Raw genomic sequence first — 144179 nt, 5'->3', positions numbered from 1 at the left:
GATGAGGGCTGTACAGAACATTAGTCAGAATCTTAGCAAGGTTTGCATCCTGGTAGGTATTGTGATAATCTGGGGTTTTAAATGCAGCCTAAGGGTATGACCTGAAACCAAGTTCTCAAGGTGCTGCACCCACTCTTTGAATAGCACCTAACTAGAACTGGGACAAAAGTGCAAATAACTTCTCTTGTATTTCAGCTGGACCTGGCTGGTAAACTGGAACTTTATATCGAAAAATTTGAGCTTTGGGTGGAAAATTAGCCAATAACTATTTTAGCCAAAACCCCAAATATATATTTTTTGAAATGCCACTGCTATGTCTCCAAAAAGTTGTTGTCTGGAAACCTCCTCTCTAGGTTGGCTCACTTGTTGGACTATCATGGTGGACCACAGACAATCCTCTTAGTAACAGGAAACCATGCACCATGGCAGTTGTACAGCTGTTATGCAGGATGGAAGATATAGTGAGGACTTATGCGGATTCCAGCATGTAGGAGTGAATTAGGCCATGAGCTACTTGGACTGTACCTCCTAGAAGACACCATGGTAGTATCTCCTAATCAAAATATTTGTGGGGTTGGCCTAATTATTGGGAGTGTGGTATGGTTTTCAGCCAAAAGCTAATTTTGGGTTTTGGATGTGTTTTCAAAGATTTCTGCAGAAAAATGGACATTTTTTCACAATAAAAATGCTTTTACTCCAAACCATACATTTCCACTGAATGGCAGTTATGATGGGAAAACCCAAACTTTTTGCACGTTATATTCAGTGAGTGATGGAAGTGTAGTCTTACATGACACTGCCAACAAATGGATGCCTCTTAGCTCCGGGAGCAGTCCCATCCTCCTGAAATATGTAAACCCTGTTTTTGTTTATTTTCTTCTTGTCGTGAGCAGGGGCTTGTCTGGGTCTGCTGATGGTATTGCCAGGAACTGTGTGTGCTCTTCAGACTGTATACCCACTGTGAACATCATAAGCAAAATAGCAAACAGATGTCATCCAAGGTAGTTCATAAATATTTCATAACGTACTATGAGCCACACGGTGAAAGACAGGGACCTCAGCGCCAGTTCTGAGCTTATTACTGAAGACTGACAAATGCTTCTAATTGGGTTGGTGGCAATGACAATATTATTGACAGTGATACAGAGGATAAATGGCTACAGCTTATTTGCTTTGCTGTGGGTGATCCATGTTAATAAAATGTAAATTGAGGGTGACAGATAAGACTTTGTGGAGAGTTTTCCTCTCTCCCCCTTATTAGATTAACCTATCAATATAAGTAAAAATGCAGGCATTAGGAAATAAGATATGCCTTTGGAGACAGATTCTGCTCTTAGCTACACCAGTATAATTCTCAGAAAGGGTCACTTGGCATAGAAGGCACCATTAACATCAAAGGCACCGTGCCAACCTCCCCTCCTCCTCAAGACTAAAGCCAGACAGCTTTAAGGCTAAAAGAAAATTCTCCATGAATTCAGCCCAATTACTTTAGGCTAGGATTTTCTAAGGAACCTGAGGGAATGAGGTGCCCATCTCCCATTAACAGTTCATGTGGAATTCATTTGTCCTAGGTACCGCTGAAATGCCACTTACTGCTTGCACAACGCATAAGCAGGAGTGTTCTCCCACATAATTGCAACCAGCCAAATTCTGCAGTGCCAGTTTAAGCTAAAATACCATTTTATCCCATATTTCAATTTTATAGTTCTCCATAAACAGGCCCGGGGGGGGGGGGGGGTGTACGTTATCAGTAGTTATGACAGTGGGGCTGCGTCCACACAAGCATGGATGTTTGATTCCCCATGGACAACTAGCAGTGGTGCACTTTGTGCGCTGCTAGTTATCCCTGGGGAGTGCCTGTGCCATGTGTGCTCTGGCATGTGGTTAAGTTACCCCAGGTGGGGCAGGGAAGACTAGGGTCAGCCCTGGGCTGGCCCCAGCAGCCTTACCTAGGATCCTGGAGGCTTCCTAGAGCTGCAGCAGTGGCGATGCTGCTGCTTGGAGCCTGGCCAGCAGCCGGAGCATGGCTTCAGCCAGCCTGGCTCATGTTTTGAGCAGTGCGTGCTGCCCCCATGTATGGCACTGCACTTTTTTTTAGCAGGTTTTTTGACCCCTGGATATCCAGGCATCAACCCCGCCCTCCCACTGCTCCTTTGCAGCTGAACATGCGGTATGAACTTGGTGGTATGTGGTACTGCAGACACATTTGTGGTACTACATACCACACAGTTATGCTCGTCCGGATGTGGCCTAGGTTTCCATTTTGTAACCTCTGCCATTGATCTGCTGCATCACCCGCTCAAAAAATGGCTACAGTACAGTACTAGCATCTCAGTATCATATATCCAGATGACGTGAGATTTGATTCATTAATGTTTGTAAAGCACTTTGAGGTCTTTGGTTGAAAGGAGCTTTTATTACAGTATCTGCCTGTTAAGAACTGCCTAAAACTAATAAACAGAGTTTAAGCAATGCAATTTTGGGGGATAACAGCAGCCTGGTTCTGCGTTTGTGTGCGTTGCTCACAATTCTCCAGAGATGCTTGTTCCATTTACAGATAAAAGAATCTCATTTGAGCCCAAGTGAAGAAGTGTTTTGTTTTGTTTTTTCAAGTTTTGATTTTTTTTTTACAGCAGTTCCTTTGTGAGACCTCAACAAGCTTCAATTTTTGCAGCTTGATTTTTGTGAGACGTTGTTATCCTCCTGCTGGAGCAGATTAACGGATTGCTGGGAGGATGCAATTTGAGTGCAATTAATTCTGCTTCAAGGCCCAATTCAGTGTTGCTAAATAGCTCTCGAATCCCCACATCAGGATACACAGCATTCTGCTGCCCATTGAGTTCTGCCACGGGGCTGTACTTCTAACAGGGTCACTGCTGCCTGTGCCAGCCTTTTGTTTGCAGTCATACACTTTGCTCATATTATTGGCAGATGAAATTAGTATTTGTGCTCCTGCAGTATGCTTTATAGTGGATACTTAAGAGGTTTTCTGCTCAGTTACTTTTAAGCACCTCGTGTGCAGGAAACAAACACCAAACTAGCTAGCAGAATGCCAACAACGGCATTCAATTTGTTATCCATTTCGTCTCTATTTTGTGAGCTCAGTTAAACAGTCGGAACAAAAATGTTCCCATCTGCTTAAATACAGTAGTAAGACATAATGATAAAGCAAAGCAGATAAAATATAAGGCAGTAACATAAAGATAGTCTATTGCCTTGTCTATAGTAAGTCGGATTAAACTGGATCCTTTATTTAACCCCCAGCCTCAAATCCTGCAAATCTTACACAGGTGGTTAAGGTTTATGCAGACGGAAATAAAGCTCATTCAAAATGAAGCATGGGTGTGTAAGTTTTGTGCAAGTGCATACATGGAGACTCATCAGACTCTTAAGTTCTTTGAGGCAAGGACCATCTTTACCACATGTGCATACACCAGCGCTTATAAATGGGACTCTGATCCAGGGTGAGGCATCTAGTTGTGCCAATATTATTATTAAACACAACCCAGTTGACAAGCATGTACCAATTCCACTTTACTTTGGTATAAATAAGTAGCAAATGCTGCTGGTACCTGTAATATTTGCTGTGCTATTGGGGGTTTAGGGTGATTAGATTTTCAAAAGGGGAACTCAGGAGCATTGCACCTTTGGGACAGGCAGCTGTTTTCACAGAGGTTCAGGGTAAGGGGCTTGTTGGCAAGGAGGGGGTAAGGAAAGATGGATGTACATTTGTTCTTCTTCAGCTTCACACCTGGGGTTTTTTCAGTGGTTTTAAACCTTCCTGTTTGCACATACTGAATAGGCAAGGATCATTGTGGATGATATCTTTTGTTGGGCCAGCTGCATGGTTGGGATAGACTTAGACAAGCTTTTGAATGTGAAGCATTCTTCATTCCAGCCATGCAGATAATCAAGAAAAGATAACACCCACATCAATCCTTGCCTCTGGCATAATTCCTGGACCACCATGGCTATAACTTTACTCCAACACTACCTAAGCCCTGAAAACACAGATATTACCAAAGAAATCCCAAGTTCCCAAGGCTGATCATATCAGGCAGGACGGAAACATGCGGACTCAGAATTTTAGCCAAGATATTAATGGCCCTTTCCATGTGACCCAAGCAAGTCCCCATCACACTTTGTCTATTTCTATGCAGATGTACTGGACCTTTTTTCACAAGTCTAATCTTGTACATTTTGCACCTGTACTAGGGGATTGCTCCAGTCCACCTACAAGGAAGCTGCTATCAGTGAGCAAGACCCCAAACAGGAACTGATTCTTCAATGCCCCACACTTTTTACAACCATTAATACCAGCACAAAGTGGGTGTATAACACAACTATTCAGAAGTGACAGAACTTTGCCTTGGTGTCAGTGACCACACAGGGTGCTGAGCAGAGGAGACAGGTCTTGACTGTAAACCAAACCTGAAAGACCCCATCTCAGCACACATGTCTCCACTGAGAACCAAAGTGCAAAGCTTACTGATAAATGTCAACTTCAAAAGGATTCCTCATCTCCCATGTTATGCCCCAGCACATTCCAGACATTCAGGCAACAGCCTGAAAAAATAGATGGTCCGTATACACCATGCTTCAAAAGTCAAGAGGTTTCCCTTTTATAGCCCAAGAGGAGGAGCAAATTCCACAGCTGAGGAACCTCTGCTGAGAAGGCTCTGCTACTGGCCATGGGGGTCCCAGTCCAGGAACTCTTAATGTGCATCAGACATAGCAAGTGCACAAGGGAAGAGATGGCTTCATTTTCACACTGCTTTGCGCTGTGGGCTGGAACCCAGGGCCTGATCTTGTAAAGATCTTACTGTGCACCCTCATTTCACACTGGCTTCAATGAACTGTGGAGATTAGGTCCCAAATTGGAGCTGTTGTGAATCTCAGAAGAGAAATTTCTCTTGCAGAAAGAACCAGAAAGCCTTGTGGCCTGATTTTACATAGAACCTCCAGTCGGAGTCCTTCAAGGGAATCCCATCAGCATGGCGAGGGCATCAAAGAGGGCCTTCTTGTGCTTAATAAAATAATTCCTTGCAGATAGACATAACATGGGCTTCTGTGGCAGTCAGCCTCCCTTGCCCACACACAGGAATTTCAGGGATGAGACACTATAAAACAGCTTCCTTCCTTCCTCCATATCTCATGAGCCAGGTACACAGAAGAGCTCCAAGCCCAGACATTATTTGGGGCCAGGCAGCTGGTTTCCATCTGCCATCCTTTTTATGTGCTCTTATACCAAAATGCTCTGATGCCCAATGTAATTATTTTTGGCAGTCAGATGAACAATAGTAGACAGCAGTCCTTAGATGGAGTAATCAAGGCAAGTGTGAGTGCGTGTTCATTTGCATTCCCTCCAGGAAGAGCACACACCAACTGCTGAAACTTCCTTAGCCTGACGAAGGGTTTTTGAACCTGAAAGCCTGCTTAATAACTATTCTCCAACTATTTGGGTTGGTCTAATAAAAGATATCAAATTCACCCAAGGAACCTTGTCTGTTCATTTGCATGTATTCACACAAGTAGGGGTGTGTGTATATGTATATGCTTGCACCAGGGGGTTGTTCAGATCCCCAGGTCCAGTCTGATTCTAAAAAAGAGTGGCTCAAGCTGTGAAGTCTGAATTCAGACCTAAACTTGTGCAATCCATGACAAGGGGATGGAGCCTGCATGTGGTTTGAGCTCAGGTCTCAGCAGCGGGAGGATAAGCTCTGCAGGGTAGGATGTTGAAAGGAAGCATAGGCAATGTCCCTGTTCATCAGCTGGTCCCCTGCAAACCCGGCAGCCTGTGCCTGTCACACTGGAAAGATTGTTTATAGACAGCTCCTCTATGTAAAATCATGGCCCATCTCTGTGCTCCTGTGGCTGAGACGGGACAGCATCCGGGTGAGGGCTGGTTACAGATTTCCAGGGGCCTGAGGGCAGCTTCCACTCACAGATGTCAAAGCATTTGAGTGAAGAGGGGCTATTCTAAACTCAGTGACAGGACTGCCTCCAATGGGGAGATTGTTTCCTACCCCCAGGCAGTGAGGGGGCTGCCCATCCATCAGCAAAATGAGGGAGGGACCCACTGGAGGGGGCTTCTGAGGTCATGGCCCTGCCTCCTCCCTGCCCTCTCCGGGGCACTGGGTGCTCCTGGGGCTTTGCTGGAGGGCCAATCCTAGTGCTTCTCCACCAGCAAGAACTATAGCCATGTTGTCCGCTCCACCCAGACCGAGGAAGGGGTTGGCATAATTTAAACTGAAGAGGTTACTCAGGAATGACATGCATGTCAGATCAGCAACTGGCCCAAGGGATGTGAATGTGTTTGTGCAGATGCTTCTGCTGCTCCCTTCCTATATTTTCCAATCCTGCCCCAAATTCTCTTCTTCTCAATGCTTGCTGTGGGGCAGCCATAGATCTTCACCAAGAAAAGTCCACTTGCTCAGGAATCTCTGGATGCCTGTATGTGGTTTCTAAAAGGCAGGAAGGGGTCTTTATTCTCTTTCCTCACTACTCATCTCACATAGGGGAATGGTCCCACCCTCGCTCCATATGGGCTCAATCCAACATCTACTGAAGTTAATGGGAGCCTTTCCATTGTTCTCATTAGGTGCAGAACTAGGGCCTATATGAAGGATTCATGTTAAGCCTTTCGGATAACTAGAGATCTGTCTATTTTATAGGTAATCCTCCTTAACAGCAGATCATCCCCCATCATTAACCACCCACTCATGGTGAGTTCATTTAACTAACAGTCTCTTTCTGAGCATATTCAAGTCTGTGAGATTTCGAACTGGCTGATGAGGATGTGAGGACATATGTTAAAGCTCTGCCAGGAGGCTCCTCTTTCATAAGCCAGCTACAACCCAAGCAGAAATGCAGAGTTGTATTTATTCTGAACTACACAAGAGAGATTTCTAATAGAAAAACAGACACCGTGGACGATGTCACTTCTGGGCTGAGGTCTTAGTTTTTGCAGCAGGATGACCCTTTGCAATTCCCTCTTTCATGATGATCGGGAGAGGGAGAAACTCCTTTAAAAAGAAGAGGGAGAACGCTGCTGTCAGAGCCACGTGACTGAGCTTGACTCTGAAATGCTGCTCTATGTGTATGGATCTTCAAACTCCCTGCATGTGGGGGGACAAAGGGGAGGGAGATAGGAGTCTGAGGCTGGGATTTTCTGAGCAGAGCTGGCAGTGGCTGTCTGCCATAAGCGTGGATTAATCATGACTGTGAGACATATGGTGAAAGCATCGTTTGACCAACAATAGTAAAAATACCATGCATCAAAACCAGCCGAGTCTGGCTTTTCCAGGGGCCTGATTCTGCACTCTGCTGCCCACATGACCTAGTGACAGGCATCTTAGGAGGTCCCAGTAACATCTGTCTTGATTGCCAACTGCTTCCTGAGCCAGCAGGTGCTCCCAGTCTTAAAAAATAAAACAAACAAACAAAACCCAGCTCTGCAGATTTTTCTTTTTTTTTTTGTATGCTCTGACAAACTAATAGCCACTGAGACCATGCTGTAGGACAGATTGAGAGGTCTTGGAAATGAGGGAGTTCAAAAATTACCTTGGATTTGGGTATGTTTACTTTGTGAGCTGCCTTTTTTCCTTTAAAAAATATGACCAGGTGATTTTGTGTCTAGGTGGTTTTGTGTGCGTGAGGATTCAAAGAGAATAAAGGAAAAGTCGTGACCTTCTTTAGCTGTTAAAGAGCCCCACAGAAAGTTCAGGCACAAAAAAAAAAAAGTCTGCATGCTGCAGGGGGTCACCACAGATTTGAACCCAATTGTGCCTTCAATGAAGCTGATTCATGTGCTCAAAATTACATTCATGTTTTGCTGCACCAGAACCTAAGGGAGTGAAGGAGTGTGTGTATGTGCACACTGCAGGCATATAGATACTTACACACACACGCATGTATACACACACACACACACACACACACACATATATATACACATACATACATATGCATATATATGTATGTGGGTGTGTGTGTACACACACATACATACATTCGAATATTATAAAAGCCGACATCTGTCTGTCTGTCCATAATGCTTTATTCATGCGCTGATTGGCTGACAAACAGCCAATTAGAGTGCGAAAAAGTGTTTGAACAGGGCAGGTGGCGGTGGCACCCCCCCCCCCCCCCTCCAGCTCCCTGGAGGCGGGGGCAATGGAGCAGACAAAACAGGTGCATCTTGCAGGTGGCAACGATGGAGCAGAGGGAGGGGGCGAGGCCACCAGAGCTGGCCTTGCTGCCCCCCGCTTACTCCTTGCAGGTGATGGCAGTGGTGGTGCAGGGGGGGAGCAGGGTCAGGATGCCATGGGGAGTGGGGGCGAGGCCACCAGCTCTGGCCTCGACCAACCCCTTCCCCTACCATCATTGCCACCTGCAGGGTCTGATGTGGGACAACGTGGTGGGGGCAGGAGTGGACCAGACGCGAGTTGGGGGAATAGTGGGCATACCACGATGGTGGTGGCAGCAGGAGGGGAGGAGTGGGCCCAGGCCTAATGTGGGCGGAGAGGAGGACTGAGCCGGAGCCAGAGCTGGGGGAGAAACCAGCCCGCTGTGGTGGTGGTGGGGGCAGAAGCAGGCCCACCCAACACGGCCCGACGTGGCAGCAGCTGGGGGAGGGGAGGAGCCTCCTCCCCCTTCAGGCTCAGACCCAGTCCTCCTCCACCCCTCCCATCCCCATTGGCTCCGAGCCAGCTCCTCCCCTTCCCCCACCGTCTCTGGCTCAGCCTGGGCCCGCTGCTCCTCCCACCGCAGCAGGCTAGCTTCTCCCCATCCTCGGGCCCAGTCCTCCCACACATCGGGCCCAGGCCCACTCCTCCCCTCCTCTTGCCACTGTGGTGGGGAGGGGGGGAGTGGGCCCAGACCCCAAGCAGCAGGAGGTAAAGGGGGAGTGGGCCCAGATGCAGGGGGGGAGCATGGGGCTCCATCCCCGCATGCTCCCCCTCCCCATCCATCCCGCCATTCCTGATGAGCAATTGGCTAATACACACACACACACACACACACACACACACACACATATATAAGCCAATCTCTAGTCTATTGGACACATGCAACTGATGTTCATTCAAATAAGAGTGATGGTCTGATAATTTGCATCATTATACCTGATTACTGATCTGGCTTTACCTGGGTCTCTTCTGTTGCACCTGAAATCCACGTTGGTGACTTCTTCTGCTAGCAGTTACTTGCAGGTATATCATAACTTGCATTATTTGATAGTTTAAGAATTTGATTAACACACAGTTAAAACCTTAGTGGTCTCTTGATTTAATCCTGACATTTCCAAAACTACATAGGGCAGGACTTCTGAACCTGGCGTCATGACTCCCAAGGGGGGTGCTAACAGGTTTCAGGGGTTGGGATCATTCTATTCATCTCCGCTAATAAATGTGAAAGGGGTTCCAGCTCAATAAGATCCTTCTACGCAGAGATTAAGAATCCCTTGCCTAGGGAATCTATACATGCAATGGCATCGAGATCCCATAGACAGTTTTAAAATTCTAACATGAAATGTCTTAAATTTGCAGGTACAAAATTCCTTTTGCAAACAGTGCTGAGGATATGATATCTGCTTTCATTCAATATTAGAATGAGACCTGTTGAAATGTTTCATGGCAGACACAGAGAGAAAGTATGAGAAACAGAACAGTAACAGCCTGCTGGCCAGAGTACTCATCTGGCAACTCCCTGCTCATGAACATGGATCTTCCAAATAGGAAGTGAGAGGCTACCCCACTGAATGACTGGCTCTTCTGCAGAGGGGAGGAGGCATTACTTCTTATAACCAGAGATTTCAAGAAGGGCACCTGATGCCCAAAGCTTGTTCAATAGCTCTTCCAACTATACAGTTTGTCCAATAAAATATATCATTGAAAATCCTTCATTCTCGACATAGAGGGGCTGTGAGTGTGAAGACACTCACTATGTTGTTAGCAGAACTGGAGTGCTTCCAGCAAAATGTAGATTCATGGAGACCTTGACCCATCTTTTTTCCATATTGATGCCTCCCTCCACCCCAAAGCTAATGCAAGAGCAATACAACATCCAATCCATTTCAATTGGATCTTGAGGAAAAGATATATAATGGTTAGAAATGAAGCTGAGGATCACCAGGATTCTGAGATGCCCTCTCTAGGTTGTAGTCAATAGAAAGCTTCTCACTGACTTTGAATGTCTTTGGGTCCAATATTTAAGTTAAATGTGCTTCAGACTAGTCATCTCTCAAATGAAGCTAATAATATGTTCCTTCCTCACAGGGACATTGTGACATTTGCAAAAGTATTGGAGATGCCTGGCTGAAAGGAGGTAAATATGCACACACACTTTATTGCCTTAACACCTGGGAGTAATCCAAAGCACTGGGCTGTGATAACACAGCATAGCTAAATGCTCGGAAAGGACAGAGGAGGGTTTCCTAACCAGGAGGTTGTGACCATCCTGACTTTCCTGTATTACTCAGAAAGAGGTGGGTCTTGCTAGCTGGGATTCTGGCATGGGAAGCAGAGGGCTACTGAGATAGAGCTTAATGTGCAAACAAATTTCACCTTTCCTTGCGTTTGAGCTACCATAAAAAAAATGATGGCAGCACAAAGTGAAAGCTAAGAGTGCCCATACTTGTGGTCTCCTCACAAATGCCCAAATTTGTGGTCATTACAGAAGGTAATAATAGTTTGTGCTGCTTTATTGTGGTAGAAGTCTATTTTATTTATAATGGGATAGTGTGGACAGCCCAGAGCTGCCCTTGTTCTCCAGCTGCTCCATGTAGGGGCTCAGGGGCTTGAAAGGCCTGATTCTGTGCACCCTGGGGATATCCATCCAGAATTTGGCTCCTCAAGTCCTGGGAGCACCTGCCTACTTTCCTTACTTCCTCAGTTGCACCCCAGAGATGCCAGGGTCACATCTCAGTAAGCGGGAAAAGACTGGCAGGCACTCCCAAGACTTGAGAAGCCTGATTCTACCCAGGAAGACATCAACCATTGTCCCACAGCATCAATGGGTGGGACAATGGATGACATTTGTTTTTCCTGATGAAGCGGATGATCTATACCAGGATAGATCCACTGTTTAAGAGTCCCCTTGATATACCCCAGCACATCTGATCCACTTCATTTGGCAATGTCTATTTTTAACCTTACCACTAAGAGAGGAGCAGTTTTACAAGACAGATGCATGAAACCCTGAATGCAGAGCCCTGAGGGCTGACTCCCAATAATTTGCTACCCAGAGAATTCCCTCCCGATTAATAAACGGTGGTGCTCTACCCTAAAGTCTGAAGAACATGCGAGTTTTGCAGCAGAACTCAAAACCGCAAGCCACCATCGAATGACAAAACAGTTTCTGGGGCCAGTGCATGTTACGAAAAGCATAGCCTTGCCTGTGAACCACCAATGCTAAAATGGGTTTTGGGACTGCTGGGTCAGTTCAGTTCAGTCAGGAATTAAACTAGAGATCTTATATGCAACTGTACACTGCCAGAAAGGTCTGACTGGCCTTTGACCTGGCCATTCAAAAATGGTATTGCTGCTTAAGATTCAGACTGAGAGTAGATAGCCTGATAGGACCTGCAGGTCTATATAGGGCCATGCATCCTCCTTAAGCATTTCTATAGCTGGAATATGTTAGTGTTGTAACCCGGGCGGTACTCCAAGAGGTACCCCCTCTCCAATTGAAGGGATCAAAGCTGGTGCACAAGCGCTGTGGGAGGTATAGGGACTCTCCTCCCCCTATAGAGCAGAGCCAGACCACCAATGGCGACTTAACCATATACCTTTTAATGAGAGAACAATACTGGAAACATAACCAGTATAAACCAGGGGGTATAGGGAACACTACAATGCCCTGAGGGGGCAGGATTCAACAAAACTTAGACACTTACAATCATAGACATATTCATCCAGTTGACAAAAGACAGGGTTAACCAAAGTGTAAAACACAAACAGCAGAGCAAACATTACTGGTTGGTGAAATATAAAGGCACAAAATACAAAATGTCAAATGACAAGGAATATAGGGCCTAGGTACCTGGAGGGGGAGAAAGGGGGAAAACACAATGACCCCTTTCCACTGCAAGAAGAATTTCTCCCTGTTAGCTCGCTCACTCCAAGGCAGGGCTCGAATGCAAATCTCCCACATGGTAAGCAGAAACACTACTACACAGCCACCAGTGCTGGTACTGCTCCAGGCTGCAAGGGGTCTTGACCTTCCCGGAGCCCTGGCCTCATGTTGAGCTGCCTGGTCTCTTACTGGAGGAGCTGTAAGCAGCGCTGGGAACCTCTCAGTTCGCTGCTCAGATCCTTGCTGGAGCTAGGGAGTCTCTCCTGCTGGCCGCAGCCTCTCATAGGCGATCCTGGAGCCCAGCAGGGAGCCTCTCCTGCCGGCCGCACGCCGTGCTGCTGAGGGTCCAACTGCTGCCTGCAGATCCCACTCCTTCAGGCTCTTCTGGGGCAGCTGCTTCTGCCCTGCTGGCCCAGCTCTTGCCAGCTCTTTGAAGCTCCTTCCTCATGGTCCCTCACTGGTCTCTTCCCTGAGTCAGCCACGCTGCCCCTTTTATCCCCCTCCAGGTGACCCAAGGGTCCAATCAGGGGACATGGAGGGTGAGTCTCTGGGGCCTGATTGGTGAGGAAAGGGAATCCCAAGTCCTCCGATCATCTCTTGCCCTTTCAAAACCCCTGGGCTAAGTCACTGCCAGCTAGCTCATCACATCGTTTTAAGCATTGTAAATGCAGCAATATAGCTTCAAATATTATTGTCCCAGTTACAGTTTTCAAAGCAGGTTTACCAGCTTGAGTGGACCTCAGCCCTTTCATCCGCTGCTATGCCAGTCAAATAACAGCTCATAATGACTCGCCATGGTGGAAAAAGAACAAACATCTTCCAAAAACACTCAGCCCAAACGTCTGGTCAGAGCTATGTACACTCAAAAGTCTGAGCCATTGGCACTGAATTAAAGGGGTAAGCTGAAGCATACTTCCATACATCCTTCCACAAACAAGTGGCTGCATTTTAGAGAGGGGCAGATTTGGAAGAAGATATTTTTGGCAAGCTGGGGAAGAAAATATTTATGGAGGAGGGATTTATATTTTATTATTTCTTTTTCTTATTTAGGCAGATTCTGGGCTGTGGGGGATTTTGTAAATCTATTCTTTTCCAAGTGATGACAAGATGATCTGCTATCAAAATTACCATTATTGATGTCGACAAAAGACCAGTCTTTCTGCCTTAAAACTCACCAGTACAATGCCTTTGCTCTGAGAATCCGATGCAAGAAGGTAAGAATGCCTTCAATAAAGCTCTTAAATGCTGAGGTTAAAAAGGTTTGACCTGAGGTTGGGGATCAGTTCTCTGATACTATCCAGTACCTAAAAAAACTTCCATCTCTTGAGTGATTAGTACCCAAAAGAAGGTGATTTGTTAAAGTTATGGGTGTGTCTCTTTTGTGTCCTAACCCAGGACATCTGGCAGGAGCAAGAGGGGTCTCTGGTAGCTGCCTCCAGCCCCCATTCTCAGCCAGTGAGCTGTGCATCATTGAAACACTGACCGACAATTCTTATGCAAATGGTCGAACGGTGAGAGCAGATGTGAAACATTTGGTTCTGTTCTTGTTAGCTTGTAAAGAAATAATAGGACTGAAGGGGGAAAAAAAGAGGGTGGGTGATGAGGGGGTGGGGAGAGAAAGTTTACAACAATGACTTTCTCTCTTGGTGGCCCAATGCAGTAAAGTTTATGTCAGGCTATGCCAAATTCATATCGTTAAGTGAATGGGAATAGTCCTGTCAAACTTGAGGTAAGGGCAATGCACAAATATTATAAATATTGGGGGAAGTGTGGAACCTCTGTCGTGTCCAGTGTGGGATCGTCAATCATTTCCTCTCCATTCTGAGTTTATAAAGTGGTTTCTTCTAGTACTTAGACGGTTTACTCAGGCAGCATTGCCTGGCTGGAAAAGCTGACTGCATGCTTCAAGTATGTTGCATTTGCTATGGCGGTGCTCTGGTGATGAGGTGCTCTGGCAGGTTTTGTTGATATTATCAGACCAAAGGCAAAAAAGAATCATGGACTCGGAGAAGCAGGAGAGTAGAAAGAACAATATATGCTACAGATGACCCCTTCCCAATCTGAAAGGAGCACAGCATGTCAGTCACCCCGATCCCTCAGGGCTTGTTTGACTCACTTTGTGTACAAACATTACTGGGGAAATAATAAATCTGCTAATGACAGTGATTTAGAAAATTAGTTGGAATTTGCTCAAACATTTTTCTTATTGGCATCCAAGTGTTATTACTTTCAGCATATGTGTGATCCATTAATCCATGTACTGTGACCCTGCACACATATTCAAAGATATGTGAGGTATATATCTTTGCATGTAGGCATGCATGCAAGCATCAGCATATGGATGTAAAGCATGCATGACATGTGTAGGTATTAGGGCTGTGCGAAGCTTTGGGTGGTGAGTCGATTTGGAGGAGATTCGGTGGCTGAATCTCTGAATCAAATAGGGGAACAATGAAAAGGTCTGAATCAATTCACCATAAGACGTCGAGATTTCACCATAAGACGTCGAGTGGGTAAAGTAACTAGTAGGGTGAAAGTGCTAGACTTTAGGAAAGCTGATTTCAATGAACTCAGGTGACTAGTCAAGGACGCGCTGCAGAGTAGGAGTTTTGAAGAGATGGGAGCCCAGGAAGGGTGGCTGTGCCTTAAGGAAACGATCCTTCGGGCACAGAGGGAGACGATCCCGATGCGAGGAAAAAGAGGGAAAGGGGCCAGGAGGCTTCCTTGGCTGACCAGAGAAATCCAGGGCAGCCTGCGGACTAAAAGGGGAGCATATAAGAAGTGGATACGGGGAGAGATTACCAAAGAAGAGTATACCTCCTCTGCTTGCACTTGTAGGGAGGCAGTTAGACGGGCCAAAGCTACCATGGAGCTGAGGATGGCATCCCAAGTAAAGGATAACAAAAAATTGTTTTTTAGATATATAGGGAGTAAAAGGAAGGCCCAGGGAGGAATAGGACCCCTACTAAATGGGCAGAAACAATTGGTGATGGACAGGGGGGACAAGGCTGAACTCCTCAACGAGTTCTTTGCCTCAGTGTTCCTAAGTGAGGGGCACGACAATCTCACTGAGATTGTAGAGAGGCAGCAGCAAGGTGCCAGACTACCATGCGTAGACCCTGAGATGGTGCAGAGTCACTTGGAGGAACTGGATGCCTTTAAGTCGGCAGGCCTGGATGAGCTCCATCCGAGGGTACTGAAGGCACTGGCTGATGTCATTGCGCAGCCACTGGTGGTAATATTTGAACACTCATGTCCCAGAGGACTGGAAGAGGGCCAATGTGGTCCCCATTTTCAAGAAGGGGAGGAAGGAGGACCCGGGCAACTATAGGCCAGTCAGTCTCACCTCTATCCTAGGCAAAGTCTTCGAAAAAATTATCAAGGCTCACTTTTGCGAGAGCCCACAGGACAAATTATGCTGAGGGAGAACCAGCACGGGTTCGTAGCAGGTAGATCATGCCTGACTAATCTAGTCTCTTTTTATGACTAGGTTACAAAACGCCTGGACGCAGGAGTAGGGGTTGATGTCGTATACTTAAACTTCAGGAAGGCCTTCGATACGGTATCCCACTCCATACTGGTAAACAAGTTAAGAGGCTGTGACTTGGATGACTACATGGTCTGGTGGGTGACGAATTGGCTAGAGGGTCGCACCCAGAGAGTCGTGGTGGATGGGTCAGTTTCGACCTGGAAGGGTGTGGGCAGTGGGGTCCCGCAGGGCTCGGTCCTTGAACCGATACTCTTCAATATCTTCATCAGCGACTTGGATGAGGGAGTGAAGTGTACTCTGTCCAAGTTTGCGGATGACACAAAACTGTGGGGAGAAGTGGACGCACCGGAGGGCAGGGAACAACTACAAGCAGACCCCGACAGGTTGGACAAATGGGCAGAAAACAACAGAATCCAGTTCAACAAGGAGAAATGCAAAGTGCTGCACCAAGGGAAGAAAAATGTCCAGCACACCTACAGCCTAGGAAATGACCTGCTGGGTGGAACAGAAGTGGAAAGGGATCTTGGAGTCCTAGCAGACTCCAAGATGAACATGAGCCGGCAGTGTGACGAAGCCATCAGAAAAGCCAATGGCACTTTATCGTGCATCAGCAGATGCATGACGAATAGGTCCAGGGAGGTGATACTTCCCCTCTATAGGGCGTTGGTCAGACCGCAGTTGGAGTACTGCTTGCAGTTTTGGGCACCGCACTTCAAGAGGGATGTGGATAACCTGGAAAGGGTCCAGAGAAGAGCCACTCGTATGGTTAAGGGCTTGCAGGCCAAGCCCTATGAGGAGAGACTGGGGCACCTGGACCTTTTCAGCCTCCGCAAGAGAAGGTTGAGAGGCGACCTTGTGGCTGCCTATAAGTTCATCACGGGGGCACAGAAGGGAATTGGTGAGGTTTTATTCACCAAGGCGCCCCCGGGGGTTACAAGAAATAATGGCCACAAGCTAGCAGAGAGCAGATTTAGACTAGATATTAGGAAGAACTTCTTCACAGTTCGAGTGGCCAAGGTCTGGAACGGGCTCCCAAGGGAGGTGGTGCTCTCCCCTACCCTGAGGATCTTCAAGAGGAGGTTAGATAGGCATCTAGCTGGGGTCATCTAGACCCAGCACTCTTTCCTGCCTATGCAGGGGGTCGGACTCGATGATCTATTGAGGTCCCTTCTGACCCTAGCATCTATGAATCTATGAATTCAAAGCCCTCCATGCAGCATGGGGCAGTGGGAGGCAGCAGGGATTGCCCCCTGCCCGGCAGCACCCGGTGAGTCAGGGCTTTTTTTTCCAAAGTGCCGGGAGCTGACATGGGTGGGGCAGCCATGGTGGGGCTGGGAGAGTGGGCAGGAGATGGGCCTGGCTGATTTGGAGATTCGGCTGAATCAATTCAGGACAGTGATTCAGATCACCAAATCGAATCACTGTTCCCCGAATCAGACGAATCCCAAGCGAATACTAGCCACTTTGCACAGACCTAGTAGGTATACATGCTAACATGTGCCCATGCTGATAGATATGGTGATATACATTTCAAGCTTAAACACCGGTACACAACATATATATATAAACACCAATGGTTCTCAACCTTTTTAGACTCAAGGCACCTCTCCTTAGAGTTAAGGCACCCTTTGTGAGACTTGAGGCACCCCTCAGAAACAGCTCTCAGTTTTCATTCAACTGTGGAAAAATAATGGAGCAATTTTTCTGTTGCATAGATCTCAGAAACATTACAAGTCAGAATGTTTTTGCTACTATTTATTCCTGTTTGAAATATCTGGATTTATCATTTGAATTGCTTGTAGGCATTTGCACCCCATGTCACCCTTAAAAGGATTTCACAGCTCCCCAGGGTGGTACAACACCATAGTCAAGAATCACTGATCTAAGCCCACAGGTATGTTGTTTGCACATACTGGGGACATCAACATGTATGTTTTACTGAGTGGACTAATTATCTCCACAGTAAAGTATCTCCATCTGCACTTGCGGCGCTATTAGCTCAGAGTAAACTAATTAACTCTGCTGTAGGATAGTACTGCAATGTATGGCTAGACCAGGGGCAGGCAAAATCCGGCCCAAGGGGCCGGATCTGGCTGGCAGTGGACTCCAATTCCCAGCAGCCCCTGCCCGCATGGCTGAGACCGGTTTCCATGGAGACCGCAGCAGCAGCTGCGCTGTGACAGAGCAAGGCGGTGGTTTCCATGAAGACCAGCCCCAGCAGCACTTGAAAGGTGTGTGACAGGGCAGGGAGCTGCTCTGGAGCCTCTGGGATCTGGCGGCGGTGACAGCATGGTCTGGAGCCAGGGCAGAGCCATGATCTGCAGCCTGCATGCTCCAGGCAGGGGCATGCAGGCTGCAGATTGTGGCTCTGCGCTGGCTCCTTGCAGTGGTGACAGAGTAGTCCAGAGCCAGGCCCCTGCGCAGAGCATGCAGGCTGTAGATCACGGCTCTGCTCTGGTTGCCAACCATGCTATCACCTCCACAAGACCCCAGCAGCTCCAGAGCAGCTCCCCGCCCTGCCATGCGCCCTGCCAGCACTGCTGGGGCCAGTCTCCATGGGACCCCTAGTCTTGCACTACCACAGCACAGCTGTTGCTGGGGTCTCCATGGAAACTGGCCCCAGCCATGTAGGCAGGGGCTGTTGAGAAATGGAGTCTGGCCACTGGCTGGATCTGCCATTTTGCCACTTTTGGGGTAGATGGTGACTGGGGTTGACTGGGGCATGGGGGTGCTACAGTGCAGAGGCTGCCTGCTGGCTGGTCCCGTACTGTAGCACCTTGTGCCCCAGCCAGGTGCTCCGCAGCACATGGAGCAGGGTCAGAGCAGCTCCAGGCTGGCCAGCTGACCTCCCAGGTTCCAGCTCAATGTGCTGTGGTCCCAGGCACAAGTGTAAGTGCTGCACCTGGGAGCAATAAACTCTTGTGCAAACTGCATCAGAGTTTATTCACCCGCACTAATTTCATGTGTAGATGCACCCACTCATATGAAAACACACATTCATACCATATTCACAGAAACCTATACTCCTATAGATGTCTACACATTGTGCATGTGCATGTTATTATTATTGCTTGTTTGCTTGTTTTTAATTTGGTAATATCCAGAAGCCCCATTCAAGTACCAGGAATACACAAATACATATCACTATCCCAACAAGAATACATAACCAGCTTGGATAAAAGCAAGACAACTACTTTCTTGGAACTAAGTGTTGCAAACTCAGCCTTCCCCAAAGACACTGTATATGGCTCATACACTGAAGAAACACCTCTTTCCCGGTCCTGCTCACTGCAGTGAGGTACACGGGGAGAAACCAATACCTCACTCATTCCTTTCATTTTATTCAAAGATCCTGAGCTCCATTCTTCCATCTGTTAATTTATTTCATTATTTTTCACTGGGCTGGGAAGCAAGCCCATTTATTTATTTAGCATATGATGATACAATGATCACAGAGCAAAGAGAAACATATTTACAATTTATGTCCAAATTTTACAGCCAGCTGACTGCCTAATCCTCAGGAATCATGCTCATGTTTGGTGCTGAGCATGTTCTCTAAGCATATGGCAGAAGATGCAGCCTAAACTCTAGTTCCTGGCTTACTTTGATTCACTTAGAGAAGTGGTCTTGGTAGAATATGGTAGTCGGGAAGAGAGGTGAGAAAAGCGATTGAAGAAATAGTGGGGGTTCATGCAGGAAAATAACTAACAATGTAGTTTGTATGTTATAGGGCATGTTGTCTAATCCAGAAAAATTAGCCACAGTTAACATGGTAGCTAATCCTTATCCCTTACTGACATACTTCCTAGTCTAGCTGCAGAGTAACATCTTTTCCGGTGACTTCCCTTGTCTAATTGGATACTAGGAGTTACCTAACCTACTGAGTTCCATCACTTTTCTCAGTCCAGATGTACCCACAGATATGCACACACAAATTTATGGAATTACATTTTGTAAAACAATAAACACCAAAGATTACATTTGACATTTACTACACATGTTTAGGTTGGCCAGAAAACTGTTTTCCAAAAGGAAATTCAAGGGTGTTTAATTTGTTTTGGTTTGCTGTAGAACAAAACTGAGATATTTTGAAATATTTCCCAAAATAAAACAACATTAAAAAACAAAGCAAAAGCAAGTGAGTTCCCTGCCCCCAGAAGCCAGGTAATTAGGATATGGACCTAAAATAGGAGAAATTGAGATTCACGCGCCTGTCTTCTGCCTGACTTCAGACTAACACCACCGTTCTTTACCTTCCCTAGGGCAAGTAGAGCACAGAGGTAAACTTGTGTTTCTCACATCCCAGGTAAGTCCCTTAAGCCTAGAGTCTGTCTCTTTTGTTATTACCTCTTCAACTTTCTATTTAATAATTAAATATTCACTAGCCTAAAAAGAAAATGACCCTGCAGCTTGGAGCTAGGGCATTGGCTCAACATGTGAGATACCTTGGCTTCAGTTCCTGCTCTGAATCGAGTGAAACAAGGAACCAAACCTGGCTCTTTCTTCCCATGGGATGTCTTAACCTCAGGGACTTTGTATCTTGGAGGTGATTCTCTGTTTCTAACCACCAAGTCCACCTTGGATCTAAGAAAACTTCCTAATTAATATTTCATTAGAACTGATGCATTTCCAGAAAATATTTCAGGACTGCCAAAACTGTATTTTTAAACAGGAAAAAAATAACAATCTTTATTGCCAAATGTTCACCCTGCTCTAATTGTGTTTTTAATAGAGAACTGTAAATGGAGATTTAGAGTTTAATTTTCCCTGGGTTGTTTTCATTGTTTGGTTTGGACTTTTTAGAATTGAGAATGTTATTAAAAAACAAAAGCCCTAGATGGTATTTATTGTCATTGCAAATTATAGTAAGTCACAATCACATTAAACCAAGCAAAATGAGACTACAGAGCACATATAAAACATCACACAAATAAAGGTAATAAAATAGACAAGTATCTGTTTCAAAAAGCAGGAGGAGGGCAGCAGGAGTGTAACTACTCCATGTTCCAGCTAATATAGCTGTCTCAAGTGATCCTCACAAAGCTATACTAGTGAGCCTTTTATGGGTGTCCCTTTCGGAGCTCTTGTAAATATTTGCCTGCAATAGCTGAGGACTCCTGATAATGCTACCGATGTGCTGTTCATTTTGGTTTGCCAGACAAACTTAAGGAACTCACCATTCAGGGGATGGAGCATAGCATATACTGAGCAGTGGGTTGCACTAACATGCACATATAGATTGTTCTGTAGTTTTATGGGCCTTTGTGAAGACCCAGAAGACATCAATTTACTTGGAGACTGTTTTTTCCATGAAATATTTGGGTGTATATATCATCCACTTCTGTGTTACAGTTAGTTAGATGCATAATATTTGGTTTGCATTAATGAGAATACCCCATATTTTAAACTATGTGTAAGATGCCTTCCATCCAAGGTGCTTTACAAACATTAACAGACCAGGTTCTTTGGGTGAATCTGATATCTTTTATTAGGCCAGTTTAAATAGTTGGGAAAAAACTATTTTAGCAAGCTTTCAGATTTAAAACCCATTGTCTGGCTGAGGAAGCCTCTGCAGTTGGTGTGTGCTCTTCCCAAAAGCTTGCTAAATTTTTTTTTTCCAACTATTTAAGTTGGTCTAATAAAAGATACCAGATTCACCCAAAGAACCTTCTCTGCCTATGTCCTTAGACCAACACAGCTACAACCTACACCCCTGTTACAAACATTAATCAGTTTGCACAAACCTGCGGCAGGTAAAGGAGCTTTCTTATCCCCACTGAGTGCATGAGCTGAGGCTCAGAGTGGTTCAGGGCCTTACCTAAGCTCATACAAATCATACGCAGAATCAGAATTATATCCCAAGAGTGGTGACTTCCAGGTGCCAGGTTCTAACCAGTAGACAGCACTTCCTCCTCATATTAATAGCTTTGTAATGCAAGCATTAATGGCTTAGTTGTGCCACTGAGGCACAGCCCACAGTACAGGGCTGTCTGGTATAAGTTGAGGGCATATCTACTATGATACAGATGTAGAATGGTGGGAGTGGAGCCATAGTCCCTTATTCACCTTAGCTCTTCTTGTTTCTGCTGATTTATACCCTTGGGGCAGTAGGAGGGGCAAGACTAGCACTTGTGCCTATTGTTTATGGACAGCACAGACAAAAATGTTTCTGACTGTTCCAGTGGTGTATGTACATGACTAAATGACTAAGTAGCCATGTGGTTTGTGCCTAAAGTGCACTGGAATACCAATGACTGAATATCAGTAGTGTGGTAGATGCTCAGCAAGGAGGTCAGAAGACAAGGTCCCTGCCCCAAAGAAGAACATACTGCTATATATAGGATTTAGTATTTGGTCTTTGAATGACATTGGTAACGTACAGGATATTGGCCTATAAATCACACAAGTGTGTGTGTCAGAGGCAGTAATTTTCTTGTTGGATGCATTAGTTTATTAGCATCATAAATTCTGGGTGCACTCTGTTTAGAAGTGATTGGATCCAAAGACAAAAAACTGAATGGCCAGAATAAGAAAACTTGGGGGCCAAATGTGGGCCCTGACTCAGCAAGATACTTAAGCACATGCTTAATTATAAGAACATGCTTAGTTCCATTGAAAATAATAAATCTAGTTATGTGCTTAGGGTTCAGGACAAGCTAAAATAGTATTCTGAATCAGACAGTTATATATATATTTATATAAGCATATTTAAATTGGCCTCTAAATAAATGACCTAATTTTTAGAGGTACTAACTTGAACAAGATGAAAGCCCTCCATCTGCGTGTGCCATGTCTCCAGTTTGAGAGGCTGTGTTGAGTAATGCACCCCCCCCCCACCATGTTCTTAACAGACGCAGTATCCCAAAACTTCAGATCTCTGATGTATTCTCAAAGGGGCAGGAAGGCTCAGATTTCAGTGAAATGCTCTTATTAAATATTACATCACCAACAATACTGATTCTTACTCATAACACATCTCAGTTCTGTATGCTTCCATGTCTGTCTCTAGTCTGCTTTCTCCTGCCTCTGCACATCCTGAAATATTTGTGCAGTGACCACAAGACAGCATTGTGTCAAATCCCCATTTCCAGAAATCCCAGAAAAGCCATTAACAATATTGCTATTTGGCAGTTCCAAGTTATTGTTTTAGGCTGTCTGCAAACTCAAGCAGCCAGAACCTGCAGTCTGGGTTATATGTTATCAAAGCTTTTCTGACAACTATAACAGTCAGAGACTAACTTTTCAAAAATGAAAATGAAAACTGGGACTCTGGTGAGAAGCTGAGAGTCCTGGCTGTGTCCTCTGCCCCTGGCTAGGCCTGTGTACTTTGGGACTTCGGGGAACACTGTGATAACGGATTTCACAGAACATCTGAGCTATTAAAAGCCTGTGGAAACTCACCAAATAAATCAACAGCCCACATATCAGAGAGAAAGACTAACGTGGCTGCTGTGTGAATCTGCTTCATTTATAGGCTCATTTGAACTTTTGACCCACTTGCCCCCATAGGTTATATGCTGTATAACATAATGCAGAATTCTTGGCCAAGTTCTCTCGCCTTTATGCCTGTGGTGGCATCATGAATTCAGGGTGGTCTCACGCAGGGCAGGATCCAGTTCTTTGGTGCTAGAGAAATCAGTATTCTGCTTACAATAACTATAGGTAACTGAAAGTCGCAGCATGGACTTTTTCTATGCAGGAGCTGAAATGTCTTTAAATCCTATTCAGTCTCCTCCTCTTACTGGCTCTTATTAATTCACGCTCTTGCAATGATGCCTCCCAGATGTCCTCTCTTCTTGTGCCAGCTCTCTAGTGAGGTTGGCCTTGTTTCATTCCCTACCTGGGAGAAGATATCAGATGGAAGGTGGTCAGAGTTTTTTTTTACTGCTGGATACAATACAATAGGAGCAAGGGGATGCTGCCTCCTGCAGTAACTAATGCAAGAAGGGTAAAATTTCTTTTTGCTTGTACTCTACCCATAAAAAGTTGCCTCTGTTTCCTAGGGTACAGGCACTACCCCTAGTGTCATAGTCTGAATTTATTTGCATGTGGATGTATAATAGTCCTCAGACTAGGGCCTCAAAACCTTTTTGCCACAGAAAACTGGATTTTTGACTAAACCAAATTATCTGTGAAAAGTGTCTGCTTTCCCTAAAAGTTTTCAGTTAACCATAGATTAAAAAAAACAAACAAACAAAAAAACAACCCCAAAAAACCTGCCCAAACCCTCTTTTTCCACCTTTTGGACTGGAGAGTGACCCTGAAGCATCACTCGTCCCAGCCAAAGAGTTTCAGCCTCACAGAGTGGTGGTGAAGGCGCAGGAAAGGGCAGCACGAAGCAGCTCTGCTCTTCCTCTTCTATTCATTTTCTTCTCTTTATCTTGTCTCTTTATCCACCTTTCCTCTATGGCTACCCAGAAAAATAGATATGAACTTAGGGCCCCGTGACTTCACATCAGCCTCCTGGCTTAGCTGTGGGACTTTATTTGTCACTGCATGGTGCCAAAGAAAGATTAAAGCTACAGTGCTATGAAGATGAGAGAATGGATCAAACAACATTCAAATTATTACCAGTATTTTTGATGTGGCAGTGCCTAATCAGGAGCGAGGACTCGATTTGGTAGGCCCTGGATAGACACCTAATGGAAAAGGGAAGTTTCTGCTTCCCAAAACATGCACTCTTACTACATGAAATAATAAAACATAGAGAAAGAAAGGACTAGGCAGATGAAATTTAGACTATGACCAGATCCTGGCATGGTATATGTCAGGATAGGGCCACTGACTTCAATATAACTGCACTACTTTGACGGAGGGGGGCACCCTACTATACCTGAGTTTCTTCTAGTATATAAGAGCATTTAATAGAAAAAAACAATGGAAAGAATTAGTAGCAATGAATAACCCTGACCTATTTCCTATGAGTCTCTTCATTCAACTCTGTGAAACTGCCCTCAGAAAATCACTGGTAAACTGAGAGTTCATCTTTATTCATAGGATTCCTTCAAATGTTAAAGGAGAGGCGGGTTCACTTGGTCCCTGTGAGCGCTCAGTGGGGAGGGAGTGCAGGATCCTTTCTACTGAGAAATGTCTGAACATAACCTGGGAGTCATACAATCAGGTACCAGTAAGGTGAAGGACATAAATAAGACCCCACCTTCCACATCAGATGGTGCTTTAGGGCTGGAGGGAATGCATGCTGCTGGGTGAAGGCAGCTATTCCTATTAATGCTCTGACAAAGGTAACCCTGAAGTAGAGCTTGCCCATGGTTCCCAGGCCTTTTTACCTGTGCTGAGGGCCAATGAGTCATCTGATGGAGAGTGAGACCCAGAGCCTTTATCCACTAGAATAAAAGCAATCTGAAAGAGGGAGCCCCATAGAGCTATGATCCATTTGCCTTCCAAGGAGCAGGTTTAAATCTGTCTGGGGCAGGGGCACACATGCTATGAGTTAGATGGCCTCAGTGGAATTCCTAGAGGACAATACACATGTCCATACAATTTGGAAATAAAAAGTTCTTGAACTTTCAGTGTGATTTCAAAAGGGGGGAGGGGGGAAGCCCATGAGATTACTGAGATCAATAGAGGATTTGGGTAAAACAGGACCCTCTATTGACTCTTCTCCTCTGGGTTCTCAAATCCACAGGCTGCTGCTGGCCTGTCCCCATTAGCTATTGTTCCTATTCATTCTAAATGAAGGGGCTTTTGTTGTACAAAACCATACAGGGTCAGATTGCCCCTTGGTTATCAATCTGTCTCTCTCTTTTCTGTCCATTACTCCACCTCCCATGGTACAATGGGATGTTTTCTTCTGGAGCAGCTTTCTGACTGAGAGTAGTTCCCTTTGGCTGCAGACCTTATAATCACTTGGCAGGATATACTAGCCTCAGTCTTCCAAGTCCCCTTTCCCCCAAATTCCCAAATTAACCCTCAGTCCTGTCTATATTTGGGGTCACCAGTAAAAAAAATAATCACAGAAGTTCCACTGGGGGCCGGGTCCCCATCAATGAAGCATTTAAGGCTTAATGCAGTGTAACTCACAGTCATCCATTCTCCTATATAGTAAGGAAACAGCTTCCCTAACTGAATACTGGCAGCAAGGACACAGGCCTGTATTTTCCAAAGCAATTAATATTATGATTGCCTCCATAGACCCAATTTTCTTAGGGCAGATGCTTTCCTGAAAATCAGGCCCTTTTAAGGTATTTCTTAGTTTTGTACCCCCAAATCTAAGGCAACTGAAACCACCACTTTTGGAAACCTGTCATATTTTCAGGTAATAGAACAGATCCCTCTTCCAGTAAAATCAGTGAGATTTGCCGTTGACTTCAATAGGAGAAGGGTTATACTCTTTCTTTGGCCCACATTTTAAGTGGGCCAAAGCCAGATGTTAATGAAATTAATGGTGTGATAAAACTAAGAGTAAGCCACACAGTTATTACACAAAATATGTGTAGTAACTTTATGACCAGTTCCTATCATGCCGTTAATTTAACATGTGGCCAGGTTGATTGGTGCTCCAAGCCTCCTGAGCACATGGAAACCCTTGACTCCATATGCTTCCAAGGCTGGGAGCCATGATCCGCTGCTGCTCCAAGCCACAGGGGTGCATCTAAGCCCTTGATTGGGGCTCCGAGCCTTTGGAGAACAGCTGGATTATAGGTTTCTACTGGGCTAGAGCCCCGTCAGCTGACCTGAGCTCCCACCTGGGGAGCATGCAGCCTTGCAGCTGGGAGCCCAGATCAGCTGACACCTCCCAGCCACGGACCGGAGTTTGCTACTTGCCAGTGCAGGAACAATATGGTGTGATGGGATCTGATGCTTGATCCCAAAATCACACTGTCCATATTTGCCTGGGGCTTTAGGAAAAGCAAAAGGAAATTTCACAGCAGAAAGCTCCTTTAGGTGGGGGGAATAGTGTGGAATGATTAAGAGAGGGAGAAACTTAGGAAAGTAATGCATGAGTGCAAACAGGTCTGTACAGTGATAATCTTTCAGCAACCTTAATGCTAGTGCCTGCTGTTGAGAGGAGCTGGTGTGATCCAGGGACAAGGCCAAGCACCTGGGATTCAGGAGTCTGAGGTTCTGGTCTCAGCTCTGCCTCTGATTTGCCAGAAAAGTGGGTTAATTTCTCTGTACCTTACTTCTCATCTGTAAAAATGGAGATATTGATACTCAGATGTCTTTGTAAAGTACTAGGGGAAACTACTGATGAAACACACTACAGCCCCAGTTGAGTTAAACACTTCTGGCATGTGTTTAAATCTCAATGGATCCAATGGACTTTAGATCAGACCTTATCCATCTGAAGGGCCAAGGTAAAATTTACAATACTCTTTCTCTATTTTCTCTTTTGCCCCCTAAAAAATATTGTGGTGTAAGGAGAAAAAAATCATCCCATGGGATTCCAATGAAAACAAGAAATCTCTCTGAGGAAATAGAGAGACTGGGTCAGGAACTGTCTCTCAAGGATTTGCAGCTTTTTACATTATTTCGTTTAAATTTATTGTATGTTTTAAAATTACTGAGCAATTTAACAAAGAAGAATAAAAGGGGAGAAACAAATTAGAATGGAGTAATTCAGTATAACAACAGCCATCACTCAAGAGGAATCTGGCTATTGAATGAACTCTCAGGGCAAATTAGACAAATCCAGAGCCTGACAGTCTTCAGGAAATGTCGCAAAATGTGTTAATGCTTTGCCACAATAACTGAATGGCATTTGCAGAGTCAACAACTTCCCTTTTGCTTCCCTTAAAGAAACCTTCCCTAAAAAGAGCTTTCTGTAACCCAGAAAGAATCACCAGAAAGTCCATGAAATCTGCTAGCCCGGGGCTGGCAACACTGAGTATTTGGGAACAGTGGGCTGACTAAAGACAGCTCAGCCTGCAGATAGGCTGCTGCATGCAACCAGCCACTAGGGCTGTGCGAAGCTTCAGTCCCTGATTCGATTTGGTGGAGATTTGGCCCAATTCGATGGCAGAATCTCTGAATCGAATCCGAGAACCCTTTAATCTCTCCGAATCAATTCTCCGCCGAGCACGTGGAGGGCCACCCTCCACCCCCCCGCACTCCTATGGGATGCTCCATGCCCCCCAGCATCGCAGCAATCACGAGCCACACCTGCTACCTCAAGGTATGTAGAAAAAACTTTTAAAGCTGTGTCTGTGTCCAAATTACGGATTCTCTGAATCAGCATCGAATCTTCAGATTCAGATTCAGCCGAATCGAATCAGGGACAGTGATCCGAATCAACAAATCAAATCAGTGTTCCTGATTTGGGCCAACCCAAATCCAAATCAAATAGGGCCCGCTACGCACAGCCCTACCAGCCACCACTGTTGCTTCCCCTGCTGCCGAATTGCTGCTGGCTCCCCAGCTTTGTGGACCAGATAAAATCATGTGGTGCACCAGATCTAGCTTGCAGTTTCCTGATACCTCCACTGGACACTTTGAAATTGTCCATCTATGTGACGTGGGAGACTCTCAGATCCTATGGTGATGGGCCGTAGTACAAAAACTTGGGAAAGACATAATAAATAGACAAAATGATAAACACAAAATTAAAATTCAAGACAAAAGAACACAGTAATTCTCTAAATAATTCTGCCTTGATGAATAAATAGGTACCAGTACTGTGCATTGCAACCAAAATGTAAAGTACCTGTTGCTCCAATGCCCTACATTCCTGAAAAATGATAAATATTACCTTTAAAGGGGTTGTTTTGTATTAAAAATAAAATAGCTGAGGAGCATACTCTATCATAACACTATTTAAATATAAATAAACTGTGTACATCTGCTTTTTCCAATTTCAGAAATGCAGTATTTAGCAAACACAGTGTCTGTACCAAAAATGCATAAATGTGGAATACAGATAATGATAAGAATTACACCTGACACTGAAAAATCCAATTAGGGCCAAACTCTGACACTTTCTCTCTTGCTACACACATGCAGACACACACATGCGTGCATGCGCACACACACAGGATTTATGCTTATGCATTCTGTTCCTCCTTTGGGCCCAATCTTGTAAGGTGCTAAGAAAATGCTATTATCATCCTTAAAGTGAAAATGTATTTTTTCATCAGCCTAGTTGTGGTTATGAAACTGTGATGTTGTTTGTTTTCTGTGTACTCCACCCCTAAATTACTAAAATGTAATCTTGATTACAGAGTTGTTGCAGCTAGTTAGAGGGGAAGTACCAGTATTGTTCACCCAAAGTATTACAAATAATGAGTCAGGCTGTGCAAAATCATTAGATAGGCTTAAAAACCACATGGCTGTTTTGCTTAATAATGCATTTCAGTTACATTTTTGCCTCCTGGTATTTGAGAGAGATTTTCAAGCTTCACTTTACCTTCAAGCTTCACCCTACCTTGCAGATTAGTAACTTCCATTTCTTTAGCTGATATGATCACCTAAGCACATATGTCCAGGAACTTGAAGAAAGACACCATGTTCTCATGGAGACTTTACTTTTTCTCTTTTTGGTTTTGTTTTCCTAATTCTGAAATGAAAATTACTCATGTGTAAAATGCATGGTCATTCTATATGTCTGGCACACAGAAATAACAAGCTGCATAAAGAAACAAAGCCACATTAAACTGATCACATTTCTTATATAGGCCTGTTCCAAATTCCATTAAAATTTGGTCAGTCACTTCATTGACTTGAACTGGCTTTGAATCAAGAGCTGTATTTACAAAGATATCTATTAGTCACCTACAGAAGCAGGTAAGTATCTAGTTAGTAGTTTGGTGCTTAATCTGTTTAGATCCATTTGCAAATTTTACTACACTCTTAGGCACCCCGATACTTCAGTAAGGGGTAGGTAGAGTACTTAAAGTACATTGCTTCAGTTCCAAAAGCATAAGTTAAAGCTCTTTTCTGGAGTCATGTAAAAGGCTACCTCCAGCTGCTAACGGGTACCTGGTCGTTCTGGATGAGGAGTCAAAGATAGCTGATGTAATCTTAGCCAGGTCATTCCTCAGCGGGTGCATACACACACACTAACTTTCTGACAGTTAAGCTAACTTAGCTTTTTAAAGTCTGCTTAACTGTCAGAGAGTACACACACACACGGAGCAGAGCTGACTTAAATGTGGTGCAAGATAATACACCTCTGAAGTATATTGAGTCACATTAGTTAAGTCGACTGAGCTCACAAGATGGCTGCCACCATGTAAAGGAGCTATAAGTGTGCACACTCTGATGTGGCTTAATTTAAGACAACTTAGTTAAGTCACCTTATTTTAAGTTGACTTAGTGCACCCAGTGAGTGTGTTTTCATGTGCATTAATGCGCATCTCCTAATGTGAATTACGTTTAATACCTCCAATGAAAGGTACTAAATAAATGTGCATTCAGCTGCCCTACTGCGCAGTACCAAAAGTGCACATTTTTAAAGTGACGCTTATGCGCAGTAGCCTTTTTTACTGCACATTAGTGTAATTGCAGGGTTTTTTACATGATTTTTAATGTGAGGTAAAATAGGCTGTTGCACATTAAAGCACATGTGTAGACATGCCCAGTGTGTCTCACCCATGCTAGACCGATGGCCTGTTAAACTTGGATTAAGCAGACTAACACCTTTGTAAATCAGAACAATAAAGTCAAAGTCACTGCAATGTATCTGAGGTAGGTGTAGATCTTGAAATACATACATTAGGGACAGCATTTTTTTTACTAAAAGATAAAAAGGTGTTATTCATTTCTAAATAAGCCTGATGAAACAGTTCATTCCAAATATCACTTGTTATTAATTTTACCCTATTTTCTATTTGCAAATATATATATTTATTATTCAACCAGCTCTGCAGATGGCTGATTATTATTCATTACAAATTTGGGAGGTTTTTTTCCTCTTCATTGAATAATTTTCAAATATGCAAGCTTTACTTCCAGGCAGTTGAAGTTTAATTTCTTAGCGAGGCTCATACCAAATCCACACCAAATAAACAGGGAAAAAAGATCTAAGGCACGTGTTTCATGTGCAAGTTTGTTAAAAAATTCTGTAATCTATGACAAACATTTTAAATTGAAAGGACATTCCCACAGGCAATGAAATAATGAAGTCCTTAGTATCAGGCGGTCAAGGCATGAAGCTGATAGCTGTTTCATTGACTCCCAGAGGAGAATTATACGTTTTGGGAGCAATATGCTGTTGCATGTGCGTATACAGAATACAAACCAAGGGCCGAATCCCACAACTAGACCTTGTGAAAGGCGTGGTTCATTGAAATGAAGGGGCTGGATCTGATTTCAGGACTCATGTACTTTCTGTGTGGCTTAGTCTAATCGATGTCCCTAATCCTGCAAAGACTCAGGCTTGCGCCCAATTTACATGTGAATAACTTTCTCCTGCTGACTTCAGTGCAACTGCTTCTACCTATAGAGCTTTTCCTTTGCATATTGCCAGGATCAGGGCTGAAATCAGACATTTGTGCTCCAAAACCATAGTGGTGGATGTAGCAGAGTAGACATGCTGCCTAGGTGTACCCTCGCCCCCTTCTGATTTGCCTTTGTGCAGATTCCTAGAGGTCCTATGAACTCGACCAAGTCATCTAGAGGATATGTATAGAAAGATACAGACGGGACGTCCCTGATGGACATCCTACAGCAGCCGTTCCCAAACTGCACGTCAGGACCCCAAGTGGGGCGGCAACATCAGCGGATGGGGCGGCGGGGACGGATAGCTGGTGGTTGGCGGTGAGGGGCTACGCTGAGGAAGACACGCCGAGGAAGAGTTTGGGAAGCGCCGGCCTAGACCAGGTGTGCGCGCGCCACGCGGCTGGGAGGGACCAGCGCTCGCAACCTTTTGCACTTCCGTCGCACCAACCAGTGTCAAAAAACCCTGATAAAATCAACCCCCAGTTCTTGCCCTGAGCCACAGATCTGTCGATCCATCTGTGGGAAGTGCAAACCACTTGGATTTTTTTTTTTCAATGCGTTGAAGTCCGTCCCGCCCGTCCGCCCTGCTGGCTGAGAAGCTCCCACTGGGTGAGAAACACTGGCCTAGCCGACGGGGCAGCGCACAGCAGGTCACAGCCCCAGCCCGCTTCCTGCAGCCGGCGCGCTCCCCCCAGGGCTGCCCGCGGCTCCTCCGCGCCCGTCGGGGACGCGAACTGGGCACCCCGCGCCGCAGGGGGCAGGCCCCCGGATTGGGCAGGGCAGCCCCGCCCCCTCCCGCCATTGGCCGGCGGCACGGGCGGCCCCGCCCCCGGCCTGCCCCCCTCGACGCCGGCTGCGGAGAAGTTGGCGGCGCGCTGCACGTGGGCGCGGGGCGCTGACAGCCGCCGCCGGAGGGGTGCGGTGCGGTGCGGTGCGGTGCCCGCTCGCTCGTACGGCGGGGATGCCCCCGTGAGCGCCTCGCCCCGCCCCGCCCGCCCGGGACGGGCAGAGGGTAGAGGGCAGAGGGGGTGTCCGCAGCGCGCAGCATGCGGCCGGGGGCGGCGGCGTAGCATGGCCGGGGGATGCCGCCGGCGGGGAGCATGGCGGGCAGCGGGGCGCCTGCCGCCGCCGCCGAGCCCCTGCCCCGCAGCATCTTCAAGAAGTTCCTGGTGATGCTCTGCTCCCTGCTCATGTCCCTCTACGTCTTCTACTGCCTGGCCGAGCGCTGCCGCGCCCTGCCCGCGCCCGTCGTGGCGGAGGACGAGGAGGAGGGCGGCGGCGGCGGCGGGTACGTGGGGGGCTCGGCCGCGCTGGACGAGCGGAGGAAGCGGCTGCTGCAGCGCAGCCGGCGGCAGCAGCAGCGGCACGAGGCGGGGGGCGGCCGCGCCGCGGGGTCGGGGGGCGGCGGGGCCCTGGCGCTGCTGCTGGGCGACGGCTGCAAGCGGCTGCCGCAGGCCGTCATCATCGGCGTGAAGAAGGGCGGCACGCGGGCGCTGCTGGAGTTCCTGCGCGTGCACCCGGACGTCAGGGCCGTGGGCGCCGAGCCCCACTTCTTCGACCGCCACTACGAGCGGGGCCTCGCCTGGTACAGGTAAGGGCACGGGGGGCTCGCCCGCACCACCGCCGCCCGCTTCTTGTCCTGGCCTGAGAAATGCGAGCCCGCACTTTCTGAAGGGGGTCTCGAGTCTAAAAAAGCATGATTTGCTGCTGGCCCCCATCCCCCAAGCAGCGCCCGGGCAAACTTTTACCAAGCGTCATAATCCAAAAATTACCATTTTCGGGCTGCCTTTCTTGTAGTCCCCCCACCTGCTCCTCAGCTTGCCCTTGAGTCCCACAAAGACACTTTGCTGCCCCCAGCCTTGGCCATCCCGGAGTGCCTTCCCCTGCGCAGGGCAGGGTGGCAGTGCCCCATTCAAGTGAAACTGCCTCCCTGGAAGGGGACAGCACAGGGCTTAACCCCATCAGACCCGGAGGAGGCCACAGCAAACTCGGCTTCACGGGAGGCTCCCCCGGAAACGCAGTCAGCTCCTGAAATGGGTTCTGAAGTTTTAATTTCCAGCATGTGGTTCATGCAGAACGGGCACTGTTTGGGTTGCTTCTTGTGTGGATGCTTAGTGCTGTTGTCACGGCTGAATAAAGAAAAAAAGAATAGGGATTGGCACTCCCCCCACTCCTGCTTCTCAGTGAGAAGTGCCTTGTAAACATGTTTAGGAAATAATCTTAGAAATGATTTGTTTGGAAAGTAGTGTAGTTTTGACAGCTACTTGGTCTCAAATTCATGCACAGACCCAATTTTAAGGAACTGGTGGGTTCTTCTTGCTGTTCTGATGATTGTAGGCAGAGATTGTAAAGCATCAAATCAAATCAAATCTTAAGCTTCAAAAGGCTCTGATACTGGGAAAACATAGCTGCTTAACTTCACTCAGGGAATTACTCCTATGGGACAAGCTGAGAAAGTTTGTAGGACCGAGGCCTAAATCCTATGTTTCCAGAGAAAACCACGCTGATCATTTTTGTCACCAGTGTGACTGAAAATGTCCTTAGATCTTTTATTTTAAATGTCCCATTGCAAGAAAATTAAACAGTTTGGGAGGGAGGAGGCGAAAACTTAGTCCTGCTTTGCAGAACTCTGTGCCTGCTCCTGTCTGGTTTTTGCGGCATGTCTGGCTCATCTTTCTGTTTCAGTGAGTTAAAGTTGCTGTTGCATATTTAAAATTTAGTAGTACTCCTCATGAAAATTAGATAAGATTGTATTTTAGATTAGTTGTTAGCTCAGCATAGAAATAAATGTTGTCATCTATTACAAAATCAACCCACCATCCAACCACAGACACTCCAGTCATTAAAAGTATATTTCCTTCATTTAAGTACAGAGAAAACTACTTGTTTTTCACAAACAATTTCAAATAATCTTATAATTAGTAACCAAACATCCACTCTAGCAAGTACCCCCAAGTGGCAGTAAACCATGTCAGGTTAAAACAAACAATAAGAAGCCAATGTCACTTTTTGGGGCGGCAGGGATTGGTTGAAGTAATTAATTTTTCAATAAAAAGAAGAGTAAGTGGGAGCCTTTGCCTATGTGAAAACATAATTTAAAGCCATGGGGCAATATTACTAGTATTGTTGTTAAGAGGTTTCTCTCATGTGCCTTAGTAATTTAAAGTTAATAAAGTTGTGTCCTCTGGCAAGTTCATATGAAAATGACTTGTTGGATCATTTTGACATAAATTGTCTTTCTCTTGGAAAGTAGAAATGCTGTGCTGTTACATCAGGTAAACAAGCAAAAAAGAGGAGCTTAAGTCACCGTAAATCTTCTACCTAGTTTAAATTTAACTTTGCCTAATATTGTAGCGGAGGATGATAATTAAGATGGTGACGACGCTCTTGAAATCCAAAGTATAATATGACTGAAAATCAGAGTCCAGCTTGATTGTTCATACAAAGCATTTTTAAATAGGCAGCAAGCAATATTGTGTGCTATATATCATCCTGAATAAAAACATACCTTTTTTCTTAACAGATCCCAGAGAATATTTATTTTTCCCCCTTGAGAATAAAGATTTCTTTTTGTGTAGGTCGAAGTATCTTTGGAATTATATTTTTAGTGTGCGCTTATCCAATTTTCCATGCGCTGTATCAAAAAGGAAGCATTAAAAAGAAATGTGAAAACCTCGAGAACTTTAATCAACTCTTGACTTTGAAAAATAAACACGTGGTTTTGGGTCAGTGTCTACCACAATTTATGGTGGGTGTTCAGGAAATTTGTATTTTGACAGTGCACTCATTGACTCACTTAAGACAAGTTGGTTGCCTGAGATCTGTTTAATTCTGGAAAATTTTTTCTAAGCAAAACTGTAGAATCAGACAGAATAACAGCCATACATTTTACTGCGCAATAGATTTCTTGGTGTAGCGGATACCATTTTCAAAGGGTTTGGGCATGATCTTGCAATTTTTATTCATGTGAGTAGTTCCCCTGCAGGCCCTTCATGTAATCTTTGTCATACAATTTGGTACATGAATGCTCACGTTAATAGCTTTAGATTGTTTGTTCTGGTATTTGATGTACTGAGTTTTACTATTTTTTTTTTTTTTATTAGGCTTGTGGAGATTGAAGTACAGTGAATTCTTTGTATGGGATTTTTCCTTCTAGTTCTCTACTCATGTGAGAAATTCTTACTAGCATGTGCAGTCCCAGTGATGTCAGAGCTGCCGAATCAGCTCATCAGTAACCAGTTAATCGTTCCTTTGTAAATCAACACTTAAAAAACCAAAATTATTGTATGTGTTTGTAGTAATCTTTGATTAGGACTCAATACTGGTAATATCACCATATATGTGCCAGTAACTCTGGATTGCTTGTCTTTGGAACGGCTGTCTTAAATTTCAAATGTATTTTTTGTTTGCAACCAAACAGACTAAACAGTGTCATTACAGCATATAAACATTTTAGTTCACGCTCATTAAATTTAGGAAAGATACATGGGCACTGAATGTTTTATCTGAAGTAATAAAAAGTACTTGGATCTTTGCATTCGTGTGAATTAGAAAATAGAAGAGCCTTAGCTGCTGATGTGCATAAATATTTATTAACACCACCAGCTAAACAGCACAGCTAAAGGTGGGGTGGGGCACAATGGCTTTTACATGTTCTATGAAGTTGATGCCTTTGGTCCCTGGGGAAAGCTTTCAAGTTGAAGTGTATATTGTCACAAGAGTGCACCCTACAGGCAGAAAAGAATGAAGCAACATTTACAACAGAAGACTACGAAAAGCGAGAAAAGGGAGAACTAAAATAATGATTACATCTTCTCAAGAAACCCTTTTAACAAAAAAGAAGTGTCAGGAGATGTAGATACTTGAAGTATAGCAACATTATTTCTTGAATCCATGAATTAATTTGTAATACTTGTAGGACTGCAGACTTCTTATGCAGAAGACTTGAATGAAGTACTGTGCTAACAAGTGAAAAGTCCCCAACACCTACTGTGGTTCCAAACAATAAATGAAACCAATCTAAAATGCTGTACAATAAATCAAGTGGAATAATCGCCTCTCCTGTTAGACTGCATTGCGCCTGCTTAAAAGGCAGCTCCCCCACAGCGAGGCTTATTTAAAAACAATCTTGGTGATTTAATTAGCTAGGTATGACACCTACATGAGCATTCACGTGTGGGTTGAATATCAAGGGAAATGCAGTGCCTTCAGCAGCTCTCCATTTCAACTGTTCAAGTATTCACTTCAGAAAGGAAACAAGGGGGGAGGCAGCCCACAATGGTCTCATTGACTTTAAAACGCAGAAATCTCTGTTCTAGTCCTGAACAAGTCTATTGAGCTAACAGAGTTCAATAGCAGGTGAACCTGTATTTTACTAGCGCTGAGCTACCATCCCCCCACCCCATCCATAATATGACTGTATGCAGCCTGGGGACAACTTCAAGTCTATGGTGCTAATCCAATCAAGTAAAAATGTCTGAAATAAAATATGAATTTGTAGATGATATGGTGAGCCTTACTGTTTCTCTCTGATCCTTTGTTAGCCTTGCACCAATTCAGTCACCCATTGGAATGTCATTATGCTGTCAGTCACACCCGGAACGTTGCTCTGTTTCAGTCCCCCTGGCTTTGTAATGCTGCTGCCAGTTTCTAGAGAAAAAGCCAAACTAATGTCATTTAGGTTACATAGTATCCTGCAGGAGATAAAAGGTTACTCTGTTAAATACAAAGTTTTAAGTATCAATCCTCCCAAATGCTTCAAGCTATGGGAAGTTCCCTATCCTCTAATTAATATCCTTTTTTTTTTTTTTTTTTTTTTGAGGCTACCAGTGTTGCTTGGGACCAAAAGTGCACTGAGAATTTTTCAGTTCCTGAAAGGAAGTGTGTGTGTGTGTCCATGTAGAGGGGAGAAACATGTTTATAGCAGCTGGGACCAGCTGTAAAATGGCTCTTAAAGCAGTTTCCTATGCCTCCAGCCCCAGTTCACATGAAGGGTTTGAAATTAAATCTGAGTCTGGGGGACTGTGGAGTTTGGCCTCGATCATGAGGTGGTATAATGACCTGAAGGTCCCCAGGGTCTCATGGACAACTTGGTTTAGAGGAGCAGAGTGGAAGTCATTTGCAACTCTGAGTGACCAGAGGACAGCATATATTTTGGGGAAGAGTATAAGTTTGGTCAGCAAGGGAAATGCTATAAAAAGACCTAGTGCAATTAATGGAAAGTAGGAACAGTTCAGATTATGCCAGATGGCCCAGCCATCATAAGAAAAGTACTATAGACAGAGCAAACCACTTGATAGAGACAGCAAAAGTCCTCTTTCCTCTAAAGGGAAGATGCCTTAAGAATTGGAAGCCACAACCATCATCAGTCAAATTGCTGTGCTTGGTAGTGCAGTCTTAAACATTTCCTCAGGGCAGATGTGATTTTTTCCCCCTCTCCTCTAGTTACCACGGCTCAGCTGACAAAGTCTTTGGTTTCTAGTTGTTGATGTGTGCCCAAGATATTATAACTAATAGAGTTTGCATTAATAGGGTTTGCACGCTCTGCAGTTAGATAATTATACTTGGGTATTGACTTGATTTTGATTCTTTTTGTTTTTAAATTCCTGATTTATGCACAAACCCAACATGTGCTTGTTGTCAGTAGTTTGGTCATTAAGGCCTCTTAAAGCTTCTTGAATCCATGTGTTCAAGGATGGTTTAAATTTTTCCCCTTTATTTTTCTGAAAGATTTTTTGTTTGTTTGTTTTTATTTTTTTACTCTAAGCCTCTGTTGGGAATGGTGGAGTTTATGTATACAGGCTTTGCTGAAATCAGACATTTACATGTTTTGAGAAAATCCCTATTCAATGAACACTTCCTGTTCCCAAACATGCTTCAGTTAATAACAGTTTTGTTTTTATAGGATGCAGAAGTTGCTATGGAACCTCTTTATTGGTGACCTTAAGCTGAATATTGAAGATAACTGAAGAGGAGAGAAGTCCTGAATTGTTATTGGTTTATTACTTGTGTTGCTGTAACACCTAGGAGTCCTAGTCATCAAGCATAGTGAGATCCTGGCTCATATTGTATAAGCACAAAATAAAAAGATGGTCCCGGTCCCAAAAAGCTGACAGCGTAAGATAAGAGAAAACAGGTGGATTTGAGTGAGGGTGGAACAAGGAAACAATGAGACAGCATCAGTCAACCCAATGGACGGTGATCTCATCACACCAGCTGCCTATCTGCTGTCAAGGATTTTGTAGGTGTCATGGCAAAGGAATGCCTGAAGAAGACAATGAGATGGATTTTTCAGACATTTTTAGGGAGCTCTTCTCAAGTGGGAGGGGCAGCCTGGAAAAGAGCCCAAAGGCACTGGTTTGAAATTGTAATGCACAAAATTTTAATGGAAGTGGGTGTTGAAGGCTGGCATCATTGAATGCATCATAAGGAGATGATAATCGTAATCAGAAGGAGGAAGTGCGTTTAAGGTACTAACCTAAACTCAGGAGATCAGATTCAAATCCCCATTTTGTCACAGACTTCCTGTGTCACCCTTGGCAAGTCAGACCTAGATCCATAAAGATGTTTAGCTCTTGGTTTCAGATGAAGGCAAGTTAGGTGCCTAAATGATTGAGGATTTGAGCTTTAACTTCTCAGAGCCACTTGTACAATAAGAATAAGAGCAGTGCCCTGGCACATAGGAATGTTGTGCAGATAAGTTCATTGCGAGGTGCTTAGTTACTGTTGGAATGGCATGGGGGGTGGTACATACTGGTGTGTGCCTAAGACAAGTAGGCCAATGTGGTACTTGGGACTTCCAGCTATAATGAACCTCAGCTCAGTTTCTTTTTGCAAAACACCCTCATTTGTATGGTAATCCTTACCTGCGTTCCTGCAACAATGGAACATGCTCTGGCAATGGATCTGCTGGCAAGCGATAGGGGCAGGATTTTGACTGGGGCTGGTGGTGTGCTATAGAAGGAGACTCTCTCTGACCCCCTGCAGTTCCATGTTTTATATTACTTTATATAGGACCAGATTCACCTGTACATTCCAGCTCTTTTGTGCCACTCGTAAAACACAAAGCAACAATGAACTCACCCTACCCATCCAATTAAACCAGAATTTGCAACATCAGAGCATATCTATCTATATAGCTCAGAGTTCATGGTGTTATTTGTACAGATTGCCTGACCAGGGCTAAGTGGACTGGTTAAGAGATGGCAAGCCTTCTGTGCAAGCAGAAAGTTGACACACTCCCCTCATTATCCGCTCCACAACCTTGTTTCCGACACGTGTGGAATATGGTGCTACCTTGAGATTAACATCAGTTCACGATCTTCTCAGTGCGTCATGTAGAGCACCGTCTAGTGCAGGGGTGTCCAACCTTTTTGAACACGGGGCCAGATCATGAACTTTTTATCACCCAGTGGGCTGGCAGGAGCGGGCGCTTGCTCAGCCTGTCCAGTCTGGCCACGGCCTTGGGGGGCAGGGGTCAAGGGGCACCGCCTGACCCTGCCATGTCCTCCCTGCCACCTGGGTGGCCTCGAGGATGCTTCCACACCTGTGCATCTGGGCTCAGCAGCCAGGGGGACATGCAGAGACCCTACAGGGGGGTGCAGGACATGCAGGGACACCCCCCTGTTCCTTCTCCCCCAGGGCAGCCTGAGCCCGACTGGCAGGGCGCTCTCCCTCCCCAGGTCCCGTGACTCACCACCCTCAGTGCAATGTCTGCGGTCACAGGGGGGATGCGGGGAGGCAGGAGTGGTGCCAGCTTCCTGCCCCAACAGCCACAGCAGCGGCAGCAGCACCTCCCGTGGTCCTGGCTGCAGCATCCCTCCATGCCGACATCCGCACCCCCTGCACCTGCCCACCCACTGCAGAGTGACCTCCTGCGACCCACGTGGCCAGGGGGACCAGTGCAGGGCGGGGCCAGCATGCAAATGAGGAAGGGAGGGGCGGGGCTAGGACGGGACACAGTGAAATGAAGGGGAAGGGGGGACGCCGCGTTGGCAACGTCAAGCTGACGCGGTGCATGTAGGAACCTTGTCCTTTCCCCAGCCCTTCAGCAGCCATTAGGAAGATGCTGAGGGCCTGGGGGAGGGACAAAGGGTGGGAACGAAAGTAAACAGCATTTACTTTCATTTCCTGTCACAGCACCGGGGGCCACAGAAAATGGTTTGGCAGCCTGCAGGCCATATGTTGGACAAGCCTGGTCTAGTGTATGTAGCTGGGGGGAAGGTTGAAAAACAACAGATCCTACATACCCCAACCTTTATGGGAACCAATATATTTTGGATGGAATGCGGTTTTCATTTTTAATGTTTTGTATGTGAGGAGGTTAAAAACCATACGGTGATAACTGAGATAAATCATCATTGTGAATATCAGGAAGCATATAAGAGGGGTCAGATATTCAAAGGAGCCCAGCTCCCATTTTAGACGTATGCAGTTGGCCCGTTGAACATTCTCTACACCCACAAGTTCCCCTGGTGATCCTTATAACCAGGCTTTTGATGCTGAACTCTTTTGAAAGCCGGGTCTCCTATCTGGCTGTGTCAATGGGATTGGCGCTCTTAGGATGCCTTGACTCTGACTGCAGGTGCTGAGCACTCTTGATGATCTAGCCCTGTATGTAAAAGATGAAGTCAGCAAAACTTGAGCCCAGTCTCATAGAAGTCCATGTCAAAAGCTGCAGTTGGGAGCAGGAAGGATCTAGCTCATTATATTGCAAAGAAGGTTAAATTATATATATTAAAAGCATACAAATTAGCTTCAACCAATCTGTTTACCTCCTTTCCTAATAAGTACCTGGCATTACTTTAGGGTCTGATCTTGTAAGCTCTTCCTTATATTAATCATCCTTGTCCTGCTAAGTTCAAGGGAGCTCTTCTGAGTAACTGATGTGAATCTTTTCTCCCTGCATAAAATCCTGGTTCTACAAAGTCAATGGGGCATCTTATATTCACTTCAATTGAACTAGGACTTCTTCTGAAGCGTAATAAAAGATCTTAGGCAAGGTTGTGACAGTTGGTTTCTTTCCAAAGTGTTCAGAGCAGATGACATGCGATCAGAAAACCTGCAACTGAAAATGCAGTGCATTCACTCTCTCTCATGTACTTATAGAAATATTATAACTTTTACATTTCTTTTTTTCTGAGCAAATGTTGAAATAACCCAAACTGTTTGTACAATGGAAGAAAGTGGGTAAGGGGAGAAGAAGTCAATGTTATAGACATAAATCTTTACAAATTCTTATTAACTACAGGTATTATAGAAGGGAAATGGACTAGTTTGCAGTTAAAGTCACATTCCTGGGATCTGATCCTGAAGCCCTTTTTCCCAAGCTATTTCAAGTGATCTGGGGGAAATTTAGGGTCTTTGTAAAGTTTTGTACAGTTGTCAAAGAAAGGCAATACTATAAACAGGTTGAGCAGCGCACCAGCCCTGGGCACTGACTGTGAAGGGGTGCCAAAACCTACCCGTGTCTGGGAGTCTTTGCCACAGAAGGAACATCCCCATGCTGCCCAGCCATAGGAACAAGGTAGGCACAGCCCCTCACCCAGCAGTGTGACTGAGGGGTGGGGGGAGGTGAGTGGGGCAAGCAAAATGGTCCCCCACCTCGAATGCTTTGTCACAACAGGCACAGCCCTGCACCCGGTAGCATAACTGGAGTTGGGAGGGGGACAAACAGCACCGCTGCTGCGGGAGCTAGTGCCACTACCGCAGTGGTAGGAGCTGCCTTCGGTGTGCAGAGAGCCTGGGCAGGTAAGACCTCCGTTTCCCTCACACCATGCACCCCTCCCGCTCCCTGGGTGCTGAGTGAGCCCACTATGGTGCTGAAGAGAGGGACCTGATGTTGTAAGTTCTGCTCTCCCAAACTGTCCTTGCTTTCATGAGTAAGCTTATTGGCTTTTGTGGGACTCCTCATGTAAGTAAACTCTTCAGGACTAGGCCCTTTGTTATAGGTAATACATTTGGGATTAGTGTTGATGTTTTTTCATCAGATTATGTGTTTCTGGAAGAGAAAAAAAGGGAAAGAAAGGGCAGTTCATCCTGGTGACAAGGTCATTGCTCTTCCTTTTCCAAAGAGAAGTTCGTAATATGCTCGTCCTGTTACAACACCTTCAGATACAAAGATACCTGCTCAAGGTCTCCCAGATTCTCAAAATGCTGAAAACCAAATTGCTGGTTTTGTAATGTAGTACTGCGTGCTGCAAACAATTCCAACCCTCACCCAGCAGGATGCTTTGCAAGCCAAAAGTTCAGTTCATTTAGCATTTTAATGGGTTTTTTTCATCTGTACAGTGGAAGGGTCTGCACATTGCCTGAGTAAAGGTCACCCCTACTAGTAATTTGATATCTTATTTGCAGAAAATAGTGCAGATAAGAACAAAAACATTGTTTTCCTTTGATAGATGGGAGCAAATTCTCCCCCTTCCCTAACCACCTCACCAGGATCAGGGTACAGTGACATGAGAAATGCTCAATTTCCACTTGCAAAAGGCCCTTGACAACTGCCAATGAAGTCAGTTGAATAAGTCCCACTGAGTTCTTATTGGATTCAATTATTAGGTTAGTGGATTGGACCCAGAACCTCAGAGGCATCATCGCATCAGGAAGGAGTGGTGATTTGTGGAGACTACAGCCGTATTTAGCAGATACACTTACAGCAAGTACAATACAGTCCATAAAGTGCAGAGTTAGGGAGTTGTTGTCCATAGCAAACAAGGGACTCACTGGTACCTTATGAGGGACCTGATCTGCCACACCAGGGCTTTGCTAATGACAGCTCATGCTGAATACCCTGCCACACAGCAGAAGCATGTTATTTTATTCATAACCATTTGAAATGTGCGTTTCATTGTGTTCCCACAATGTTTCAAACAGCCCTTAAAATGTCTTGTGGAAGACATTGGGATGTTTCCCAGATTGGACAGAACTGAACTTGGGGTATAGTTGTACAGTGCTAAAGTCAAGGAAAACTTACTGATTTCAGTGGATGTTATCCTAAATTAGGACTGCCAGGATTGGGCCCCACCTGAATTAAAATGCCACCCCCTTATTGCTCTAAATCAGTTGTAAAATCTATTGGGCTGTCTTGAGTGCAGTTCTGATCTTTGCTCCAGCCCTGTAATTCAACTGGTTTCAGAACAGCCACACTAGAATTATTCTGATGTAAAGGAGACAAGGATTTGGCCCTGACTCTCTTTCCATCACTGAGCACTAGCTGAGGCTCACACCACTGTCATTAGTACTCCTGGCAGTGGAGTTTTTTCAGTGTCATTGTTGCCAGAGTCTTTCCCATGGGCTGGAATTATTTCCCCATCTCTCTCCTGTCTGGGCAGCTCACACTCTTGCTAACTTGCATTCAAAAGCTGGTTTTGGTCAACTGCTACTTTATTTCTCAAACAAGCGGTGCTCTGGAGGGCACTAGGAGCCAGATCACAATCCACCTATTAGACATCTGTGTAGATTTAGGAGTCTACATGTGATCTTATTCCATTGTGTTTGAGTCCCTGAAAAACTGTAAATGTCTACTTTTTGTAACACAGTAGAAGGACCCACTACCTTTTCATTAACCTTTTTTTAGGGACTTGACCAGGGTAGAATAAAATCATATTCAGGCACCTAAGTCCAATTAGGCATCTAATAGGTGGAGTAGGATCTGGCCCTTGGTCACTTGCTTGACTGGGTGTCACATTTGCAAAGTGATATGGAACAGGTGAAGTCAGTTCCATGCTAGATGTATTAACTTGGATTTAGTCTAAGCACTATTTAACAGGTGGAGGCAGCATAATACATGCAGGTTCTGAGTTCAAGTACTCAGTTCCATGGATAACCAGGTATTTGAACTGTTGTAAAAGGAACAAGCAAAAGGCAAAGCCCACCGGTTGGGGACACTATTCTGAGTGGCCATAAGCTGGAGCTGAAAGGAACTAAGATCTGCTCCTGAGCCATTAAAGTCCATGGGAAACTTGCCATCAATTTCTGTGAGTTGTAGAACATAAAACTTAGTAACGTAAAACCTAGGTGGGGAATGACAGGAACCCTGTAAAAGTACAGGAGTGTTGCTCCTGTTGTCTAGCTCTGGTTAGAGCTTTTAGCTTTCTCTTGGATGACAGCTCCTGTGTTCAGCTGACTTCTACAAAAATGCTTGAGCTACTACAGCATGAAATAAGGTTTTTAGGAGAGGGCTGTAACTTAGGCTATTAACAGATGCTGCCCAATGGAGCTTATCAGCTGTGGCAGGATGTGTCCTACTAAAACAGGTCCATTTCTTTAAGTGAAATGCGTTGCCCTTTGTCCTGCATTGAGCAGGAGCCGATCCTCCAGGACAACAGGCAACACGTTCCCTGGTTACAGAGATGCACCATGTCTCTAAGCATAGGTCCCCAGCTTTCTCTGCTTATATAGATATGCCTTGGAGATTCCCCAGGGTGCATCTTGAAGCACTGAAACCCAACTTTCCCTACTTACAGACATGCCTCCATTCCCTGAGGCACGTCTTTCCCTGCTTACAGAGACATGCCTTGGAGATTCCCTAGGGTGCATCTCTAAGTGGGGAATCTATGTTGTCTGTGGATTATGGAAGATTTCTAAGTATTAGAACCCAGAAAATACTAAAAAAAACAAACCAAACCCCAATGTCCATAGAGGTTTGCTGGCTTGTTTCAAGGCCTCTGTCACCTGTGGTTGGAGCCCCTTTTGCTTTTGTGGTTTTCCTCATGGTGAGATCACATTAACAATAATTCACAGAAACCAAATTGTGCATTCATGCACACTCAGCCAATCTAGGAGTAGACATTGTCCACGTGACTGAAAAAAAATTATTACAACTCCCCAGTGCAGCTCAGATGATGACTAGAGTGTATATATGAAGAGCTAATTGGTTTGATCCTTAAAAGCAACACATAATGGATAGAATTAAAATGAAGAAGTAACAAAATAAACGCAAGCAACTGGTGACTTGTTTTCAGACGTGGCATGACTAGAAAGTGAGACTGAATTCATCAGATCAATTATATGTGATGAAGTAAAGAGCTGAATCTAATCAGAATGGAAGTCACTCATCGTGGTGTCCTGTGACCAGTGGGGTCCCCCAAGGCTCTGTCTTTGGACCCATATTGTTCAACATCTTCATTAATGATGTGGACACTGGAGTCCAAAGTGGACTGGCCAAGTTCGCCGATGACACCAAACTTTGGGGCAAAGCATCCACACCAGAAGACAGGCGGGTGATCCAGGCTGACCTGGACAGGCTCAGCAAGTGGGCAGACGAGAATCTGATGGTGTTCAACGCCGATAAATGCAAGGTTCTCCACCTTGGGGAAAAAAACCCGCAGCATCCTTATAGGCTTGGCAGTGCTATGTTGGCTAGCACTATGCAAGAAAGAGACTTGGGGGTCATCATTGAGCACAAGATGAACATGAGCCTGCAATGTGATGCGGCGGCTAGTAAAGCGACCAAAACTCTGGCTTGCATCCATAGATGCTTCTCAAGCAAATCCCGGGACGTCATTCTCCCCCTGTACTCGTCCTTAGTGAGGCCGCAGCTGGAGTACTGTGTCCAGTTTTGGGCTCCACAATTCAAAAAGGATGTGGAGAAGCTTGAGAGAGTCCAGAGAAGAGCCACGCGCATGATCAGAGGTCAGGGAAGCAGACCCTACAATGACAGGCTGAGAGCCCTGGGGCTCTTTAGCCTGGGAAAGCGCAGGCTCAGGGGTGATCTGATGGCCACCTACAAGTTTATCAGGGGTGACCACCAGTATCTGGGGGAACGTTTGTTCACCAGAGCGCCCCAAGGGATGACGAGGTCGAATGGTCACAAACTACTTCAAGATCGTTTCAGGCTGGACATAAGGAAGAATTTCTTTACTGTCCGAGCCCCCAAGGTCTGGAACAGCCTGCCACCGGAGGTGGTTCAAGCGCCTTCATTGAACACCTACAGGATGAAACTGGATGCTTATCTTGCTGGGATCCTATGACCCCAACTGACTTCCTGCCCTTTGGGCGGAGGGCTGGACTCGATGATCTTCCGAGGTCCCTTCCAGCCCTAATGTCTATGAAATCTATGAAATCTAAGAATATTCTTGACTATGTTTTTGTGACTCTACAGTGCAGCCACGCCTTGTTTCCTACTCCTATTAGTTCTGCAGCACGGAAACTCCCTGACTGTCCTTAATTCCACTTGTGCTTTCACTGCACCTGACTGCTACCTGCTTTACAGAGCCAGATGGTTTTGAGGGACTAGTCAGCCTCTCTTTACTGTAATCAGGAGAACTCTAATTATTCATGTCCTTCCTCCTGGGCTCTATGCAGTGATTTTGTGTTTCTCAAGACCATTGTAAAGTTGAGGTTATCCTGGAATCTCACTGTCACAGATGGGACAAGACAGCCCCTCACCCTGAGGCCAGCTATTACAGTCCTGAAGGAACTTCCAAGGAGGACCCTGGTTATCACTTTTTGAGACATTACTGGACACATATACACATAAACAGAAGCTGCATTTTCTTTGTGGGTAGCATTTCATGGCTAGTTTCAAAGATAGTTCCTGTAAAAATCTGCTTAAACTTCCTTTCTGGGCTTTCTTTCTTCACAGAGGCAAGGATGAAACCAAAATCACTTCTCTTCATACCTGAAGTGCAGCAGGAAAAGTTTATTTAGTATCTGTGCTTCCCCCAGCCTCATGCATTTTAAAGTGAGCTAAATGGGATGAATATCTTTATGAATATCTTTATCAATAGGGCTGCACCTTATGGCTCTATTAGATGTTTTCATTGAGAAAAATTACACTGGTGATAAAGGTGAAACTAAAGCCAGATCCTGGATCCTCACTCTACCAAATTTCTGGGGCATTCAGGATGCAGACCCATATATGGCAGAATGAGTCCATCATAAACATTTTTTTAAAAAGCATGAGAAAAGTGTCAGGGAAATCCTGAAAGGTTCAGGAGTTCATGGTCAGTTTGGGGAAGTATGCTAAACTCTGTTGCTTATCTGAAGTTCTTGGCTCAGCAAAACTGACCTGGAACTTTCTCATGGAATAATCTTTGAGATGTTTTCCTTTTTTTGGCCACACTGGAAAAACATCCTCTTGCTGCACTGAATTTTTTGGGTATCCTGTTGCAGTTGCAGATGCCTGGCAACTCTAGCTTGGGGCTGCGGTTTATGAACTGAGTAGAAATTTCTTGAGCCCTCTTGGTTGGTGAGAAGTATGTTATGTCACTGCCTTGTTGCTCTGCATATGTGCAGTGCCTGGCTATAGGGAGTCCTGGTTCACAAGCAGGACTCCTAAATACTACCACAGTACACAAACTGTAGTGTATCCATCTTTTTGTGTGGAGCTAGAAATCTATCCACTCTGCTTTAGTGCTGGTTTAACTAAAGAATGACTTTTCCTTAGCAATATTACTGTGCACATTAGATGCTCAGAGTACCAGGCAGGCAGACAATGAATAATGAATCCTCAGTGTGTAAATCAGTGTGTAAGCATTAGTATCACCATGTTACAGCTGGGGAAAGTGAGGCAGGAAGGTAAGTTGACTGGATCCAAGTCAAGCAATGAGTGAGTGGCAAAGCCTGGATTGGCACTCAGGGGGCGCATCGACATGTGCGCCTGACTGCACAGTAGCCACCATTACTGCACAGTCCCAGCAGCACATGGGTCATTTCTGACCCTACTGTGTAATAGCAGTGAGCTATTATGCAGTAGCTCATTGTTACTGTGCAGTAGCGTCAGCATCACAGTTCATGCCCGCTGATGTTACGTCACTGTAGCGATGAGCTATATCACCGTAGCTCATCGCTACGGCACGGTAGCGTCTTGTGTAGATGCACCCAGGGCCTCTTAACTCCCAGTTCCATGTTACTGCTCATTGTTTTCTCATCATGGGAGATTGCAATAGAAAATTTAGGTTCAAAACACAATGATGGAGATTTATTTGGAGGTGAGCTTTCCTCTGCATCCGCATGTTTGTAGGGCAGCTGTTCCCAGCATGCTGTGGAGATGGCTACCTTTCATTTAGCAATGGGATTGTGGGCCTTATGCTTGAGGTCATTAAAAATTCTCAGGATTCTTTTTACAAGGCAAGGGTGTTAATCCCATCATCCAGGCTGAATACCAGCTCAGGTAATTCTAGTCTCCGTCCTTAAAAACAAACACTGCAATTTCCAGTGGAGCTGATATTCTTTGTTCTCCTTTCACAAACTGCTAAGCAATATGTTACTGGTATAGACCAAATAATAGGTTTCAGCTCAGGAGTTATTGAATTTCAGTGGTGGGGAAGTGATCTTTTGCCTATAATCTACAGAACAATTCGGGATCCTTCTGTATAAAAACCTCTATGTCATAGCAAAGGATGATATTACTAGCAAGCTCTGGCTAGAATATTAATGTTTACATACAGACATTTTTATGGTGCTTATCAGTGTTGTATCTGAATAACTGTGACTATAAACAGTTGGCACAGTTTAGGTTTTCCTTCAAATTTTAAAGAGGAAGGGCAGAACTAGGAACAGGGAGATGTTTGTGCATCCCTGGAGGGTGATCCTATTCCTGTAATGGGGATACTGATGAGCCCAGAGGGGGTAATAGAATCTCTCCTACACTTCAGGTGAATAACTCACAGTTCATTGCAAGCCAAAGTCTGATCATCCACTAGGTGAAATAGATTCTGCCCAAGAAGTTGTAACAGCATCTGTCACATCCTTAGTGCTCATACCTTCCTCCCTACCATTTGACACCGAGATGCAGGAATGATGGATTTTTTGTTCAAATGTTTTAGTGGAAAATCGGGAGCAAAAATAATTTTGGATCAACTTGAAATGTTGCATTTCATTTTCAGATTATTTAACCTGTTTTTTAATCTCTTGGCTAAAATTCAGGTCAAATTAGAAATGAAACACTAATTTAGAAATGAAAAGTTGAAATGATTAGTTTAAAATGTTGAAAAAAAAAGTTTCAGCTTTTGAACTTTTTTTCTTTTGGTTAAAGCTATTAAGTGAAGACAAGCTGAAGTCACATATATATTTCAGTTCCCCTGAAACAGCGTTTTTTTCAGCAAATTTGCTATTCACTCAGCTCTAATTTGGTATCCTGTTGCTCACAAAAGCAGTTTAGAGTGAACTCTGGTCACATTCTGGATAGACACGGGCTGTGTACACCACTCAGACAACTTTGAACCTCCTGGGGACAATGTGTATTATGGCTTCAGCAGCACAGGCAAGTCATATCAGTATCTTTTGTTGTCTGACTTTAGTTTCATACCATCTAACAAAGTAGGCTGTAGCCTATGAAAGCACTTTCCTCTCTGAAGGAATTCATCTATTAGGGGCTGCCCTGCCCTGCCAACTACTTAACTTTAGACTAGCACAGATAACTGCCTCTCTGTCTTCGGTATCTGTATAGCTGCATCCTTTATATTAGCCCAAGTGATATCGGGGCATCACTGTATTAGCTGTAGTGTAGAAGTGTCAGCACGATTACTTACTAAATTTGATTACAACCTCATAAAACAAAAAGCCTCTGACAAGTAGGAGAAAGGGTTACCTTTCCCAAGAGTCCAGCAGACAGACACACAGCGCTCTGCTGCCTGCTGAGAAATGGTGAGAAAATCAGACCAGGCTTTGCAGGCTGCAGAAGTTTCATACACACACAGGAGTGTTAGCCTCAAGGAAGTGCAATGTTTCCATGAGGCCTATCCAGAAACTTTCCCCTGGACTATTTGGAACATGTTTCTTCTTCCCACTATTGAAGGGAGAAGAATTGAATTCCAGAAATGGGCACTTTCCAGGCATTTTGTGGCTTGGAGCAGGGAACAGCCATCCCTGCAATTATGTTGACCCTGTGTCCCCACAATGTTTGGTCTCTGTGGGAGCCTGCCACAGTATGATCCCAGCTGCCAGGCACCTCCTGGGTGTTCCAGCACTAAGTGTTGCATAGGCACAGCTGGACATCCTGGAGGACAGAAACCTGGAGTCAACTGGCATCATGATTAAGCAGTTGAACTGGTAGCACCAGAGAGAGGTCTTCACCCCCACACCCCAGCCTCCTGATCCTTTTCAGGAGAGAAGAGATAATGGAAAATTCCCTGAAAGGCCTTTCAAAAAACTAAAACTCTTGGTTCCAAAATGATACCTTTTATTAGACCAACTGGGAAATTGCAAGAAAATTGTCCTTTTCTACAAGCTTTCAGGATCAAAATCCTTTTGTGTCTTCTTGTCTCAGACCAAGACAGCTACCAAGTATACCCCTGAAGGGCTTTTGTAATTTGGGGAATACTTGAAGACAGAGGGGATTTGATACCAGCCTTTAACTACCAGAAGGGTGGTTACAAAAAGGATGGAGCTAGACTGTTCTCGCTGGTGGCAGATGACAGAACAAGGAGCAATGGTTTCAAGTTTCAGCAAGGGGAGTTTAGGTTGGATATTAGGAATAAACTTTCTCACTAGGGGGGTGGTGAAGCACTGGAACAGGTTACTGAGAGGGTGCTGGACTCTCCATCCTTGGAGGTTTTTAAGGCCCATCTTGACAAAGCCTTGGCTGGAATGGTCTAGTTGAGGATGATCCTGCTTTGAGCAGGGGGTTCGACTAGATGACATCCTGAGGTCATCCCTAATTTTCTATGATTCTAGGACAAAGAGAAATCAGCATCATTCCCATTGACTGGATGCACTCAAAGCCCCGGTGCAGTTTCCAGAGTCCTAAAATGTATCTTGCAGTTGCCATTTTACCAATACCAGATGGGATTTGTAGTCCTGAGGGACCTTAACTATAAGTGATTTCCATAGAAGCCAGAAGCAGCTTTCTGACTCGAGCTGGCCATTTTTGTTGTGACACTGTTTTGTGGAGGGTTTAGATATTTTGAAATTTGGTTATTTGGTTTAATTCCAATTTGGAATAAAGAGCCCAGGTGTTTTGAATTTCTCTGTGGAGGGGAATGGCTCACAGACTATCCCCCTGGTGAGGTGGCTCCAGAGCAGCAGACCCTGGATGCCCTAGGATCCCTTGCTTGAAGGCCATCTAACAGGTGCCCTGCCAAGGAACCCATTGGGCTGGCTGGCAGGCAAGTAACCTGACAGCTCGTGTTGTGTTGGAATTTCATTGGAATGGCACCATCTCTACAGAGTGTTTTCATTTCAATGGTTGACAAATTCTGATGATAAAAGAACATTTCATGGCAAGTTTTCCAACCCAACTCAAGTCATGATGCATATTTCTGAACAAAATTTTATATAAAATGCACATCCAAGCTGCCCATACCATGTACAGCATGGAATAGAGGTGCTACATTCAGTGCCCCTGGGATGTATGGCCACTGGATGAAGCTTCAGTGCTACATATAGTGAGCAGCCTCAATGTTACATGCAAAAAGGGCCTAGTTTTCAGAAGTTCTGAGCAACCGCAACTCCAGTAGGAGCTGCAGCTCCTAAGCATCCTTGACAATCAAACCTATCCTACTGTTTTTAGCCTGGTGTAGGTAATAAATGAGTCTGAAGTTTGTTGCATGAATACATCTTGCACATGAAACATAAAGCACAAACATATATACAGCAAGTGCTACATGAAATCAATAGACTATAAATGCATCATTTATGGACATTGCACATAGGAATAATCTGTAATGCATATGTACACACACAGTACATATATTATGCTCAGTTCCTATTCATAATGGAAATTCTGGTTGTAAAGTCCCGTTTGGCTTCAGGTTGCCAACTAGATGTTGGGACAGAATAGTGGATCTATTGTTCTGCTGCTTTTGGGACCTTCTGTTTTGTTGCTTTGGGGACTTACTGAGCTGAGAGAAACCAGCAGAAACCACGAGATACTAATTATTGAATGATTTTAATAAAGTCTAGTGGAAATTTCACTCAGGATGTTACATGCAGTGCATGCAGTGAGGGATTGTGCCTTTTCAGTTTTTGAAATAGATGCTTCGAATGCCTGAGAAATTTGTCCTGATCAGTGATTAAGTATGTAACTTGCACCACTTCTCAGATATACATTCTCCCGATCCTAAACAGATTATACACTGGTGCTGCAACAAGGGACAGATTGACAGACACCATACTTCTCTTTAACAATCCTGCGTGCCCAGCAGAGAAGTGGTGACATGCTCCCTCTGCCTTATATAACTTTACCATTCTTATAAGCAAGATGCCTCTGGAAATATCCAAGGGCTGTGTGATTCTTGTCCACTTCAACCTCTTCTTTTAATATCAAAAACAGAAAGAGGCACCACAGAAGGATAGCATAATGCATTCACCTGCACTCAGGCATTCTTTTAATGGAATTCTCTTACTGCCATGGGAATTAAGAGATAAAACAGCCAAAGTAACTGGTCATCGACTGAATTACTCTTGGCACTGCACTGAGGGATATCCTTCTTTCAGTACTTCTGACTAACGAGGTCACTTGTTCTTATGAGTATATTTAATCTGATCTTGATCTTCCTGGACTGTTATTGTTCATCATATTTTTAACCTTCTACCCTGCACTCATGAACTCTGTTATGTGAGTGGTTGCTGACTGTAAGAGTCTTCCAGGAAGGAAACTCTTGGAATCTGACAAATATTGAATCTTTAACTTGTCTCCAAAAATCAATTGAAAAAGAGAGTGATTTCCTAGCAAGCGTGCAGAGGAAAATCCGTACAATCTGGCATATGCCACCAAAAGCATTTTTACACAATCTGTGAACAACTTTTCTGTGCTTTTCCTTTCCTGCTATGTTGTGAGCACCAGAACTCCCTTGGCCTCACACATATAATTTGAAAAGCTGCCAGTGACTGCACATTTGGAGTGCAAAGAAGAACAGATTAGAGCCAAAACACCTCTGCAAGAGATCTTGGTAAGGTGGGCTGTGGCAATGCATCAACGACCCACTTAGCTGCATGCTAATTCTCCTATAGTACGCTGCATAGACAGTTTGAGAGGAAGATTTCATTCCCATTCTCCTTTCACTCTGCACCAGGCTATGTGCAATATAATACTATGGTGCTGCATTTCTGATTCACCCCTCTGGAGATCAGCATGATGACCATCCATGCCATTGTGCCGAATCCACATCATTCAGGCTTCAGCCCTACTTCCCTCACCCGTTGCATCAGAGTTAATTAATTATGTGTCTGACACCTGTGTGAAGAGGCCAAAGGCATTATCTGGGGCTATGGAAGGGATCAGTAGAGTGTACTCCTGTGCCCCTTGACAACAGAGACTCTGCCAATGTTTGTCATTAGACAAATGCCTCCCTTTTGCTCTCTTATGTACTCAAGTAACTGGCCATTATCTCCCTTAATCCTTGTAATAACAGTGTCAGGGTGTCAAGGAGTCTCTATTGCTTAGGAGACCATTGAGAAAAAAAAACTGGATTGTGTTCTTGAAAAGGCCTAAGAAAGGGAGGGGCATGTGGAGGTCCCTAAAATGAGTGGTTAGGCAGGGAAAGTGCTCTCTTTGATTTATACAGGGAATGCAAAACTATTCAGAGCCAAATCCTGCTTCCACTAATTGGATCAGGACTGTCATCAATAGGAAAAGGAACAGGCACTCAATATATGTTTGACTGCAAAATATTTTTGTGTCAAGAAGGGACCTTTCCAGTTGTGTCCAAGTGATTTGGGGACAATAGTGTGGAAAAAAGAATGAGGTACTGCACCCGCATTCTACACTATTTTATTAATTAAAGCCTCATAGGGTTTTATTAGCTTCTTCCTCTGATACTCTCCTGGGACAATATCTTGCAGTCGTTCCTCAACCAAAACTCCTGCTAAGCCTGTTGGAATTTTTCCTCACTTAAAAAATTCCATTTACATTGTTCAAGTTATCTCTAATGTAGAAGCACTTACTGAATTAAATTACGTTGGTTTCAGCCCCATTTTACACCAGGGTAGCATATTTATCTTAGAGATTTCTACAGTGTAAATGGATCCATTCAAATATTCTAGGGAACATTTTCTTAATGGAGACATGGCCTCTGTCAGGAGTGTTATTTCTTGTTCTGAGAAACTGAATAAAAAGTCCTCTTCACCTGTTTTCCTGGTCCCAGTCAGATCACAGGATTTTAAATGACACAAATAATAAATTATTCATTGTGAATTAATCATTCAGTTGTAGTTATCAGGCCAAAACCACAAAGCCCAGAAAACAAATATTTTGTAGCTCCCATCTTGGCTAGATGAGGTACCAGCCAAGTGAAGGGTCATGATGGACACTTTAAAAAAAAGATATTCCTTATCACTTCGGGCCAAATTAGAACTGGCTAAGTACTGCACAGGTATGTCTGCTACAAATACTTATTCAGACTTCTTTCCATCTTCATTTTTTCTAGAAGATCTAGCGGATTGATATAAGAATGCTCATGGCTACTGCAGTTTTCTAAGGAGCCACAAGTAGTTAGTTACCCAACTTCCACTGAAATTCAATGGAAATTGCAATGTTCTTTGAAAAATTGTAGCCTTGCCTGTAATAATTCCTTCTAGATTTTTTAGTGGATGCAGCTATGTGTCATTAGAAGGTAATTTCTTCTAAAGTTGTGGATTTGATTTATGCTCTCCAGAACATTATAGTGTTGACCTACATGCAGGTAACAGACAAGTACACAAATCTGCCATTATTTTGTAGATTTGCCTATACCTAATTAATTTACAAAGAAGAAGAATCCTAATAAGTAACTGCCATTCATGGTAACTTCTGCTGTAAATGAGCTACATACAGAAATATACCCGTTCCGTGGCCAAGATGCTCTGCTAGTTCCATCTATAATCTATCAGTTAAGAACAGCTGAAAGATGATATGTCCCCTAGGACAAACTTTGTGACATCTGCATGATCCTGCAAAGCATCAAGGAAATCTGCATTGCAAAGCATTGTTTCCTGCGGAAGATGATGTCATAGAAAAAAAGAAACTTTATACTTTATAAAAGGGGTACATTCCTATGTATGTGTACATATTTACATAGGTATATGGTGAAAGGAAAGCTTTCTGTCAAAACTGTTATTGATTAAATGATTTTCTTTTGCAAAAAGACTATCAGACCTCTGCAAATTTTTAGATTTTTTTTTTGTTGAAAAATAGAATGCATGCTGATTATATTACATCCCTTTAGTGTACCTAGTGGTCCAGCCCCTCCACCTGGATTTCATTGTCAATGATACACTGTGGCCACAGGATTCCCAACATTTACCTTCATTAACCAGGAAAGGAGATGATAGTTAATCATAGGAGATGCAGTCTGACCAGAGAGCATGCCTTATGTAGGATAATGGGAGCATGGGGCACTGAAATCGTTGCTCCCCAAAGATCCCAGCTCAGCATTTCCAAAACAATTTCTTTCCCCTGAAAAATCAACATTTTCTATAGAAATTTCCACTATTTTTCAACCAGTGCTGTGTACGCATGTTTAATACTTTTCTCTGTCACGATGCTTACAAAACATTAACGATGGCTAGGCATAGGCAGCAGTGTGCTAGAATCACAGCTTTTCATTCTGACCATTTATTTCACTGTCACCCAGTGCTTTCTCGTTATCTACATTTGCCATCTCCTGGTTTAACCTTAGATTGCAATCTCCTTGGGGCAGGGAATGTCTTTTTGCTGTGTTTGTACAGTACTTATCACAAAGGGACCCTAGGCACCACCGCAGTACAGTTGTCTACAGATACAATCTACTGCCAGTGGAGACCACCAGACTGTGTGACCTGGGGTCTGTTCTCAACTCTGCCATTGCTCTGTTGGTTATTCCTGGACAAGTCACTTCACCTTCTCCAGTTTTCTCTTCCCTCTTTATAGCTTCCCTTCTAACCCTGACAAAATAAGTCCTGCTCATTTATGCCTCTTGGGTACACCCAAGACCAGCAGGTAGTCAAAGCAGAGGGTTCAGGACCAGGTCAGAGTAGATCTAAGTGCCCACCCTCCCACCACCCCATTTTCAAGTTCTCTCAAGACAGGGCTCCTGGACCTCAAAACTGTTCCAGCCCTCTTCTCTGTCTAATAGCCAGTCTCTACTAGTACATCCCAGAAGGAGTGAGTGATCAGGTCAGTATTGGATCTGGAGTTGGCGGGGGAGAACCATAGGCATGTCCTTTGTAAAGTGCTTTGATCTACTGGTAACAACCGACGATAAGTAACTGTATGCTAGTATTGTTATAGAAATGGTATCTGTGGTATAACTTCTGTAATAATCTGTGTGTACTGTTCACAGACCTTTGATTGCCTGCATGTGAGGAATGCTAGAATGCTTAGAGATTTGCTGCCCAGCTCCCATAGTGCTCGGTATGGAGCTGGAAGTGCAGAGGGGTAGTGGGCAAGAAAACATGTTTCACCTTGTTTTCCATGTAGGTGTGGAACCTCCCTGTGAATGCTGTAGGCTGCTTGAGAGAGGCTCTGCACCTCTAGATGGCTCAGGTCGGGATGGACATTCATCAGCAAAGCTGGCTGGGTGCATCGTACAGTGTGCTTGCTCCTGCAGTTCCCAGGGGCCACTAGCACTGTTGGTCCCTCAGGTTTAGGAATAATAAATTCCCTCTGGGACTTTCAAAGATAAAGAATGGTAGTAAACACAAGCTGTTAGCCAGAGAGACTCTGAAGGGACACTTCACAGTCTGACCCAAATACACTGCAAAGCATTTAATTGAGTTTAATTGGCTTGGATGTTTCGAGTCAGATTCAGCTTCCCCATTAGCTGGGGCAATTTCATTTAAATCAGTAGAGATGTTTAATTTGGCTTCTTGTCCCTGTTCCTACTAAACTCAGTCCTATCTATGTTGAGGTATCTGCATTACAGCCCATGGTGTAACAAAGCCATGTAGGCACACTGCATTCAGAGCTGTGTGGCTGTGGTTTAAATGGTATGTCAGGACTCCGAAAAGTCCTGAGCTTTGTCTGCTAACTGAGGCCATATTTGCAGCTTAGGATAACATGAGCACATGAATCCTCAAAACGCAGATTAGGAAACTGCTTGGTCAAGTAACAGCTAACTTTGCGATCCAGTGTACACCTTGATGTCTCAGTTCCTAATTCTGGCATCTGTATAGAACAGATATTGAAATGTTTTGGCTTCATCAGGAAAAGGTCTGTTTAAAAATTAATAACTCTCCCTCCTACCCATTTACCCCAACATACTCCTAAATACATCTCCTCCAAATCAAGGAAGGAGAGGGAAATCTCTGGTTATTAAAATCCACTCTTCCCTTTCTCCACCCCGATCATCAACTAGTACACTCCAAAGAGAGGTTTCATCCTGCAGAGGTATAAAAAGTCTCTCCAAGGTAGAGAGGTCACAAGAGAAGGTATGTTGAAAGTAAAAGCCATTTGCATGCTTAAGCAGTTGCAACCTCTCAACCTTCCTTGCCAGAAAGCTGCTGGGTTTCTAGTTGCCCTCACGGTTCTTCACTACACAAAATCATTTATGCTTGTGGGTTGTTTTTCTAACTGTACAACCATCTCTCAGCCCCAACCATAGACTATGGACGTGTGTGGAGATCAGCTTCCACTCAGCTTGGAGATATCGTGTCAATTTCGAGAGTGGCTCAGTCAATTTCATTCCATTTCAGCTTCAGATTTCACACTGAAGCAGCCACCACTTCTGTAGCAGCCCTGGTTTTCCCACTCAGACTGTAACTGGGGCAGGGAGTGGATGGTACCTGAAGGGTATGACAACTGGGATTTTGGTCCAATGGAAAGAGTTTGGAATAAATCTGGGTTGAAAGTAAGACTGATGTTGTTTTTGAATTGGTGAAAGTAGTGTAATTTAAATGCCATTACTTTCCATCTCTCAGTCCAGTTTAGTATAGATCCTCTCCAGCAACTGGCTTTCAGAAGTAGATGGAATTATGTGGTAGGGACCTCTCTTTTCCCATAAAGGGGTAACAAAGGATCCAAAAGACTGAATGCAGCTCTTTTTACCCTGAAGGAGCTAGTGGGCAGGTGGATGGCTTTGGCTTTCGGCACTTTCTGTACCCTTTCTTGATATACAATTCCCCTGTTCAAGAAATGCGGGCAGTTAAGTCTGGTTTGCTGAAAGCATCTTTCTTTTTCCTATCTTTTATGGATTAAAATAAATACTGTCACTGTAAATATCAGAAGATCTACAGTTACAGGGATAGTTAGTGGGCTGGGCTGCACACACTCCAGTGATTTGAGCCTAGTTTTTGTGACTTGATATTTGATTCTTTGGCTCAGGTTTGGCCCATTGGAAATGTTTCCCAGTGTTTTTCCATCAATGCAGAATACCAAAACTTACAGCCCATAAATCCAAGATTTTGGCCTTCGGAGAGACGAGGGGGGAGAAAAAGGGAGATGGAGACAGAGGTTTGAGTACCCAAAGGTCTTGCATCAGGATTGTGTTTCTTCATTTTTTTTTTGAATATGTCTTTCACGCAGGGCATTTTTATAGGGCCATTAAATCTCAGGATGTAAGGGAGATCAGAGGAGGCATGGAGGGGCAGTAATGTCAGGAATCAGATCAGGTTTCTTTCCCCACTACGTCTGGATTCGCTTCAGTGGTCACACTTGTGACAGGATACACTGTGTCTAACCTAATGCACTCAGTTGGCCTAGTGGCCAGAGTTGTCTGAGCCCTGCCGTGCTAGTCAAAATGAAGGGTTACATTGATTCCCTCTCCTCCTCCCACCCCTCACCAAAAGATTTCATGGAGTTTCCTTAGGCCACAAGTTACATGGTGATGTACCAGCCTTTGCTGAAGGTCACCCTGGATTGGCTGCCTTCCTGATTTGGGGAACTTTCAGCTTTTCCCTTAAAAATCCTCAAATCACTTTCTAGATTTCTCTCCGACTTTTTGTCTTCAGACCAATCCTGTAGAATTGTCAGTGACTTTCATGTTAGCAGTTGACCAACCATGTATTCTCACTGCAGTCAGGCTGTCTGTCGCTATCTGTCTCATCATCCAGTCATGGCATATAGGTTTCCCCTGAAATTAGTCATCATGCCTGTGTGTCCAGTTACTGCATTAGTATGGCATCTCAAAAAGAATGCAGTAGTTCTCTTGCCATTAGCTATGTGGCTCCTTTTCTTCAATTGATCATCTCTTCTGTCTTCCCATACCCGTAATTGCAGTTGTTTGGACTGGAACAAGATACAGGCATGGTTTTTCCCCCACTTCCTATCATGAATAAGGTTTAGTTTCTCTCTCTCTCCCCCCACCCCCATCAGCTGCTAGAATTATCTTGCATTTCTACATCTTCCAGGGGATCTGCACAATATGGTGAATGCATTAAGAATTGCTCAAGCCAATTAGCTTTCTCAGATAAATGCTTCCAAGAAAACCATCAGCCAAAGGGTGGAAGGAAAGCAGTCCTATCTTATCTCCCAAGCTAATGGGCTAAATGCTTGACATATCCTATTAGCATGCTTTGTTAAAAGAAAAGAACCCCATGCAGTGAAAGACACCTACAGAGCTCAATTTCCCTCCAGACTTGACCACCTGTCCTTTATTTAAAGGACAGTCCTCTTTCCCCCTCCACTGTTACTTGCCTCTGACCTGTGCTTTTCTAGAATGATCCAAAGCCCATGAAGGGCAAGAGGAAGCTTTTCACTGCATTTCATGGACTTCAAATTGGGTCCTTTGTACGTCTTAATGGGAGGGGTAATCCAAACACAAGCAGAATGGCAGCTGTGGGGAGGGGAGAGAGGAAGGGGAGGCCAAGCGAGGGAAAGTTGGCCAAATCTAAACAAGCTCAGACAGGTTGGGTAAATTCACCGTATGGAAAGCGCTTACAATCCACATGATAGGAGTGATACAGCTGTTGCCCTTCCATGCAATGAAGGTGGTAAGCTGGTCTTAGCATTTGGGTTTCCAGAAGCTCTGGTGAGAGGAAAGAGTATGAAAGAGAGAATTGCAGCAATGAGGACAGGAAGATCTTAAGGCAGGGTTAATGACTTTGGCAAAGGCAGGGCTGGGGCAAAGGAGGCATCTTGCTGGAATGGATAGGTAGAAAAGGCAGATTTGGAAAGGCAGAATAGCTCAGGGTTAGGACCTTCAAGATTTCCAGCCTTTGGCACAAAGCAAGGATCTGCGTTTAAAACAATGGATGAGATCCTTCTTCCATTTCAATCGAAGTATCCAAAGGAGACCAAGGAAGGATTCCCTTGTCGCAGGTACTGTGGACAACAGACATAAGGTGGCCTTCCAAGTGCACCTTCACAACCTCTGTTATAAGAGTTGGGTCAAGAATGGAGCTGGGGGTTGGAGGGGCAAGTCATGACAGCAATACACACTGTGACAAGACTGCAGGCAGTGCTGCAGTCCACAGGTCAGATGGGGGTGGCTGTTGTGAGATAGGCCCAGAATCACCCAGAACTGCAAAAAGAGGAGGTGGCATAAAGCCAGAATAGTGCCCTGTTTCCTGGGCTTTGAGCTCTGTGTTGTACAGCACAAAAACTCTTCCACTAGGGTAGAGAGGACTTGAGTACATTCCTGCTTCCTAATATGAGATTCTTTTCAAGGCCTGTGCTTCAAGGACCAAATCTTGGTCCTTTTGAAGCTTCCATTGATTTAACTGGCAGGAGTATTTGGTCCTGAGAACAAGTAGTTCAGAGTAAGGGCTAATATCTTGATTAGAGATAAGCCCTAAAGAATGAACGCCCATAAATAAGCAACCTCAGGCCAGTCTGGGTACAGAGCCAAAGCTTTCAACCCCGTTATTAGCTCTCACCCAACAGAGTTTCCATGCCAGCTATGTCCTTCAATGGATGAAGGTAGCATAAAGCCAGTCATCTCTGGTGTACTGCTGCTGCAGGAGGCATAGGAGCATCTTTTGTTATTTTTATTTGTATGACAGCAGCATCTACGGTCCTCAATCCAGATTAAAGCACTACTGTGCCATGCACACATGAAGTAAAAGACAGTCCCTGTTCTAAATGTGTTAGTGCCTAAAGAGACAGGGCAGAAGGGAAAAGGGGGCAAAGAAGTGAAGGGAACTTTCCTGATGGCACATACAGCAGGTCAATAGCGGGTCAAGAAGTAGAATCCAGATCTGAGTCATCTGTTCAGCGCTCTGCCCACTAGCCCATACTACCTTCAGTCTGACTTTTAAGGATTGTTAAAAGCCATAAAAATAATAGATTAGTCAAAAAGACAGGCACTGCTCAGGTAGAACAAGATGCCCTGACTAATCCATTCATCAGAATGCACACAGCTTTTCTGTCCAGGTGGATGAGAAAATGCCTAGGAAGGTTATCTTGATCCAGGATCAGGTGGTTTCTAAATCAAACATTTTGAGAGAGAGAGGAAAACACTGTCTTGCAAACTCCTTTGAGGTTTTTTAGAAGTGGATAGAGGGATATATTTCCAGTGGGATTTGATATTTGAGAAATGGGTTTTTCATTGTTTGACCAGCCCACTACTTCTCCATTAGAATTCCATCATTGAAGGCATAGTAAAAGTAGATTTCCAGACATATAATACTTAACATCCCTCAGTAGGCAAATCAAAAACATAATATGGTTTTAAAAATTAGATTTGCCTTGTAATCTAATCAGTATTAAATAACAATAATTCTAAATCTGAGGCTCTATATTTAAAATGCATTTAATCTCTGGGGATTGACAGAGTTATTTAATATAATGGAATCACCATTACTATCTAATGAAGGTGCTCCATAGAGATGGGTTTTTCACTGAAAATAGCAATGGTTAAATAATTAGAAGCAAGGTCTAGATCTTCATCTGAAGTAAATTGGCATGAGATTTGGGCCTTGTGCCCTCTTTTTAGTATCTCTACAACATCATTGCAGTCAATACCAAGGGACAAATGGTTGTAAATTGTCAATAAATGTTAATGGTAAATATGAGGACTTAATAGAGTTCTAATCTAAGCTCTGTAACTAACTGCTCTGTGACTTCAGGTAAGCCACTTCACTTCTCTGCAGCCCAGTTTCCTCATCTTTAAATGAGGATAATAATACTTCCCAGCCTCACAGAGGGGTTGTTAGGAGTCAATTGTTAATATCCGTAAAGCCTTTGACAAATGTTAAGTGCTCAGTGTTGTTCTGCTTTGAATGCCATTTCCCTGGGATTGCTTTGAGTTTGCTCTTGAACAAACCCAGATTCCCTTCCTCCATAATCTCTCTTGTCAGTTTGCTCTATATATGTATAAAGCCAACCAAATACCCCTGGTTTTTATTTCTGTGCTGCGCAGCACTGTCTGCATTTGGTTTTGCTCTACATTTTTCTTATCCCTTGTGCAAAGGTGGAAATAATTACTTGGGTAAATAACATCTTCTTCATTTCCAAGTCTGTTTATTTAGATTAGAGCTCTTCTGAGCCATCCTTTCCTTTTCTGGCTCAGACAGTAGTCATATATTTTTAACCCATTTTAGTAGCTAATTTTGCTTTGCATTTTGCTATATTATTTCCAACAAGCCACTTCCCAGCTGACTTTCCCTAAGGCAGTGAGGGCCATTACATCGGCTGAGTTTTTTTCTCCCCCGAACCTGTCTGTACTTTTTTTTCTTTGCATTAAGCAGTTTTCCTTATCTCGCTTTCAGAGAGAGATAGGATGTGTTCCCATCCGGATTTCCCTTGCTGGCTTCGTAACGATTTCTGAGTCACCCGGTCAATCCACTCATTACAGAGAAAGCTGATCCATATTGAGCTGGTTAGTTGCATACACTCTGAACTTTTTATATTTAAATATATTGGAGTTATATCAGCAGTAGGCAGGGACTCTGCTGCTGTCAAATGTCAGCATTGTCATGACTGTATCTTGCAAAACTGGGTGAATGTTCCTTCCCTGTGGCATGTGCTTTAATTTCCTATTATTATTACTTTAATAAGACTGATACTTACTGTATATTGCTCATTTGCTGCTAAAATTGGAACTATTAGAGCAATAACTGGCAATTACATCCTGAGCAGTGCAGCACAGCATGTGAATACCTACCTTGTGTCTCCAAAAGAGGGGACATGGAACATAGCTTTTCACAGTAAGTGCATGCACATTGCAATACAGGATTATAGTACATTTTTAGGGATGGGTGCAGGGTGTTTCTGTTTCTAGCCAGAGTCAAGCCTTTGGGTGTGGATCAGCTTATCAAGGATTCATGAGTCAGATGTTCAGCTAGGAACCCATCCTTTATGTTATAATACTAAGGTAAGACATTACACCTGACTTCAGAGAAACAGTAGAGTTGAGTGAAGAAGAGAATTGTGATGCCTAGGATTTGTTCCTGGTTTTGTCACTGAGCTTCTGATTGCCTTGTCCATGAGACCATACAGCCTGTAGAATTGGTGGGTACGTCTACACATGCTATTGATGTGAAGCAATAAACTCCGGTGCAGTTTGTGCTGGAGTTTATTGCTTCCAGGCGCTGCGTTTACATGTGTGCCCAGGAACGCAGCACATTGAGCCAGGTCAGAGCAGCCCCAGCTGGCAGGGGGCCCGGGGTTAGCCCGTCCTCCCAGGGCTTTTCCAACCCAGCTCAACGCACTGCAGAGGGGTTGGCTGGGGCAAAAGGGTGCTTCAGTGTGGGACTAGCCAGCAGGCAACCCCTGCACTAAAGTACCCTCATGCCCCAGACAGCTCCATCAACATCTACATGTGCATTGCTGCATGCTAAATAACGTTGCTGCAGGATAGTACTTGTGTTTACAAGTAAAACCATATGGTGGCATTTATTAGTTTACTGCGCCCTAATAGGCGCAGTAAACACTGAGACGTCGAGTTTACACTGACATGTAAACACTGAGACTTTGCTGTTGAGCTAATTAGTCAGCTCTATAGTGAACGTCTTATGTAGATGTGCCCTGTATGACATGGCTTGTGGCCACAGTAGGGCTGATAGCGTAGCAGGCATATCTTCTTCCATCAAGAACTTTTCATGATGCTGAAAATAAAAAGAGCCAGTGTAAGCCAAGGTTATTTGTTGAGCTGTGCCACTAGCCCCCCCCCCCCTCCCGTTACTCTTCTTTGTCTTACTGGACAGAGGCTATTTTCTTCCTTTGATCAGAGAGCAGAGCTTTATCACCACAGAGTGCCTAATTGTTCATTTGGCCAGTCTACTGCACACCTGCTGAGGAGAAGTAAATCCCACTCTTTCTGTAGACTCACTGGCCTAAATAAGTTATAATGAGGCTTAGCTAAATAGACCCTGAGATGGTAACTAAGCCTCTAATTCAGGTGGGCGCTTGCTAACGAAACAAAAGGCTGGAGTATAAACAGGGAAACTAATTCTACTGCTCAAGCTTTTCTGAGCTTGGAAGTTTCTTGAGTCAGGACCTTCTGTGTAGGGAAGTGAGGGAAATGTTTCTGAGTCCTGATCAGGGGAAGCCAGAACTGGCCTATATCCCCCATCTGGTCCTTTCATATGAAGACTTCCAGCATGCACACCATTTATCATTAATATAGAAAAGTATAATAATATTAGGCTTTTATTATTTTATAATAACAAAATAGCCAGATTGCTAGTCCTGCAGTCTGGGTTTTTTTGTTTTCTCATAGAAAAGGGAGAGAATAAACAATTCAAACATAGCCTTTTCTTGCCTCACTTTGCCAGTAAGCATTAACTCCAGGATGTTGAGGGCTTGCCCCTATGGCAAGAGGACAGGTTAGCCAGACTCTGTCGTCCCTATCTCTTCCTGTCTGCCAGTAAGCAGTTGACCACAGATAAAACCACTTCTAGTACTTTCTGCTAATGGAATTTCTTCCCTAGCTAAAATGGTAGGGGCATGACAGTTTGCCTGTGACGTTGGTGAGCCATGTTCAAGCTGCCAATGCCAAGCTGAAACGTAGTGTTCATGTAATGGGGAAAGGAAGGCAGCTGCATCCCCCACTGCAGACTTTGGGGAGTAGCAGATTTTCTAGTGTCAGCAGAACTGGTGCTTTGTAAATGGACATATCTGCCTATTCAGAAGATCTGTGGATGGGCATCCACTGCTCAGGTGGAATAATTTATTAATTAATCTGGCATTAGCATCTGGAGTACCCTGGACTCTAAATATCAAACAAACAAAAAAATATGAGAGCAACTGTTGTGAAGAGCTGACAGTCTGACTAGACAAGACAGAGGAAAGATTGGTAAAGAAATGAGTAAAATGACTTTTGTTAGGTTACAGAGCAGGAGGATCAAGGAACAAGACCCCTGACTCCCAGGCCAGTGTCCTATCCACAGCACCCTGCAGCTTCTTATTTAAGTCAGTGCACTTGTAAGATGAGCAGGAGACCAACATAGCCCTAAATGAGTTACTATGTGCCAAAAGAAGGCTGTTCCTGATGCTGTCCAAAATGAGATCCTCACACATGGATACAAGAAGAACAAGCCACCTCTGGGTTAGTTAAATTGCAGCTCTCCACTTGTGAATGCACACCAATAAAAAAGGGAAGGCAAGTCCTGCTATGATAACAAGGAGGCTCCAGGAGCTGCTATTCATGAAAATGGTCCCCTAAGGGTGAGTCCTCAGTGACAGCCTTGATGTCTGCATTCATTATGCACATCTCTTTCATACTGCCTTCATTACTCGCATGCTATCTTGTGTCATTAAGATATCAAGTTCATTTAGGTACATCCACATTGGCAGTTTAATTATGTCTGGGTACTACTCTGTATTTTATTCATGGACTATCTCAGGGCGGTTGTCAAACACAAGCCCAGGAGATAAAGGTTCTGTGGCTGTAGAATGCTAATGTCCTGCTAGTTCCCTTTTGACAAATACACATGCCGGTTATTACCAAACTGATTATTTCATTCATTAACACCACATATATCAGCTCCCTTCACCCAATATTATTGTGTACATTCATCTTTTCATAAACAATTACCTGACAAATTTGGGAAAGGGAGGTGTTGGGGAATTAATGCTCTAATGGGAATTTTCTGGCTTGGGTTAGTAACAAGGTGCTGTGCTTGGAATGCCCTGTTAGCAGGATAACTTCATTAATCAAATTAGGGACAATAACACATCATATGTGCACCATGTTTCCAAACAATACCAAATCAGGTTCCTTTGTGCTGGTGGCCTAGCTGATGGGGACCTGTTCCCAGTTTGCTTTGACCAGGAGCATAAAATAAAGTAGGGAGATCCCGGTGGGAAACTTTGAAAAGCATTCTGTTTAGAGGTAGTGTTGCTGATATATTTCCTCCATTTCTTATCTGCCTTTTCCTTTTATTATTATTATTGTCATGAGGCACATTTGCATGAAAACAGGTCCTTTGTTTATTGTCAGCTCCCTTCCTCTGGCTTTCCCTTATTGCTCTCTCAGAGTTGTAATCCTCCACGACAGCATAACTGGTGACTGCAGGAATGATTGTGTCATCATGAACAGGCAGCCATCTGGGAAACGAAAAGCACTTTCTCCTTTTTTCATGTAAAGATTCTGACAATGAAAATCCAAGGGCAGGAAAAGAGATCCAGGAATTGTACCTGTCAGCTTTGTAGAGACTGTTTTGAGACACCATAGCAAAAATTTTCAAAAGGGACAAGTGATTTGGATTGCTTAAGTTCAGACACTAGAAAGAGGGCAGATGTATAAAAAGTACTGTCTCAATGTACTGGTAGTGCCATCATTCTGTGTCAACAGCGACTGAAAAATTGAATTTCTGGTTGATAGGCAGTTCCTAAAACCATTGCTGAGCTAGGGATATGCTTCATCTAGAGCAGTGGTTATCAACCTTTTTTGTACCAGGACCTATCAGTCACCAGTCCCAATCCAGTACATAGTTTAAGTAGAAAACAGCCCCCTAGTCCTGTTGGTCCCCTCACTCCTGACCTGCTGCCTCCCACTGCCAGGTCCCAGCCACCCCCAACACATTGTCTATGCCCCCCACACAGAGACTTACCTGTGGGGAGCTGCTGTCCACTCTGCCTGGCTGCCATGTGCATGTGTGCATGCACACATGCACATGGCATCCCCTGCCTGATCGCCCTCCTTCTGCTCCCCCCAGCTCCAAGCAGCCCCTTGCAGGCTGGAACTCTGCTAGCCTGCAAAGGGAAAACCACAGTTTCCCACAGTTTTGGGGGTTTTTTTCTTTAAAGGAGAATCCATTTTTTGGTTTATTGATCCATTTTTTTTAATTTGTTCGTGACCCTGTCTCATATTCTTGCAACCCACTTTTGGGTTATGACTCATGGGTTGAGAAATACTGATCTGTCTAGAGGACTGAGTAGCAACCTGGAACCCAAGATCTCTTAAATGCTAATCCTTGCTGCTATCTATTGGCTGTATCACTTCTCTTCTCTGCCTTAATTTCTCCATTTTTAAAACAGATGTGTGTACTGTGGGAATACAGAATTTGAGTTGTATTTGGTCAGTTTCCATGAGATACATACCGGTAAATTTATTCCACTGGATCATGTAGATTTATTTCTGTGTTAATCCCATATTAGTCCCTTTAAATTCATTGTACCTTTGAACATCCCTGTTTGAAACAATCTGAAAAATATTTAGCAGGTAGCAACTGCAAAAAGGTACAGAAGCAGTAAAAGTCAATTTGTGTTTCCAATTCAAGTAAATATGCCTGGTGAGTAACATCCCATTGGCTGTTGTGAGAATGAAGGCAGGGTAGATATGCACCTATGCGCTAAGAATGACATCAGGGATGTCTAAATCTGCATATGGGAGTTAGATAAAATTTGAATGCCTGAAACTCCTTTTAAAAAGAGCAATTTAAAGAAATAAGAGCCAGATCCAAAAATGAGCTTAGGTGTCTAAAATGCAATTTAGAAGTAACTTAGACACCTATATCCTGCCTTGTATTTTGGGCAACAACAGTACAGACAGATGCATTGGTTGTACTGATACTGATATAATCGGTTTGGCTACTGATATAATCTGTTAGGTAGCAATTCAAGTGTAGCAAAACTCCAACCTTAACGTTGCTTCATTCAGGGTCAAAGTAGGGTGATTTAGCTCACTTTTCATCACCACAGGCTTATGCAGATGTAACAGTTACAGTATAATAATGCAGTCCTGGCTGAGCTGAAACTCTCAGCAGATGGCTATTTGGGATTCACAAATGATGCATCCCTCATGGCTAGATCCCATAACAACTTGTCTACACTACTGTGGTGGCAAGGACAGGGCCAAGCATGTTCTGCCCATGCCCATGCCCAACTCACCTGCTGACAAGCTCCAAATCCAGAGGTTTATCAGTGAGGCCACTTTGAGCTCAATCCCTCAGCACTCGTTCTTAACCCCCGAGTGGCTTCTTTGATGCACTTCTGAGTTTGGAACATTCAGCAGACAAGGGTGGGTGAAGTATGGACAAGATGTGCTTGGCCCTATCCTTGCTGGGACCTCTTGCTGCTGTGGTGTAGACTAGACAAGTTGTGAGGGGCACAATCTTGTCGGCAAGGTCTGAGCACACTTACTGTACACTGACAGCATTGAGATCAGTCCAGGCAGAGCAGCCATGACCACTCTTGTTCAGGGAACACAGACAGAGAAGGAAGGATGGGGCAATAGTGTCTGCCTTTTGTATAATAGCTTGGTTTTTCAGCACTTGCCCAGGAAATGAGATTCTAGGGCTGTCTGCCAGGAAGAAAGAGTACAAGTATGCATGGAGGTGTAACCCAATGATGAGGGCACTCTCCTGGCAAGAGGGAGTCCTCTATTCCTGTGGATAAAGAACAGAAATAGTCTTAGGATCAAGGACCAAAATTCAGGATTTCTAGCTTGCAGATAACTCCCCCCAACACTAGGCTGCCTCCATAGGCTGTCTTTTTGGCCCTGTGGATTTGCAGGGCCAAAAAGGGGCAGGTGTAGAGTACCCTGAATCTAGCCTGGCCTATAATATGGTGTTTTGGGAACTCTACTGGGAGGTGATAGATGTAATCTAAATGGGACATGTTATGGTGCACAAATGCTAATCGTTACTGTAGACTTTGGGAATGTCTTTGACCACACCTCCAAACCTTCACCTTAGAGACGTTGCAGATTCTCACTGGGACTTTCCAAAATTGTCTAATGATAATGACATAGGAGCATGGGACCTACTCCTAAATCACTGAGGTGCTTTTGGAAATCCCACCCACCTTTCTTCCTTAGGAGATGAGTCCCACACTCACTGAAGTCTATGCCTAAACTCCCATTTGCTTCATCAGTAAATACAGTTATTGGCCTGTAATGCTGTATTATGCAATGGCATCAAAAGAATAAATTTGGAGATATGCTGTGTGACTGGAAGCATTTTTTTTAAATTCATACTATTGTGGAAATTAGAAGTCTTAGATCTTATCTGTGCTAGCCACTTCTTCCTATGATTTCCTATGAAGGAAGCAGACCCTACGATGACAGGCTGAGAGCCCTGGGGCTCTTTAGCCTGGAAAAGCGCAGGCTCAGGGGTGATCTGATGGCCACCTACAAGTTTATCAGGGGTGATCACCAGTATCTAGGGGAACGTTTGTTCACCAGAGCGCCCCAAGGGATGACGAGGACGAATGGTCACAAACTACTACAAGATCGTTTCAGGCTGGACATAAGGAAGAATTTCTTTACTGTCCGAGCCCCCAAGGTCTGGAACAGCCTGCCACCGGAGGTTGTTCAAGCGCCTTCATTGAACACCTTCAAGATGAAACTGGATGCTTATCTTGCTGGGATCCTATGACCCCAGCTGACGTCCTGCCCTTTGGGCGGGGGGCTGGACTCGATGATCTTCCGAGGTCCCTTCCAGCCCTAATGTCTATGAAATCTATGAAATCTATGAAATTTCCCAGTGGTGGCAGCAGGGAGAGGAATGCTGTTGTAGACAAGGTAGTGGAGGCTACAGGCATGTTGACTCACTGGGCCTGCTTACAGGCCTTTCATAAATAGCCTATCATTTCATAGAAATCAGGTTTAGTTCCTGTCTCTGACTTTCTGTATGACCCCACCCTTAAGCTTATATCCTCAAAGCTACTAAAGCAGCAGTGTGTCCTTGTTGCCAAGGAGGCTAACTGCATTGGTAGGTGCACTACCAGTAGGTCCAGGACAGTGATTATTCCCCTCTATTCAGCACTGGTGAGGACACATCTGGAGTACTATGACGGGAGCCAAGGAGGCCTCAGACAGAAAGCCCAGAGCACAGAGATTTGTTTTCTATGTTTTTTTTGCCCTGGGCTTACTTTGATGTTTTGAGGGTGGAGAGATCAGGAAGCAAGGCCAAAGCCTGGATGAAAAGGAGGAGGACTAAGACAGACAGAAGCCTGGCAGGGCTGGTCATCCACCCATCAGCAAAAAAAAAAAGGTGGCAGGGAGCAGACAGAAGACACGGAGAGGGGGAAAAGCCCCATGCAGCCCTGTCAGACTTGGGACTGGACAAGATAGGGAGACAAGGTGCCTACAGCCCTTCCTGGTTTAAGTCGAATCAGAGTCCCCCAGCATCCCAGATGTTTTGCATCCCTGGGCTGGGCTGGGCTGGGCTTGACTGTCTGCTCCAGAGAGCAGGGCTGGACCTGCCCCTCTTCTCCATAGCCACAAGGAGTTGAGAGACTGCAGGCACAGCAGCATCTGCCTGGCTTCCCCCTGCCCCAGAACCCCTCGCCACTCACTGCTCAAGCTGGGATCCCCTCTTTCTCCATTCTCTCTCCCACAGCACAGGCCCCAGCAGCATGGACCCTAGTTGGTATGCGATATTCTAACTAATGCTGAGAGGTGTGTGTGTGTGTGTGTGTGTGTGTGTGTGTGTGTGTGTGTGTGTGTGTGTGTCCAATTTCACTGGGACAGGCTGACAGAACAGTGTCCACTTAGAGCTTTTTGGAGCTAATCAACAGATCAGCTGGTAATGTCCCTCCATTTCTACCTTGCAAAAAGCTGTTTAAGAAGAGCTTGAACTAATGAGAGAAGCTTTTGTTTTCTTGATGGGCTGATAAACATTGTGTTATCAGCTCCACACTGGCTCCCTTGTCTGTCAAGTTTGCAAACAGCATAAAGAAGCAGGGAGAGGGAGGTTGAAAAGCTCAGTATCATCAACAGAAGCACGCACTGCACACACCCCCTTGCCTCAGAGTGCCAGCCTGGGACTGGGGCCTGGCAACACTCCTGTCCCTTGAGCAGTGAGCAGGGAAAAGCCTGGGATATTGCAGAAAGGGTGGGGGTTTACACCCCTCCCTAATCAGAGCCTCCTGCCAAGGTGTGGCCACACCCCCCCTCAACTGAGCACTGTGGAAGGGAAGGGAAGGGACCCCCCCCCCCCCCCCCGGCTTCTAGCCTGAGCCACTTCAGGCATGTGCCTGTGTTTCTTGATTTAAAAGTGGATGTCTATCCACTTCCAAATCAGTTCAAGATTGAATCAATTCAGGCTCAGACTTTCTGAATGTCTGTCCCTAGCCTCTAGGTTTAAGTTCCTTAAAGACAGCCTCTCAAAAAAATCTCAATTAACATCAAGATGTGGCAGGAAAGAGAGACAGAAAGACAAGGGGGCTAGACTTGGGGACCAGAGTAGGTAGCCAGATATTACCCCACCACAAGGGGGTGCCCAGTTGCCTCCTGAAAAGCACAAGCAGCCCCAAACCTGCTCTCTAACTACAGCCTAAACATTCCAATATTGTGGCAACCAACGTGAAATAATTGCATGGGCTGAACTGACCTCACATTTTGAACAGTAACTTTCCTTTTTTTTTCTCTGGATGCAGTATTTGTTCATGGCAAGTACTTCTGCTATTAACTAAAAAAAGTCCTGAAATACATTATATGACTCTATCTAATACAGGATTAGGCAGTGACACATTCCTTTATACGAGGATGGAATAACTGACTAGAGAGAAATGGTAGAAGGGCCCTTAATTCTTGACCTTTTGAGCTGTGGCTAAAATCATTTAATAGACCGCTGGACATGAATGGGCCTAGGTGAGATTGCTTAGCACAATCTCTGCTTTGCCATCCATTTATTTCCTTGACCAGAATTTGCAAATTAGACAACAGAGACTGTTTAAAAGCCTTTTATTTTTTGGAAGCTTTTATTCCTTTTGCACTCAACTTCTCCACATCAGCCACAAAAAATAGATAACCCTTTGCTAGCCATTAAATTTTCATTTAAGAAAAGGACAAAAAATCGGCTCTGATTCTATGAAGAATTACTTCGGGGGTAAACTTATGTGACTCCATATATTTCAGATCATAGCCTGAGGTCAATAGCTCTTTTTATAATATGGATAAAGGATGTTTTGGCCTTGCAGCAGTAGGAAATATAATGATATATAAAGAAGTTGCTTCCCAGAATAATTTAAGGCTTCCTTTTAGGTACCTGCCCCTATCATAAAGCTGTTTATCTATGAGCCCAGACATAGATATGAAGAATATGTGGTAGTTAAATGCATGTCTCAGTATTTTCTGAAGACTGAAAACTGACAGGGAATTGTTTAGGGTGATCTAAGCAAATCTAGGAGAGTGGAGAGAAGTTGAATGTGGGGAAGTGATGGAAATTCCAGTGCCTGGGATGTTTGAAATGAGGCTGAACACAAGCACTGGAGGGAAAGTCCATTGCAAAGAAGAGTCCTACGGGATCCTTTTACTCTCAAATGTACTATTACAGTTCATCCAAAATAAAGCAGTTCCCTCCTTATACTTACTATAGTTTGTATTTCATTTATTCTACAGAGCCAGGGAGGAAACCCTTCCACCTCTTTATAAATCCAGTTACTTTTACATGCTAGAACAAGTAAAGAAATCAGTCTTTGAAACTCCCTGAGATAGACGTGGTACTGCTAGAGTGACTGCCCTGCTGTCTCCTCTAAAGTACACCGGAGTTATATGCTGTCTCTTCTGTCAAAACCTCATCTACTCAAGTTTCAACTAATGGCAGTTCCTCCTGTGAGCTTTCCCTGAGTCCCAGTTCCCACTTTCTGAAATCTAGTGGTTTCCATTCTCTTCCTCTGGAGGAAATAGGAATGTGTTTCTTTCTCCCAATGATTGTCCTCTCCATCAAGAATAGCTTCTTTGCACATAATTTTACCACAGACCCAGTTCATAGCCCATCAAAGACCCATTTCCTTTCACATTAGGACTCCCAACCAATAAAGCAGTCATACTGAGTTTCCAGTCTCCTGGTTGAGATCTTCCTTGCAACTTGGCCATGACTCCCTTCTTACCTGCAAAATAAGATTTCACACAACTTGTCCCCAAGACTTCAGAGATTATTTGTGGAAAGGTTGTTGGATCAGGGCTGTAATTTGTATTTGAATAGATAGACTGTAATCATTTGTGAAAGCATTTTAGAATGCCCTCTTTACATGAATAATGCCTAAATAAGTGTGCGTGTGTGTAACTAATAACAGAGAGACAGAGAGGAAAACAAGCAAACCATATTATGTATTGCAGGCAATAAAGTGGTTCCCATGGGACAGAGATAATATGGTGAAGGAAAAAAGAATGATAGACATAGTGGGCTGGAATTTCACTAGCTCTCTTGACTCCAGTGGAATTACTCTTGAGTCATACTGGTTTATGTGGTTAACTGGATCTGTAACGGATAAAATATAATAAAGAGCTGATCATCTAATATAATTCTCTTTACAATATGATCACTGAAAATTATATATGTATCTAGCATACATCTTAGTGAGAAGTAGAGTCAGAGAAATGAATCCAGAGAGTGCAATAGAGATGTGCATTGACTGATTGCATCTCGGGCACGTTAAGTTCAGTTATTATCAGAGATGGAATGAGCCAATGATCGATATATGAGTCTAATTGTTTAAGTTATGTGGATTAGTCTAAAACTGGCTGTAATTTTCCAGGGTTGAAAAAGCATATTGTGCTCAGCAAGAGATTTTTGTCAGGAGAATTAAATGAATTTACATCATCATTTTGTGGGTCGGTGCCTCCATTTGATGCAGAGATCATAACTGCCATTATCATCGCTGAAGGGTAGACTAGTCTCCTAGGTATTTATATGCAGAAAGAGACATTGAGATTAAACGTTTGGTTTGTATTACCACTGCTGATAGTTGTTTCCACTAAACAAATGTTTGGGGTTCTGAGCATTTATAGAGGCTCAAGGTTTGCAAAAGTGGCTAGTTGTCTTTGGGTGCTCAGTTTGAGTTACCTTCCAGGAATATGCTTTAAGGAAGCATTAAACCCTTGCTTTCGGAAATTGCTCACTATATATGTATAAGGTATCCTAAGTCGGACACCCAACTCAGTCATTTTTGAAAATTCTCAGCCAAGATCCTTTCCAGAGAGACTCTGAGAAGTTCTCTCTAAATGTGCAGCTGGCTGTTTGCAATCTGCCTTGCCTTTTCTTTCTTTCGTAACATCTCAGCAAATTCCAGGAAGGCATCAGTTGTCTTTAACACCCAAAGGAAAAATCGAAGGGAAGGGTTCAATTACTTGCATGAAAAATGAGTCGCCTAACCGGGACCTATCCATTTGCTAGTTGTGCTTGTTTTAAAACTGAATTATAGAGACTGCACATTTTTCCTGAGACAAATGCATTAATTTTTCTCCAAACAGACAAGAGGGAAGCAGAGGGAAAATAAGATAATAAGAGTTTCCACGGTGATTTATATGCCTTTGTGAAAAATAATGGGGGCAGAGCTCAGAACACACCGGCAGCCCGCAGGGGTGGGGGGAGGGAACCGTGACAGGGAAGATTGCGAGGAAAGCTGCCAGGAGTCCCAGTAAGATTGTTGTTTTTAGATGATATAAGATCACTTTGTGTCTCTAGCCAGTTTGAAAAATATCTTTTTCTATATACACACATAAAATATATGCCATATGATGCACTTAAAATCAGCAAAGGCTATATTGTTTATATAGGAAGGGATTGTATTCCTAGCCTGCCTCACTGCGATACTTATTTTTTTTTGACTTAGGATAAACTGGGACCTTTAGAAAACAACATGGTAGATATAATTCTAACAGATTGGATCTTGCATGTATTTGTACAGGGTGGGAAAGGCCCCTCCCCATCCCCTGACTGGTTGTGTATAAGGGTATCAGATTCTTAGACATGTGAGCACCCGCTGTTTGCTCAGCCTGGGGTCAGCATGGATTCTGCTGGACCATGGTTTATTGGATTATAACTGAGTAGAAGCTGGCACAAGGGGTCAAAGGGCTGGATGCTCTACTAGCTTGCTTAGACTTATTGAGACCTTCACCTTCAAGCTGCTAGTTCAAATGTGACCCAGATCATCAGTGGTTTAATGTTCCTATCACAGCTGGACCTGTATGACATGTCTTGGAGGCCTTAATCCAGCTATTTGTGGGCACATCTCAAAACATCCCCTGTCCAGTGCCAGTCTCAGGATGGTGCTGAATGGTGAATGGACCTTGAAAATAACTTCTTTTCATTAGACACAATCCCCCTTAGTGGTGATTAGGTTTAATACAGAGATGTTCCACCTTCTCTGGTTGGGGAATGAATTTACATCCACAGTTCTCAACGTGGCTTTTTTATCTTCACTACATTCACTAGACAATACAAAAGATGTTTTCATTTTTCCAGAGAAGATGCTGCTGGTAATTCAGCCTGAGTCATACACTAAAGAGATTTGAGATTTCTGAAGTTCAGCTGAGAGAAAAGGTGATTGTAGGAGTTAGGCTGGGCTTAATTACTGGCTTTTTCATAGACTCATTCTGTAATGTAGGACTAATCACTTATTCTCAGTTCCCTGCCTTTAAAATGGGAACAGCATCCAACTCCCATTGGCTGACTTGTCTAATTAGATGTTGAGCTCTCTGATGCAGGGACTATGTTAACTACATGTCTATATAGCATAGTACCTGGCACAATGGGATCTCCCAGGCATTGCTATAATACAAATAACCATTTGAAAGTCTTTCCCTCTGTAGATGAGCACTAGAAATCCAAGAGTCCCTGGGCTGAATGATACATAGGAATTGGGAGGAAAGATCTTTGTACCTGCATGGAAAAACTGTGTCCTGGGTTGATGCAAGACACGCTGATATGGAGAGAACAAATGGGAAGTGAAGGGAAACTGAGCCAGTTCACAATGCAGAGAGACAGTAATCAAGGTTACTCAGCTTGGAAGAGAACACAGGTCTGTGTTGGAAACGGGGAATGGGAGCTCGACTCTGCTTTGATAAAGTGCCCGTCCAAGCCTCCTGTTAACTGCTGTCTCTTCCATCTTTCATCGCTCTTGTTCCTCCCCACCTCCTACCCCTTGAACTTTCTGTGTAAACGTTTCAGCCTTGGCATCATTTATTCCCATTGAAATGAAACAGTAGGAGTTTAATTGGTTTATTATTCCAACATGAAGTGCTGAGATTTCAGCTCCTGCTGGAAGAAAGACAAAGCTCCAGACCTTAGCTCCTGCTCATGTTGAGCCTCATTTTTCCTTCTCTGTCTGGGGATAATGTTGTGGCTGAACTCAGCAGTGTAGGGTCACAGGGAGCATGGTGTAAGGAGGAGTGGCTGGCTAACAGCATTGGCAGTAGGCTAACTTACTAATCAACAATTTACCTAGGTAAATCTGTTGGTTCAAATCTAGCCCGAGCTAGGAGGGGCTAAATTTGGCTACTCTTGGGCCATCACAAGGTGACCACTGTGTTCAGCATAGTTCTTATTGGGCAAGCCTCCATGTCATCAAATTAATTTATACTCCTGTTGGTCATCATAGGGAGCACCAAGAGTGATTAGAGCATGAGGATGGAGCTCCCTTCTCAGCCTTAGCCCTACCTTAAATTTGAGGGACAATGGTAAGGAAGTGCAGGGGCTTATTTTCCCTCTTGAGCCCTCTGCTGTTGGCATAACTGACAACCCTCGTCATTAATGGAGGCAGTCCAGCCCTGGAGCTCAGAATGATAGAGAACTCCAACTTACTACATCGAAGCAAGAAGCCTAAACCTAAAAATTTCCCACAACAAATATTCCAAGAGACAGTGCCCAATACCATCAAAGTGCTTCATGTTGATAATGTCAGACTGTCTAATCTGCTTGAGATCAAATCTTATTTTGATAAGGTGAAAGCATTTCAGTTAGACTTGTTCATGGTTCCGGTTCATTTGGTTTAGACTTCAATAGTCTATTAAAATAGTAACTATTTATGTTAATCAGCACCCTTGCTGTAGCCTTAGGGTGCTCTTTATGTAAATATATTTGTATACTGTATTCATGGAAAACATATTTGCTATTTCAATACAATATAAAGATCTAAACAAAATTAATTTTAAAAAAGTCAAAAAGAAGTTATTGAAACCAGGCATTTCACTATTATCAGAAAAAAAGGAGACATTAGAAATGAGGAATTTTTGTTATCAAAATTCTAGTTGAAATCGACAACTTCCTGTGAAATGTTTCAATTTTGGCAAAGCTGTATTTTCAGTGGAGCTCTGGTCTACTGAAGACATGTCAACCAGCTCTTCAGGGAAAAAGTATAACTTTGAGTAGCCACATGGGAAGGGGAAGAATATAATACATATACTGCAGCTGTGCCCTGACACCTGTGAGATCTCTGTGTCTCTTGCTTGTCCCGTGGCCGTGGGAGGGAATACGACTGTAACTCTAGGCAGTGAAAACTGTCCTGCAGACAAAGTCTGCCCATTTCTTTCTTAGTGTTCTGGGAAGTGATTTGACCTGTGCAAGCCCAGCTGATCTGTTGCTTCTTTGCAAACATGCCTTGCAGAGAGCACCTGCTGGCAGTGCCAAATGAAGCCAAGAGGAAAGCACTGTTGATCATTTCACCCAAATACCAAAGTAAATAACTAGCCAATACAGTAAGAATCAGCCTAGTCTGATTTGGACACCACCGTTGGTGTTTTGACTGTAACTGCTAGTCCACTGTTTTTCTATAACTGCCTGGGATGATTACTGCTGCATCAAGATGGAAGGCAGGTTGCTATGCATAGGCTGAGCAGGTGTGTTGCCTTGCAGAACTCACATAAGCCAAGGCAGCTCGGGGAGAAAGCTTGAAGGATTCTGCAGAACTCAGCCACTCGTCCAGCCCTGCTGAAAGTGAGTTTTAGGCACAAGGGAAATAGACAGTTGCTGGCACTTCATAGCCCACCCTAGGTCTGTGATTTATCAACTGCATCTGTAAAGACATCTTGTCATCCCTTCTTAGTCCCTCTTATCAATGATAACATGAATATATATACAAGAACTTCTGGTCTCACAGTGGATTCAGTAGGACCAGTACTAGGGAAAAAATCAACTCCACTGCAGCTTGCACTGGGAATCCAGAGGACACTGGCAATGGGATACAGTGCCTTTCACAGCTAGACTGCTATGTTTAGCCAATCAATTTATTACTGGTATTGTCATCAGTTCAGTGACCTGTGAGAAATGCATGTGATGATTTCAGATCAAGTCTAGATAGCTGACTGGAGCCAACCATGGCAATCTGCAGGTCCATAAATCCAAGCTACTGCAATATAACTATTTGTTCCTCCCCATTCTCCCACACAGCAGCTAGACTTGAAGCTGGACTTGGAGCAGTGTAGATGGGGAGGGTCATGAGCAAACATGCCAGTCTCTTGTGAGTCATGAAGCATTTTATCTTTCCTCCTGAGGACAAGTTTGTGAGCCTCTCTGAACATCTGGACCCAGTTCCATAATGGTATTTAGGTGCCTAATTCCTACTGACACACAAACCCACAACAGAGCTATCAGCATCCCTGGATCTTACAGCTGCACCTCCAGAAATATAATATACCTCATCCAATGCACCGAATGCCCTGATGGAAGATATGTAGGAGAGACCAAACAACAACTGCGCACCAGAATGAACGCACACCGGAAATCCATCCAAGACAGAAACACCCAATTACCGGTGGGGGCACATTTCTCACAGGAGGGCCACTCTCTCTCCAATCTCTCAGTCCTGATCCTCAAGGGAAACTTACACAACACCTCCCAGACACGAGCCTATGAGCTCCATTTCAGCAACCTGCTGGATACTAGAGATCAGGGACTAAACATAGACATTGGATTTATGATACATTATAATCTGCCTGGCAACTGACTCCCCAGCCCAGCCCCTGCCTTCTTTACTTTTCATTCTCTCCAGGAAGAGCACACACCGACTGCTGACACTTCCTTAGCCTGACGAAGGGTTTTTGAACCCGAAAGCTTGCTTAATAACTATTCTCCAACTATTCGGGTTGGTCTAATAAAAGATATCAAATTTACCCAAGGAACCTTGTCTGCCTATGTCCTTAGACCAACACGGCTACAACCTAAACCCCTAATTCCTACTGAAATTTATGGGAGTGCTGTTGTGGATCCTGGTCCTGGTCCTGTTCTCTGTCAGCTCCAGGAGGCATTTTATTTTCCCTCACAAGTTCTGCATGCTCTCGATCCACCTATTTGAATTTACCATGGAGATGCAAACACTCTCTCAAGAGTGGCCTGCCCCGGTTAGAGGGAGCTGCTTTGGTTAGGAGAGCCCGAAGCAAGCTCAAACTGCCTCTCCGCCTGCTGTGGCCTGCCATCCAGGGGGTTGTCAATCAGCCACTTCCCAGTAGCACCGAATCCCACCCACCCCAATTAAAACCAAAGCCATTTGTCCACAGTGGGCCATTCAGATGCACGTGACCCCTCCTGCTTGAAGAGAAGCCCATGATTCCCAGTCCCAATTATCAACTGCAAACAGCAGCCTCACTGTATGATCATTCATCTTTTAAGTGTTTTGGCGTCTGAATTCCATTTGGTCCAATCCCTCTCCCCAAACTCCCTCCCCTCCCTGCCTCCCCCAGCCGCATGCCTCTGCCAGAATAGTTAACTGGAACAATTAGTAAATGCTGACTCATCGAGCGAGTGAATGGAGCAAGTGTCTGTGTGAGGTACACAACTTCCTGAGTGGGCCTAATTGAAGCCTAAAGAGATTTTTCACAGATTCATGGGTTTTCAAAGGAGAAATTTACATATTAATAAGAAGCTGTTCAGACTGATTGGCTTAATGTGTTTGGGGTAAGTATAATTAAATGTCAAGGGAGATATATCATGAAGTAATGAAGCTGAAGCTAATTTATCAAAAACGAGGCCTAGAGAGAGAGACATTTCCAATAATAAACAGTTCTTTAACCTTCCTTTTTAAAGTGGTTTGCTTAGTCTAGACTGGGATGTATCATTTTTTTAAGAAAGGTGGGATTTTTTTGTTTTGTTTTGTTTTGTTTTCTTCCAGTGTGCAATGAGAAGGAACATTTCTCTTTCCTAGTATACAAGCCCAGATCCATCTACCATAATGCCCAGAAAGAATGGGTCCAGTGTATGGTGTGCTTCCATGAGTTATTTCTATCCTATACTGAGGGGAATTGAGTGTTCGAGGGTTTTGTCCCCTGCAAACTGAAATGGATTCAAGCAACTATATTTGCATCTAGTTTTCTAATTCCTTGAAGTTTGGGAGGGTTTGGATTTGGACTATTTGAACAGTATACCTAGAAGGGTGATGATGGTCTTAAGGTTAAGGGCATGCCAGTAGGGTTCAGAGGAAGAGATTCTGTTCTCAGTTCTGTATCAGGGGCTAATCACTAGATCCAAATCAACCTCGTAGGTGCAACTGAGGCACCTTCCCCAGGAGGATGATCCAGATCAACAGGGTTAGACACCTAGGATGTATCTGTAGGGAATGGGGAGGCCTAGGTACCTCCCAAAGATGATCCAAATTGTCTGGCGATGAGCAGAGGTACCTATAGCTGGTCAACAAGAAACACTAGGCACAAGGCTTTGTTTGAACTCTGAATCACAGGACGTTAGGGTGGGAAGGGACCTCAGGAGGTCATCTAGTCCAACCCCCTGCTCAAAGCAGGACCAGCCCTACCTATAACTCTTGCTCTCACTTGGAGCTTAGACACCTGCCTCATTCTGCAGGGGAAGTAACTGTCAGTTCAGGGTAAAAATCATGCAGAAGCCTAGAGGGAGACTCCTACTTAACTGACAGCTACACTGAGTTAAGTAGAAAGCACAGTCTTTCCTGATAAGCAGAGGCATAACTAGCTTTTGGGGTGCCCTGGACAGAGCCAAATGGCTAGAGGGGCAGTTGTGCTAAGAGTAGGAGAACGGGGGCAAGAGGGCCAGCAGGGTCTTACCTGTCACAGCATGGGTTCAGCCAGAGGCATGCCTGGCAGGGGGCTGGAGGCTCTGGCTGCACGAGGCAAGGGCAGGAGTCCCATCAGCCTCATCCATGGTCAGTAGTTATGGGATTAACACTTCAGACCCCACAGAATTGTACGTGGATCAATGCTGTAAAAGCTTATTTTGACAGGGGCTGTGAGAGGGTTAACCCTGCAGCTGCTTGGCTACACCAGTACCCCCTTTCCACACCCTCCTCTCCCCCATATCAGTAGCATCTTCCAGAGAGGAGGGAGAAGTGAGAGATTGAGGAGGGGCTCCTGCCTCTGCTCCATATGGCCACAGCCTCCAGCCCTTTCTTGCCACTCCAGTGCCCTTCCCACCGCCTGGTAGTGTCCAGGGCTCCTGTCCCAGTCACTGACTCTTTCAGAGGGCTGAGAGGATTCAAATGAGCAGTTCCCACTTCCCAGAAGAGTACTCGAACCACCAAATGAGGAGCTAGGCTGGAGTGGAACAGACACCCTCCTGTCCTTGTCTGGGCAGTCAGGGGCAAACACGACGTGGGACTAGCTCAGGGAGGTGGGCACCCCCTTGGGAAGGGGGAGTCCTCGATTCTGGGCCCTTCTGCCATGTCCATTTATGCATTTTACATTAGATTATCCTTGGTTAACCAACAGTTGTAACCCTGATCACAGGGGCCAGATCCTCCTGTCCGGCTAACATCATACCTGCTACTCTACAGTTTGATTTGGGTCTGGTCTTTAAACGTTCAGTCCCTTGATTTCTGTGAATTGGAGATAGTGATGCTTTCTTTCTCCCATCTTGTGCGTGTCTTTTCAGTTCAGATTACAAGCTCTTGCTCTATTTAGATTGCACTGTCTCTCACTGTGTTTCTACAGGGCTCAGAGAAACAGGGGCTTAATCATAGCTGGATCATCTGCAAAATTCCAATTTGGAATTGGAAATTGAACACCTGCACCAGATTGTAAGGAGGGTACAGGGCCTAATACATAGCCCCATCTCTCTACAGGGATCTGTGCAACCTCTTCACAAACCAGCCTATAGTATCAGTATTTTATAATACCCCTTCCCAAGTCATTACCAGTCAGGAGCAAGACAGAGGATTGTAGAAGTCTGCATTCATGCTTGCTCCAGAGCTGTCAGTCTGGTGAGTTTAACAAGTACTAAAACCATAGCGGGGTGGGTGGGTGGGTGTGTGTGTATGTGTGTGTGTGGGGGGTTACTAGCAAAAGTGACTAGCACTAGTGACAACAAAGCTAGGTTGGTATCATTGGCACCGTATCACTGCCTTAAAATTGGAAAGGCAGCAGCAGGAGCAGGCAGCACCTAGACAAGAGCCTTCTGCTGAGGTCTAAGCATATATTTAGAAAAAAAAAATAGCTGACTACTGTACTGAGCCTGATTCTTCTCTACCTTGTACCTTATTATTACTTCATTTACACTTGTAAGGAATGGGTGTCAAAATGCTAATCTTCAGATTTGGTAGCAATTTGCTTCCACTTTGCACAGGTATAAATCAGAACTCAGGGATACAAGGCAGTGGGAGATTCAGACCCATCACCAAGAACTGGAAAATCCTCTTTTAAGGTAGTAAAGTACATTGGGAGTCAGCAGATTAGAGAATAATAAAGGTATCAGTATAAGAATGCTGTACTGGTGTCAATTTTTATTAAGAAACATCACAAGTGAGGGGAGAAAAAAAACCCCAAACCAACCAATAGAACTTGAATTTATCTAAGCAGTTCCATCAGGGAAATGAGAAATCACTTCTAATTTGGGAGCTGTGTTAGTGATATTAGGATATTACAGCAGGCCTGATTTGCTTCATTGTTAGAATTAGTTGTTGCTCTGAAGATTTAGCAAACGACTCATGGCCTAGGGCCCCTCCTGGACTGCTGGAGTCTTGTGGAAGTGATGGCTGGTGTGGACTGAAGCACAGTCTTTGTCCTCACTTCAGGAGGGGGGAACATCATGCCTTCCCAGCCCCGCAGCTGGAGAGGTAGGATGGTAGGATGGTCAGTAAATAAGAACTAGGATTTTCAAAAGCTTTTGGAGCTCATACCTGAATAAATCCTTAGTTTCCTAAGGGAGTAAGTTCTGAGATTGGCCACTAATGTTTTAGGACCTGTGTTTCAAATGTGGCCCTTCCTCTCATCCTATTGCAAGGTTCTTCTCCCCAAAAAAGTATGGAGCAAAATGATTACACCCACTTCTGAAATGGACCTTGAGGTCGACAGATAAAACTGCTACGGATTATTATTAAGAGTAGCAGAATTATTAATTGTTGGCCACTGCTGGAGGTAAGATACTCCTCAAGACTGACAGATCTTATGTCCATCTTGCAGGGAGGAGTTGGGGGGAGGAGTATCTCAAAGTCTGAAAGGAAAGAATTATTTCTCTGTTTTTATTTCTCCCTTAGAAAGGGAAGGTGAGATCATGCATCTGGAAGGGGCAGAGTAACCAACAAGCCTGTGGCTAATGCCCCAATTTTCAGTATCACCTGAGAGACTTTAGCACAGTGATTTCTTTGCTGGGTGGTAGGAAAGCTCTCTCCATGATGATGGTGATGGTACTGTGGAGTCTCGCCGAAGAGAAAAGGCACCAACCCAGCTGCTGGCTCTTGTATACATGGTACTTATTTCTGCTCTGCCTTTCTGAGCAGAAGGCAGGAATATGGTGCCAGAATTGCCAACTTAGTGATTTGGTCCCTAGATCTAGTGGCTAATGACAAAATGGATGGTTGAGGCTTCCTCCATTGGTTCACTACGCATCAATTATTGCCAATTATCTAGTGACTTTTTTATGACTTTGGATCTCCTTAGCAACATCTAGCCATTTCTGAGGTTTTTCTGAATAAATCTCCATGGTGAGAAACTGGGTAAGCTGCACAGAGCAGGAGGTGGGACTACTGATGCCCTCTCCCCACACATGGGTGTACCTAGGCTCCTGAATTTTACTAACTCAGCTTTTGGTAGGGGGACTGCTCACAAACAAAACAAGGACCCAGGCAGCGCAGTCACCAGACAGGACTCAGCTACTCCACCAAAGGGATAAAACATCCTAGGATAATTTTTAACTGTTCACTTTCTGCTTGCTGAAAAACAGCTGCAAAACAACATCCACTTGATGAGATGAAAGCGGCTGCACAAAGTACTTAGATTGTATAAACTTGAATGATTTTCTTGTTAAAGAAAATAAAATCAATGGCAAGCACAGCTAATGGCATCCAAGGGCTTCTGCTTGTCAATAGCACTTAGGAGCTGACAGTCTCTGGGAGATGCCCAGATGCACTTCCCAGAATAACCTCCTTTTGGGACCCTCTTGCTACATTTCCTTTTCCCAAACTAGTTGGAGAATGGTGGGACCCTGGCCTCTTCTCCTGTGGTCACCGTTAATACCTTCATTACAAGAGAAAAGACTACTGTGAGCCTACTCAGGCCCTGGGCTCTCAAGTTACCTGACATCTTCAAAGGAAAGGATTTGCCTATCAATAATTAATTGGAGCAATTAGGAATTGTAATCTGTAATTAGCTGTGATCAGTGCTATCCCCTTCCCCACCCCCTTCCTTTATGCCAACTGCTTCATCTCCCTGCCCAACCCCCTAGGATTTGCTTTACATTGTTAGCAAGCCAGGCAGGATTCACTGCAGTGTCAGACCCAGTACCAAAGAAGTAGCAAGAAACATTTGCACTGTATTGTGCTTCCCATAAGGCCTCAAAAGCCAAAGAAGCTCAGGTTGGATCTGAAACTAGCAGAACCCCTAAGGAACAGCCAGGGACTGCAACAAATGGTGTTGGCGATGAGCATATAGATTTAGGACACTTACCTGTGAAGCAGTCAAGGTTCAGCTGTATCCCTTCCATGGTGCTTTTGAGCTCACCCTGAGAAGGCCATTCTGCCACCCACTCCCACTCTGCACTGCCTTGGAGGCAACCTCCAAGTACTGTCTCTGCATGATAGGAGAAGCAGGGAGCACCCCACAGGGTGGCTTCACCACCTCATTCCCCATTTAGAGCATGAAGAACAGGAGCATAGGAGGGAAGCTGTGCTTCTCCCTGGCAAGCCCAATGTTTGTGATGTCTGGTGACATATTTGTGAAGACCATTAGGAGTATCAGTCTTTGGGAATGATTTTACCACGGGAGTAAGTGTGTACTTGAGACCTGTGTCCATTGGGAGGCACCAAAACAGTGGCAAGACTTTGCTATTGAAGAAGGGAAGGAAATGTTTCTGTTTAAAAATCCAGGTAACTAGTCTCAAAACTGCACTGGGGACAGTATAGCAGAGCAGGAGCTAGGATACTGTCCTGTTTTCACACACATGAGATTACATGAGGGGTAATCTGAAGCTCCCAAGACCATATGCAGAAAGATCAGCTCACTGACTGGTGGAAATCAGTCTAGTTCCATTACTTGCGCTGATTTGTACCAGCCACAGATCCTGCCCAGAAGCCCTTACTATGATATAATGACTCAATGTCAGCTGCCAGAGGAAACTTTTCGTCTCAGGCATGCTAAAGATGCATGTTTCTCACCTTTCTCTGGCCTGCTGAAACCTGGATTTATAGCAAAGTGAAGCTGACCCGAGGGTCCATCTACATTGGAGTGTTTCAGGAATAGCTGCTGTTTAATAGCTTCATGAGTCAATACTTTTATTCTGGAATAAGAGCATCCACACATGGAGTTATTCACAAACAAAACATTTCACAGCTCATTAGAAAAGAAAATGCAACCCTTCCTGACTCTTCACTTGGGAACTGGGGCACGGTGAGTTAATGCTACTGTTTGACTCAATTGGAGATTTGTGTTCAGTCCCTAACTTGGATCCTTTTGAAAAATGAGGTTGATGCAAAACTTCCTAGGGTTATTTTCTTAACCGTCAGGGTGTTTAAAACCACCATGACCAGAGATAAACAGATCTGCCAGCTGTGTTCAACATCCTAGTGCTGGGGGTGTATGGTAATAATAACAAAATCAATCCTGCCATGCTGCAGAGGGACAGGTTGAGAGGAAGAAAATGACTCAGTAAAGAATTCATCCAACAAAAGTGAATCTAGTAACTCAGGCTGCTGACAGACATTCATTTACAGGTGCAGTGGGATCTGATCCTTGATCCCAATAATCATGCCTCCTGCTGTGCCACATGTGCAAGGTAGGATGGGTGATTTTGGGACCAGGGATCATCAGATCCCAATTGCACCTTATTTGCCAGTGCATAGGAGCCTGGAGTCAACTGGCAAGTTGAAAGCTGGGTGCCAACAATCAGGTGATAGCCATCTGGCACTAGGGACCAACTGGGGAAGGTTCAAGGACCAGGACTGCACTGGGGCTTGAACTGGGCTGGTGCAGTCCCTACCAGCCAAGGATCAGGGGATTGTCAGTAGGATTGGGACCACACCAGGGTTACTTTAAGCCCTGGTACAGTTCTGATCCAGCTGATGATCATCTGGTTTGAGCCCCAGTGTGGTCCTGATCCTGCTGATTGTTGACTAGCAGAGACCACACTTGGACCAGTTTGAGGCCTGGTGTGGTCCTGGAGCCAGCCAGCAATCAACTGATTGTTGGCTGATGGAGACCACACTGAGGCCAGTTGCCACACATTCAGTGTATGGTGCAATGGAAATCAGCCACAAAATTAGTACATATTTTTGATGTAATAATTGTTTGGCTTATTTCCTGTTTTATTGCACCATAAATTGCCTGACCATGTGGCCAGATTACAATTTAAGGCATGATTAATTGGTTAATTGTGTCTTAAGTATAACAGCTGCCAGGGGCCTCAGTCAGAATCACTGACAGAAACAGCAGAGTTAGGAATAGGTCTCTAGGGGTCAATTCCCAACTCTGTTACTAACCCACTTCCCTTTCTCTACCTCAGTTTACCTGTATCATAGGTTTCATAGGTTTCATAGGCATTAGGGCTGGAAGGGACCTCGGAAGATCATCGAGTCCAGCCCCCCACCCAAAGGGCAGGACGTCAGCTGGGGTCATAGGATCCCAGCAAGATAAGCATCCAGTTTCATCTTGAAGGTGTTCAATGAAGGCGCTTGAACAACCTCCGGCGGCAGGCTGTTCCAGACCTTGGGGGCTCAGACAGTAAAGATATTCTTCCTTATGTCCAGCCTGAAACGATCTTGTAGTAGTTTGTGACCATTTGTCCTCATCATCCCTTGGGGCGCTCTGGTGAACAAACGTTCCCCTAGATACTGGTGGTCACCCCTGATAAACTTGTAGGTGGCCATCAGATCACCCCTGAGCCTGCGCTTTTCCAGGCTAAAGAGCCCCAGGGCTCTCAGCCTGTCATCGTAGGGTCTGCTTCCCTGACCTCTGATCATGCACGTGGCTCTTCTCTGGACTCTCTCAAGCTTCTCCACATCCTTTTTGAATTGTGGAGCCCAAAACTGGACGCAGTACTCCAGCTGCGGCCTCACTAAGGCCGAGTACAGGGGGAGAATGACGTCCCGGGATTTGCTTGAGAAGCATCTATGGATGCAAGCCAGCGTTTTGGTCGCTTTACTAGCCGCAGCATCGCATTGCAGGCTCATGTTCATCTTGTGGTCAATGATGACCCCCAAGTCTCTTTCTTCCATAGTGCTAACCAACATAGCACTGCCGAGCCTATAAGGATGCTGCGGGTTTTTTCCCCAAGGTGGAGAACCTTGCATTTGTCGGTGTTGAACACCATCAGATTCTCGTCCGCCCACTTGCTGAGCCTGTCCAGGTCAGCCTGGATCATCCGCCTGTCTTCTGGTGTGGATGCTTTGCCCCAAAGTTTGGTGTCATCGGCGAACTTGGCCAGCCCGCTTCTGACTCCAGTGTCCACATCATTAATGAAGATGTTGAACAGTATGGGTCCAAGGACAGAGCCCTGGGGGACCCCACTGGTCACAGGACACCACGATGAGTGACTTCCATCAATTACTACCCTCTGGGTCTGACCCCGGAGCCAATTTTCCAGCCAGTGGATCGTGGGGGACCCAAGGCGACAATTGGCCAGTTTCTCCAAGAGACGATCATGAGACACCAGATCGAAGGCTTTTTTGAAGTCAAGATATATGACATCAATCTCATCTCCATTGTCCAGGTGATAGGTCACCTGTAAAGTCAATGTAAAAGACAACCACAGGGCCCATTGTCCCAAACTGGTAGCTAGTTGTTTCTAGAGTTATACTGCCTGCAAAGAAGAGTTGCAGGCCTCACTGGTTGTTGGTGGAGCTTACGGAGAAGTGACAGCCGGGTAGTCTTTCAAGAGTATAAACACCTCCAGTCCAATCAGTGTCTCTGCCGGGTGGTCCAGAAGAGTTCAGGGATATGGCTAGCTTCTCTTATCCAGCTCAGACCATGTATATAAAATTCTGCTTTTCCCAACATGATGGTTGCCATCTAGTCCAGTGCTTCAGGGACTGAACCAGAGCTAAAGACAAATAGTTAGGGCTGTAACTCCTATGAGCTGCAGATGAGCACAGGGGGGATTTCTAACACTTGCTTTCCAGTGGCTTATACTCATGCTCCTCACCAATGGTTTACACTTGTATAAGTGTGCAAAGAAAGGTAAATTTGCCTGAACCCAGCCATTATTTCCAGTCATTTTCTACCAATTTTAAAGTCACTGTGACATAACGCTGACATTTTCCTTCTTTCAACCGATCCCTACTTCCCACCCCCCTCCTCCTCCCCCCGCCACATATTTGGTGGACCTGAAGGCTTATAGCAGTTCTAAGAACCAGGCACATTTTCAACAATGGCCCTTTACATTTTGCTAAAAGCTTGTCTGGGGCTTGGAATTACCAGAATTGGCACGAAGGAATGAGCCCCGGATGCCAGTGGTTAGCCCTGTCAGCTCCTCGGTGCGCTGACAGTACAGCACTGAGCCCCTTTCTCCCTGGCTGAGGTGTTGTCATTGTTGCAGGACCCAGTGGTGAGCAAAGTGCTGAAATGGCAGTTTATTTCCCATCAGACTAATTACCCATTTTCCCAAGCCCAAGTCTGTGGGTTTTTTTGTTTTGTCTTTGCTTTGGGAAGGGGGGATACCACACATTCTCATGCTGAACGAAGTGCTTCTTGAGGTGCATGGGTGGGCAAAGAGGGTGAAGCTGATGTAGGCTTGAGAGAGGAACTTTTTGTTAACAGAAACATGAAAGCATGAGCTTGGAAAAGAGTGCACACTCCATGGAGCCAGCTGGGGGGGAGTGGCTGAAAACCAAACAGCTGATTAATAAGAACATTATGGGAAAGGCCTATTCAATCATGTAGTCCATCTCCTGGCCCAGACAGGATGGATTGCTACAGATATTCCTTTGTACTTCAACTACATCCAAGCAATCAGGCTTCCAGCACTTTTTGCAGTGTTATACGCTCTTGTAATTTCATTGAGAGTCTCACAATATTTGATGTTTGCTCTTTTTAAGTTCCAGGTCCCTGAGTCTGATGGATACATGGTAATATTAGATTTCTTTCTTCCTTTCTTGGAAGTTTGTAGCCGCCATGACAGTTGAGAGAAGCACGAACAAGACTCACCTTAAAGATTCCACATACTTGAAGACAAATAAGGAGAACTCGACATGTATTACTAGTTTAAAACAAAACTCATGATTTTTTATAGCAAATCACAAGAATTTGGGGGTGGGGGGGGCGGATTTGTGATGTTTGAATGTTTGGGTAGGCAATACTGTGACTGTTCCACAGAATGAGCCGTTTCATTGTTGAGAAACTTTCTAATTAATTAAATGTAGCCTTCTTTGGCTACATTGCCTCTAATTATGTCCCTATGGGCACATCTACATGTCCCCTACTGCAATGTAGTGACATGTTACATCACCGTATGGCACGCTGTGGAGACTTAGCGATCACATGGGTATACACACTTGGATAACAGCAACGTAGCAGTGAAATCTAACTGTGCGCCATGCACATGGCACAGTAACCACCCATACTGCACCATGCTTTAGTACGTCCAAAAGGAAGTGCTAAAGCACGGTGCCATAGCAATGTCACCGTACAGCAATGTGTAGAGATATACTGTATGCTTCACAGAAAATAATTCTTATTGCTGGGTATAAATAGACTTCTGAAGTTTGTCACCTGTTCCATCTCCTTGTTTATGTCATTTCTTAGACATAATAGAGATGGCCAATATTTGGTGGAAGTGGGGGGATTTCATCATTCGCACAACATTTTTCCTGATTTTCTTACTAATTGAAGATATGGTTGAAATATTCTGAATTTTTCATGTTTGAAGTAAAACAAAAAAAATGGAGAGAAATAGTTTCAAAAGTACAGAACCCAAGTTTCCCAAACTCCAGTCTCAGGCCCTAATACCAAGACCAGAGCTTTTAAAGGCCTGACCTCAACCCTGTTGATGTCCATGGAAATATTTCCATCAACTTTTATGTACTTTAGATCAGTCTCTATATAAATAAAATATTTTAACATTGAACTAGTGCTGTTCATAAACAGCTAGCAAGACATTTCCTTTTAATATGCAGTTATTTACTCAGCAGCACTCAGAGGCACACTGATGACAAGACCTGCAAAAGAAGAAAGGCCATTTCATTGTTTAACAGCATGCAGAATGCCAGAGGGAAGGGTGGGAACAAAAGGAGCGCTCTTCCTACTCTGAAATACAGTTTTTGTTATGCCACTCTGCATCCAAAAGAGCCACATGCAGAAGGAATTCTTAAAGCAAGTCTACCTTTATTTACCTCCTACTGACAGGTGGACAACTCAGCAAAGGAGGAAGCAACTTTACATTTCTCTAGTTCAAGGCCTAAGGAAACAGCTTTCGCAGATCTTTTGAGTATTATGATGGGATGACTCCCAAGGATCAGATGACTGCAGGAATTAACAATAGGGGCACATTTATATCACCATTTCAGCCCCAACTCGGATCAGAAGTCATTGAAATATTAGCAATTCATGCTACCTTGACGGCCTATATTGAATAAGAAGTTGGTCTTAGACCAATTACTAGTAGATAGGAGTCCATAATGCAGTGAGTATCCTGGTTTGAAGGGTCTGTTTTGAAATGAAGACTGATGAGATACAGAGATCAAACAACTCTCTGAGTTGTCTAGTCAACCAACTGAGTAGACAGGTCACCAAGCAGTTTTGGTCATCCCCACTTTAGTTTGAATATCTGAATTTAAATTTCCATGGAGTTTGAGGGAATAAGTTCCAATCTGGAGCCATCTCTGAATTTCCTCAGACCAGAGAAATCTGTCTCTGAACTTTATGAGGTTGGAGGGGTCCCAGCTCCATTGTCCATGCACCCAGCAATATCTGTCCCTTGAGAATGCTTTTCTTTTCATAGAAGACAAAACAGTTACTTTTAATTAGGAACAGAGGAATGTGGGCTCTTTTGCTTGGTTTTCGTATTTTTGTGTGGTTTTTTGGTAGCTCGGAGCTGTTTGTTTGCTGGAAGTGTGTTGGCTTCCATTGAACAAACGGAGATTTATGATTGCCTCACCTTGAAGGAGCAGCTGCTATAGACTGGGATCAAAACTGAAACAAACTGGTGAACAGCCATGAAACAGCTCTTTATTAAATGGAAATTAAACTTTCACTTCCTGCTTAGGCTGCAGTAGCACATATGAATTAAAAAAACATTTCAACTTTGCTAATAACCATGCTGCCAAAGCAATAACATCCCTGTGATCACCTTCCAAACAGCACTGCTCTGAACACCGTGCAGGAGCAACAACCACTGGCAGTGCACTGGTGGAAAGTCTATCAATCAGTCCATGCAAGTGATCTATCTGGATTCTTATAATTGTGCCCAGCAGTGAACTAATCTCTGATCTTTAGAAGACATGCAGGTGTTAAAAGAAATGGCATTTCTGGTTGCCTTTCCTAAGTCATTAATTAGCCAACACCTTTGCAAGTTGTCCTGGGGTGGTGTGTAGTGCAAGGTTTCATCTTTCTGATGTGACAGGCAGATAACAAAGTTTCTGACCACTGATGGCCATTCAAGATGCCACTGCATTTTGTGAAAGAGTAAGGGTATTTACTATACCACAGGGTCCTGGCTAGTTCTACTTTGGAGATTTATAGTTTTTCTTCTTAAATGTTAGAGGGAATTAGAATTGGATGGTGTGTTGCTGCCATGTCCCACGTAAGAAATGGCTTGCAATTCAGAGCTGGGCAAAGGAATACCAATACTTTATTACCAAATCCTTTAGGTATCAGCCATAGGAAAATTACAACAAGGCAGTTAAATGACATGCCGGAGGATATGGAAGAAGTTAGTGTCACAGAGAGTTATTGTTCAGCCTGGCTCCCAGTTTTTTGCTGAAACTGATAAATCCCACTTCTTCCTCTTTCATGGAAAGTGATAAACACGAGCTGAAAATTGACCCTTGTATAATGTGCCATTGGTAATGTTTTCTTGCGGGGAAATTACCCTTTCATTACCTGTGAATTCAAAAGCTGTGGTCTAGAGTAGCTTCACTGAAATCAGTAGGTCACTCCCAGTTTATCCTGACACTGCCAAGGGACAGCACTTAGTTTTGTAAGTGTGGGGCATAGTACGTAAGTCTTGCAAGCTTGTATGTCTTTAGATATACCAAAAGTCCACGTCTTTGAAATTGCTTCAGATTAAATGACCCACATAAACAAAGGACAGTATTACTATGATGATTTAACTAGCTATGGAGTTGACTTCACCCTAGGTTCTGTTATTCCAAGAGCTACATAAGAAACCTTTACATCATTCTGTTTCAGGTTGTCTGCCAAGACCTTCTGCTGTTTAAAAAGAGGTTAGAATAAGTATTGGATTACTTATCAGTTAGGTAAAAGGAGAGGAAGGAGTGCAGTGAATAGAAAGCGAGCTCTGCTGATAAGATGTTGCTTGACAGATACAGTGTGGAAACAGATGCTACAGGCTGCAGATGTAATGAGATACATAAATACTGAAGCTTGCTTGAATAAATGGAGGCATCACCCTCTGTAAAGACTGTGGGAGCTCTTGAGATCAGTAACTGTGTATTCCAGGACTAAGCTGCCTCTCAGTTTTATTTGAGAGAGAGAGAGGAGGAGAAGTGCTTTACTCTGAAAATGAATTTTAATCAGGAACAGGACAAATGTATCTACTATATGTTGCGACATTCTGTTTTTAAAGGGCAATTGGAGCTGAGAAAACTGACAGCAGAGGGTCCTATACAGCTGTATTGTTCAGATTATAAATTGACTTAGTTTTCCCCTCAAAAAGAAGCTACACTCCTATAAAAAACACAATTAACTTATACATGGGATTGACCTATAATGGAAACAATATGGTACTATTGTACAGAGCAGAAGATTTTGTTAGACACCTTTAGGGCCAGGTAAACTGGCCTTTAAAGGTGCAATGCAGGGTTGTTTGCTGTATCAGGATGGTAGTAGGGTGAAGAAGGGCTGCAGTGGCTGGGTGACCCCGATCCTGCAGTTCCTGGGGTTCTCGCTGGTCTGCTCTACAGGAGAGGAAGGCTGGCACTAATTCACCTTCAGAATTGGACCTCTGGATATTTTGTTCCTTGGTTTTTCTCAACACTGCATTGCATTGCTGCATAGACACCCATGCTAGCTCAGGACTAGCTGGTAGGTCTGTGCCAGTGGTGCTCAACTCCCAACTCGCAGGACAGATGCACCTTGTAAGGCCGTGTCATTTAGCCTGTGGAGCTCTCCACTGCTTTCAGAAAATGGATCCAAAAACTTGGTAGAGGGGGAGTTGTGGCAACATTAATTGCCACTTTCCTGCTGCCAAGTCTCTAGACCCCTGGGGAGCCCTGTGAGCTGAACGATGTGATTCTGCACACTACTGCATGACTGAATCTGTCAGGCGGGGGTCACACCCGTGGACTGACCCAATGCTGGATTTGGCCCACAGACCAAGCCTGCATTCAAGATCCATCCTGTGGATTGGCCTTAAGCCACTCATCTGGTCCAAGAGCCCAGAAAGTTGAGCATGCCTGGTCTATGCAACCTGGGGATACAACCTGCTGCACAAGGATACAGTCTCAGGTTCTGACAGCAGTGTAGCTGTATCAGTGCCATGTTCTGTCTGGGCTAATTAGCCCAGATTCCCAACGTATTCCAGCTGGTTTGGAGGGAAGGCATGGTCCAGGGCTTAGGAATGCCAGGATTCAATTCTCTACTCTGCCACAGACTCGCTGTGTGACCTGGGGGCAATCACTAGGGCCAGATTTTTCTAAAGTATTTACAAATCTAAACATTTAGACAGGCAACTGCTAGTGGGAGTTAAGCAGCTCAACACTTCTGAAAACCCTGCAAAGTGCCTATCTGCATCTTTTGGCACCAAATTTAAAAGAAAATGTGGCCTTAATTTTCTCTCTGTCTCAGTTCCCCGTTGATGGAATGAGGATAAAGCACTGCCCCACCTTGCAGGGATGTGGTGAAGAGAAATATGATAAAAATTGTGAATCAGTATAGTAACAGGGGCATGTTACATGTCTTCCATAGATAGCCAGTAAGGCACTTAGCACCTCACAGAATCAAGCCCAAACCTTCTGCGTTGAAACTTAGCAAACAGCATCCATTTCTCCTATCACTGCATTAAATCTTCAAGGCTACTGGAAGCAAACCCTTGCTTTCCATCAGTTGAGGCAAAATCCCTACTTGCCTGAACTCAGAGAGGGAATGGGAATAGAAAAAGAGTCATTTCTACCTAGAGGTTTTCTTTGACAGTAGGCACATTTTAGAACATGTTCAGTGAGGAAAATACAGTTACTAGTCGCAGGGCACATCTACACATCTATATATTCATTAATGTACTTTAGGTATTGCACATTTAGTTGAGTACTTGCTTAATAATGTACTAGGTAAACATGCAGTAACTAGAGTTACTGCACAGTAGCACCAGCACATGGTTATTTCATGACGTTTACTGTACATTAGCCTAATAACACTGCGCAGTAGGCAATTAGCATGGTTTTAACTGCCACGCTACCACACAGTGTTATTAGACTAATGTGCAGTAAACATCTTGTGTAGATGCACCCACAGAGAGCAGCATTTTTGTTTCCTTCCTCTTTGGTCCAGTGTTAAGCCTGGATTGTTCTCCTTATCTTTTTTGGTTTTAGATTTCTTGTTGATTTTTGGTAGGTTTTTTTTTTTTTTCAGTTTTGCAGGAAAATCACTGGCAAAGCTATAGGACCTATACTAATCTGGCACTGAGCTCACAGGAATGTCCTTGAGCGTGAACAAGATAATGAAGTGAGTGAACAAGATGCAGTGTTTATAGAACTGAAACAATCCATTGGTGTTGGAAGAAAGTATTTTTGTCATCAGCCAAGGTAATGGGTGTTAGGTATAGTAGAGAGACGTATATAATATATTTGACTTTTCATCCATACTCAATGAACAGGTCAAAGGTAGAGCCAGGATAGAACCCAGTGCTCCTGACTTTTGGCATCCTATTCTTTTTAATGGTCCTGTGGCCTTCCTTTGTGCGATGACAGCTCCTTTACCTAGATTTTTAAAAATATACTATGGAATATTTAATGAGATAAGGAAACTGGCTGGGGGTAGAAGAGACCCTTTAACTCACTGCGTATTTTGTCCATCTTCTTTGGCATCTCTTCACAAAGTGTGTCTCCTGTTATAATTTTGTATATGACTAAAGTTTCTAAACTTTTAGTTTGAGCATTTCCCTCATAGTGTATCTCCTTCATTTCATAGCTGGCAGAGTGCTCCAGAGTTCAGTAGCGTATGTGCCAATTATTGGAGCCAAATTCCGTCTACAAACACAAGCCCTATTTGTAAGTTGCAACATGAATCCAAATCCTGTCTGAGATTCATCCAAAGCTGAGAATAATGCCCACCAAAGAACTCCCACCTAGCAAGAGACTTGGAAACCTCACGAAGACAAATACCTAGCAAATCTGCCCCCTGGTAACCCTAGGTAGCTCACACAGATGCGCGTCAACCTAAAGAAGTTAGCAGAGCTACCAGTAACTTTTTGTACGAATGGAAAGTTTCTGTGAGTGTGCTTAGAGATAGGTGTATCAGCGGAGATATCCCAAGGAAGTCTAGCAAGGAAACCCACTTCAGTGTTTTTAGTGTGTCCCTTCTCTTTCTGCAAAGTGGGCAGCTTCTATTGTTGGGGGGTTATTGCATCAGGACTGCATGCTTCTTTCTGGACAGTTGGTAAGAGTGGACTAAAATTTGATAAGAAGAGTAGATCGAGGAGCTGCATAGGGTACAGTCCTGTAAGATACTGAGCTTGCTGAATATGAATTCCGAACTTAGATCCGTAAAAGGTGTCGAACATCATGCAGTGAGACTGGGTTTTTTTTATTTGTTTGTCTACAGGCAAACCCCACTGAACATGCTCCTATATTTGCACAAAACTCAAATGGGACCTTTTGGATACTTGAAATAGTTTGACAATTTTTTCATTTTCCCACACCTTTCATCTACATAGCACTACAAGCAGAAGGAGCCTAATGATCATGAGTAGATATGACAGTGGTTTTCTTCCTATTTACTTAACTGCACTCTCAGGTTCTCCTAGGACATGATAAAACATTTCTCTTCCTCCAGTTTACTAGGTGTCCTTCCAACAGGTCTTTGGTCCTATTCCTGTGCTCCATTCTCATCTGGTCCAAATCCCACTGAGGTAATGTAGAGTCCATTATCTTTATTTTGGACCCTACATCAAGTTTTTGGAAGTAGTTATACATACTGGTAACTCACAATATAATCTGGTATACTGATAATTTTTCTTTTTTCCCTACTTTAATAGGAAAATGTCCATCATATGTTTCTGATTGCTTCCATCTTTTTCTGAGATCAAAACCAACTATCGTACATTAATAATGACCAATAAAGAAATGCTCTTCTCCATACCAGTCTCCTCCACTTCGATCCTCACTACCTATATTTCTCACCATTCATGAGATTCCCATTATTCTTTGTCAATACTTAGATGACCTGCCTTTCTCCACACTTGTTTCTTATATTGTTAAATCTTCTGTATATTATGCGCTCCTCACTCTTCTTATTCATGCTTAGAAACCAAGACAATAGCAGCTGTATTAAGGAGAGGAGGCCTAAAAAGTCTTCACTCCTGACACCTAACTTCTTGTACTATTGTATATGGTAGGTAGTTAACCCTTTCTATATAGAATTTCTGCTTTCTGAATTTGTCATTAACATATCTCTGCCTGTCTTTCCTTCACATCACAGGCACATTCTGGCTTTTTTTTTCACCTTCTCTCTCTGGTTTGCCTTACACCAATGACAAACTTCTTAAACATGGGTTGTGCTGCTAGTTAGGCATCTAAATCCAAACTGCAGTCAATAGAAGCTATTGGTGCTGGACTTTCAGACAGTCCTAAGAGACTGTGGAGAATGAGTCTCACTTCTGTTCAATAGAATTTTTGCTCTTAAGTCACTTGGATATATTTTTATATCACACCCCTACAGGTAGGATTTTCAAAAGTGTCCAAATGACTCAAACAGTTTTCCAATGAGATTTTTGGGACCAACCTAAAGGACAGATTTTTCTTTGGCACTTGATTTCCATGTTTTAAGTCCTATTGCGTTTTGATGGGACTTCCATTCCTAAGACTGTGTACAGACATAATTTAAACCTTTTTAAAAGGAGAGGATGACTTGCTACTGAAGTGCATGTACCAGCTCTTGACTGCTACCTCTATCCAGTCTTATACCGGTATAAATGGAAGCTGAACCACTGCAATTTTAACCATATCATATTCAAAAGTCAGAGTGGTTTAACTTCTACTTCTACTGGTATAGGAGCACACAGGTACAATGTTTTCATCAGAGCATCTTATAGTGGTATAGTTGTTGCTATCACATCTGTCCACACCTTTAACTTGCAAAGCAGAAGATCGTTTTTAAAGTATTTAGATGCAGTTAGGTGCATAGTGACGCTTGCAGAAGTGCCTGCTTCCCTAACTTTTAATGAAATCAGGGAGCGCTAGGTAACTGAGTGCTTCTGAAATCACAGTAGGTGCCTATCTGGAATTTTTAATGTGTTAATATCTGCAGAAACCTGGCTCCCAAGCACTTCTGCAAATGTGCTGTATTTTATACATATCTTGAGTCTGGTGAAGGTTGGACTATTTCAGCTCTAACTGACAACTGCTTCTCTCTTCCTCTTTGGTCACTTCTTCCATTGTGTTGCATCCTTCCTACCAGGACCCATTTTTCTATTGGCATTTGTCAATATTATATTTTTCTTTTCTATTCCCAGTAAAATCCTTCCCTTCTGCCTTCGACATATGAAATCCCATCTCAAAGCCCTTTTCTTTTCCTCTTTTTCCTTTTCCTCTTTTTCCTTTTCCACCCCAAATGGGGGTGCTTTTTATGTGCTCCCATCAGAGCCAGGCAGCTGGGAGCTGCACCTGTGCCACAATTTTTAAGTGCAGGGACACTGATACATGAGACATGGCAGCACTTTAATTAAAACAGCTCACAGAGCTATGATGTAATAATCTATGATGTAATAAGCTATGATGCAATAAGCGCTGTTTTTGAAATTTTGCCTTTTTTTCCAGTTTTAATTTGAACTCCTTTGCTGTTTTTCAACTGCTTTATGGAAGTTTGAAAACGTCAAATTTCATTTAAAAAATGAAGACTCTTTTTAAAGAAATAAGACTTTTTTTTTGTTTGCATTCTTCATCCAGATCTCTATAATGGCATCTGCTTTCTAAGTGTTTTTTCAAGACTAATTAATATTTGCAGGGAGCTTTCAATTTATACAGCATTATGTAAGTGCAGTGCTGAGGGTGGAAAGGGTCTGCAGCTCATTATTTGCTAAATTAAGTATTTGATCACTTCAGATTACTGACAAACCTCTTGATCTAATGGCTTTTCTGTCCACAGTTCTTTCTGAATGGAAAAGTTAAAACTGAAATTTAAGATCAGTTTTACAGTGGAATCCAGACTATGGCCTAAATATGAAGATACTTCTGTCTCTCTGTGGCCATGTATACATGTTCTTGAATGCCCCTTTGCTAATGCGCATTAAATTTAGTCCCTCTGGGCACCTATATACGTGCTCTGGGGGTGGGGTGCTTTAATTACAACAGCTCTCAGAGCCACTCTAATTAAAGTGCCTGGAGTGTCTCATGTGTCAGCATCCCCGTGTTTCAAAATGGCAGCAGGGGCACTTTATCTAAAGCATTTTCAACAAGATTTAGATAAAGCACCCCCGCCACCATTTTGAAGCATGGGGACACTGATATATGACACGCGGAGGCTGGCTGGGGTGTGATAATTGCCATGCTCCAGCCGACTCAGTTAATCGAGTCTATTCTGAGATGGTATAATTACAGCGCGTTGGAGCAGCCTCTATGCTCGTATATAGGAACCCTCCATTTTGAGGTATTAGAAAAAGGTGCATTAGCCTATTTTAATGAACATTAGCAAAAGCACATGGTTTTTTTGTGATGCTTTAATACACAGTAAAATAGGCTAATGTGCACCAAAGCGCATGTGTAGACACACCCAGAATACCTCTGTGTCCTTTATAGCTGCAGTTGCACTACACATTTTCTTGGCATCATGTCATTGTAACCTGTGCTACAGCTTCAAGTTCCCAAACCTTCATGCCTGGAGCTGATTGTCTGAAATGTGCATTTTCATTTCAGTGTATTTTTTTTACACTAATATTAAACATAAAATCTCAGCAGCAATAGCAGTGGTAGTAAATCCTAAATCAGATAAAAACTTCTCACCATTATCCCATGCTATTATTGTTGTTATTTATTTGTATTACCAGAGACCCAGGAACCCCGATCACAGACCAGAACCCCCTTGTGCTAGATCAGGGTTGGGCAAAAAACAGCTCACAGGCTGCATCCAGCTCACCAGGCAATTTAATCTGGCCCACAAGCACCCACCAGTTAATTGTACCCCACCCAGCCTGCATGCTTCGCTCCCACACACTTGCATAGGAGGGCCCTGGCCCCAGTCCTCATGCACAGTTTTTGGGCAGGGCTGCTGCTGCCACTGCTGCAGCTGCCAGGGGACCTGCTCAGCTGCCGCAGCCTCCAGCAACTCCTCCTTGTGTCCCCACTGCAGCGCTCACTCCAGGCAACAGGTAGGGAAGCTGCAGCTGGGCAGGAGCATGGAAAATGGGGCTGGTGGGAGCATGGAGCCCAGGGCTGTGCCCAGCGGGGCTGTAGGAGTGTGCAGCTTGGGTAGGCATGGTGTAGGTGTGGGCGTGTGTGAGGTTTGTGGGTTGAGGGAGAGCGGGAGGTATGGGGACCTTTCAAATGCTCCCCCCATGGTGCACAGCCCCCACTGCCAGCGTGGCAGCAGCAGGTGGCAGGCCCTCAGGGTGCTCGTGGCCCACGCAGGCTCAGTCGCAGCTGCTGGATGGCACACGGCTCCAGCCAGTTCCAGGAGTTGCATGTGGCAGCAAGGAGCGGAGCCAGGCTGGCCCATCTCTATCGCACAGCTCCCGGCACTCATGCACTACCAAGGGAAAGCCCTGAGTGATGGAGCTGGTGGCCTGGCCCCGCTCTCTGCTGCCATGTGTAGCTCATGGGACTCCACTGGGAAGCAGGGAGCCGGGCTCCCTGCCACTTCTGGCAAAGTCCTGTGAGCTGCACGTGGCAGCTGCTCACTCTGATTCAGTGTCTCACATCCATCCTCTTTTTCTCCCTCCGTATAGATACATAACAAAGCGATCCATATGGGGCCCAAAACAACTTCCATTAAAATCAATGGGAAGACTCTCTTTTGACTTCAGTGGGAACTGGATTTGAGTCTAAGTCTTGTCATGAATAAAACAACTCATTTCGTTTCCCATCTTGATCTCTCTGATCATTTTCCACAGTCATATCAGCTTCTTTCATTCCCACACATTCTTTATTAAAAGCTGGAACTTATCTTTCCATTTATTGATTTCATCTGGCATCCAAAAGAAGGGAAAAAAGTAGGTTCAGGTCAGATAGACATGCCACAATAGTTAATCAAAGAGAATTTATAGTCTTCCTGGATCTTCCAAGTCAATGAAGAGTAGCTGATTGGAAATACTACCCAAATTAGCCTCTGGTGAAAATCTTCAAGCAGTTTTTGGCTTTAACTTGTACATGAGCGGTTGCGATAAGTTATTATTGGTCACCAGAGACTAGTTTCCCTTTCGCTATCTGATTTTACACAGAGTTCAGTCCTGTTTTCAGGAGCTCTGGAGGGAAAGGAATGTCTTTTGATAATGGGTTTTGTTTTTAAGGAAGTACCACTGGAAGGGTCAGCGCTTAAAAACAATTTAAAAAAAGAAAAGAATCAACTTTTTCCTGAAAAATATCTATTGCACTGATACGGAGAGAGCTTGGTCATCAAAGTCTTCTGTTTATGGAGACAGTAGAAAGCACAAACAGCAACAAGGCATATTTTTCTCAGTGTACCTTAGCCTTGACCTGGAAAGCATGCCCAGAAGGTACCCTAGTGCCCTTCCTCTTTGTTCCATATTTTCAAACTGTGGAAGGCTCTGTGTTTCTACTAGGCCATTTCCCAGCACTGAATCTCAGTTTGCATGGAGGGAAGCTCATTTTTGTTATGAATAGGAGATTTAAGCCCTCATGGCCAGATGGCGTAATTTTGTAAGATGTTTCTGGGAACAAGAGAAGTGATGATAGACACACGCATCCACATGTGTGCCTTTCATGACTTCTGTAACCATTTCAGGTGCAGAAGTTCCAGTCTTCATAGCAGCTCCCCAGAGTTTGGCCAACTCTAATGCAGTATGGAGCGCCTCAGGGAGTTAATAGCCACCACATGGGGCTGGAACCTGAGTTGTGTTGAAATTCCAGGCTGTTAATCATGCACAGGGAATTATCAGGCATTTTGGAGGTAGCCGCATTTTTGTGCTGTATTGGGTAAAAGAAGCCCGGTCAGACAGTTTATTTTCCCCCTCTGATCCTTTCCATAAATAGAGTACTAGCAGCGTTACATAGTTGCAGAGTATTTGAAATGTAAATACAAATACAGCAAACAAGCAGCAGAGGCAGAAAAATGTTGTGAAGTAGGGACAAAGGACATCCAAATGTCATTACTCTGTCTCCGATTGCTGGTTGGTTTATTGAATTGTGTTTTTTTTAAAGCCTTGTAATGTTGTTGGCTCTCAGAGCCAAAGAAAATGCATTTTGTTTTATCTCCTGCTCCCCACGTATGCAAAGACCTGATAATTCTGCATTAACAAGCAGGTTTCATTTTTAACCAGGCTGTCACCCAGCAGTTCAAAGTCACACCATTGCTGCTCCCAGGGAAGCAGCACCCATTTAAATCATCTGTAACGGTGATGTCACTGACAGAGATGGGCTCTCAATAGAAGACATTCACATCCCGCATTTGGCTGCCAATGGAAGGGAGAAATCAGTACGTGAGAGCTGCTGTAGAAATATGAGAAAATTTTAGGTTACAGCAAGGCTTCTCTTGCTTGTAAGACAAATACATTCAACTTATGAACCCATTCCCATGTGGTCTGTCCCCAGACCAGAATTATTATAAAACTACCTGAATTTTTTTTAATGAGGAAAAAGAAAGACTCATGGTAGGACTGGGTCCCAGGATTACTCTGTAATGGTAACTAACTGTCCACCTTCCTGCAGCAGAGAGGAATGAACTACACAACAGAAGCAGACATTTCCTCCCAGTACAAATCCACCATGGGATTCAGGATTGCACAGGATAGAGCAGAAATGTCTGGCTTTTGGTAGGCAGCGGCAGTTCTGCTGATCCTCTGTGAAGGTGTTGTCAAGCAATGACTTTTCAGCAGAACTTCCTTTAAAACAAAGCCCACTATCACAAGTGATTTCTCCTTCTCCCCTCCACTTCCAAACTCTCCACATACTCAGGAATGAGTCTGGGAATGCTTCGATGTGAGGTCTTCATCACTTGGTTCCATCTAGGAACAAGAGATTTATCTTTCCTGGGAACACCCTAAGTTCCCCTGAAGGGAAATCCTGGAGCCTGTATCAAGGCAAAACTCGAACTGGTTTTACTGGAACAGAAGTTAGTTGAACACAGAAAAGCCCAGTAAGGATTCAGGTTGTATCTCCCTATGGAAAAAAAAATATTTTCAGTACAGATTAAGACCTTTGTTTTCAAGGTCACTGTGTCACAGTTGGATCATTCCTTATCTCAGATGGGTTTAAACATACATAAAGGGCATGTCTACATAAGATGCTTACTGCACATTAGCCTAATAATACTGCGCAATAGAGTGGCATGGCAAAAACAGTGCTAATAGCCTACTGTGCAGTGTTATTAAGCTAATGCACAGTAAGCATCACTAAATAACTGTGCACCAGAGCTACTACACAGTAACTCTAGGTACTGTGCACTTAGTTAGTACTTTATTAAGGAAGTACTAAAGTAAATGTGCAGTATCTAGGGCACATCGATGAACATGTAGACGTGCCCAATATGATCTAAATTCAATACACCTATGGCACAGATATGCATTAGTGAGTAGCCCTGTCCTTGTATGCACTGGTTATAGGGATAGTCTCTTCAGATAAGATCATGGGAAGATTTTAGGTTGCAACAAAGCTTCTCTTGCTTGCAGGACAAATAGATTCAACTTCTGAACACATGGCAACTCAACACCTTCATCTAAGTTCTCAGGAAATGACCCCTCATAGTGAATTGGTATTGATGTGACTACAGGGGACATGCAATCACCCAGAAAGGCCTCTGAAGATGTACAGTAATCTAGCAAATGGGCCCAATTACACAAATCTAGGTCTTGCTCAAGTCTATGAACTGCTTTGACCCGGTTGTGTGATTATAGTCCCAAGTAAGGGACAAGAAGTGTAAATGCTAATTTCTGAATTGGCAAATTGGGAAAGAAAGTTGGAAGTCTTTCAAGTACATATGGTATTTCTCACATTCAATTTCCTATCCCAGGCTGTTGTGCAACCTTCCTGTGCAGCTGTTAAATAACTGCCACATTCTGCCCCCTGAGATAGCTGCATTTCAGTGATGGGAGCAATTTCTGAACATGGCTGAGAGAGACCTTTGCAAGAAAAGTCACTATAGAAATGTTTAAATGTTTATTATGTTTGTCCAAAAGAGGTAGGGGGAGAAGAGAAAGGAAAAACAAGTTTTCAGTGCTGCAATGAAACACCATTAACTTTAGCAGAATGGTTCCTTTATCATGTCTGACTATCACTATAAGAGATTTATCACCAGCTTTAGTATTGAAGGACCAGCTATTCACTAGGGACCCCAGAGAGTTTCCTCTACTGTGGGTCCCCTCGCCAAGCACTGATTTCATGATGGTAGCAAGCTGCTGTGCCGCAGATGCTGAGACCCTCTAGACGACAGCGCACAAAGGGAGGGTGCAAAGAGAGGGGAAACCTGCTATATGGATCTTCTGGCCTTGTATCCAACTATATATAGTCAGACTTTGGGGCTATGGGGTGCTGAAACTTCAGGCCTGCAGCAGTAGCTCCTGAATATTTAATATATTCAGCCACTACCGGGCTGAGTTTTCCTTTCTCCTCTCTCTTTGCATGTATCCCAGTGGCTGGAGCAGTCAATCCACTTGGTGGCTGTGCTGAATACTTATCCTGTTGATTAGTCTGAAAGTACATGACTGACTAGATCTCATGTTCAGGAGTGAGTAAGAAACTTCAGACCAGGGCAGTATCATTTCTGAATGAAGCATTCCCATTGGTCACAAGTACCTCCCCATCCCAGCCTGCACAACCCAATTAATGCTTCTTCAGAGTGAGGGGCATAGAGACTGAACAGCCCCCTCGCATTTCTCTAAAAATACCATTCAATAATAAGATTTTCCAGGCTGCGCAGTCCAGGGACCCTGGCGTAAAATCATGCCGCTCTCAGTGACTCTGGGCCTCCTAGAAAACCAAGCTTTGTGTAAACAATTTATCATGGAGCTTCAGCTTCAGTTTCCACTTCGTTCCCATCATTTGTCAGGCAGATACTTAATGGTCTGCATGCCCTTTAGAGGCCATGGCCAGGTCAGCAGGAACCAAGCCAAAGATAAGCATAAACATCAGCTTGAGCATGTGACGCTGCACTCTGCTGAGCTGTAGCTCTGAAGAAAAAGCCCATTTTCCACCACATCCTGGGGCATCTTACAGAGAAATGGGACCCTCCTCACAAAGTGGTTCCTCTCATCCTGTTTCTTCCTTACCTGGTGGGCCAAATCTGTGTCTGACAGCACCATCATTGCAATGACTGTGCAATGACACGCTCTGCAACCAATGGAGAAATTGCAAGGATGATTTGAATGCTTAGGAGGGATGAGGGCAACTCTAGGTACAGTTTGCATTTATCAGGCTTTGGACAACTGGGCACACATTAGAGCTGGTTAGCACTGGATTCCTTTTTAGTTTATCATGACTATCAAGGCAAGAAAGAATAGCCTAGTAGGCTGGGCACTAGCCTGTGACAAAGCTAATTGCATTAAAGATGGTGAGATGCTCATATCCTTCCAGGGGCCTCATCATTGTAGTATTGTAATATGTATATTATAATGTACCCAAGACTATAGCAGTGTCTGTGTATCTTCATCCTGATCTCAACAGTTCAACACTAGGACTGATAAAATAGTTACGTTTTTATCGCCATCCATGATGTCGGTTGTGATGATTTTTTTTTTGTCTGCTAGGAGATCAGCAATTTATGTCATATTCATTGCACTTCATATTGGCCATTTGAAAGTGTTCAGTTTCTGTTGCTACTGACCAGAGTGGGATTTGACAGAAAAAAACTCCGTATCCTGGTTGAAACTGGTTTTATGAATGTGGCTAGCTCAGCTAGCCCTCTCAAATGAACCCCATACATAGAGGCAATTTATTGTCACTGCTAATGCCAGTGACACAGAGATAATGAATAGATTATACTTGGTCAGTCTGGAACATCATACCATTTCAGTGTTCATGTCATCAGGCCATAGCACAACCCAAAAATGAACTACTCTCATCAATTACCACTATAAAATAAATCCACAATAGATTTCCGAAATAAACTCTGCCTTGAACCGCTTGTTCCAGCTGTGATGAAATTGTCACACACAAGGAGCTAGGAGAAGATTGAACTTTTTTTTTACTGACCCTACAGAGTACAGGTTACAATAGGTGTCAACATCCATCGATGCCAATAACTGTAGTTACAGCAGCCTTATTTATTGCTGCCACCTGCATGTAGATTCAGATTGTCTGGGGTGTTGAATCCTGGCTTGAGCTGCTATTGTCACATCTTGTGTTTTGCAGCAGTTGGGATAAGAGGGAACTGGGTGGATTAAAACTGAAAAGATGTTTCACTTGCTGCATCATATCTACCAGCTGGTTCAAGAGCTTCCCAAGCTGTAAAGGAACCAAAGACAGGAAATGGGTTTCTCTGATTAGGAGAAATGTGGCTGATTACAGACAGCAAATTATCCTCTTTTCCAGGCACCAGCAGGTACCAGCTGTTGCATCTTTGCAAGACTCACAGTGACATGGGGCTGTTGCTGCTGTGGGAAACAGACATGGTTGTACAGGATGCTAGTGCTAGGATAGGTATACTACTACTTGTTTTATTGATAATCGTGGCCCACTTTTATGTTTGGAGTTCTTGGGACAAAAAGAAAAATGTGAGGTCATGCCAACTGTTTTCAACCAGATTTCCAAGCCATGACAATGTGGGGATTGTTTTTTATGTCCATACTGTACGTTGCAGTTTCTTCATCAAATGGGATGCAGTGTGCAAAAGAAAGCTCTACTAAGGAGATTTAAGCAGAAGCAGCTCTTAGTGGCAAGTACTGTGCCAAGGGTCCACATCAAGAGCAGAGAAGGGAAAATGTACCTTCTGCTGTAAATAGCTGTCTTTCTGACTAAAATCTGCTTATCTTCATACTGACATGAATACAGCATAGAGGACTGAAGGCATATCTTATAGCCATGCATTGTGTGTGAATTCTGGCATAGGATCCCCTTTGGAAAATGCTAGGACTGTCAAGAGCATTCAGCTCCCTTCTAGACACCTCAATGAAAATGTTCATATTCCCACAAGTCCTCAGAACCAGCCAGTCTTCTTGCTTTCAGTGGCAGCTCTCATGTGCTCTGTGCTTTTAAACATCTGTCCCAATATTATAGTTTTGTTTGTTGCCACAAAAAAAATCCCTCTTGAGAATTATACTACAGTTGTTCATAATGAGAGTTTGAGGTAAAATTGACCTCTGCCATCTCAGGCTGTGATCTCAGCAGACCAAGCTGCAGTTGAACCGACTTATTGCTTAGAGAAGAATATCTGTAAATTTGTAGGGCTAGATTTTCAAGGGTATTTAAGACGTGTAGGCAGTAGTGTGATTTTCTAAAGTGTGTAGGTGTCAAACTTCCATTGCTTCCAGTGGGAATTTCTGGAAAACCCCACTATCTACATCTGTAGGTGGCTAAAATACTGTAAACAGCCTTTGTCTGTATGAAAAGTAGATCTTCACTGTCTCAGACTGGACATTCAAAATCAGCAGGCAGTGCTATTGGGCCTTAACCTCTCTTTCTTGAGCAGCTTGCAACTGTCTGTAAATTACCAAGAGACCCTTATCCTTGTATTGCATCGCAAGTTGTATCTATCCTAAATATTCCAATCTGCTCTTAGCACATCCTGTGCTATTAACTCATAGTTTCATAGTTTGTAGGCTCGGAAGGGACCTGAGCAGATCATCGAGTCAGACCCCCTGTCATGGGCAGAAAAGAGTACTGGGGTCAAATGACCCCAGCAAGGTGTTCATCCAGCCTCCTCTTAAAGACCCCCAGGGTAGAAGCCAGCACCACTTCTTTTGGAAGTTGGTTCCAGCTCCTAGCCGCCCTAACAGTGAAGCAGTGCCTCCTGATGTCTAGTCTGAATCTACCCTCTGCCAGCTTGTGACCATTATTTCTAGTCACTCCTGGTAGTGCTCGAGGGAACAGGGACTCCCCCATTGCCTGCTGGTCCCCTCTGAACAGTTTGTAAACGGCCACTAGATCTCCCCTCAGCCTTCTCTTGTGGAGGCTGAACAGGTTCAGGTCCCGTAGCCTCTCCTCGTAGGGCCTGCCCTGCTGCCCCCTGATCATGCGGGTGGCCTTCCTCTGGACCCTCTCCATGTTGTCCACATCCCTCTGGAAGTGCAGCACCCAGAATTGGACGCAATACTCCAACTGTGTCCTGACCAGTGCCGCATAGAGGGGGATAATCACCTCCTTGGACCTGCTTGAGATGCATCTGTGGATGCATGACAAGGTACGGTTAGCCTTCCTGACCGCGTCCCCACACTGTTGGCCCATGTTCATTTTGGCATCAATAATGACACCAAGATCCTTTTCTGCCTTTGCACTGACGAGAAGGGAGTTCCCCAGCCTGTAGGTCTGCTGCTGGTTCTTCCTCCCCAGGTGCAGTACCCTGCACTTGTCAGTGTTGAAACCCATCCTGTTCTCATCTGCCCACCCCTGTAACCTGTCTAGGTCCAATTGCAGCCTATTCCTCCCTTCTAGCGTGCCCACATCCCCCCACATCTTAGTGTCATCTGCAAATTTGAACAGGGTGCTTTTTACCCCCTCATCCAAGTTGCTGATAAAGATGGTGAACAGCGCAGGTCCAAGGACCAAGCCCTGGGGACCCCACTGCCCACATCTCTCCAGGTTGAAAATGACCCGTCCACCACCACTCTCTGGGTGCGGCCCTCCAGCCAGATAGTGACCCATCTGACTGTGTAGGTGTCGACGCCACAGTCCCCTAGTTTTTTAATGAGAATGGGGTGAGAGACAGTGTCAAAGGCCTTCCTAAAGTCCAGAAATACTACATCCACTGCTACACCTGCATCTAAGGATTTTGTGACCTGGTCATAGAAAGCCACCAGGTTGGTCTGACAGGACCTGCCCCTAATGAACCCATGTTCATTGCCCCTAAGCATAGTCTCCCCTGCTGGCCCCTCGCGGACATGTGCCAGGATAACTCCTTGGTTCCCATAAAACTAAGCATTATAAAATGAATGCAGAAAGAGTGGGTTTTCTCCTGGAAACCTGCAGACTTCACTGGAATATGTACTGAGAGAGTAGAGAAGATGTTACACCCTCATCTGTGTTGCAGTCCACTACTCTTTTTTCTTGTTTTACCCCTCTGATCAGCTCAGGGTTTACCAGGGCTGATCATTGGCAGACAGAATTGGAACAACTTGCATTATGTGCTGATGACACAGTCTTAATAGCTGATTCAGAAGAGAAGCTGCAAGGAATTTTAGATGAAATTATTAGTGAAAGCAAGAAGAAGGGTCTAAGCATCAACCATACAAAAACAGAATGCATGGTAATTACAAAGAACATGATCATTCCTATATGCAACATCAAAGTGGAAAAGGAAGAGATAAGGCAGGTCAATAAATTCAACTACTTGGGAAGCTGGATAACATCAAATGTTAAATGTGATCTTGAAATAAAACAAAGAATAGGGATGGCAAAAGATGCATTCTGAATATGAAAAAGCTATTGACAAATAGTATAATTTCTATGGGGTTGAAGTTAAGAGTTTTGGATTGCTATGTTATACCGGTCCTCAGGGATGCATCAGAATGCTGGACAATATCGTCAAGTATGGAGAAGAGAATTGAAGCAAGTGAGATGTGGTTCTTAAGGCACATCATGAAGGTATGCTGGACAAGTCACACTTCAAATGAAGATATTTGGTTAAGAGCAGGCTGCAAGAAGCTGCTGATTAACATCAGAAAGAGACAGCTGGAGTTTCTCAGACATTATGAGGAAAGCAGAAATTGAAAGTCTGGTCATAACTGGAAAGATTGAAGGAAGGAGAGATCATGGAAGACAGGCTGACTTATGTTAAGAGTCTACCTAAATGGATGAATGTATAGATTTAGACTTATGCCAAGAGTATCTCTAAATGGTCTGCATGCCCTTTAGAGGCCATGGCCAGGTCAGCAGGAACCAAGCCAAAGATAAGCATAAACATCAGCTTGAGCATGTGACGCTGCACTCTGCTGAGCTGTAGCTCTGAAGAAAAAGCCCATTTTCCACCACATCCTGGGGCATCTTACAGAGAAATGGGATCCTCCTCACTAAGTGGTTCCTCTCATCCTGTTGTTTCTTCCTTACCTGGTGGGCCAGGTCTGTGTTTGACAGCACCGTCATTGCAATGACTGTGCAGTGACACACTTTGCAACCAATGGAGAAGCTGCAAAGATGATTTGAATGCTTAGGAGGGATGAGAGCAACTTTAGGTACAGTTTGCATTTATCAGGTCTTGGACAGCTGGGCACACATTAGAGCTAGTTAGCATTGGATTCCTTTTTAGTTAAAGATTGAAGGAAGGAGAGATCATGGAAGACAGGCTGACTTACGTCAAGAGTCTATCTAAATGGACGAATGTATTGACACTGGAAATGCCTCAAAGAGAAGAGATCTGTAGAAGACCATGGTCACTAATGTCCTGTTTGGATACAGTACCGAGAGAGACTCCTCTAAATTTGACGGAGTTTATTCATTCACAGGTTAACTTTTTTGTGCAATCAACCGCCCAGCTGTGCAGCTGGTTTGGCTGACCAGTATGACCAACAAGTACATTTGCTTTATGAAATGGAGTCAGTGTAGAGAGGCACTGTAAAACAAAAGCAGTTTGTGGCTGTATTAAAATTTGTGGCTGTATTAAAATTTATTCTGATCTTGAAAGTAACTGGTGCCCTCTGAGTTGGATGAGAATAGAAAAAGGAACAATGTAAAGGAGTCAGGTCCTGTTGCAATGTATTCGATAGAAGAAAATGCCTAAACCTCTGCTCTGATGTTTTTGCTACTTCTCATCTCTACAGCACTAGGCCATGAGATGACTCTCAGCCTTGTTGGGGCTGGACAGTACAACTGACATTGCCAATCAGCAGTCCCAAATCTAGTAGTTGGACTGCCTAGGCAAGTGATAGTTACCCTTTCCATGTTGTTATCACATTACAACAGAAAAAAAAAAAGCTTTCAAGGGTGGTTCTGATATTTCTTAGACTGTGATGTCCAGGTTAAGGACCCCTGTCCTAAGCTGAATTCATCATTGTTGGCAAATTCAGTGAAGTTAACAGCAGAGATTAATTTGGCCTGTTTTGTGCATTGTCCTGCACATTGCTCAAGCTGAATCCTTGTCCAGCAAGTGCAGCTTTCAGTCGGGGGACTCTGGCTTCTGTAAGTGTTCCTTAAAAATGTGTTCCTTTAAAAAGTGTTTCTTAATCACCACTGTTTGTCCAGCCATTGCTGTCCTGAAATCTTTCTAGGACAGAGCCTGCAACAGGACGTAGCATGCAGAGATGGTGGGGAAGAGGAGGGGAACTGAAAAAGGCTGAGCTGAAGATGTACAAACATCCCCAAAGCCCCCTTTGAGGGGAGTTTTCTCTTTAATTAATTAAACAAGGCCCCAAGACCCACTAAAATTAAAATAACAAAATCCATTTATTCTGGCACAGGTTATTTGCAAACATGTTTGCCAAAACATTTTTGTGGTTCTTGTCTTTTCAAGTGGCTCCTTTGCAATAAAATCCAGATGCCATTGGTCTGGGGAACCCTCCAAGCAACTGTTTATGTCCATGAAAGATGCCCTTTGTAATTAATTAATCTCCCCAAAGCTGTGGTAGCACATTCCCAGTGGCTCCTGGCATGTTTCTTCCTGCCGACACTAGCAGAAAAGGCACATATTCATTCCTCAAGGCTGAAGATAGCCTTTGTGTCACGCAAAAAAGACATCACAAAAGGGTTAATCTCATCATTGGGAAGACACCGCTGAGATTGCAAGAGTTATCAAAACACAAACAGGAGCAAGCACATCTTTTAATTTTTCTTGGTTGGTTGCCATTTCAACAGATCCTCCCTCCACTAAGCACAAGTAATCATAATTGTGACAAGCTAAGCCAACCAAAACTCTTCATGACTTCAGTGGGACCAGGGCTCAGCCTGCTCTTTCTGGGAGGAGAGGCTCATGATGGGTGATCTTAAACTCTGAAGCTTCACAAATACCTTTCCTGTCCTAATACAAACTCCCAGTCCCTCAAAAATAAGGACTGTAGCCTTGTTATAATCCCAGAACCAAACGCCTCCTAGAAACTCATGAAACCTGTGAATGGGGAGAAGGAAATAATCATGGAATAAAACTAAAAAATGACTCAAATACCCAGAAGGCACTGTGGCTTACTCATCTGGGGACCATTGTAGTCTTGTAACACTCACTTTTCATCTTCCTTCTTATTCCCATACCACTGATGGCCTGAGCATGTCCTGACCACTTGTCTGTAGACTGGGTGTCCTTCTGAGCAGGGACTGTATTAAGGAAGATACCCCATAGGTGTAAATAGCATTATTTCCATTGGTGTAGAGGCTCCATGCCCATGTCTGTGCTGTGGCCTAGCCCCACTGGAGTTCCTTAAGCACCCAAACACCAAATGAGATCTGTCACCTGGCGCATTGAGCACTGGCTGGGGAATCAGGAAACTTGGATTGTATTCCTGGCTCTGCCAATGACCTCCCATGTGCCACTGCACAATTTGTGTTATCTGCCTGTGTCCTGTGCCAGACCCGCTGATGTTCCTGCTTACAAGAGAGTCACTGATTCATCCAACCCCACCACTCTCTGCCCTGTTCTGCCCCTTCCAGCTGTTTGATTCACTATTTCAATGGATCTGTTGACTGCAGCAGAGTCACCCTTAGTCTTTAAAATATTCTGTACCTTCTCTTTTGCTCCCATGGCTGAAGCAGGTTGGTACAACAGGGTTCCTCAAGGCTCTGCAAGGGGCAGTCTACCTCCCAGCCTCTTCCCCTCATCACACATGGAGCTAGGAGACACTCCAGTCCCAGCCTTAGTTTGCTGCAGCACAAGACTCCTGCTCCAGGGAGCAGTCCTGTCAGGAGGGAGAGGCAGGTGATGCTCAATCATGTACTGGGAAATGTAGCTCACTTCACAAGCTGCCTTTTCCTGAGGGATGCGATGAAGGGATTGCATTAGAATGGAGCACCTGGGTCTTCTCCATGACTTGCAGGGGTTCTGTCCCCCATTTACATTGTGAATAGCTTTCCATGTTGTTTTGCCATCTCCCCCATGGATAGATTTGTTACACGCTCATGTTTGGAGACAGCAGCTTATTATTGCAAGCGTGAATGTGTGTTATCTTAGAATCCCCTCGGGGCACTGTACAACTATCAGGCTAATTAAAGGTTTGTAGTATTAGCAATGTTGGTAATTATCCCTGCTGCTTTTGGGGTGAGTTTTTCCTTTCAGTCAGTAGATCTGGGTTCTTTGCACCCTTACAGCTAGGGGTGGCTGAGCTTCTCCATGATCAGCCCCCTTGGTCCCACCTTCTTTTCCATTTTCTAGTTTATTATAAGTAACTGGCTTTGGCTATAAAACTTGTGGAAGGCAGGGTAGACTTGCACCTTCCAGACTAACCAAAGGGTGTGTGTATCTATATGTGTAAGCGTGCATGCGTGCATGTGTGTATCATAAGCTTTTGTGAGCCCTAGCTCACTTTATCGGATGCTGTGAAAGGACATGCCTAGACCAGCACATAATATTTTATATGCTGCTGTATGCATGTATATCTACACACACAGAAAACTACCCTGCCTTCTACTTGCCATCGGACTAACATAGCTAACTATGTCTTTCTCTGCAATACATTTTATCACCCCTTGGAGCATTTACCAGGTTTCTCATTTGAATTGGTTGCACACTACAGTTCAGAGGAGGTGGGACACCCATGTAAGTTAGCAGCCTTTCACAGGATTACCCAAGGGAAGGGTTCAGCAGTGCCCTATGTTTAAAGGCAAACCTCTCCATTTCAGACGTAATCCAACCTGGAGCTCAGGAGGTTTCTCTGTGAACTTGAGTCATTCACTGGCAGAGTTTCTTATACCTTCTCCTGGAACACCCAGAGCGGGCTGCTGCCGGGCTGACAGGATATTAGTCTATATGAACCATTGATTCAATCTAGACCTGCAGTTCCTATGTTGTGCTGCTGATTCCAGCGTGATTTGTCTTGTTCTTTGCTGAAAACAGGAGGTTGGCCCCTCGTGGGATTGCCAGCTCCCAGAAACGTGAGTTATGCCCCGCAAAATAATGAAATTGGCAAATCATTGGACTTTTTTTTAAATGATAAATTTGGGGAACCTTTTCTGACCCACTGAGGTGCCCTCAATTAATGCTTTCAAGGTTTAATGTGCAGCCGTGAGAGCAAGAAACACCCCTTGTTAAAAATAAAAGCTGAGATTTTCACATAATCCCTAGACTCCAGGAGTTTGAAATCAATTGGAGTTGGGCTTTTCACTAGTTTAGGAGGATTTTTGAAAGATCCCACAGTGCCACTGATTCTCAAACAGGGTGCCACAGCCATGAGATCCTTTTAAGGGTGCCAACACAATGTTAGTCCTGTTAGGTATTATGATACAAGATAAACCCTGAAATGTCAAATACTGTTTTCAAAACCATCCTGACCTGTTGTGGCCTCTCTGAGTTCTTTGCAGCAAAATTGCTCTATTTTCATAGTAAAAATGAGTGAAATTAGTTTGTGAAATGGGATGCCACTACATTCAGAAAAGTTAGCAAGAGCACCTCGAGGCTGAGAAAGTTGAGAACCACTGCACTACACACATACTATCTGCATCATTATGTGCCTCAAAACTTTTGTCATGGGCTTAAGTTCCTAATTCACTTTGGAAAATGGATTTTTTTCAGTCAGGCTCTTTAAAAATGTTGCTCTTAGGTGGTCTATGACTCAGTTTTCTGCTTGCACAAGGGAATAATAGCATTTTCCTGCCTCAGGAGTTTTGTAAGATAAATACTGTGAGGCAGTCATACACTATATTAATGGTACTGTGTAGGTACTTGGAAAGGATGGGCCTACCTCACTCCATCTCACTAATTTCATACCCCATTGAAACGTAACTCAAAATCCAGTCTCTTCTCTACTGCTCACAAAATACTGAGCGTTCACAAAAACTGGCTAACGTTAAGCACTCCTGCCACTTTTTCAGTTCTTTACACCTACCCTCATACTTTCTCACTGCATCTTAATGACTGTACATCATGATACCTGCTATGAAATTAAATAGCTGTTTTTCTGCACACAGCACAATTCTAGATTGGCTTTGGTTTTTCTGCATTACAAGCACACATTGTTCTCTAGTGCATTGTTTAGATTCCCATACGCAAAATCTAACTGCAGCATTAACACCCTGAAGGGAAAGAGTTCCCGTTTGACAGATGCTTTCACATTCTCACCCAATGCTGTGTCCTCTCCAGCTACCTGAACTCCCTTTCCAAGCTGCCAGACAGCAGAGAGGATTTAAAGTCAGATTCCTTGTTCCCTTAAAGACTTCAGATGCTTCCAGTCTAGCAAGTCACTGTAAGGCTTCTGAACTAAGAGACAAGACAGTATCTGTAAAATGGCCATAGGTGCAATTAGTTTTGCTGTGTGAGAAAAGCTGCTCTGAGCAATTCAGTTCAGTTGGCTACAGATAATCCTCAGGCTTGTCAAGGACCAGTTTTTTTGCACAGTGCAAGCATCTATGGCACGTGATACAAAATAAAAAGCATTCCTCTTGGAACAATAAGTCGTCTCTATCTCATTTGTAACATAACAAATCAGCCTTTTTTTTTTTTTGATAGATGACTTTAATTTTGCTGGCGTATTGCACAGGTTTGCAAACCAGATGTTACTGCTGCCAGACAGGAACAGTAATGTAGGCAGGGAGCAGTTTATCATGGCACTCTAGTACTAATGCCCTGGTGAGGTCAGGGATTAGGGGTCAGTTGCTGGTTTGATTATTATCCCTGTTTTTCAGAGGCAAAGAGTATAGATTCCATGAGGGCTATTATTGGCACTGAGGTGAAACTCATTGGCAGTGCAACAGCCCCCCTACTTATTTTCAGCTTCCTCTGGAAAGAAATGGCTCATTTAGAGGAGATGCAGGCGTTTATATCAAGAATAGACAAGAAATGGAATTGAGGTGAATTTTTTTAAACGTGCTTGAACCAAACCCCATTAATTTGAATCGCTGAAATGTTATAGGTGTTGGGCCTTGTTCAGAGGTGATGTGTGGGGCAATCTGAGTCTGGGAGGGGGAGTGGAGGAGAGTATAACATGGTGCAGTTTGCATTCACTGGCCTCTCAGAGTGCGAGTTGCAGCAGGAAAAGTGGTGTTGTGGTTAAGGCACTGCACGGAGACTCAATTCCTTCCCGTCACAGAATCCCTGTGTGATCTTAGGCAAGTCACTTATTCTTTCTGAACTAAATCCTGTTTCACTTGGCATGCTTATGTGACCCATACATAGCTGTGTACGTGCAGTTCAAGCTTCTATTTCTCACTGCAATGGAACAGGATTACTTTACTGAAAGTAGACAGAGAACGCCCAGTTTTAGCCCAATTTTACCCCAATTGCCAGAGCACTTGCTCAGGAAGCAGGAAAGCAAGAATTTACACTCACCTAGACTGAGTTTGAATTTGCATCTCCTACATCCTAGTGGGGTGCTCTAATCACCCATCATAAAGGACCACAGGCTGGTCCTTGCCTGGAGCCCTCTCTTGTCCTCCTCTTGAAGCTGGCCCACTGTACCTTGCCTTTAGTACTCATTAGATAAACAGCACTGGGACAGTGGATCAAGCTGCCTTTGGATGAGAGAGACCTAGAATAGTGGTCATCTTCTCCCTGGATAAATATTCTAATCATTACTTATTGAGCACAGGCCATGCTCTAACTCTGAATCTCTCCAAAATTACACCTGTTCCCTGGTGCACCAGCATTTGTCACCTCTGAATTGATCGTATTTCCTCTTTCACAATTGTTTTCCTTAATCTTTACAAAAGGCAAATCTATGGACTCAGTAAAAGTGGTTCCTACCATATAATGGCTGATTAATAACAGCTCTGTTCTCAGGCTTCTTAAAGAACCTCACTGCACGTGGAAGGTTTTCGGGGGGATTTTGGTTGGGGTTTTTTTGGTTTGATTCATTGCTCTGTGCATGTATCCTGTGGGTTTGCAGCATTTCAACACCTCTTATTTCAACAGTGAAGATTCATAGATTGTTAGGGGCTGGAAGGGACCTTGGAAGATCATTGGGTCCAGCCCCCTGCACTAGGCAGGAAAGACAACTGGGGTCAGGTGACCCCGGCAAGGTGACTGTCCAGTCTCCTCTTGAAGATTTCCAGGGTAAGTGATTGCACAACCCCTGGAGGGAGCTTATTCCACAGTCTGGACACCCTGACTGTGAAGAAGTTTTCCTAATGTTAAGCCTGAAACGGTCTTTCAGGAGTTTGTTGCCATTACTCCTGGGTTTTTCCTCGGGTGCCCTGGTGAGCAGTTGTTTACCAAGCACTTGATGTCCTCCCCTAGTGTAGTGGTAAGCTGCTACCAGATCCCCTCTCAGCTTTCTTTTCCCAGATCCCTCAGCCTTTCCTCATCTAGCTTGTCTTTTAAGACTCTGATCATATGGGTGGCTCTTCTCTCGACTCTCTCAAGCTTGTCCATGTCCTTGTTAAAGTGTGATGCCCAGAACTGGATGCAATACTCCAGCTGCGGTCTCACCTGTGCCAAGCAGAGCAGAAGAATCACCTCCTTAGATTTGCTGGATTTATTTGTTATAATCACTTTGGGGGACAATTTTGCTCCATTCTTACATGTTCAAGGAACTTGGCTCTGGGTTTCTGACTGTACTTTGCCCTAATGAAAGGCTCCCTGAAAAAAACTGAACATCAGAGGGTACTCCAGGAAGCATTGGGAGGTGCTTTAATTGGCATGGGGTGCTTTGAACTAAAGCTGGTTGAATGAGCTTTAGTTTAAAGTGCCCTACCACCAGTTTTCAGCGAAGGGACCATGACACACATGACACTGGAGGCTGGTGGAGCATGTTAATTCCATGCTCCAGCAGACTCAATTAATTGAGTGTGCTCTGGCACACTGGAGTTACAGCATGTTGGAGCAGGCTCCCTGCATGTGTCTAGGAGCCAAGAGATGGATTACAGATTTGGTCTCTCTCTGTATGGTTTCTTTGCATCTTTCTGACTTACCCTAATTATGCAAAGGAGCTCAGAGCCTGGGCTGATACTCTGATTCTTCAGTTTGAAGAAGCTGTCCACCAATGATGGGACCAGATATAGTACTCTTCATTTCAACAAAACCCTCGCTCATGTTAATGGAAAATCTCCCTGCCATAGAAACCAGGAGTATGCAACTCCCTGGTTTTAGGTCTTACAGTACTTAAATACAGCTGGGTGAGTTGCTTCTATAAGAGCTATATTAACACTGACTTGCCTAGTTTCTTGTACATTAAGCTGAATTCTTAGAGCTAAAGGTGGATGCTTACAACAGTTCTTGCTGAAGTCAATGAGAGTTTCCTAAATGGAGAGAAAGGAAATGAATGTAGAATTTATTTGGGTTGAAAGGAAGATAGGAATCATTGAGGTCAGAGACTGATATTGTACATTTTAGCATGATATCATTGTGCTGCTGTCTTGAAAATACCAAAAGACAGTGAAATATGGGCTTGACCTTTTAAATTCCTTACACCCCCCAGGAAGGAATTGCCATTATTACAGAAACTCTGTGTTATTTTGTTGAATGTGAGCCAAAGGGGAGGACATCCTAACATCCACACAGAGGGATTTAAAGGAACAGGACTCATACAATTTATAGATCCAGTTACTTCTTTCTTGCCATTGCAAAGAAAGTTTAGGGTTGTTACTGTGACAGTATCTTGCTGTGTTTTCATCCCATCCCATCCAACCCCAGACCTTTGTACAATCCATGTTGTGAAACCAATGTGAAAACAGGTGTTTGGAGGGCTTGGTTATAAGGCAGGTACATTGTCAGTGCTGTCACACCTTCATGAAGTAAATCTTTGAGATGGATATGTTTCTGGTTTGCTGTAACAAGAGTATGAGAAGTTATTCTTACCAAGTATGGAGGCACTTGGGTACCATATAGTGACCTCAGAGAGGCCAGAACCCTGGGACTCAAGGACTTCATTTCCTTCCAAGTCCTAGTGAACATCAGAGGGCAACATCAAAATGTATATGGCTATTACTCTGCTTTTTGCTGTTGTGCCATCAACTAATTTTGGAGTATGATTCAAGTGAAGTTTGTAATGGGAGTCATTATTGTTAAGAGCAGACGTACTGCCGTTAAATCAGCCTATTGAAAATAAAATAGCACATTCATATTAGACAGAACACCAGAAAGGTAGCATTACTAAGTCTGTTCTAGCTCCCACCAAACTCAGGGGTACTATTTCTGTTGCATCTGATAAATCTAAATCAAGTGGTTTAGTAACTTTTATTACTATAGCATGGTAGTCTTGTCACTTCCATTTTGACAGTTTTTCTTCCCAGATTCCCAGTTAGCACTGTCTTAGATTCCCAGTTAGAATTGTCTTAGACTCATACATTGAAGTGTTTTGCACCAGATTGTGAATAACTGCAATCTAGACACAGTCCAGCACCCAGCACATTTCTGTTACTGACCCAACACAGGTGCACTGTGTGAGGGTGGAGCTATTTGCTCCTGGCTGTGTTAAATGATAGGGCATTACATACTGGTGGAATGGCTCATCAGAGAGGTTGAACACCGTTGCAGACAGCAAAGCCCTCAAAACAAAATAGGTCAATATAAAGAGTAGACAGCAAATGGCAAACACACTTGTTTGGGTTCACACTCTTCTCTTGCCCCTGGTGCAAAGCCCATCATTCCCTACAGTTTCACAGAGCCACTCATAGGCTTTTGATTAGATAGCATCCTTATACCTGTAATAGAAATCTGCTCGTTTCTAGATCATCACCCTGTGGGCTATACTGTGCCCTTGCCTCACATGTACCACTCCCAGAGAGGTTAATGCTTGTTATGTCTCTCTCTCTCTCTTCTCATCAGAGAATTAATGCCCAGGACCCTGGACGGGCAGATCACCATGGAGAAAACCCCCAGCTACTTCGTCACCAAGGAGGCACCCGCTCGTATCTCCGCCATGTCAAAGGGCACCAAGCTCATCGTAGTCGTAAGGGACCCTGTAACCAGAGCCATATCTGATTACACGCAGACTCTCTCCAAGAAACCTGACATCCCCACCTTCGAGAGCCTGACCTTCAAAAACAGGACTACGGGCCTGATCGACACCTCGTGGAGCGCCATCCAGATTGGCATCTATGCCAAGCACCTGGAGAACTGGCTCCTGTACTTCCCCATCGGGCAGATCCTCTTTGTCAGCGGGGAGCGGCTGATCAGCGACCCTGCTGGGGAGCTGGGCAGGGTCCAGGACTTCCTGGGCCTCAAGAGGATCATCACAGACAAACACTTCTACTTCAACAAAACCAAGGGTTTTCCGTGCCTGAAAAAGGCTGAAGGCAGCAGCAAACCCCACTGCCTGGGGAAGACGAAAGGCAGGCCCCACCCCGAGATAGACCAGGAGGTGGTGCAGAGACTGCGGGACTTCTACCGGCCTTTCAACATGAAGTTCTACCAGATGACTGGGCACGACTTCGGCTGGGACTGAGGCTGAAAAAAATAATTTAAAAAAAAGAAAAATATAAGATAATATATATTTTTTTTACATATCAGTGGAGAGGGAAAAATACATAACTTTAATAGCTGTGCTGAAAAATGCTGTTTGTTCTGATTTTTCTTTTTGGCACAATGTCATTGCTTAATTTGTTTTCTTTCTGCTGTTGAAGGAGGGTTGGTGTGGCTGAAGAAGGTGGCTGAGCGCCAAAATTTAATTCTATTAAAATCAGCGCAAGCTTGGTCATTTTTTCCATGGGATTTGGCACCGTGTCTATTGAAAAGGGGGCAACATTTTCAAAAGTGCCTAAGTCCCATTGTCAGAAGTGACTTTGAAACTTAAAGAGGCAAAGTCTTGTTAATAGGCAACAGGATTTAACCTCCTAAGGGTTTTAATCATGTTTGGAAAATGGAACATAGGAATATAAATGCGCAATTTGCTTTTAAAAATATTACCCTGGAGCAGATTGGGACAATTTTTAAAGCTCTGGCAAAAATTGGAAAGGTAATTCTTTCATTTATCATTTTTTTTTCTTTCTTGTTCTTTTTTTTGGGGGGGGGGGGGGAAGGTTGGTCCATTAATGGGAATTTTTTCATCAGGTATAAACAACTATGTTTCATTTTTCAAAAACCAAGAACAATTTTGTTGTTATTGGTTTAAAATTAAACATTTTGGTTTTTATTGCCCAAAAATGGAAAGATATTCAGTTTTTGAGCAAAAAAGATCCACTTTTGTGAAAATTTAGTCACGTGACCATTTCCAACTAGCCTCATCCAGAATAGCCTTGCCATAACCTTCACTCTCACCCTAATTCATGTTACAATCTCTTTCAAGATTCAGAAACGTTAAAGCTTTCTTCCACTTGGGTGCCATCCATGAAAAAATTGAGGTTGTGGTCTGGGAGGGTTCACAGCAATGGGAAATTTGAAGGATTGAGGTGATAACTGAAGGGGTCAAGGCAATGCATATACAATTACTACTAACCCAAGGTTTACAGTAGTATAAGAGTGATGTAGCCATTATTGTCCAAAAATTATGTGAGAGGCAAGGATTTCTTAGGGTGATTTCCTTTATTGGACCAGGGAGACCTGATGAAGAATATTTTGCATTCAAAAGCTTGTCTAACTTTATCTGAACTATGAAGTTGGTCCAGTAAAACATATCACCCCAAGAAGTCCTGGCCTCTCTATTAATCGATAGCACATTTTTGCACCCCGGTTCCCTGGATTTAAAAAAAAAAACAGTCCAGTGTCTTGAGCAACATTTTTCATAAAACATTATATTTATTTTCAAGAAATGAGCCTGGTACTCACTCCTGAATCCACTTTGAACTTCTCTTTCCAGCTCTTCTATTAACTGTCCCTTAAAAAATTATCCTAAGCATGGCTGAAGTTGCAAAGCCTCAGAGAGACCTTTCCCTGTCGCCTCTAAAGAACCAAACACATGATATTTCACATGCATTCAATTCCTAAATTATTTCAAATAATTTAATGCTGAGGGGACTTTCTGAAGGCCTATGCACCAAGACTTTCTTCTGTGCATTATCTGAGCTCTGGTATCCTTACTCAGAGACCAGTAACAGCTGCCTAAAGTTCAATAGTTGGGGGTTAGGAAATTGTTAAATCATTTTTCTGGAATCTGCTTCCTCCTCCTCCCTTCCCTCCACCTCTCCCCCCAAGCATAAGAGGTCATCATGTCACCCACCCCTCAGTACCTTCAGCTGATACTTTCATCTTCCTGGACAAATTCTTGTTTTAGAATATTCCATCTCCAGTTTTAAGCTGGTTTTTGGCAGTGTCCTGTGCCACAAAAAACATCTGGGTAAACATTTTATAATCATCTTATCCAAACAAAAGGGGAAAAGAGCAGTTATTAGGACATTCAGACACAGCCTAGAACAAAGCACAGCAATGGAGTTACTGGCTTTAGCACACTGTCTCCCTTTGTGTCTTCACCCCCTTTGAGGTCCATCTAAGGGCTTGATTCATGGCTCATCACAATGTACTCCTCTTATAAAAATCTTGCTTATTGGTGTTCACACAACAGCCAAAGGAGTAGTGGTGACAATCACATAGCTGAATATATCAGAAAGCAAGGATGAGCAAAAGAGTTTGTCTCAAGTAAGAGCACAACATTTTCCATCCCTCTCTCTCTGTCACTACTCCCTCAGCCCAAACTTCACACCAGAAGGTTTCTCAATGGTCAGCAAGGTATATGTGTTAACTTTTCCCTGTCAACATTGCCTAAGGCTCCTTGTTCTAGTTAGGAATATCCAGATTAAAATAGCCTGAACAAAGACTTTTAAAAAATAAAATTCTGTTTCTTTTCTCATTGAAATTCGTCCTCACCAGAACAGGCCCAAGCATGCCCTACTGATGTGCTTCCTACCCATGCCTGTAGGCACATTTCTAATTTAGATATCTGCCAGTTAAAACACTCAAGGAAGAGCCTCTGAGGCTGGTCTTGAGACCACAGTTTATCACAGACAGAAGTGACAATTTTTGACCAATCTGGCCCCTGTAAGTGCTCTACAGCTGTGATGTGCATGGCTGCAGAGTGCTTTAAAATGTCCTGATCCTGCAAAAATGAGGGTTCAGATGAAGAGGCTTCTTCATCTGAACCCTCAAGCAAAGCACCTTCAACTTGTGTCTCCCTGCTGACACAGCTCAGCCCTGCTCCCAGCACTGTTTTCAGAATGGGAGGGGTGGGGAGGAAGGGAGCAAAGGAAGCTCATTCTGGGGGGTTTCCAGCAGATGCTGGAGGGTAGGGTGGGTGAATTGGAGCCCCCCCCAACCACAGTGGGGGGGGGCTCCAATCCATACTGCCCCCCAGCACTCCAGCACAAGCTGGAGAAACCCCAGAACAAGCTCCCTCTCCTACCTTCTCCCCCTCCCATTCTGAGACAGCACCAGGTGCCAGGGGGACCGAGCTAGGGGAAGAGGCTATAGAGATGCAGCCACACTCCCTGGATTGGCTCCAAATTGAAGCTGGATCCCCCACCCTCCAAACCCAACAGCTAATGTCTGTTAGGTTGGGAGGATCAGTTTAACTGATGGCTTTCTCTATGAAGTGCCATGAGTTAGACCAGGGAGCTGCACTTCTGTCTATGCCTTGAGAGGAGCCTCTGAGAGAGCCCCAAGTGGCCTTACAAGCACACTCCAGATTAGGATCATACCTGCAGGGACTAGTGGGTGGGGCATGCTCAGACCCATCCTGTTTTACAATCATTACCACTGCTATAAAAAAAACAATCCTAGTCCCATAAGACCTTAAGGCTCAAGTCAAAGGAAGGGTTCCAGTTGACTTCCATGGGCTATGAATCCTGGTACAGTAAAAGTAATTCCCAATATATTTAGTCCAAACTGTCAGGAGAAAATGTCGTGATTTAGTCCAAACTGTCAGGTTTGCTTTTGGTTCTGACCATACAATGCCTGTTTGAATGAAAAGGAGCCAAACACTTGAAAACTCAGTCCCCATCCTTCCACTTGGCAAATGCATTCTTGAATGATAGAAGTCATTCCCTTTGTTTTTCAGGGACTGCTACCATATTTATAGATTTTACACCTTTGCACACTTGGAATAGAAACAGAAAACTGCTCTCTGAGATGTGACCTAATAATCTGTGTTTCCCGATAGCCCCAGAGCAGTGGTGCTCAACCTTTCAGCCCGGTGAGCTGGAGGAGTGGTATGGGGTAGTCTGCAGGTTAGATCCACAGTACAGCTTGCAGGAGAGGACACATACTAAGTGATTTCCCCCCCCCACCATCCCTTCCTGCATCTCCTCCCTATCACAATACATAAATCAGTTATAACTTATTACCTTCCATTTTCCCTGAGGCCCTCTCAATGGACAGTGAAGCAGGGAGGAAGCACTGCTCCTTGGCTCTTTTATGTTCCATTTTCTCTACCCCAAAGACATCAATAATTCCATTTTAAATCAGGTTAACAGAATAAGGACCTTTTTTTCTCAAAGTGTTAATTGCTCTTCTTGTTAATTCTGTTGCTGACAGACAGGATGTTAATAGTTGTTAAACAAAAGGTTATCTTGGGAAACTATTGTCATGACTTGTTAGGGAAGAGCTAGAGGTGCAGGCGTGGGCTCCACCCTTTATGTCACTGCAAGTCTCTCCTAACACTTGCCAATGGGAAAGGGAATCTCAAGCACAAGTCCTTTTGACAGCAGAGGGGTAAGGGACCAGCTGGTTAGCAACTGAGAGGAGGGTGTTTCCCAAGGAGACACTGTCAAGGAGTGTCAGGCCAAAAAATTTTTCTTACAAAATTAAAAATTTCTTAAAACTAACCACTACGGATTTCAAATGCACCTACATGACTTAGGCACACAGAAGTAAGATCTTCAAAGGTAGAAATGGCAGTTCTGTGCCTATACCCACTGTCTTTCAATAAGAGTTTAGCCCAGGCTATTCCTTACCTAGTTTTTGTCCCTGTATAAACATCAGTAGTGGGTATGGGGTTGGGTTTTTATTAGTGATCTACTGGTGCAAAACCTAGCATCAAGACCTTGTAGACAGGATAGCAATGCTTTTTTTTTTTTACTGGTATCTAGGAAAACAAGTTATTTGAGCAAATGTGACATCTTTATTAGATAAACTAAAAAGTGGAAGTTTCCATTTCAAATAGCAAAATTTGATATCTTCCATGTTTCAGGGGTTTTTACTGGTATCTGTTATTCACTTTCCCATCCAGTTGCTGTGAAGCCTCTTTTTGCATATATGTTTTCCTATGCTCAAGGAGGTTAATACTACTAAGCTATATCAATATAGATGAGGCAGTTCAACTAAAGTGTGTAGACAAGTCCTTGGGCAACTCATTGTCTTTTGTGCCTTGGAAAATCTCTCCTACTTATTTATTTTCAATGCTCCTGAGTCACTTAAGTCCACATCTTGAAAGGTTTTTAGGTGCTTTTCAGTGGGAAAAAGGCACCAAAATATCTTTGAGGATTTGGGATTTAGACATTTTTGAAACTCCCGCTCAGTTTGAATAAACTTTTAAATTAGTCTAAGGGAAGTTACACATCCAAATCCCATTGCAGTCTAGGAATTATGTACCTGAATCCTTTTGGCTCCTTTGAAAATCCCAGCCAGAAATTTCCTTTCCTTTCCTGCCCTGACCCTTCCTGCTATGCTCTTTTTTATATATAAGTGAAACTATAGGTGACTTTCAATTTCTTTTTATAATTAGAGTTTTATTTTCCCAATGGAAAAAAATCAGCAAACAAAATGCAAGGGAAAGCAAACTAGGTATTTAAAAATCTTTCAGTTTAAATAAGCATACATGTTGTTCAGAGGAGATGAGCTTTGGGCTTTCATTACCAGATGCCACTATTATGCCTTAGCAGTATCACTTTAAAATCTTAAAAGAATGGCATCAATATCAGGAATCAAATCCTGCTACTAGTTTCTCAGATGAAACTTTGCTGTGGTTTCATCTTATTTATCCCCATCATAAATCAGTCTGCCAATTGAAATCAGTGATATTGCTCTGTTTGTACAGCCCCTAGCATAGCAGGGTCCTGATCCATGGCTAGGATTCCAAGGCATTTCCACACTCATACAACCAAATACAAAGAATGCAATAGAATCAGGGTGGGCAGGACTTGCACCCTGAGTTGCATTCAAGTAAGCACAGAATTGGTCCCCAAGGTTTTAACTGACAGCCTTATTAACAGAGGCACTGAGCACTTGGAGCTCCCCTTGATTAACTTTCATGGGACAGACGTTCAGCATCTCTCAAGATCAGTGCTGTGGTCTAATGCTGTTGAAAGACTCCAATGCACTTGCCTTTTCAACGTGCCATCAGGGCCGGATGCATTATTCATACAAATCAATGGTCATCTTTCTGTTTTCAGCACAGTTTGGACCAGCCTTCCAGACCTTAACTTACTAACACCACCCTTATTCTGCCAGGCACTTAGGTACTTGCTTGCTATTTCAGTGCGTGCTTAAATGCTTTGCTTAATCTGGAAGGGGCACTGAATTCAGCTCTGCCAAAATGGATCTGAAAAGCTTGCAATAACTTTAGGAAGTTAGCTTGTGAAAAATAAATCTGACCTTTGCATTGATGGGCTAAGAGAAATTTTTATGTTGCTGTGATTTCCTGGAAAAAGCTGCTACATCAGCATTAGTCTAAAGGGCTAATTGTGTGCCATGGGGTATACCATAAACTCACAAGTTATTGTCATATCCAAATACTTTAAGCATTACATATGAATCTAAAAGCCAGTATATCATGGGATTTCAATGAATGAGGCTCCTGTATTTTCATGTAACTGGTATTCGGGAGGGAGGGGTTATGGTATTATTAAGTTATATGTCAAGAAATGACATGCTTGTTATTTGGAAATTTATACCCTGAATGTATTTATTTATTTTAAATAACTCTCATATCCAGCCTCCTCATTTCTACCCCACACATGTTAGTATATGAAATGTTAGGTCTCCAGAGTAGGGAAAGTGTCCCTGTGTTTCCCTTTTTTAAAACTCTAATAATTTTTATTTGTACATAATGCTTTCTGGTTTTCCTTTGCTTTGGGATCCTGTTTTTTATTTTTATTTTTTTCCCTTGGTGCTATTTCTGTCTGAACATGATTGATTTTAATTTAATTTAAGAATGAAGAAGCACACATTTAATAAAGTTTACGGGTATTGAGGCTGTGTTATCTTTTTGCTGATGGCATCAATGCAAGGGACGGGGGGGAGAGGTTTACAATATATATTAAAATGCAAAACTAGCCACTGGTGGCTGTTTCACTCACTTAAAAATAACTCTTAGCAGCAGTGATCACCTCTACCTAGAGATGCATAACCTTGTTTGAAAATGTAGAACCATATTCCTTTCTCACTTATAATGGCATGCTAGAGGGCACGTTGGGCAGTGCCTCACCCAAGGCCTGGTGGTTAAAGCACTTTCCTAGGAAGGGGAAAATTAAGGTTCAATCTTATTCTGGGTTTGGGGGAGGGCTAGAGCTTCACACCTGGATTTCCCACTCCTTGGGTAAACAGCCTAACCTCTAGGTTATTAGGCTAAAAATAGGGAAGGCCTCTTCCTGTACTGAACACTCACTAGTCATGGTTTTTTGGTGAATAAAAGTTCAGGATTTACTCAGTTTTATGCATGTGCCTGGGCAATCTCATCTTGTCTGAATAGCTCTGCAGCCAGAGTGCAGACTACCGAGCACGCACAATACGAAAGCACTGGGAGCACAAAGCTACACTGACTCCCAGACCGCATAAATGCTCCAAACTGTAGTTCTGTGGCTATATAAGTGCCACTTAGGCACATGAAGGTGAAATAGGATCTGGCCTTTAGTCCTCGCAGCCCCTCTGTGATCCAGGCAAGTAATATTTATCCCTACTTTACAAATGAGGAAATACTTGTACAAGAAGTACAAGGAGGTGAAACAACCTGCTTGAGGTCAGGTCCTTAGCAGGTTTAAATCAGCACAACTCTGTTGAACACAGAAGGTGAGATCCTGGGCCCACTGAACTCAGTTGGAGCTTTGCCACTGACTTCAGTGGGGCCGGGATTTCACACAGGCATTAGAAGATGAACATGTATAACTTTGGGTCCATTAAGTGAAACCGAAGGTGGAAGCAATTCACCAAGAAATATATACAGCGGAATAGCCATGGTGTATCGGGTTTTCTGTGTGGTCAAGTAAAGTGATATTCTGTTTACTTTTTTAGATGTATAAATAGATTAAGTCCCAGGAAAAATATGCTCCCAAACTTCATACGATTTTATTAAACCACTGAAGTTTAATATAATCTCTTGGCTTTTGCAGAAAAATGTTCCATTTCTTCCACGAGCTGCTTTGATTTTATTTTCTTTTAATTATTGCTATCCGGAGTTAACAGTGTGGGTTCTGCACTCCACCCAGCCAGGACTATCCGGATTATAACTGGGGATTTTGGTTTAAATACAGAAATAACTATGTGGTGTTAGCAGCCACTGATGCCTTATGGAAAACTCTGGAAAGCACAATATAGAGAAATAGCTGTGCTTAGGCATGAACTAGCAGTCTGCATTCCTCATGTCTTATCCCTTGTTCCTAAAGATACCTACACAAAGAAAACTAGCTTCTTGAAAGCTTAGTACCTCGTTCCTACTCAATGTCTAGATTGCACAATGTGGTGCCATGCAGAGACCCCTGAACTACCGCTTAATGAGCAAGATGAGGTACCAGAAACAATTATGTCCTTCGCAGAGTAATTTAGTGCAGGCAAAGTCCTATTTCAGGTACCCACACACAGCACTGCATGCTCCTGCTATCCTAGACTATCACTTATTTTCTCTTTGTGTGTTTCTGCCAAAGAGAGGCAATGTTGTCTTGTGTTTAGAGCAAAGGAGACTCTTGAGTTTCTGGCTCAGCCTGGGAGCTTTGGCAAGTAATTTTGGGCCCCGATACCATAAGTGCTGAGCAACTGTATTTCCAAGGACCTTGCTGAAAGCCCTTTAAAGCAAATCAGAGCTATGGGGCGCTGCATAAGCCTAAACAGAGATGCTGGAACCAAGACTTTTTATTTAAAATAATCTCATGATTTTTAAACCAATCTGCTTGTGTCTAACTCATAATTTTTCAGGACCTAGGGTTATAGTATTGGGCTTTGTATAGTCTTTAAATACAGCTTGTAGGACACAAATAACAACCACCTCAATAAGTATTCCCTAGCTAATGTCCTTCAACTGCTTTCCCTGGATGTTGTTTTTGGGACCTAACCTATAGTCTTTCTTGAAAGAGTGAAACAAATTATCTGAGAAATACAATGCATGTCATCGGACTGCCATATAACTGCTTCCTAAGGGGCTCCCCTTGCTATAAAGCTGACTTGCTAAGGGAACAAAAAAAATTGAATACCTGCCATTTTTGTTTGCTTATCTACTTTTTCATAGAAACCCTGGAATTTATCCTTTGTTTTTCTGTGACTTGTTACCTTGGGTATAATATTTGGTCTTGTCTAAAAGGTATACTGACTTGATAGAATCAGGCCCTATATCTTAAAGCCCTCTGATGTACACACCCTGTTGTCAGCTAGTGTAAATCAGTGTTGCTCTATTAATGCTTTTCGCTAGCTTAGGATCAAGCCCAGCTGACTCTATTTTCTCCAGATAATTTCTTTTGTTCTTCAACTAGGCCCATGATTTAAGGAATGCAAGCAACATCTAAAGGAAATGACTGAAAAGTATTGGCTAGGGAGCACTTATCTTCTCTTGTACAGGGCTTATGGAATCGAATCAATAGACTTTCTATACTGCTTATTGCTATAAACCCCTATAGCAGGGTGCATAGACTGCAATGGAAAAAAATATTCTCCTGAGAAGGACGTACCTAAAAACACAAAGGAATGCCAGCTTAATGCATTGCATTGACTGGTGCACAGTAAGTCACTAATTTAATTACCTAGCATTCTGTGCAGTTGCAGCAGCATTCTCTATTTTCTTTTAAAAGAGGGCATCTCATGAACTGCATTTAATAGGAAACGATTCAGCTCATATAAAAATTGCTACATTTGAGCTATCTCTGTATTATGAACGGAGGTGTGTGTAACTAGATCATTTTGGCTAGTCTCCTGTTAAATTCTCTATGCTAAGCAAAAAACAGGATTTCTTAGCACTTGGGAGGGAGACCTTGTTGAAGAAACCACGGGCTTATTACCATTCTTCCTCTCTGAGTCAGTGGTGAATGGATGCCCCGGCATGATGTTGGTGCCAGTGTACTGTTGGAGGTATCCACTCGGGGAGGAAATTTAAAAGCAGTGCCCTAATCATTTGTGGTCTGTAAAGATTCCATTGCACTCTAACAAGAACAGAGTTGTTAAATCTTTTGTCTCCTGGCCAAATTTTAATTGAGCTAATTGCATCCAGCCTCTATAAACCCCCTTATAATTTTCAGTGGGATATGGCATCCTTCTTCACTTCCTGCTCTGACCTGTTGTGCAGAATGTTTGCTCTGCAATTTGAAACAGTTGCCATCTTCCTCCCCAGAGGTGGCTGCATGAAATGATTCACATATATTCTACAAATTGCTTTTGAATCCCTTAGCATGCAAAGTGGCCTATAAATGTCAGATATAATTATTATTGGTATTTTTGTTTTCCCTACCATTTCACCTCTTTACCCTCAAGGCCATTATCAGAGACACTGTCCTCCAGTCTGTGGAGGATTGGGTTGGGTGATTTATATTTTCAGTGTATAAAAGCATGAATCACATAGTCTCTGAATTCTTAGCAATATTAAAAAGAAGTCACAAAACAGGCTCAAACAGTCACTAGATGAGAAAAACCTAGAACTTGGGTTTCTAACTTCCTGTCCAAATAGCTTAGCCAGTTGACTGTTGTGGGGGTGCTCCATAAGGGTGCTCCACACTTTTCCTTTCAACATCTGGTACCTACTAATTATGACTTTGTGGTCAACTACATTTGCATGACTTACATGTAGATACGCACCCAGAATGGGCACAAGTACCTGCCTGGCTAATGTGTAGCTAGCTGCCTGACCATAATCAGTCTATGCCAGCACATTTACATGTCCACAAGGCAAGGGTAATGTAATCATAACCCACATGCAAGTGCAAGCGATGCTACTTACGTGGCTGGAAAGCTGCTGTTTGGGTGCACAGGGGGAAATAGAAATCAGTGGTGTAACTAGGGCAGGGTGACCGGGGCAGCTATCCTGGTGCCCCAACTTGGAGTGGGGTGGTGGAAAGAAATGGGTCCCACTGCAGCCACATGAACTCATTACTCTTGTGGTGGCAATCAGAAGTTGCCCCTTGGTTTGAAGGTGCCCCAGGCACCCAGCTTCATCATTACACCTCTGACAGAATTCCCCCTTTATTGCTTCCCTCAGGTCCCAGCTGAAATAAGCTTCAGATTATATGCCTTCATTCAAGCTTCAGTCTATGCTTCACATCAATAAATCAAAGATACTGCCTCGCCTGAGTTCATAGTAAAATAGTGCTTTGTGTCATCCGCATGCCAATGGCATCAAAATTGAAACATGAGCAACTTACAGAATCACTTCCTTGGAGGACCCTCTGGGAGAAACTGCTGGAGAGATGAGTAGTTTTTTGATACCACCCTCTCGGATTTTCTTCCTATGTGATCTCCTGCAGATCCTGTCACTGATTGTAACTATCATTGTGAAGCTAACCTCTGTGCAAGAGCTTCTTAATGGCACTAAGTAGGCTGCTGCGGCATTAATGTATTGACAGCAAAGTGTCATAACACAATTTCCTATCTGACCAAAGAGGTGGTTAACTGTGTTAGTCTAAAATCAGGCAGAAGGTAGGATACAGTGGCACCTTGGTGACTGTTTCAGAGAGGCATGAGCTTTTATAGGCAATAACCTACGTCTTCAGATGCTGATGAATTAGAAACATAAGTTTTTGTGGGTAACAACCTATGAACCAGTTAGTCTTTAAGGGTAGTACCCTGCCCTACCGTGTGCCTATTTGACCAAAGTCACATTACATTTCCTTCTCATCTTTTGCCCCCTATAAAAGATCTGTTAGTAGAAAAATGTGGTGGGCTTCATAGACTGGATCTGGCACAACACCACCGAGCTCTCAGGGTACCAGAACACAAAAAGACAGGGCTACTGGGCAAAGACAATCACTACCCTCTGTAAGTAGGATGACAACAATAAAAGTTGGATTCCACATCTCTAAGCCTTGCCCAGACCCAAAAGAAACCACATCTCATTTTACTTTTAAGGCCAAGAAACAGCATGTGAATATCTGTTCAAAACACAAATTTCACACTTCAGCATCCTAAACCTTTCATAGACTTAACACTCCCACTACTTGCTGATCCTAAAAGCTGATAGTGAGAACACCACAATTATAATGCTACTTTTAATTATACTTTTTTGATCTCCGGATGTAATGCAACAGAAGAAATTGTGTCAACTCACTCAAAGTTCAATAAACAATATTGTTTGGTGGGATTTAGCCAGGATTGATATCCTTTTTATAACCCGCTAAATAAGAAGAGACCTTTAGCACTCTTCCCCTCTTTCAGTGACTGAAATGACCTACGAGCATCATCTGGATTCATTAGAATCAAAATTTGAATTTCATAATTGCTTGCATCTCAAATTGGGACACAAAGTCAATCTCTCAAATATTTTGGTCTCAGAATAATCAAAACTTTTGAATTAGGGCAATGAACAAATTTCATTTTGGACATTTATGAAATGCTTTATTTTTCAAACAAATTTTATATTTCAAATACCTTTCAATTTCAAAAGGTTTACTCTAATTAGCTTATATTGCAAAATGGAAAATTGTGTGTTGGAAATACACCACTTCCATCTGAAAAACATTGAAAAATGTTTGATAAAGTTGACGCTTTTTCCTAACAACTTTTTGAGTTGAGAAATTTGTCAAAACCCTCCTTTCCTGTGAAGCGTTCTGCTTTCAACAAATTAGCATTTTTCAATGAGAAAAACATGTTGAAGAAGTTCCAACCAGGACTATTTGCCAGCCTTAGATCTGAAACTTTCTTCTCTGGATCCCTGCTCTGATTGTCAGCATCCACTGCAATGTTCATCTCCGACACCAGCCCTCCTTGCAGTTATAAAAACAGATGCCTAGCAACTGGAAATAGTGGAAAACAGAGCCTCTTCATTTCCTTTTTGCGTTAGTGTTCATTACAAGAAATCCAGAAGCCCCCTCGTGGAGGAAACATCTGCATTTGCTTTTCTTCTCTGAACTGATATTTTACCTCTTTTTTTCTTACTCTTTCTTTTTTTTTAAAGGAGGGACACCAATCTGCATGTAGCATTGACATTAATAATTCCTGCATGAATCTTGACTTTTGAAATATATTCACTAACTGTAACAATATAGTAAATTATCTGAACAGGTTGCAATTGGTGTGTTGTTAGGAACTATTAATTTACACTTTTTGGTATCCGTAATGATTGGTCAGCCAAGTCGCATGTTATTATTTCTCCTCCTTGACTGGCTGACTGCAACTGAATAATGTACATTCAGGTATGAACGTTCAAGTGAATGACGGTCTATGCTAGAACTCATCAGCCTTTTGGGTCTGTTCAGATTTTTTACTTGTAATTATCAGGGATGTTGTAATTTTTTACCAGCTCTGTTGCCCAATAATCCCAGATTATTTGGGATCCAGTGTCTTGAAAGAATAATTGAGAGTAAGACCAGGAAAAAGAGCTTTGTTAAGAAGTAGCAGTACCATGCGTAGTGTTAGTGCATACTCAGGAAAAACTTGCCTTAAACTATTGAATACTGAAACTTATAACTCCTTTCTACTAGGGGCAAAGGTTTCATTATTGCTTATTTTTATTATTGTAGCTCCCAGAAGCCAAAACTAAGACTAAAGATTGTGCTAGGTACTGTGTACATATACATAGGAAGAGATAATCTGTACCTCTGATAAATTAGGCTCTTCATTGACAAACGAGATATGCTCTTCCATCACACAGCTGGGGAACTGATGCCTAGGGACATTGAGTGGGATTTTAGAAACTGGACATTCAAATTCAGCTTTGAAAATAGAGGGAACCTGTGCGAGTTATTATCAAATCATTCAGCGGAGCAAATTTTCAAAGGCACCGGGGAGAGTTAGGTGCCCAACCAATACCACCTTCCAACAATAATAAGAAATATAATGGCCTTTTGTGTCTCTGAAAATGAACCTACTTGCCTCCTGACCAGGTCTCTTCGGTCTAATGGACCCTGAAATCTACCAGCCCTTAAACATGCCTTAGCCTTTACCTATGATTGCTTTTCCACTGCTTTCTTTTTACCCCACCCAAGGGACCTCCTTGTTTGACACCCCACCTACCCCATGACCTCGCTATCAAGCAGACTTGATGCCTTGCCCTTGGGAACAAATCTTTTCAGTGCCGCAGTGAGGAATGGTACCAACAAGGCCTTCAGCCGCCAGGTTGCACTGCTGTTTTAATATGATTATTATTTCCCGACTGGAATCATGCTGCTGTGTAATAGATACAAACATAAGCGAGAGCTTGTGCACAGCTGCCCAGAGCCGATTACTGGGAGGAGGCAAATGTTGACTCCTGTCCTTTGATAAGCTGTCCAGTTGGTGCACCTGTCAGGGGCTGCAGATGGTAAAACAAATTAATTGGCAATCTTCGGGACATCACTGATTAACAGCAAGGAATCCCAATTTCCCCTCACATAGATCCTTCTCCATCTCTCATGAATATTCTAGTTCCACCCTCCTTTATCTATCTGCGTCAGCTTTGAACTTGTAGCTGCATCTGCTGTGGGGGTGGAGGGGAGTGGGAAAGGAAGGGGCCTTAAAAGAGAAATGCAGGTTCTCAGTGCTCACTATGAAGCCCGCTGAAGCCAACAAGACCACTTCACTTGGTTTTTGATTGGCCTTTTGCCACCTGTGTGGACCCATGCTCCTTTGTGAAGCTGTGCTTCATGACCCTCTGGGTTTTGCTGCTACCTCATAGACAAGGATGGCCAGAGCTCATGGATGGCAAGAGCTGGTCTGAGCAATTCCACCAAGCTAGAGAAAGGAAGAAACATTTCTTTTCTGTATTGGCCAAATGAACCACAGGTTAGACAGATGAAACAAAAAAGAATGAAGCACAGGGGGGACAGACTAGGCAGCTGAAGTCTGCTCCAGCTGGCAGGACTCACCACCATCTTCCTCTGCTGCAGGGGAACCATCACAGAAACCTACAGCAGTATTACAGTTCTCCCATCCTCCCCAATCTCCAGCATCTCAAGCTCAGACATTTGCTTTATCCTTACAGGAGCTCCCCTAGGCCACAGCCCTCTGCGCCTTGCAGGACCCCTGCTCTCTTCTTTCTCCAAGCTCTTCCTGGCTCAGCATTACAGGAACCCTTTTGCTTTCCCATCTCCCCCTGTATTCTGTTCCTAGCAGGATTTTGAGAGCCTTAACTCAAAAGCATGGCACACAGTCCTGAAACTGGCCCTCACACCAGGTGGTTTTGCAAGAAACCCACTGGTTCACTTTCAAATACCCAGAAGGCACAATGCTCCTTCTCATTCCAAGCCCCAACAACCCAAAACCAACATTAAAGAAAATGCTGAGCATCCTAATCCCAGAATCTCCCATCTACTGCTTTATCTCCTTTCCAATTTGTTATCATAAAACCCATCTGTTTCCTTTGGCTGCCCCCCAGCTGAAAAATTCATTTCACAAGCCGAGCCACAGCCATCATTCCTTCCAGCACCAGCGCGCTCGTCTGGAGAAAGAAATAAGGCAGGACACATTAAAGTTTATTTCTGAAGAAAATGGAAGTAACAACAGATTTGAAATGGTATTTGATGAGCTCGGCACAATTCATTTTAAGAATCTTCCCAGAGGAAAATGCGTGTGTGTTGTTGGTTGTGTGCAGCTTTGCTGTTTATCTCAGTGACACACGCTCAGGTGGTTTTCTGACTCATGTGTTTATGCCAGTTGGGTGAAGATATGGGGGATGGCTTTTCTATTAGTGCAATACTATAAAGCCAGGGAGGTTTTTTAACTCTGAATATTCCAGAGGATGAAGGTACCAGCATCAGATACTGCATGAACAACACCCTGCTTGCTCACGGTGTAGCTTTCCATATTGTTTCCCAGCTGAGAAATTTCAATCCTAGCACAAAGAAATGTTCCTCAGAAACCTGGATTACCCAGTAGTGTAACAATACTCACTACTTACCATCCGGAGATCTCAAAATGTTTTGCAAGGCAGAAAGGCATATTTACTCCATTTTAGAGTCCTGAATATTTAAGCACAATGAGGTGATGTCTCTGTGGCCAATTCATAGATCAGTAGCAGAGCTAGAAATATAGTTTAGGTCTCCCTGCCTTTTTATCACCTGTTCAGTGGTCTATTTTTTGACAGGCATATCTGTAACATACTGGTACAGATCATTGCTGACACTTGATCATATCTTGTGAATCTAAGACAGGACAGAGTCTAAACTTCAGGACAGAACAATGAGGAATGAGGTTTTTTTTTTCCCAGCTTTTAAAGTAATACTAAAATACTTCCCATTTACATGGGGATAGATTTTCAATGGAGATCAGCTCCTGTTCAGGCACCTAAATAAGGTCCAATTCTTTGAAAAGACTCAGTACCCAGCACTTCTCAATCCTTTACAAAAAACCCCACAGTTCCTTGGGCTACATCCCTCCAAGCACTGAAATGCAGCTATGTTTAGGGTGGCACTGGCTCTTGGGCAGAGAGCTGATATATAAAGTAAAGTTTAAGATACATGGGAAAGACAACAGAGCCAGCTTCTGATCTACCATAAGATGTTTTGAGATCTTATTGCACAACAGACTGGAGCTTGATTTTTAAGGGTTTCTCTGAAAATCCACGCATCCAGATTCCTAGCATTCAGGTGCGAAGGTGGCAGAACCATGTCAAGCTTCTTGGGATTTAACTTGTGTGCTGTCTATATGACCTGGCATAAAAGCCTGTGGAGGTCTCCATCACTTCTGCAAACCCTTTCCTGCATACGGGCAAAAAGGGGAGTTACTGACCTGGCGTCAGTGGGGCTTAGCGATACAGCCAGCTGGACTGAAGTCATGACTATGGGTTAAATCTAAACAGATCAACAGAGCAAAAGGAGAATGTGGATCAATATCTCTCTGCCTCAGGATGCAGAGGAAACTTCTCTTCCCAGGGCCCAGCCAAACTCCCAAGCTGCAAAGCCACTCCAAGTGCATTTCCATGTCGTGGCAGTGGTAATGGAAAGTGACAGCCGATGAAAGCTGCTATTCATGGCCTTCTGAAACAGCTCTTCCCCCAGATGGGATTCAGTGTGGCATGAGTCTAAACACACAGACCAAAGGGCCTGGAGAATGTATCCCTGCATCCCAAGGGGCTGGCTCGGGTCACGTTCTGTTTTGTGAAGGGGGTTTCCTGATTGAGCATCAAAGCAACTGGAGGTAAACAAAGGGAGTCTTTATACTGCTCTTGCTATCTGCTGGGCACTAGAAGGAAACAAGCAACGCATCCTGCAATTCCCCTTCCCCTTTTCTTTTACTTTAGCTAGTATTACATTGCAGGTTGGACTTTGACAACCACCAAGGCCCAACACTTAGTTTATATCCCTGTGGGTTTGTTGGGTGTTCATGTTAACTTGCTTACATATACAGCAGGCAGAATATTTACTTCTGTGCCATTTGACTTCAGCTGGCCCCAGTAGCTCATGCATGAAACCTACTGAATGTTTTGAACTTGAGCTCCATATCGCTGCACTTTTGCAAAGCCATATCTCTGATTCTTATCGAAGCTATGAGTCTACAAAATCACAGCAAGAGGGCTGGAAGGGACCTCACCAGGCCAAATAGTCCAACAGATCACACCTTTCTGAACCACCCTAGATAAATGATAATGTCTGTCAAAAGTAGAAGTTCAAGGAAGCTAATTTATTTGCTTTTTGCATTGTCTGTATGATGCCCTATACAACTGTCAACTGATAATGCATGATCTGAATCATGCAGGACAAGGAAACCATATGGGTTTCAATATAGCAAAATGCCAGACTGTACTGCAAGAAACAAAGAACGCAGATCTTTACGTGCGAGTGGAAGAACCTAGCCAAGGAAGCTGCGATTGAAAAAAACTTAGGGATGATGGTGGGTAAGTCATGAGCTTATGGTATGATGTCATGTCAAAAGGCTAATAAAATCTTGGGAGGTATAAACAGACGATAGGACAAGGAAAGTTATTTTATGCCTGTATTTGGCAATGGTGTAAGTGCTACTGAAATACTGCATCCAGTTAGAATCACAGAAAGTTAGGGTTGGAAGGGACCTCAGGAGGTCATCTAGTCCAACCCTCTGCTCAAAGTAAGACCATCCCCAACTAGATCATCCCAGCCAAAGCTTTGTCTAGCCAGGTTTTAAAAATCTCCAAGGATGGAGCTTCCACCACCTCTCTGGGTAACCTGTTCCAGTGTTTTACTACCCTCCTAGCGAGAAAATCCTTCCTAATATCTAGCCTAAACTTCCCTTGCTGCAACTCAAGACTGTTGCTCCTTGTTCTGTTATCTGCCACCACTAAAAACAGTCTAGTTCCATCCTCTTTCAAACCCCTCTTCAGGTAGTTGAAGGCTGATATTACATCCACCCTCAGTCTTCTCTTCTCTAAGCTAAATAAGCCCAGTTCCCTCAGTCTTTCCTCATAAGTCATGTGTCCCAGTCCCTTCACCGTTTTTGTTGCCTTCTGCTGGATCCTATCCAATTTGTCCACATCCTTTCTGCAGTGGGAGGCCCAAAACTGAACACAGTACTCCAGATGTGGCCTCACCAGTGCTGAATAGAGGGGAATAATCACTTTCCTGGACCGGCTGGCAACACTCCTACCAATGCAGCCCAGTATGCTGTTAGCCTTCTTGGCAACAAGGGCACACTACTGGTTATATTCAGCTTATTGTCCACTGTCACTCCCAGGTCCTTTTCTGCAGAGTTCTTCATAGGCTTCATAGACATTAGGGCTGGAAGGGACCTCGGAAGATCATCGAGTCCAGCCCCCCGCCCCAGGGGCAGGAAGTCAGCTGGGGTCATAGGATCCCAGCAAGAAAAACATCCAGGTTTCTCTTGAAGGTGTTCAAAGTAGGTGCTTGAAGCACCTCCAGCGGCAGGCCGTTCCAGACCTCGGGGGCTTGGACAGTAAAAAAGTTCTTCCTTATGTCCAGCCTAAAACGGTCTTGCAGGAGTTTATAACCGTTCGACCTTGTCATCCCTTGGGGCACTCTGGTGACCAAATGTTCCCCCAGATCCTGGTGAACACCCCTTGTAAACTTATAGGTGGTCATCAGATGGCCCCCGAGCCTGTGCTTTTCCAGGCTGAAGAGTCCCATAGCTCTCAGCCTCTTGACATAAGGTCTGTTTTCCTGACCTCTGATCATGCACATGGCTCTCCTCTGCACTCTCTTAAGCTTCTCCACATCCTTTTTGAATTGTGGAGCCCAAAACTGGATGCAGTACTCCAGCTGCAGTCTCACCAGTGCTGTGTGGAGGAGAATCATCTCCTTGGTTTTGCTGTAGATGTATCGATTGATTCATGCCAGAGTATTATTTGTCTTACTGGCTACAGCATCACACCACCGCCTCATATTCATACTGTGGTCTATTATTACCCCCAGGTTCCTTACGTTTGTGGTGCTAGTCAGTTTGGTACCACCAAACCTGTAGGCATGTTGGGAGTTGCTTTCCAGAGGCGGAGTACTTTACATTTCCCAACGCTGAACTTCATCAGCTTCCAATGCGCCCAACTTGCTAGCCTGTCTAGGTCTGCCTGTATCTGTAGCCTATCTCCAAACTTGTTTACAGTCTGTAAATACCTTCATGGGAAACAGTCAGTAGCACAAGGATGGATGGACAAGTGGCTAAGAGGGGACACCAGAAAAGAGCCTGGGGAACACTGCAGCCTCATGTCCCCTGTTCCACCCTTCCCCTGGCAGCAGCTCTGGCTCTGGCACAGGCAGTGGAAAGGGCAGAGCAGCAATAATGGTGCAGCAGCATGCAAGTGACAGAGGGTTCGGTGAAGGGCATTCTGAGAAATGTAGTTCTGAACTGAGGTTTTCTGCTGCCAAGAGAGATGTCACTTCATTTTTTTGTTACTGAAAACTGGTGGGGTTTTTTGGTCGCTTGACATGCAAGTTGGCAGCAGAAAAAGGAAGCAACATCTCCTCCAGAGCAGGAAACATTCAACAACTCCTCCAGCATAGCACATCAGTGCTGCTGCTGCTCTGCCTTCCCACTGACAGAACTGGAGCTGGAGCTGGAGCTGCCGCAGGGAAGGTTTGGGATGTAGGGAAATGGGGGTAGGGATGAGGAATAGCCAGGGTGCAATAGTGGCCAGTTATGTCTCTAGAAACAAAAATTTGTTAACACAGTTCAGCAGATGAAGGTTTAGAAAGAGCTAGTGGCTGAAAGTTGAGCTGAACAAATTCACTCTGGAAGTAAGCTGTAAGGTTTTTAATGTGGGCATAATCAACCACTGCAATCACATACTAGAGAGTGTGGTGGATTCTCTTGTAGTGGATATTTTAAAATCAAGATTGGGATACATTTCTCCTAAAAAGCCACACACTAATTCAACAATCACTCTTGGTCTGAAAGCAGGAATGGGGTCAGGGGAATCCTGTGACTTGTGTTATGTAGGATGTCAAACGACGTGATTGTCACAGCCCCTCTTAATGTTCCCTCTTTTTCACTGCCTGCATATAATCTCCCTATGGCTCCTAGATGAACGTAAAGAGGAAGTGGGGTACAGTAGTGTAACTAATAGGGGTGTGCGAAATGGGATGTATTCAATTCTATTTCAGCCGAAATCAGGGACAGTTATTCGATTTGTTGATTTGGATCACTGTCCCCGATAAGATTCAGCCAAATCCAAATTTGAATCCGAATTTGAAGATTTGATCCTGATTTGGAGAATCAGCAATTCAGACATAGACACAGCTTTGTTTTTTTCTACATACCTCAAGGTACCAGGCGCGGCTCATGAACGTTGGGATGCTGGGGCACATGGAGCATCCCACAGGAGCGCGCGGAGGTCCCCCACATGCTCGGTGGCAAACCCAGAAGTGGACCGGAAGTACTTCTAGTCCACTTGTGGGTCTGCTGCTGAGCACGCTGGGGACCACCCCCGCACTCCTGTGGGACGCTCCATCCATCCCACCATCACTGCATTCAAGAGCCACCTGCTACCTTGAGAGAAAACATTTAAAGCTGTATCTGGGTCTGAATCTTTCTGAATCTCTCTGAATCAATTCAGAGGGCTCCAATTTGATTTGGAGAGATTAAAGGGTCTCCTGATTTGATTCCGAGGAGATTCAGCCACCGAATCGGGGTGAATCTCCACTGAATTGAATCAGGGACCAAAGCTTCGCACAGCCCTAGTAACTAAGGATGGGTGAGCAGGACAAGGCTCAGGCACTGATTTAGAGGGGTATCAAAAGGAGGATTCCTAGGAAGTCTGCACTTGCCACTCCCCTCAACGCACCAGAAGTCCTACTTCTCTTTGGCAAGGGTTTCATAGCTCTAGGAGGAGATGGAGGTGATGACTCTTGGGTGTTTCTTCTAGTCATGTGACTTGTTCATTTAAGACAACTTTTTCCAACCGGGGGGCTTAGAAAAGTCTGTGTTTAGTTCCCCACAGAAATGGCCTGATTTCCAGAGTTGCTAAGCATGTGCCACTCACATGGGCTTTCCAAAGAACTCTGCTTCCTATAAAAATCAGGCTACTTATTTAGTGTCTAAATATTGATTTAGATGTTTAACTTTAATCATCCAAGTTTGAAAGTCTTGGCCTTTACCTTTCTGTGCGGTAGCTTCCCCAGCTGTAATATGGGGATGTTAATTTTTACATGCTTATTTCAAAGGAGTGAGACTTAATGAATGTTTCTAATAACAATAAAAGATACTGAGAAAGCCACTCCATCACCCTATAAGCTGAGTGCACACTGCGGCTGCTGTACATGCCATTAAAATGCCATATCATTAAAATAATTTTTAAAAGCTATAAAGAAAAATGTAAAATCTTAAAAAAACAAATACCCAAAGTGGCATCATTTTACAAAGGAGTTCCTGCAGGGATAATTAAAAACAGACATTTTAATAATGGAAAAATTAGCTAATGATAAGCAAATGGCAACAAGCCAGTTTTAGCAATCGGATGCACTTTTTCAGAATAAAATGATGGTGCTGAAACTGCTACAGAAGCAGAGGACTGGAATTCCTTTCCTATAATATAAACCTTCTGCATGTCAAGAGTTGATTGGTGCAAATCCTTCCTACTTTGCCATTGTATCACCTCTTCTGAGTTATTTACCATGAATTGGTAGGTGGGGTTTTACCCCATAAGTAAAAAGCAGAAAACCAAGCACTTGGCAAAAGCAAGGGTACAAGGAACAAGCTAAGATGGATAGCCAGAAGGAAGGAAAGCTAATGTCTCTAGTAGTACCGGAGCCAAAGCTTTCTCAATCGCCAACGGAGGTAGAGTTGGAGAGGCATCCATTGCAAACAGCTCAGTTGAGATCTTGAGATGATTATCTTGTAGAGGTTCCAGAGTCCCTGGTTTAGATCCCAGCTCTGTGATACTTTTGTGTTTTAACAGAAAGCAAGCTAATTCATTTCTCAGTTTCCCTTTGTAAAATGGTGATGTGGTCTAGACTATATTGATATGGGGGCACAGCAGGCATTTGGGTCCATTCCAACACCTGGTGCCTTGGTGAGGATGGGAGTTCGTTAGTCTGTTGCTTGAGAGATGTTGTTTGGGCACAACAGGAACAATCTCTGTTGGAGTTTCTTGGTGCTACTGAAACACGAAAAATGACTGTGAATGCTGCAGGAGCAGACTTTGCTCTTCAGGAACTGACTGGCTGTTATTGTTTGAAAAAGCAGATGACAATGGCTCTTTTGTCTCTTTTTGACGGCTGATAAGGACCCCAAATAGGAAGTATCCCTACTGTGGTTTCTTTTAAGAAGGCACTATGTTCCTGTTTCCATGTCCTGTCCTAGCTTTCAGGTCACTTGCATTCTCACAGATACAAGAAGAGAGTCCACTCACCTCTGTCCCATGCCTGACACTGTTATTCACAGAAGACATTGCATTCACAGATATGTAATGACTGACAGGCAATACTTTTGCACCCCAAGTAGGTTGCCTTAGAAAGGGTACACACAAAGATAACACTGCTGGTCTTGACCTGGTTTGCTACTTCTGAGCATAACACTGCAATGGAGGTAGAAAAAAGGAGAATTAAAATTCCTCTACACCTCATTTAGCAACCAGCAAGCCTTCTGTATATCTCCAGCTAAGAACAAGGTAAATCCAAAGTATCTAGCTGACTGGATCATCCAAAACCCTTTGGAGGGCAAATCTATAGATAGCAGGGTGGTTACTATATTATTAACCATACTGTCTCACTGTTTCCTTCCTTCTCTGTACCCTCCTCTTGTCACCCCTTATAATTTAGGTTGTAATTACTTTGGGGCAGGAGCAGTCTCTTTGTTCTGTGTTTCTCCAGCACCTTACACAGCAGGCTCCTGGATCATGACTGGGCGTCTGTAATGCTATCACAGTACATATAATAACAATGGCAAGTGCTCAGCCTTCTTTTCCATCGTGAAAGTTTGGTGTAGTGCAGTAGGTGGTGCTGGAGTTTTATTGTAGGATGTGCAGTGATGGCTGCATTGGTTTTGATGGGAGCAGAAGCAATGGTGGTTGGGAGATGCTATCCCCTCTAGGGAGAAGGGCTCTGCTGGCATACCATTTTCCTGATGGAGCCTTCTTGCCCTCACTGCAAGATTTTGAAAATATTAACAGCAAAAACCAGAGCAACAAAATGGCTGTTTATGGGTAATAAACCAGACAGATGCCTCATGTGCAAAAAGTCAGTGCCTCTGAGACAGGCATCTCTAAATAAATAATCAACAAGTCTTAAAGCTGAATGCACAATTGCTATTTGCATCATAAATAAATGAGGAGCCCTTTATTTATCCATTCTGGTGGCAGAACAGAAAACAAAGAGACTCCTCGGAGAACATACACCAAGGATTGTCATTACTTCATGGCACCCAGTCAAGCTGCAGCCAGCTGTTTGCCTCTGTGCTTCTGTAGCTAAACACGGCTCGCTAATGAGGCTAATGAAAAACAAACAAACAATTTTCTCCCTTGTCTTAAAATGTTCATTTCCTGATTTTACTGTCCTCTCTTTTAACTATACACAAAGAGGGGCAGGGAGGAAATGTAGCTATCATTATTCAAAGGATCCTGGCAGGAAAGAATCAACTAGTATGTTTTGTGTTGCCTTGTTTTGAGCAAGCATTTAGGATAACAG

General features: G+C 43.9%; 1 protein-coding gene across 1 annotated transcript; it reads left to right on the top strand.

Annotated features, from left to right (window-relative positions):
* The first annotated feature begins 31844 nt into the window (after positions 1–31844).
* On the top strand, positions 31845–127007 carry LOC109282756 (heparan sulfate glucosamine 3-O-sulfotransferase 3A1-like). The gene is made up of 2 exons (XM_059732191.1): positions 31845–32552; positions 119716–127007. The coding sequence occupies exons 1-2, from the start codon at positions 32044–32046 to the stop codon at positions 120332–120334; spliced, it is 1128 nt and encodes a 375-aa protein (XP_059588174.1). The 5' UTR covers positions 31845–32043; the 3' UTR covers positions 120335–127007.
* Positions 127008–144179: the final 17172 nt, after the last annotated feature.

Source organism: Alligator mississippiensis, chromosome 8 (assembly GCF_030867095.1).
Source record: "Alligator mississippiensis isolate rAllMis1 chromosome 8, rAllMis1, whole genome shotgun sequence".
Lineage (NCBI taxonomy): Eukaryota > Metazoa > Chordata > Crocodylia > Alligatoridae > Alligator > Alligator mississippiensis.
Note: the sequence above shows the minus strand (reverse complement) of the source record. Positions and strands in the feature narration are given on the sequence as shown.

Excerpts from the sequence above, each read along its gene's own strand:
- LOC109282756 (XM_059732191.1), top strand. The coding sequence starts at position 32,044 with ATGCCGCCGGCGGGGAGCATGGCGGGCAGCGGGGCGCCTGCCGCCGCC. Across the intron at positions 32,553-119,715 it reads CGGGGCCTCGCCTGGTACAG|AGAATTAATGCCCAGGACCC; the intron begins GTAAGGGCACGG and ends TCTTCTCATCAG.